The 110594-nt window shown below is 48.4% G+C and overlaps 16 protein-coding genes, 1 long non-coding RNA gene and 1 other non-coding gene across 26 annotated transcripts; 12 read left to right on the forward strand and 6 right to left on the reverse strand.

Moving 5' to 3' along the window:
• Nucleotides 1-1843: 1843 nt before the first annotated feature.
• On the forward strand, nucleotides 1844-5036 carry LOC101780833. Of its 5 annotated transcripts, none has more exons than XM_004970361.4 (4): nucleotides 1844-1981; nucleotides 2073-2237; nucleotides 2321-2685; nucleotides 3049-5036. In XM_004970361.4, the coding sequence occupies exon 4, from the start codon at nucleotides 3137-3139 to the stop codon at nucleotides 4697-4699; it is 1563 nt and encodes a 520-aa protein (XP_004970418.1). In that variant the 5' UTR covers nucleotides 1844-1981; nucleotides 2073-2237; nucleotides 2321-2685; nucleotides 3049-3136; the 3' UTR covers nucleotides 4700-5036. The 5 variants fall into 5 exon arrangements, with proteins under 5 accessions (XP_004970418.1, XP_004970416.1, XP_022682954.1 ...); XM_004970359.4 differs by having other exon boundaries at nucleotides 2073-2179; XM_022827219.1 differs by having other exon boundaries at nucleotides 1858-1981; nucleotides 2070-2237.
• Nucleotides 5037-11111: 6075 nt separating this feature from the next.
• LOC101782717 (WRKY transcription factor WRKY24) lies at nucleotides 11112-13922 on the forward strand. Its single transcript, XM_004970364.4, has 5 exons — nucleotides 11112-11568; nucleotides 11725-11925; nucleotides 12161-12744; nucleotides 12842-13003; nucleotides 13122-13922. The coding sequence occupies exons 1-5, from the start codon at nucleotides 11311-11313 to the stop codon at nucleotides 13573-13575; spliced, it is 1659 nt and encodes a 552-aa protein (XP_004970421.3). The 5' UTR covers nucleotides 11112-11310; the 3' UTR covers nucleotides 13576-13922.
• Nucleotides 13923-19374: 5452 nt separating this feature from the next.
• Nucleotides 19375-20308, reverse strand: LOC101783137. The gene has a single exon (XM_004970365.3). The coding sequence runs from the start codon at nucleotides 20182-20184 to the stop codon at nucleotides 19663-19665; it is 522 nt and encodes a 173-aa protein (XP_004970422.1). The 5' UTR covers nucleotides 20185-20308; the 3' UTR covers nucleotides 19375-19662.
• A 6978-nt stretch (nucleotides 20309-27286) lies between these two features.
• Nucleotides 27287-38068, reverse strand: LOC101783544 (protein RETICULATA-RELATED 5, chloroplastic). The gene is made up of 12 exons (XM_022826736.1): nucleotides 37037-38068; nucleotides 36609-36818; nucleotides 36250-36510; nucleotides 34965-35051; nucleotides 34178-34252; nucleotides 31528-32288; nucleotides 30834-30963; nucleotides 29962-30492; nucleotides 29608-29715; nucleotides 28960-29505; nucleotides 28498-28620; nucleotides 27287-27855 (listed from the first exon to the last, which is right to left on the reverse strand). The coding sequence occupies exons 1-12, from the start codon at nucleotides 37952-37954 to the stop codon at nucleotides 27694-27696; spliced, it is 3912 nt and encodes a 1303-aa protein (XP_022682471.1). The 5' UTR covers nucleotides 37955-38068; the 3' UTR covers nucleotides 27287-27693.
• A 2392-nt stretch (nucleotides 38069-40460) lies between these two features.
• LOC101784347 (laccase-3) lies at nucleotides 40461-42965 on the forward strand. Its single transcript, XM_004970368.3, has 5 exons — nucleotides 40461-40662; nucleotides 40786-40937; nucleotides 41024-41268; nucleotides 41399-41527; nucleotides 41667-42965. Exons 1-5 carry the CDS (start codon nucleotides 40570-40572, stop codon nucleotides 42749-42751), a joined length of 1704 nt encoding a protein of 567 aa, XP_004970425.1. The 5' UTR covers nucleotides 40461-40569; the 3' UTR covers nucleotides 42752-42965.
• A 1547-nt stretch (nucleotides 42966-44512) lies between these two features.
• LOC101784747 (PRA1 family protein B2) lies at nucleotides 44513-45584 on the reverse strand. Its single transcript, XM_004970369.4, has one exon. It carries the CDS (start codon nucleotides 45517-45519, stop codon nucleotides 44851-44853), a length of 669 nt encoding a protein of 222 aa, XP_004970426.1. The 5' UTR covers nucleotides 45520-45584; the 3' UTR covers nucleotides 44513-44850.
• Nucleotides 45585-46117: 533 nt separating this feature from the next.
• On the forward strand, nucleotides 46118-48677 carry LOC101785143 (exocyst complex component EXO70B1). The gene has a single exon (XM_004970370.4). The coding sequence runs from the start codon at nucleotides 46508-46510 to the stop codon at nucleotides 48449-48451; it is 1944 nt and encodes a 647-aa protein (XP_004970427.1). The 5' UTR covers nucleotides 46118-46507; the 3' UTR covers nucleotides 48452-48677.
• A 682-nt stretch (nucleotides 48678-49359) lies between these two features.
• LOC101785541 (exocyst complex component EXO70B1) lies at nucleotides 49360-51878 on the forward strand. Of its 2 annotated transcripts, none has more exons than XM_022826917.1 (2): nucleotides 49360-49791; nucleotides 49947-51878. In XM_022826917.1, exon 2 carries the CDS (start codon nucleotides 49995-49997, stop codon nucleotides 51591-51593), a length of 1599 nt encoding a protein of 532 aa, XP_022682652.1. In that variant the 5' UTR covers nucleotides 49360-49791; nucleotides 49947-49994; the 3' UTR covers nucleotides 51594-51878. The 2 variants fall into 2 exon arrangements, with proteins under 2 accessions (XP_022682652.1, XP_004970428.1); XM_004970371.3 differs by having other exon boundaries at nucleotides 49361-49791; nucleotides 49863-51878.
• Nucleotides 51879-52256: 378 nt separating this feature from the next.
• LOC101785950 (GDSL esterase/lipase At1g58430) lies at nucleotides 52257-53828 on the reverse strand. 2 transcript variants are annotated; one of them, XM_004970372.2, is made up of 3 exons: nucleotides 53202-53828; nucleotides 52843-53098; nucleotides 52257-52541 (listed from the first exon to the last, which is right to left on the reverse strand). In XM_004970372.2, the coding sequence occupies exons 1-3, from the start codon at nucleotides 53799-53801 to the stop codon at nucleotides 52354-52356; spliced, it is 1044 nt and encodes a 347-aa protein (XP_004970429.1). In that variant the 5' UTR covers nucleotides 53802-53828; the 3' UTR covers nucleotides 52257-52353. The 2 variants fall into 2 exon arrangements, with proteins under 2 accessions (XP_004970429.1, XP_012701599.1); XM_012846145.2 differs by having other exon boundaries at nucleotides 52319-52541; nucleotides 52967-53098.
• A 4445-nt stretch (nucleotides 53829-58273) lies between these two features.
• LOC101786360 (cinnamoyl-CoA reductase 1) lies at nucleotides 58274-60301 on the forward strand. The gene is made up of 6 exons (XM_004970373.3): nucleotides 58274-58591; nucleotides 58699-58871; nucleotides 58976-59161; nucleotides 59278-59440; nucleotides 59536-59722; nucleotides 59805-60301. The coding sequence occupies exons 1-6, from the start codon at nucleotides 58459-58461 to the stop codon at nucleotides 59944-59946; spliced, it is 984 nt and encodes a 327-aa protein (XP_004970430.1). The 5' UTR covers nucleotides 58274-58458; the 3' UTR covers nucleotides 59947-60301.
• An 8467-nt stretch (nucleotides 60302-68768) lies between these two features.
• On the forward strand, nucleotides 68769-71086 carry LOC101786745. Its single transcript, XR_002677947.1, has 4 exons — nucleotides 68769-69241; nucleotides 69308-69492; nucleotides 69572-69733; nucleotides 70812-71086. It is a non-coding gene; the product is annotated as an uncharacterized LOC101786745 (long non-coding RNA).
• Nucleotides 71087-72499: 1413 nt separating this feature from the next.
• Nucleotides 72500-76205, forward strand: LOC101752601 (cinnamoyl-CoA reductase 1). Its single transcript, XM_004970374.3, has 7 exons — nucleotides 72500-73299; nucleotides 74205-74625; nucleotides 74718-74890; nucleotides 74994-75182; nucleotides 75423-75585; nucleotides 75683-75869; nucleotides 75948-76205. Exons 2-7 carry the CDS (start codon nucleotides 74499-74501, stop codon nucleotides 76087-76089), a joined length of 981 nt encoding a protein of 326 aa, XP_004970431.1. The 5' UTR covers nucleotides 72500-73299; nucleotides 74205-74498; the 3' UTR covers nucleotides 76090-76205.
• A 492-nt stretch (nucleotides 76206-76697) lies between these two features.
• LOC101753283 (gamma-interferon-inducible lysosomal thiol reductase) lies at nucleotides 76698-79744 on the forward strand. 3 transcript variants are annotated; one of them, XM_004970376.3, is made up of 6 exons: nucleotides 76704-77176; nucleotides 77738-77803; nucleotides 78089-78229; nucleotides 78348-78440; nucleotides 78528-78644; nucleotides 79035-79744. In XM_004970376.3, the coding sequence occupies exons 1-6, from the start codon at nucleotides 76928-76930 to the stop codon at nucleotides 79095-79097; spliced, it is 729 nt and encodes a 242-aa protein (XP_004970433.1). In that variant the 5' UTR covers nucleotides 76704-76927; the 3' UTR covers nucleotides 79098-79744. The 3 variants fall into 3 exon arrangements, with proteins under 3 accessions (XP_012701629.1, XP_004970433.1, XP_012701628.1); XM_012846175.2 differs by lacking the exon at nucleotides 79035-79744 and having other exon boundaries at nucleotides 76698-77176; nucleotides 78348-78435; nucleotides 78528-78666; XM_012846174.3 differs by lacking the exon at nucleotides 79035-79744 and having other exon boundaries at nucleotides 76707-77176; nucleotides 78528-78885.
• A 1612-nt stretch (nucleotides 79745-81356) lies between these two features.
• On the forward strand, nucleotides 81357-86924 carry LOC101753697 (probable methyltransferase PMT23). Its single transcript, XM_004970377.3, has 8 exons — nucleotides 81357-82311; nucleotides 83069-83218; nucleotides 83492-83762; nucleotides 83912-84022; nucleotides 84585-84756; nucleotides 84977-85237; nucleotides 85994-86188; nucleotides 86301-86924. The coding sequence occupies exons 1-8, from the start codon at nucleotides 81559-81561 to the stop codon at nucleotides 86503-86505; spliced, it is 2118 nt and encodes a 705-aa protein (XP_004970434.2). The 5' UTR covers nucleotides 81357-81558; the 3' UTR covers nucleotides 86506-86924.
• Nucleotides 86925-94651: 7727 nt separating this feature from the next.
• LOC101754104 (protein G1-like7) lies at nucleotides 94652-95954 on the reverse strand. The gene has a single exon (XM_004970378.3). The coding sequence runs from the start codon at nucleotides 95648-95650 to the stop codon at nucleotides 95021-95023; it is 630 nt and encodes a 209-aa protein (XP_004970435.1). The 5' UTR covers nucleotides 95651-95954; the 3' UTR covers nucleotides 94652-95020.
• A 2751-nt stretch (nucleotides 95955-98705) lies between these two features.
• On the forward strand, nucleotides 98706-102476 carry LOC101754498 (thioredoxin-like fold domain-containing protein MRL7 homolog, chloroplastic). The gene is made up of 5 exons (XM_004970379.3): nucleotides 98706-99474; nucleotides 99765-99849; nucleotides 99928-100039; nucleotides 101870-102044; nucleotides 102143-102476. The coding sequence occupies exons 1-4, from the start codon at nucleotides 98783-98785 to the stop codon at nucleotides 101968-101970; spliced, it is 990 nt and encodes a 329-aa protein (XP_004970436.1). The 5' UTR covers nucleotides 98706-98782; the 3' UTR covers nucleotides 101971-102044; nucleotides 102143-102476.
• A 158-nt stretch (nucleotides 102477-102634) lies between these two features.
• LOC101754898 (receptor-interacting serine/threonine-protein kinase 4) lies at nucleotides 102635-104500 on the reverse strand. The gene is made up of 2 exons (XM_004970381.3): nucleotides 103656-104500; nucleotides 102635-103289 (listed from the first exon to the last, which is right to left on the reverse strand). Exons 1-2 carry the CDS (start codon nucleotides 104325-104327, stop codon nucleotides 102825-102827), a joined length of 1137 nt encoding a protein of 378 aa, XP_004970438.1. The 5' UTR covers nucleotides 104328-104500; the 3' UTR covers nucleotides 102635-102824.
• Nucleotides 104501-105392: 892 nt separating this feature from the next.
• Nucleotides 105393-105464, forward strand: TRNAG-UCC. Its single transcript has one exon. It is a non-coding gene; the product is annotated as a tRNA-Gly (tRNA).
• Nucleotides 105465-110594: the final 5130 nt, after the last annotated feature.

Consider the following 110594-nt stretch of genomic DNA (forward strand, 5'->3'; position numbering starts at 1 on the left):
AAAAATTATATATATATATATATATATATCCAACATTGTCATGAATAGTTTCCAACTAAATCAACCTCGCTCTACTGCACCCGGAGACAAAATTTGTCCTTTCATACATCTTTAGTACACCCGAGTGGAAGTCGGTTTGGGCTCGGGCTGGGCTGAGAAAAGCCAAAAAAATTTAAGGCTGAAAAAATCGCGCCCACACCAGTACACGAGAGACATTGGACTAGCTACCCACCATTTTCATGTGAAAAAATAACTGAAATAAATAATCAGGTTAGGCTGAGCCCGTCCATATTCTTCTCGGCCCGGCAAAATCAACGCCATGCCTAGCCCTATTGGAGCCGCAAGTTGGGCTAAGCCCGGCAAGGCTCGGACCGAGTCTCATTGTCTTGGGTCTAATCTTTAGTTAGGGTAACTGGTAACAATAGTGGAGTGAAAATATCATCACGGCAACAACGTCACCATGTCATAAAATATATAAATGAATATTTCATTTAAATTAGAAGTTATAATAATTGAAGTTTATGTTAAATTTGAGAAAAGAAGGGCCCATTATAATACATGTTAAAACTAAACTAAAACTAACTAACATGATGTTTATGAAATATAGTAATATTAATTGGTGAAAAAAGAAATACTTGTGTTGTTAATTTTGATAATATTATAACGATGCATATGTGATGGAGTCTAACCTAGAATTAAGATTCAAAAAATAGATAAATATTGTACAATTTTAAAAGAATAATGATCTCACGTCACGTAGGTACAAAAGTAAGTTAGAAAAACAAAAGAAACTGGTGGCATACATGTTCATTTTTATAAACTCAAAAGTCAAGGTGAGCAACATTGATTGCGAGCACAGAGCTTTGCTAGCCATGGCTCAATGGTGGACAGCCACGGATCAAAGGGAGCACTTCTAGAATATAGGTCAACCTGTTTTTTAGCTTCCTGTACTATTGGTTAGGATAGCACAAAGAATCAGAGTAGTAGGACTCGCCAGCAAAAGGTGATGAATTGGATGTGCTAAGGAGATGATTAATGATATCAACAGAGGATGAGCTCCCATGACACAGTTATGAGCATATGCCACCGTGGTGGCATGGATTTCTTGCAGACTTATAGCTACACACTTATGCTACGAATTGTTTGCCCATGTCAGGTATCATAAATATTTAATCTTAGAACACAAAGTATTCTCCTTAGGTAATATAATTTTGTTGCACATAACATGCTGAAGTTTTTATTGCTTTAAACCAAATTGTGTAGTATATAATGCTTATGTCTCTTCTAGAATTTTTTTTTGTTTGTTGAGATGATTTATTATCTGTTAATTTGACTTTCTTATCTTTAGTTATTGTTATGTCTTTCTTAAACAAATAAGAAATGTAGGAGGCAGATTAGGGTGCCTAAATGCATTTTACACGAAGTAAAAACATTCTTAAATTCCAATCAAATGGATTGTGATGATAGCATATCGAAGCAATTCTAGCCGCGCTGTTTGCGCGGGCCACCTTGCTAGTTAATTCAACAAAATAGAATCCAGTGGTGACTCTTAGAGGTGTCAATTTGCAGTTTTGCACCTCTACTTCGGATTGTCTCACACATTTTGACATTTTAGGCACTTAGCTCACACATTTTAGGAGTATTATTCATTGCGACTCTATGATCTGGACTTAAAAGGCGATAGTTATCTTAGTATGGAGAGTATATGACTCTGCATTGGACTAGCCTGCGACCAAAGGATTCAGATCTGGGCTCATACTTGGGCCGTTAAACAGTCTAGCCCACCCCGCCCGGAATAAAACAGACTAGCCCAGCCCATGGGGAAAAGAGTCGACGGGGAAATTCTCCCTCCGGCTTTCTCGGCTCCTCCCCTCCAGCGCAACTGCCCTGCATTGGGGAATCCGCGACCCTGGTCGTTGAGGACGATGACCGACAAGATTCGCCGCGGAGTCTTTGAGAAATGAGAATCGGAGGCTTCGAGGTGCGCGCATGTGCCCCAATCCTCCATCTCTTCTCGGTCTACCCCCAGGCTCCGCATTTCCCTCACTTGTCTCCATGCCTCGTCACAGCAGCAGGACAGTCTCTAGATAGCAAGTGGATCTTGGGGACGCGCGCCCTCCTACCTGACGGTCAATCTTTCGGTGCGGCCTCGCGGAGGTACGGCGGCGGGCTTCCTCAGGTACCTTTCCCCCGCCTTCAACGCCCGCCGGTTTCGTCTGACCGGAGAACATTGCTTCGTGAGCACACTCCGCACCACAACACAGTGACACCACGCCTCCCAAAATTGACCTGCTTGCTTACCTTGGACACACGCGCGCAGGAACCACTTCGTCGGCGTTGCTTTCGAGTGACGTCAGATGTGTGAAGCTGCCCACCCGCTTTGTTCGTGGAGGACTTTCACGGGGATGTGACAGTTGCCGGAGCTGTGCCGTCCAAGGAATTGAAGTCGCCAGCTTCCGTTTGCTTGACTGGAATTCGGTGCCATTCTTCAAGAATTGAGGCTCAAATGCTCAATTCGCTGCCCTGCCTGCCACTTTCCCCTCCACAACACCAGTTCATCGCGAGTAGCTTGCATGATCCTCGGGGGTCTGCTGCGCTGCGGGTTCTGATCAGTCTGACAGCTTTCCCTCTGATTCTTTCGAGGGGACTTCTTGCTCTGGTTTACCTCCTCTAATAGGTACAGAGGTATGTTCATCCGCACCATGGGTATGCATCTATAATCAGTTTGTGTGAGATTATTAGATTTGGTACTCTTCTCTTTTGTGCCTATGCTTTGGATGTGTAACTCAGCAGATTCTCCCACTTTTGCCGATCTTGCGGAGAAAACTAGGATAGATCGAATGGCATAAACTTGACTAGACTTGCTGAATGCAGTAGTTGCTAGTCCCATGTTATGTTGGTAACATCCTACGCCTATTCTAGTTCTACACTTCTACTGGTCTATGTACCGTTTGTAATGTTGTCTTGCAGTTATGTTTTGCGCATATTCAGCCTACCTCAAGTCATATGCAGTATTCTAACCCGCTTCTTTTTTCACATACGCAACAGAGGCCGTCATTTCTTTAACAAGCTGCTTCAAGTTGATCATCCAATGCCCTTGCAATTTGCATACCTACAAGTCTCAGTCACATCGTAGATGGCTCAGAACACCTCCGAAGATGATATAGAAAATGTGCCATATTCAGATCCAAATTCACCAATTTTGACTGGATACGGTATCTCGGTTCCTATTCTTGATGATGGACTAGTGCAAGGGACGGCCCGTCATGAACAACGGATTCTTGATTTCCTTAAGGCCACTCCCTCGGTGCAATGGATAAAGAAGATCAAACTTTGTTCGCCATTGATAAAATTTCGGCTGCCATCCTCTAGCATCCGCGGCAACCTTCACGTTCACTTCATCAGAACAATCAACTGGGGTTCAGTTTTCACTATATGCAAGAAATGGCTCAAGCATCCTATGCACATGGCTCTCCTAATATGGCTGCTCTGTGTTGGTGTTGCTGGTGCCATGTTAATCTTGCTTCTGTTAGGACTGCTGAATGATGCATTCCCTTCCAAGTCCTTAAGAAACCAATGGATAGAGATTGACAATCAAATCCTTAACGCCCTCTTCACCCTCTTGAGCATATACGAGCACCCAAAACTAATCCACCATACTGTTCTCCTCTACCGGTGGCAGCCCGAGGATGCAGCCGAGCTCAGAAAATATTATTGCAAGAATGTGGCACGCCGTCCCAATGAGCGAGCACACATATCCTTTGTGGTGTTTCTCCTCCACATCACTTGCATCTCCCAGTATGCCGACTGTAGCCTCTACTGGGCCTACCCCAGCAAATCACGCTCTGAGTTTGCTGACAACTTCTTCTTCGTCCTAGGCATTGCTGCACCGGTTCTTGCTGGAGTGTATGCAGTGTACAGCCCTCTTGGCAGAGACTATGAGGCTGTGTCTGATGAAGAAACCAAAGTACTGGACGCAGTTCTTGTCGAGTCATCAGAAACAAGAACAGTGGTGAGCAATCCCGCGTGGGCAGGTGGGCTGTTTGATTGCAGCGAGGACCCCACAGCTTGCTACCTTTCTTTCCTCTTCACGTTCTGTGTGTTCGGCTGGAACATGGAGCGACTTGGGTTTGGCAACATGTATGTGCACACATTCACGTTCCTGCTGCTGTGTGTCACGCCATTCTGGTTGTTCAACATCACAGCGATGAACATCCACAGCTACATCCTAGGTGATTTCATTGGTGCTGCGGGGATTATCCTGTGTTTCTTTGGCCTGCTATATGGGGGTTTCTGGAGGATCCAGATGAGGAAGACATTTGGGCTGCCCAGAAGCAGGTGGTTCTGTGGATCAGCATCGTTGACAGACTATGTGCAGTGGCTGTTCTGCTGGCCATGCGCTCTTGCGCAGGAGGTGCGCACAGGGAACCTATATGATGCTAAGGATGGGAAATTCTATAAGAAACTGATGGATGGTGTTGATGTGGAGAGCGGACCAGAATTTATATTTGTGACGGAATCGCCGGTCTCTATGGGAGTAGAAGAAGGGAATGGTATCAATGTCAAACTCACGGCAGATGGTGAAATGATCCCACCCACCCAACCAGTAATAGAATGTGGGGAGAGGGAAGGAACTGATTCAGAAGTTGTGGCGAATGGTAGCATCCAGCTCAAAAGCGAACCCACTGCTAAAGGATGATTTGAGTTGTGGTGTTCAAAAGTAGCCAAGTCATTCTTCTTCTTTGATTGACACCACCTTTCAGCACTATGCTCTTTTGTTGTCCATTCCTGTTTAGTTAGTCATTTAGCTAATAGATGTAAAAAAAACCGTTATGTTTATACCAGATGTTACCTATTTCAAGCTTACAATGTCAAGAGAGAGAAAAATTCTCCATTTTATAATGTTTGGTCGCTATATCAATATCAGGTTTAAGCCTCTTATAGAGCAATTATGTAACTCCTCTAATGTAATCAGTAACTTAATTGGTTGGAGACAGTTCAAAAGACAAAAAGGAGATTCTTATCTACCCTATTCCTATATCATAGCCGTTGGCTGTATGGAGTGCTCCTTTAAGTGTGAAATGCCTGACCCCATGAACTATTGTAAAGTGCATGCTTTATTTTTCACGGTGGAGAACAAAAGTAGGAGTTGCTTGCATGAAAGAGAAAGGTTCGGATGCAGCTATATATGCTCCAGGATGCAGAGAGATGGACATCTTCTATTTGAAAGCTGTTTGAGGAGTTTGTGCACAGCAACTCTCTGGAAACCATGGCTGTAAGTTGCAACCGGCCCTTTTGTTTGTTACCTGAACTACTTGAATCTTGGAAGTATATCATGCTTGTATATATGCTGATATGCACGACAAACTCGAGTCTGAAAGTCATCTTTGGGCACAGGTTGTGGAGCTGAAGGTTGGAATGCACTGTGAAAGGTGCATCAAGGCGATTAAGAAGGCCATAAAAACGATCGACGGTAAGCCTGTGGTCAACTCAGTTCTTCTCCCCATACCATACAATCATTCACTTTCAGTCATCTAAGTATCTAACTGTGCACAAATGGGTGGTGCAGATATGGAGAGCTATCAGCTCGAGACGGAGATAAACAAGGTCACCGTGACAGGAAACGTTACATCGGAGGAAGTCGTCAAGGCTCTCCACAAGATTGGGAAGACGGCAACCTGCTGGGCGGAAGATTGAGAGCTGATGGTTGATGGTTTTCTCAGCCCCACTCTGACAATCATTTAGCTAGCTAGTTAGTACTTACCACCGGTAACTTGAGTTATCATCTAGCAAATTACTAGCAAGTAGTATTAGTTAGTCTGCTTTGCTTGTGTACCAGGAGCTTCATACACTGCAGATGTAGAAATAAGCAGACACGCATGCTGTGAAAAGCCGGTTACTGCTATGCGCAGTTGCTTGATGCAAATCGTACCAACTTGTTTACGTTCTCACAGGTCATACGTGCATGATAAACCTGCCGATTTGAGAACGTGTCAACCAGGTTGCCTAATGACCGTGCCAAGGAGTAGCACTCCTTGACCATTTCCGCTCCCCAGACGTTGATCCAGCCCTGCGAATCTGCGATCGGCTGACCTGCCTGCCTCGGTTCCCCCGACATTCGGTGAAAGACCGCTGCGTCGTGGTCTCGTGGAACCACGCTGCTTGCTCCTGCTGTTTGCTGACAGTTACAGGCTCACCGCCCTGCATTCTTCTTCTTCCCCGCGTGTCACGGCCGCTGCTCATCCTGGTTCAGAAGATCGCTCGGTCATCCGTTTGAACAGTTCCGCTTGGGTGCCGTTGCCATGCCAGACTCGTCAGATGTTGCCGCGTGAACGCTGTCCATGCAATTCGCAAACCATATCGGAACTTTCCCAAAACTGTTCAATCCATCAATCATTATTCATTCACAAGTCATAACGAGTGCCGTATCGCAGTGTTTAATAGAAACTGAAGAGAAGGAGATGGAGAAGCACGTGCCTGTTATACTCTGTTACAGTAGCAGGCGCTACCCAGGCCTTGTTTAGTTGCTAAAGTTTGGAGGTGCCAAATTACTGTTACAGCACTGTAGCATATTGTAGCGTTTCGTTTGTATTTGTGAATTATTGTCCAAACATTGACTAATTAGGCTCAAAAGATTCGTCTCGCAAAGTACAACAAAACTGTACAATTAGTTTTTAATTTCGTCTACATTTAGTACTCTATGCATATACCGCAAGTTTGATGTGATGGGGAATCTTCTTTTTGTACAGTGCCAAAATTGTGAGTTGGGAGTGAACTAAACAAGGGCCCAGTGGCAGGCAAGCTGGGCAGTGGAGACAGCAACAAGACAACTAACAGCGATCGGCGCCTGCTTGTGGGAGAAGAAACGAGGAGCGGCTGGCGAGGCATCAGCATCAGTCGGTGCAGTGACGAGCTGCTAGGCGCTAGCAGATGAACGGCGGGCAGGCTGGAGAGTCCGCGTACGGTCGAATTGACAACACGCCGGCCGCCGTTCGTCCTCGTGGGCAGGAACAAGTGACCCGAACGTCCGCTCGTTCTTGCGATGCGACACAGCAGGGCTAGGGCTGGCGATGGCGGTACTGCAGTGCGATGCTCCGATCTTGTCTCCGGTCGGGACTCGGGAGGCATCTTCCGGGAAACTTTTCTCCGCACCGTCGCGAGGAAAAATCAACCCTTGATTTGATATGTTTGATGCATTTGCTTCATTTCCAAGGTGTTGGCATTTAATAGGATTCAATCCCTTGTTTACATGGAGTCATGGAAGAACTAGGTTGGAATGTCACCGTTCTCAACGCTTGGGAGACCTGCCAGTACCTGACATGTTCCAGCTCTAACTAGGGATTATGCAGGTTTTGCTTTTGTGCCTTAGCCATTGGGTCAGCCCAAACCCCATTCAGTCGAGCTGATTTGAATTTGAAAGCAAATAAAATAGGATAATAACAGCAAAAAAAACTAACTAACGAGGTGGCCTACAACTACGCAAACATGTGTGTCACCGCGTACTCTGTACGCGTAGGCCTCAAGTCTCGCTAATAAACATACTCCGTAGTACACATGGGTGTTCATTATCAGAGCTGAACATGATGATAACATCGCGTACTCTGCAAGCGTACGTAGGCCTCAGGTCTCGCTTCTCTTGTCAGCAGTTACGTCTTTCCTTAGCAAACACGTTGCATAAAGAACGAAGAAGAACGCGTTCAGGTGCTGTTGTTTTACGCGACGGTGCAGAAGCAGAATCCACAAGACGCAAGCTACCTTGTGCAGCGACGCATGCGCTTGCATCGGCGTGCACAGTGGACCGAAAACAACAGATCCTTGACCGAGTACGAGCACGAACTACTCAGCCAGTCAGTTACCACCGTGCCACTTCGTTCAGGTTTCTGAACTTCATTCTAGTCCATTTCTGAAGAGACAGGCTACTGAATTCAGACGAGTGAAAAAGGGGAGCCATTAGAACATTCAGAAACATGGACTGGTTCCCATAAAAAGAGCTGTAGCATCTCCCCTGGACACTTACAGTAATCCAATGGGTAACACACACCTTCCAAGCAGCATGGAGCTAGATTGGAGAAGCTTCCACAAATCTTACTTTTTCTAGCAAAGAGACGACGGAGGAGTCTGTCCAGAGGACACCAGGGGATGGTTGGGGTCATGGAGCTCAGAGAGGAGAGGAGCTCTTTGCAGGCTTGCAGCACCGCACGGAACAGCTGCCTCACTGCTCACCAAACACCGCATAGAAACGTCAGCCCGTGGACCCATCAGTCTACGGCCACCAAAACGGAGTGAATTTTTTTTTAAAGGCAGGACGAAAGGATTGCTGCCTCTTTAGCATCTGACGCCGAAAACTCTAGGATAATCGCGTGCCGGTCACATGCGAGTCTGTATCGTTAAACAATTTGCGAGTGGAGTGAGATACCTACCTGGTGCCGTACTGCCGTTAGTTGGTTCGCCGGGGGTGGGGGGCGGGGGGTGGGCGTTTGCTGCAAAAGTTGCACAAAGAACGGCGTTTTGTTTTGTCCTGGCGACTTGGTCGCGCTGAAGAATGGTCTTCTGCTAAGAACCGCTCGCCAGCAGTAACCATCACGGGAACTTCTTTTCTCAGCACGGAGGATTAAAAAACAATGGCATATCAACCCGTGGTACAGTAATTTTAAGAGTGTTTAAAGTTTCTGCATAAATTTAGTGTCCACAGCTAATTAAAAAATCAATATTTGGTTTACCAATTTTGATATGTGCGTGTGTGTGTGTTACATACGTGTCAAAGAAAATGATATCGCCTGCTGCATTTATTGTATCATTATTCCTAACCTTCTATTTTGATTTTTTATAATCTAGAATCTAGGTCCAATACAGTGACATAAACAAGCATTTCAGCCTGCATGTGGTGCCTGAGATATCTGATTTCCTCTATAAAAGAGCTATGAGTGTAGTCATATACTTTTCTTTTTTAAAAAAATGGACTTCTTATAGCTAAATTATCTATTATATTGTTTTTGGCAAAATATAGTAAGGTTATCTAAAGGAAGCTTATGATAAATGTTGTCATGGAGTATAAATATGATTTTACACCAACCATGACCGCCAATGGTACGTATGCGACTCTTTAAGGCTTTTGTTTGGATAGTAGTGAACTGAAGTGGAATTGGAGGGATTGGAGGGGAGATTAATTCATTTAGACTCAATTCCTTTCGTTCCACTTCAATCCACTGCTTCCTATACAAGGCCTAAGGTCATGATTGCTAAACCATGAATTTGGATATTGTCCGTTGCTCAGTGCATACATGTATACTTGGTTTGCATGGCAACACACTTATGTATTTGTACTTTTAGCTGGATTTTTTAGTTGTTCGGTAGAAATATGTAATTAGGATGCATAGAGGTAGTTTGGTTATTAATGAAAGAAATGTGTGTTTAGGTGCGCATTTGGAAGCTAATTCAGATTATTTTAATAAAGAGATATAGGTAATTTAGATGTAGATTAGGGGCCGGTTTAGTTATTTTTCATAGTGGCAAAATGGGTAATTTATATGCAAATTAGGGTTAGTTTAGCTATTTTTAGAGGGGCAGAGGCGAGTAATTTAGATGTAAATTGTATCCAATGATTGTCGACCTACAAAATCAATGGTAGGATGCTTTGTGTTTTTAGCATTTCTATTTTTTTTCCCTACAGCATCCCGTGAGAATCAAGAGGCTTCAAAACAGCTTCCAATTAATATCTAAAAAAACAGCTTCCAATTAAGAATACCGATATAAGACGGTGAAAAAAATAGTGGCATGATCAGTGATGACACTAGTCACGTGTTTACTCTCATGCATGACAAGTGCATTGGATTGCTGGATTTCCTACCAGTCTCCCAGCTCATCATATCACGGAGCACTGAATTTGGAGTCCGGACGGATCCTAGCTAGCCTTCCCAGGAAGGCAGGAAACACATGCCTACCAATCAAAACCATGCTGTCGAGGAAGGTTTTCGCGCAAATTGAACACGCCTATACACCTCCCAGATCACATGCCTCGCATGCAGTAGCGCCGCTTCTCAAGAATCACATGCCTGCTGAATGCGTAATCATTTTCAAGGAGATCATCGATATGGCCCGTGGCCCAGGAGGCGCCTGAATTTGTGCCTAACTTCACCGGGTTGAGCCATAGCCCCTATTTGGCGCCGAACCCATGCATCTCGAACGCATTCTAAACGACATCTGAATTGGACCGGATGTGGTTGTGTGTTACTCTGCTCTTTGCTGCTTCATTGCTTCGTCACTTCGTCCACGGCTACTGAATTTCATTGCGTATATGTCATTTTTCAACACGATACAGCCTTAAATCTTACTAGCTTCAGAAAAGCTTTACCTAACATGCGCATACTAATCTGCTTATGGCACTATGCAGTTTACCGAGTAGTGAAAAGAAACAGGGAAAAAGGTCAAAGAACTTAATTCCGCTTACTAGGTTCATTCTGATTAAGGAAGAAATTCATAAAAGAATAAGAATCGTTTGACAATTTTCAATAGCCCGAAAAAAGTTATTATCTCTCGATCATCTAAATTAAATGGTTTAATCCAATGGCTCTAAGTTTAGCAAAATCCCCGTTACCGTAAAACACTCTCTAATTTCAAATGCCCAGCTCTTGAAAGCAACTGAAGAAAGAACCATAAACTCACGGTCATTGATCATGCACACGCACATCCTTCAAATAATTAAAGCCGAATCAGTTCCATAATTCATGAATCTTTTCATCACGAGCTTAGATCGGTAATAAACTTCGAATTTAAAGAAAAATTGTTTAATTGAATCACAGTCGTCCATCTGATCCCCACAATACCATTGGACGTTTGAGCAGGTCAAAGAACCAGTTCGTGACCACCAACTCAACCTCTCACCCGAAACCCTACCCCGCCCGCGCACCCGCCTCACACGGCAGCAGCCACGTCGCCGCCGCGCGGCCACGGTGCGCGCTGCTACTGGTGGGTATCGCTCGCGTCACCCCGTCGCGAGGCTGGCCTGGCCAGCGCGCGCCGCCAGTCAAACACCACGAGCTTTGACCGGTCAACAGTCAAAGTTTCCAAGCCTATATAGCCCCCGCGCAACTCCGTCCAAACAATCCAAGGCAGCTAGCTCTCGTTCGTTCGCTCCACCTCCTCCTCTCCCACCTCATCGTCCTCCTCCAACGTGCCGGCCAGCCCGGACGTACACGCCGAACACGACGCGACACCTCCACACACACGCGCGACCAATCGTCGCAGAGCGCCGCCGCGGGATTGATCGATCCAGAGCTGTGACTTTCTTGAGCTTTGTTCGGTCGACCCCCGATGACCACCTCGTCGTCCGGGAGCATCGAGGCGCCGGCGAACTCGAGGCCCGGCTCGTTCTCGTTCGCGAGCACGAGCTTCACGGACATGCTTGGGGGCTCCGCGGGCGCGGCCGGCGGGGCGTCGAGGTACAAGGCCATGACCCCGCCGTCCCTGCCGCTGTCTCCGCCGCCGGTGTCGCCGTCGTCCTTCTTCAACATCCCCGGCGGCCTGAACCCCGCCGACTTCCTCGACTCGCCGGCCCTCCTCACCTCCAGTGTAAGTAAGCACGGAAGAACCCCATCAAAGCCCGCGCCGCCATTGCCTTCGCCATTTCTGCGTGGGGTGTGGTCGCGCGGCCGTGGGGCTTTGACTTGTCGCGCTGCACCACATGTCGTTGCTACGTGGAATGCTGATGCGCTTTGCACGTTCCAGATCTTCCCGTCGCCGACGACGAACGCATTCGCCTCGCAGCAGTTCAGCTGGCTGTCGCCGCAGGGCGCGGAGCAAGGCGCCAAGGAGGAGCAGAGGCAGTCGTACCCGGACTTCTCGTTCCAGACGGCGCCGACGACCGAAGAGGCCGTGCGGACGACGACGACCTTCCAGCAGCCACCGGTCCCACCGGCGGCCCCACTGGTGAGATCACCATCCATCCATTTCATCCACTCTGCTGTCACCCTCTCGTGGGTTCCTAGCTGACTTTGTCCAAAATGGACTACTGCTAGCATAGTATCCTAGACTAATTTGTTAACTAAGCACACAACTATAAAACAACACTCGGGGTAACATCATGTCATGATCTCGTAATCTTTTTGTTTGTACTATAATCGTCAAAGATAAAATCGTACTAATATACTTTGCAACACTTCAGGGTGAAGATGCATACAGAAGTCAGCAGCAGCAGCCATGGGGCTACCAGCAGCAACAAGGCATGGACGCGGGCTCCAACCAGGCGGCCTACGGCGGGCCGTTCCAGGCGGGGTCGTCGGACGCCGGCGCGATCGTGGCGCACGTTCCGGCGAGCGGCGGCGGGTACAGCCAGGCGCAGTCGCAGAGGCGGTCGTCGGACGACGGGTACAACTGGCGCAAGTACGGGCAGAAGCAGGTGAAGGGGAGCGAGAACCCGCGCAGCTACTACAAGTGCACCTTCCCGAGCTGCCCAACCAAGAAGAAGGTGGAGCGGTCGCTGGACGGCCAGATCACCGAGATCGTGTACAAGGGCACGCACAACCACGCCAAGCCGCAGAACACGCGCAGGAACTCCAGCGCGGCAGCGCAGCTGCTGCTGCAGGGCGGCGGCGACGCGTCGGAGCACTCGTTCGGAGGCACGCCCGTCGCGACGCCCGAGAACTCGTCGGCGTCGTTCGGGGACGACGAGGCAGGCGCGGGCTCGCCGCGGGCCGGGAACGCCGGCGGCGACGAGTTCGACGAGGACGAGCCGGATTCCAAGAGATGGTGAGTTCCCGGTTACAAAAAGTCTTCGCGCCAAGTTGTCTCTGCTGCGTTGTTTATTCGAACACAAGTGGAATTGAATCCCTTTTGCTTTTGTCAGGAGGAAAGACGGTGACGGCGAGGGGATCTCCATGGCCGGCAACCGCACGGTGCGCGAGCCGAGGGTCGTTGTCCAGACCATGAGCGACATCGACATCCTCGATGACGGCTACCGCTGGAGGAAGTACGGGCAGAAGGTGGTGAAGGGAAACCCCAACCCAAGGTAAGAACAAAACGAAAAACACATTTTTTTTACTTTTTAATTGTTGAATGATAGTGCTTGTTGCGCTGCAAGTGTTGGTTTGTGCTTACCGATCATCATTTTCTTTTGGTGGCTACAGGAGCTACTACAAGTGCACGACGGCCGGGTGCCCGGTGCGGAAGCACGTGGAGCGCGCGTCGCACGACCTGCGCGCCGTGATCACCACGTACGAGGGCAAGCACAACCACGACGTGCCCGCCGCGCGGGGCAGCGCCGCGGCTCTGTACCGGCCCGCGCCGCCGCCGCCGGCGGACAACTACCTCGCCGCGCCCGCCGGCGTGAGGCCGCCGGCCATGGCCTACCAGACGGGGCAGCAGTACGGGTTCGGCGGCCAGAGCTCGTTCGGCCTCGGCGCCCACGCGCCGGCACAGAGCGGCGGCTTCGGCTTCTCGTCCGGCTTCGACAACGCGATGGGGTCGTACATGAGCCAGCACCAGCAGCAGCAGAGGCAGAACGACGCCATGCACGCGTCGAGGGCCAAGGAGGAGCCCAGGGAGGACATGTTTTTCCCGCAGTCGATGATGTACAACTGACTGAACAAGGACCGCGGACAAAGACATCGCGGGAAATGGCAAGACATGACGTGATGTCCATAATTGTTTCTTTGCGTAGGGTTGTTGTATCTAGGATAGGGTTGAACAGATTTCTTTATTTGTTTGGAGGACTCCATCCATGTTGGCAGGTGGTTGCCAAAAGGGTGTGCCTCCCTTAACACGTGGAGGGGGAAGAAAAGGATGTAGGATACTAGGAGTGTAGGACACAGGACAAGGTAGAAAAGGGGTATCAACAGTTTTGTTCTAAGATTTTTTTTTCCGCAGGGAAATGTTGTATTCAAAATTGAATTGAATTTTAGATCATAGAACATCGTTCAAGATTCAAATGGATCGACCTTTGATACACTTAGGCGCGCTTGTGCTGTGGTGTGTTTTTGCCGCGTAGACATTGCAAAGCAGGTTTACCGATCAGCAAAATATTATGATTGCATAGATCAGTTAACTAAGGCATGTACAAAACTCTTACTGAGTTGAGTGTGCGTACGTGTGCGTGTGAACGTCTACGTCTGTTCGTTTTTTCTAAAAAAAAAAAGTACATTGCAAGAACTAGTTCAAATCAAAAGCCTAAAATGATAAAGAAATGTGAGCAATCCATTCATATACGTCAACACTTATTATCACAATCACATAACCAATCTCGCTTCCCTGCCAAACTGCACTTACCACCCCAATGGTTCGTCTCTACACGGCTACACCTCCATTGTCAGGTGCACGTACGCACGGCCCAAATGCAATGAGTACAAATGTAGAATCGGTCAGCAGCTCTTAGCATGCTGGTCCCTCATGTATGAGTTTTTTAAACGTGTACAAGGATTCGACCGTGGATTTTGACCACGGTTCCTCCATACCTAACTCAGGAGTACCAGCTGAAGTTTCTAACCGACCGTTTGTCCGAAAACAAACGGTTGCACTCTGGAGAGTCTCTCTGAACCACAGAGCAAGGCCGTGCAAAGTCAGCCGCACTTAATTTAACGCGGCGAGCGAGGTCAAAATCTGTTCAACAAACACTGACACCATCCCCTATGGTACTCCTCACGTTGCTCCTCGGACCTCGGGTGCCACTGCCAGATGAGAGGTGGCTAGCTTTTCACGAGCCCTGCGCCATTCGGCAACCGATTTGCGCGTTCCCAAGCGCAGCTCCGCCCCGGGTCACGGACCGAACGCGTAGGCGCAGGGGGGGTGGAATGGAGCGCTCGCGCGGCGGCCACAGGCCCACAGCAGCCCGCGAGGGCGGCGCAGACGGCGGGCGGAGGCAGCCGCTCGCTAGGCGCCGGCGCGCCCCAGCCTCCAGCTCGGTTGGGCGTTGGATGGGGGCATGGGACGGGCGCGGCGCGGCGTGGCGTGACGTGGCATGCAGGACTGGATCAAACAGAGCAGCGGTCGCGGCTCCCGTCGCCGTCCCCTTCCGAGGACGTTGATGCGGTCAGCCGGTCAGGGAGGGATTCGATCGGCCCGGCCCGGCTCGGCGGGGCGCCAGAGCGTGCGGTCGAGGGATTACGCTAGCCAACTCGGCGAGGCAGGCAACTCGGTCGCCGATCCCCTGCACGTCGCGGTCGCATTTGACATGGCCGGCGCGGCGCGCCCGGGGGGCATATCGGAAGAGCCCCCCGTCGGTTTTTGCTGCTAAATTTGTCGAAAGTCCTACGGGGGCAACGCACGGGCGCGCGGCGCGGTTGACGGATTGAGCTGCACAGGAGTGCTAGGATCCGATTGGCTGCGACGCCGTTGGGGACGAAATTTTTGAAAATTTACTGTTGGGGACGAAATTAGTAGCGTCTGCTGCGCGAGGCTGCTGGGGTTCTTCTACCCCTGAAAACGACTGAGAAATGATGGAGTCATCGAGGAACCAGCAAGTCGGTCTCCATGACTACCGCCAGCAGTCACTAAATCGCTGTCGTTCATTGGCATCTAACGGAGCAAGCTGAGCCCAAGCACTCTACCTCGTTCGAACGTTGTGTGGCCCAACAACACGGCCCGTTAAGCGTAAAAAAAACAACGGGCAGCCCCTGCCGAGAGCTCCCTATGGATAGGGGAAATCGCCACCGTCGTCTTCTGCTCGAGTGCCTCGCCGTCGCCATCCCGTCGTGGAGAGCCGCGCCGTCGTCATCCCCACATCCAGAGATGCGCCATCGCCATTCCCTCTCCCAGAGCTGCCTCGTCGATGTCCCTTCGCTGCAAGCTGCATCATCGCTGCTCCCTCGTCGAGCGTCTCGGCATCGCCGTCCCTCACCGAGCATCGTCGCCATCATGGACGCTGCCGCCCTGCAGCGTTTCCACCTCACCCACATCCTGCACGCCTTCTACCCATGCAAAGCTCGAACTCGACTAGCTGCAGACACGGCTGCTGACCTCCATGAGCTTTTTCAATCTCTAATGCTCTAAGTACAGTCTGCAGAGCATGCCTGTAAAGTGCAATTTGTGCAAGAGCTTGCAAACTGTGTAAATTGTGGTTGTATCGAAAGCATCAAAATCATGCAAATTTTATAGATTACCATTGTGTTGTAAATTTTCATAGAATTGAATAAAAAGTATTGCTGATTGTTGCAAATTCAAAGATGCACAAAATGTTCTGTTCTCTGGCATCCGGTAGGCGTATGTGACCTTATTGTTGGTCATATGAACTTTACAATTCCCTGAACTTTATACTTGAACCACAGATGCAAAAGCTATTCTCCAAAACAACTATGTTTCAGGAGGCAAAAGGCATTCTTCCTACTGCAAATATCCATACTACTAGAATTCAGCAATAACATTGTGTTGTAAATTGATTTGGAATGCTATTGTGAATGCAATGCACAAAAGATGTAACTCTGTACTGCTAAAATTCACCAATAACACCATCTGTCATTGCTCCCTGAAAAATAGAAAAAAATAATTCAACATAATGACCATGTATAATTCAGAGGAAAATGTATTACTTTGTAATATTACCGTCAATAGTTGAGAGAAACTATTGATGACTGTATGATTCAGAGATCTCTTCTTGAGGTAAAGATGGATGGTTTAGGCATGTATTTTGTAGTGTTGCGCCATCATCGACTGACACTTTTATAGTCTGTTGCTACTGATCAGATAGAAGAGAATCAAATAGTTAAATACAATTGAAACTTTTTGTAGCGAATACAGTTAGAGAGAATTTGATATATTTTGTGTTGTTTAAATACCTTTGAACATTTTTCTTTTTTCTTCTCACAAACCTTCGAACTTTTTTTTTCTTGTCACACACCTTTGTACTGTTTTTTTTTTGTTACCTCTTTTTTTACACTTGCGCTTCTTGTCAAGCCAAGTTCTTTTGCGCTTCGAGGTTTTGGTTTCCACCTCCTTTTTCTTTAGGCTTGCTGTACTCAACAATTCATTAGGCAGAGTCACATTGGTGGGAGCAATGATGGGATCCATAGGGCTTGTAACACCATTCATTTCTTCTCCAACTTGCTTCTTGGGGGCGTGACCTTCGCCTCAAGGTCGCATCTTGGGGGTGTGACGCGGGGCCATGGCGTCCTTCTGGTCGTGCTCTAGTCACCCTCTTGGTCGCTGTCCTCACCGGTTGTCCCTTCCGGCGGGGCGTCCGCCGGCGCGCGGGGGTGAGACGGCCTGCGGCGGCGTACGCTGCGGCCGCATGCGGGTGGCGGCTTGCGGCGGCGGTGGCGCTGCTACCACTCGCCAGAGCGCCGCCGGCGACGACGACGGCCACGAGGACGCCGAGCTAGCGGAGCTACAACGATGACATGCCAAGGCTGCCCCTGCACCGAGCCAGGCCTACCCCTCCTCGCCTCGGCTGCCGAGGACCCCTTGTCGTCTTAGTCGCCTTCTTCCTCCTTCCCTTCCCTCTCCCCCTCCTCCCTTCACCCCACCGCACACAGGTCGTGCTCCAGTCGCTCCTCTTGGTCGTTGCCTTCACTTGTAGGTGCCCCCCCTGCGTCGTTGCCTCCCACCCTGCCGCTGTGAGTCGCTCGCTCTTGTTGCTCGCTTTTCTGCCAATGGTTGTTGCTCGTGGGCCATGCCTCCTCCGACCGTCTTCTTCGCTGGGAGGAATGGGAAGATGGCTCTTCGTTTTCCCAATGGTGCTTCGGGTCGCCACCTCATCGTCGAGTGTTCCTAGGAAGAGGGAGGGTTTCGGTGTGGGCTCCTCTGGTGGGCCTGCCTGCTTCCCCTTCGATCGCCTGATCGCTCCCTGGTCATTTTTTCGATCATCATGACGGCAGTCCCTTTCTACTGTGCCTACGGATGTTCTTCATCGTCGTCACCATGAATTACTCGGTGCTATCCCATCACTTTGGCTATCATCCAGACCTCGGAGGTCTACTGTGCGGAGGTTGTTTTGGGGGCCTTTGGCTAAAGCCTTGCTGGGCATTCACTGGGGCCAACGACGGTTGTGTCCTTGGACGTAGCTCATCTCGCTGGGGGCGTTATTGCGGCCACCAAATCCAGTAGTTTTTGCCAGGTGAAGATTTGGTCTGCTCCTCGGAGACAGACGGACGATGGCGGCGTTGTCGTCACTTCTTCCCTGGAGGCATCGTCATGCAGAACATTCTCACTCTACATTCGCTGGTTTCTGGTTGTTAGACAGTTGGTGACGTGCGTGTGTTCATGGCGTCTTTCTCTCCCGTAGGCTTCAATTGTGTTAGGTCGTGTTTTGTGTGGTGGTGGTGAGGTGGTTTTCTTTTTTTTTTTGTCGTGTTTATGTTGTTTATCGCCGGTCGTGACTTTTGTAACTTTGCACTTTGGAATTTCTTCTGAAACTGCATGGTCGTAATTCTTCTCTTTTTAATGAAAAACGTGCTATCACGTCTTAAATTTTTTTTCCCTAGAGTACCCTACTCCAGAGGTAACACGTCATGTGTGCCGAAAAGCGTCGGAGAAATAGCAGCTAATCGAGGAGGGCGATCGATGCTTCTTTAGCACCCTTTCCTGTATGACTAACAGAGGCCGAGAGGCGGCATGTTAGTGCTGTGCGAACTTGATCTTCCTTAGTGCTGGAGCACCATCTCCCATGGTCAGAACATTTTTTTTAAGATGATGGCCAGAGCATTTTTGACTTTCAGATTTGTTGACTGTAAATATTTTCAAGTCAGCTAGCCCCTTTCACAAATTTCAAATGCTCTCTTTTACGGGCCAAACTGTGCATTCAGCCCAACAAAGCCTCTAGGCCCAAAGACACATCCCCTGTGGCACAGCTAGCCTTAAGAGTTCTGCTGCGTAGTTTTTAGATAAAGTTTCTGCTCCGTGTATTTGGCTATTTGCATTGGCAATCCTCTAAAAGGAATCTGGCACGCCAGCGTCAGAAGAACTCATCGAATCTTTGTGTAAGTTATGAATTACCATTCGAGTGCATGTGCTGTTGAGGTGAGCACACCGAAATGCATGGCTTGTGAGGGTACGATGGGCGCCCCATGTTATGTTGGCTTCGTCAAGGCAACGCAAGACGTACCACCACTCGGTGGCAGAGGCAGAACAAATGAAGCAGGTCCTGGTAGATTTTTAAACAGCTAAAGGTTTGCAACTTTGCATAATTGAAGGAACCTACACGCTCATCTCCATTTCCTGCTCCTGGATCTGTCTTTGGTCTTAACACTGCATATTCTCTGAGTACGTTATTTAAGCTAAGTTGCACATAAACCAGAGGAGTATTTAATTTGAAGTAGTACGTGCGTATGATTGCTAGCAATGCAATTTGCTTCCAATTTTTTCCATTTTACTTTAGCTTTAAAGCACCGAATGCCCTCCATCATGTCAGTTTTTCTATTGGTGTACGTGGGCAGAAATTAAAACAGAGAAAAGTTAACAGGTGACAAATTTGTTTCAAATTTCGGATGAACTCAACCAAATCTCTGTACAGTTTGGGGCTCTTACAATTTATTTTGTCACAATTTCCCCCCTCATCTCCCGAGCTAAAGACCGCTCAACCCTTTGGACATCGCAATACAGAGTCGTCAGGGGATCGAGAGGTGAGAACCGGCCGGACGGGGACACGTCCTCGATCGTGGTATTCACATCGGCAGATCAGAAAGAAAACCAAAAGAATATAAGCGAGACCAAAGGAGAAGAAGAGAGGGCTCTTCGAGCTCTCTAATCCGAGGCCTCCTCCACGATGCTCTCCAGCTGCGGCCGCCACACGCCGACGCGGGCGCCGCTCCGCCGTCTCCGGTGGCCGCCGCTCGACGCGGTCTTCTCGGAGAGCAGCTCCCTCAGGTAGTTGTCCTGCTCCGCCGTGTCGCCGGCGCTGCTCTTCTTGGAGTGGTGGTGGTGGCGGCTCGGCCGCTTGCTGCCGCCGCTCTTCTTGGAGCTACCCTGCTTCTTGCTCCTCCGGTCCGCCGGCAGGGTAGCTGAGGGGATGAGGAAGTAGATGCGGCCGCGCTTGAGCTCGGAGTCCGGCGACACGATGACGAGCTTCTTGGAGGCGCAGCCGGGCGCGCCGGAGGGGGACCACGCCGTGGTGAGCGTGTGGTTGGGGTTCGCGGCGAGCACGGAGGCCGCGGCCACCGGGCAGCTGAACTCGTCGACGTGCCCGCTGAGGTGCACGATGCGCACGACGTCGAGGGCGCCGCAGGGGACCATGCAGGCCAGGCAGCACCGCAAGCTGTTGCCCATGTCGCTGTCGTCGTCGTCGGCGTCGGCGGTGGTGGCGCTCGACCGCTGGGCGTGGGCACAGCTGGAGCCTGGAGCTGGGGGCTCCTTTGATTGGGGTTGCTGTTGCCGGTGATTGGAACTCGGAACTCCTTGTGATGATGGGAGTGGCGGAGGCTAGCTGCGCGTATATATAGCGCGCCAAGTGGAAGTGGACCTGGGGGTCGTGCCATGCTGCCATCTCAAAGTCGTAGCTATCTTGCTGGCTTTGGGATTGAATAATGCTGAATTTTAAAAAGAATTGAACAGTGAGGCTACTGGTACCAAATAAGTACGCATACTGTTTGAGCTAAGGTACACCGTACACACAATCTTCTATATAGAGCTTTCAAATTTGTGTGCTGTTCAGAGCTCAAGGCGGCCCCATTTTGAAAATACGACAATTGCATCGTTTTATGTAAATTCTTGTGGTATTTCTATGTAGATTCCAAACGTAACATATGTAATCAATATTTTTTTGAAAAATATTATACAATAAATATGCAATTGTAAGACTTTTCGTGTATTGTATATACAATCATTCTAAGGTAGAGTTGCGTATAACTATCTAAGTGTGCAAAATCAATTTAATACATTCTTGGAATTTTTTGGGGCCATCTGTAAAAGTAGCATGAATCATCTTTCTATGCTTAGTCACATCTTGTGGTTCTAGCATTATCGATGGAGTATATGCCCATCCTTTTTTCTGAAATATATCTACTTGATAAAAGAAAAAAAAATACATTTGAGCTTCAGGACAAAGAATGGCACCGTGCATCATGTTCCCTGGGTCCCGCCTGATTCGTTGTGAGGGGCTTTTCTTTAGTATTTTGCTTCACTGGATACGTGTTTGTTTGGTTCCCGATAGATTCCCTCTGGACGTATCTCTCCGATGGTTTTCGCTAAGCGATCCAAAATCCAAGATGGCAGAGTGTTAGATTATTAACCCAATAATTTGAACTGGCTAGGATATTATTAGCATGGTCTTGGCCCTCTAATCTTGCCGAGGAAGCTGCCGCGAAGGAGCCACTTGCAATTATTAGGAATAATCCTCCTTGTGTTGCCTGTTATGATTCTCATGGAGAACATTCCTGTTCCTGATGTAGCAAAGCAAATAGTATGCAATTATAGGGCATTTAGGGTAGAGAGAGAGAGAGAGAGGGGGGGGGGGGATTGAACTCTTAACTCCAAAGTAAATTTGAACACGATGTTCTTATGATAAGCATTGTGATTTTCCACTACGTTTCCCATACGAGCGGGGAAGGATTTTGACGAAAAGAATTCATCGCGGTGACATTCCCCAAGCTTGATCTACGCGGCGCCAGGATTCGAGGCACGTCGAAAACGTTCGGCCGCTCGGGGGGCTTGGAAGCGGAAGCTGCCGTGTGGGTGGCAGCGGCGGCAGACTGGCACGCCGACCCACAGCGACTACTCCGGGCTACGCACCGTACATGCCCTCGCGAAACCGCCCAAATCCGCATCCGCTCGAAAGCCGAGGGCGCTGCGCTCCGGCACCCCGGCACGGCAGCCCAGCGCGACAAGCCGGCGGGCATGCTTCGCCTGGCTCGGCACGCTTGCCAGCAGGTCCCGCCGGCCCCGCGCACGTCCGCCAAGTCTGCCGATCGCGTTGGCCCGTGCGATCTCTCGCTACTGGGAGGCGGCCGAAGTGGGAGACTTTTGGGCGGGTGGAAAGGGGAGCAGCAGGATCTCCGGGGACACTATTATATCACAACCCGACATTAGCGTAAGACGTTTGACGATAAAATATAAAATCATCCTTAAAATCACATATTCTGAACCCATCATTTTGGCATATATTTGTGCTAGTACCTCCTGATCATGCTCCTAGAAGCCAAAAGAAAGCTTTAATCTATGCTTAATCTACTGCCTAGCACCCAGCACCTTTCAGAACTTTGGGAATTTATCCTATATAACTATTTTTTGCATATATGTATGGATGATTGCTGCTACAGTAGAAAACCATATGGATAGTTTAGGCGCATAGATGCTGGCCTTTGTATTGGCAGATGCATAGCTTCATGCCTCTACCACAGGTAAGCAACACAGAATTACAGAACTAGGCCATTTGTGTTTTGTGCCCACTAATATGACACTAACAGCATTTTGAGATGAAAAGTATGGCTGATGACCAATCTGAATAGAATAGTATTTGCCAAAAATTGTCATTGATTCTATGGCATATTGTCTTGCAGACCATTTTGGAAGAAATGCTAGGAGGGACGCTTGAAGCCGATTGCAAGCTGATCAATGTGGAATTTTTTGTATTTTGCATACAACCTAATGGTTGTGAGCTTGGTTGTAGTGAATTGTGACATTCTGGAGTCAAATGGTAGATGTAGACGTATTGTGACATTCTGTGAGCTTGCCCATGCAAACTTGATGGCTTTTGGTCACAAACATATATTGATCTATTGCTCATATTACTTATAGATGCAGACTAATATTTCCGTGAGATATAAGATCAGTTTGTAGTGTTCCCATGTGCAACGTGAATGCTAGTTTGTATGGATGATTGAATATCAATGCTATATGCATGTATTCAATGTCAATGTTTCCTACTGTTTGATGTAATGTTGTGTGATGATTGCATATGCACAGGTGATACAATAATTTTGAAGCAATTACATCTAAATAGCATTGTATATATACTGTGTTCATTTGAATAGTTCTCGTTGAACTGTTAGTACATTAATTGTATAAATAGGTTGGTCGATATAGATTTATACCGATGCCACTTATAGCGTCACGTAGGTCAGATAGTCGCTACAATGACCTGTACCAACTACAATGTAGTCGGCCATGTGTGGCTGTGGTACGGTGGGAGCTGGAGGTTTCGGTGGGTTTGGAGTTTTGGACGCAGCCGCGCTGGAATGCACGGCCGCGGCCCGGCATACTCGTGTCGCGTACGAAACAGTGCGTGCGTGCGCGCGCGGGTAGTGCCGTGGCCCGTGGTGTAGATACGGGGAAGGCTCCACGGTGCTGACGAACGGGTGGTCCGATACATCGGCTTGATTTTGTTTCAAGATAAAGGGGTGAGATACGGCTCCGCCGTGGCACCGTACAGGCTGGTTTGGAACCGAGGTACGGGACTAGTTGGTTTAACGTAATCATGGAGTTAGGTTCATGTATAATGATGTAATATTGATAGCTGAATTAATAATGTTCACGTAGATTTGCTACGTGTTCCTGAAAGGATGCTTATTACAAGGAAAGGAATGCGAAGGTACGAGCAAGTCTAGCTGTACGTTTAAGCTAAAATTGAAGGGGAGCCTCGTTGCCCGTCTACTCATTGGAGAAGTTCCTTCTTCCGAGTTTCATGCACTAACTATTCCTGGAGGAAAACAGTAGTAGGAAGATGATGCCCCCCACACATTATATTTTTGTTGGCTCTCCAAGGCATTCCCGAAGGAGTGCAAAATCGATTGAGATTTAGCAAAGTTTTAGCCAACCTAAGAAATTCAATACTCCTTCTGTTGTTAAATATATGATGTTTGAAATAAATTATTTAGTTTAACATTAGTCCATCAACCTATGCTCTTAGGTAAGCTAGTAATTTGAGAGACATGAGTATTAGAAATTCATGAAAAATCGGGTCCCATAGGCCATAGCTAGTGATCAAAATTACTTATCTCTCTATTAAATATTCTAATATAATACTCATGTAGAGAGATACTTATATTTATTTATTGTGATCGCACGCAGGTATTTCATGGGTAGATTTATATTACTTTAGTTTATTTTTAATAATGACAATGCAAGTAATCTAGATGTAAATTTAGGGGTTGTTTTACTTTATTTTTTTATAATGACATACATGGGTAATTTATATGATGATTAGGAGTAATCTAGGTTATCTTTCATAATGGCATATATTTGGTTACTTTAGGTAATGTTTACAATGATAGAGATGGGTAATTTTAACAAGCATAATAGACGGTTATTATTTTCAGCTATGAGTGGAGTCTACTTAGATTGACGATGGATGTTTATAATTTTTATGATAATTTCAAGAGTAAAATGCACGGCTGGTCCACGAACTTGGCAGGAAGTGTCATCTAGTTCCCCGAACTCTTAAAATGTACATTGGCTTCCCCAAACTTGCTAATCGGTTTACGTGAGATCTAAATCTACATAACTTGTATTAAACGGCTCACGTGGCATGCTACGTGTGCGTTGACGTAGACCTGACATGTAGGGCCCACATGTCAGGCTCACCTCTCTCTGTTCTCTCTATTCCTTACTGCCTCTCTCTTCCTCCAACGGTGGCAGCGGGTGCGTATGTTGGCAAGGTCCAAGAGGCGGTGCAGATTGCACCGCCGAGAGCCCAGTTCGGGGGCCCATTCGCTGCCATCGAAGTCCCACGCTCGAGTGCCGTCGTCCGCCGTAGCCGAGGGTTAGAGCTCGAGCGCCCTGTCCACCGTCTGCTCTGGCAAGGCCACCGCCGTCGCGTGCTTGGGCAAGGCCTCGCCCCCATCCGCTCTGACAGGCCACCGCCACCCCTCCCCCCCCCCCACGCAGCCCCTGCCGCCGACACTTAGGCAAGACCTCAGCCCCGTCCGCTCCGACGGGGCTACCGCCGCCGCCGCTTTCCTGCGTAGCCCTTGCCGCCAACACCCGAGCAAGGCCTTGGCCTCGTCCGCTCCGGTGGGGCCACCGCCGTCGCTTCCCGCGCAAGCCTGCGGCCTCAGCCACCAACAGCTCGGGCGCGGAGCCTCGATCACCTCCGCTCCAACTCAGCTGCCACCGTCCACCAATGGCTTGCTGCCTGGACCAATGGAAGCTCAAGCACAGCCTCAGCCGCCGTCCGCCCGCGAGGCCCGCAGCCCTGGCCAATGGCTACCCACGACGGATAGCTAGGATAGAATGACAGTGCGGGGAATTGGCGCGGAGCGCAGCTGGAGAGGCGTCGGGCGGCAGGGAGCTTGCCAATGTTGCCGGTTGGACTAGACGACACCACTTGAGGCTGCGGCAGGGGTAGGCTCGGTCGGATGTGAGAGAGGGATGAGGAAGAGAGATAAGGCAGGGCGAAAAATAAGGAGCTGACATGTGGACCCCATGTCCACGTCAACGCTTAGTCAGCATGCCACAAAGGCAGTTTAACGCAGGTAACGGTGATTTGAACCTCACATGAACCGATTAGCAACTTTGAGGACCCATATGCGTATTTCAGGAGTTTGGGGACGTGAATAATACCCCTGCCAAGTTGGAAGTCCGGCCACACATTTTACTCTAATTTCTAGTTTTTTTTTTCAAGCTCGCAAGGATCATCAACTCCAAAAGAAACATTCCGGGAACGCTCGACCGGTTCAGCTCGAAATGTATTTACGGAGTACAATGCTCATCGTGCCATGCCATGCCCCGCTGGACACTGCCCACTTTGCCTGCCTCCGCGCGCGTGCGGACACCCATGGCATCCATCACGGCCGCGCACGCGCTCGCCTCGCCAACCTCACCGTTCTACTACTTGCTCGTCCGGCCCATCCGTGCGGCACCCGCGCGCATCCGTACGAACGCCATCCGCCCCCGCGTTCGCTCGTTCCAGTTCCAGTCTTCCAGATCGCGCGGGCGCTCGCTCCGCTCGCCGCCGGTCAAGGATTCTCCGTCCCGCTAGATGCTGCTGCCAAGTGCTAGCAACGTGCAGCGCAGTTGGCAGCCGGGGAATCCAGATCAGCGATCGCCGCGTGAAAACCTTAAACCCGGTGACCTGACCGATTCGTCACCCGGCTAACCGCCTTTCTACCTGCCTGTCAGTCAGGCCGGCGCGCGCAGAGCGGAGGCGTGAGTGACAGGTGGACCCACGGCGAACTGCTCGCCTGCACGTGCACGCGGGTAGCTCCAAGTAGCTGGAGATGCCGGGAGGAGACGACGAAGCCGCGGCGAAGCTTCCTCCGGGCTCGGACTCGGAGGTGCGTCCAACCGCCACCGTACCGTCACCGACCGCCTCGTCGTCGTCGTTGCCCGCCAGAATATCGGACACGGTATTCAAGATCAAATCCATCCGTCGTCTCCGCACCCGCCATCAAAATACTCGATGGAATCCATCATCTGCACCAGGGAGGCAGGCACTATTCTTTCCATCCGCCCCGCGTCTCGCAGAGGAGACTGCTCCATCGGGGCCTGGCCTCGGTGCCCGGGCCACGCTGCCGCGGCAACATGTGGCAGCAGCGGGCGACCACCCTGGCGAGATGGGAAGGCGTCAGTGGATTGGCTGCACGCCTGTACACTCCACTGTACTTTACTGTAGTACACTGGCGTACTGGTCCGGTCTCTGGCACTCTAGCTGGCCGTGGGTATGTCATGTGATGGATTCGGGGTATCTTGGCCTAAAAAATTCTGTGGCTTTTGCACCGTGCTGCAGTATCTGTTCACGAGTAAGATTGTGAGAAGCAGATGAGATGCATAGTTCTTTCCCATTTTCCTTCTCCATATTTGCTGTTACTGTTAGGCTTTGGTGGATATGTTTTTTCAGTGGTCCAGAGACGGGTCAGTGAGAGTGTGGGACAGCATATTTTGGTTCCTGATAAAGAAAAGAAAAGGAAGCAGTGCTGCGTTTGATGGTCGATGAGACTTGAGAACTGGATTCGTGCGGCAGCAGCACAAGGGCACTGCACGGGTGCCTGGCGCTGTATTTGAAGGAACAGGTAGAACCTACGCACGAGGGGGTAGATGCCCCATTTGATAGGAACATTGTTCTTGCTGTTTGAGACTTTGAGCATGCATGGAGTGATATGTTCTCGACGCGTCATCACCTCTTCTGTACCCGTACGCAGCGCACGCTTTTCTTCCCGTTGTCTATCTGAAAAGGAGAAGGGCGGGAGCATAATAAGTGTATTGCTCCAATAAATGCGGTTGGGAGGAAGAAAGGGTGCATGTAAAGGCAAGGAGATGCCAATAATTTGCCAAGAAAAAGCTATTCTGAATTCGTCGTGTGTAGCTTCAGATGAGTCTGAAAGAGCCATAGCTCGCCGGCGTTGGAAAGGCAAAGGTGGAAAACAGCTAGTGCATCGGGACTGGTTACTGATTAAAACCATAAGCGATGCCACACGAAACATCAGGCCACGGCACAACTCTGAATTCAAGTGCATACAAGGTTCTCACAGACGACAACCACGATCCTTGCCAAATGCCAACATCCAGTTTTCCATTTGTTTTTGAGTTGAATTTTGCATGTAAAATGCTCTGTACAGGTTTCAAAATTCTTCGATTGTCTCCTCTGCGAATGTACAAACAGTATTCACCCCATAAAGGGTGCAAAAATGGCTTTCTGGTCACAATGACGTCTTCAAAGCTTTGCTCTTCAGAACTTCAAATTTGTCCCTTCACATGATGCAATGGCTAAGCTTCAATCTAGCTCTGAGAACACTTCTCTTCTATATGCCTGTATGGCTGTATGCCTGTGTAGTATACGTTTAGTCACGGATTAGGTGCTCTGTGTGTTGTATGGCCACAGCAAACTAGGCCATTGTGCAGTGACTACGTCAAGTCATTTGGTTGCTTATTGCTGTCATCCACATTCTGTACATCTGTTGTGCCACATTCTAGGAGTGGCATTTCGGTTGCATTGGAAACCTCAGGAGAAGCTAACTCTTTCTTCGTACTTTGCACACCTGTAGCTCGTGCAAGATCAATCCATTGCTGCAAGAAACATGGTGTCAGTAAAGCAAGACGTAGTCAAGTGCTATAATGCAATGTGTTTATGGAGTTGGAGACTAGAGAATCCAAATCTTTTTATGGTAAGATTTTGGTTTCCTTGGAGATATTCAACATAATTTATCAAGAAAATAAACTATTGACTGGTAATGAACACTGATGGTTCCCTTTACCTCAGTTGAACCAGGACCAGACTGAGATCAGAAATGCTGAAGTTCATGAAGCACAGTTGAACAGGCCAGATAAAAGTGCCAGCACCCAGAATGAAAAAAATAGCAAACGGTTCCAGAGTCCAGACTAGGAATGCTAGCAGACTGAGTTGCCTCCCATGGAACAATTTAGTTAGGATAAGTTTTACTAATAACTATGCCTACAAATTGAACCGCCAATTAAGTAGGGAGTCAAGCAGTCAACCGCCAATTAATTGGAACTGGAGGGCTGCCCACTTACATACCTTATTCTACGTCTTTGGTCCTACGCTAAAAACAAGAAAGAGAATATACACTCATTTGCATTTTTTTCGTTCCAAGAAAGGAGAAAACTTGTTTGTGCCATTCAGCCAGCTTGAGAATGCAAATTAAATACCAAAACATTATCAGCTAAATGTAAAGTGCAGAAGTGGCAAACCTGTGTTCCCCAGTATGAATTAATTATCCTTGAAACAAAGGACAGCAGGCTAGCAAGAAGTGGCTGGTTATAGTAGGCCATCAGATGCTCTCCTAGTCGATGCTCAATCAGACCAGCTATGACCTGAAGCATGTTTATTGGAAAAGTTAAACACTCTTGTGAAAAATGGGATAACTGATAAGGTACATGTGCTTAGAAATGGAAATAGCAGTTTCAGACTTTCAGGATTTCGTTGGAAATAATAGTTTCTGCAATCTAATGCATCAAAGTTGCTGATTACTGATGAGGTGCAGTAGCAAGGCCTCATTTTTAATGTTACCAACTTCATATTCTCAGCATGTTATATTACAACACATTTTAACCATTGCTTGCATGTGCCCTGGTCTATGCAACCAATGACAAAATAGCTCTTCATAGAGAATCAGCACTTAAGTGAACAGAGTGATGCTCTCGGCAAACTACCTGGTATCGCAGGTTTGCTGATGTTCCAAGGAAGCAACTATAAACAGTTGCTGATTTCCAGATCGGAGATCTTTTGCGCCCCACTTCCATACTTGCAGAAGGTTTCAGAATTTGGCGAGCACCATATAAGACATCTGAAGCAACTCCAGCTCCAATACTAGAAATGAATCCAACACCGGCAAGTTTAAGACCGCCCATAAGCACTGATGCAAATCTCTGTTTAATGCTCCAATTCTGCCCTACAATGCCCTTTTGAAATGCATTATCTGGCAATGTTCCTAAAAGTCCTTTCAGAAGCTCCACACTATCACCAGAGCCATCATCGGCAAAAGACAAGAGCGAAATAGTAGGTGCAGGAAGCCACACTGTAAAGAAGTCAACAACAGAGCCTCTAATTGTATCGGTGAGAACATAGTCAATCTCTTCAAAAAACCGTCCTTTCCGTTTTTCGTATTGTGCTAGAAGAGTTGTAGTTATTGATATGCCCTCTTCAATAGCTAACCTATGCAGAAACTTGGGATCTGCTAGCAACCTTTCACGGAAACCCTGCAGATAATGGCTAGATTTAAGTTCCAACAATTATAAGTATGCTTATTGGCATTCCTAAAAGGAAAAGAGTGAGAGATAAAGAGTACAGGAGCTTCTTACTTGGAATCGGTGAATCAATTCAGCCATAACAGGGTATTTCTCTAGGTCAAAAAAGTTCTGTAATATCTCAGGAGAAACTACACCAAGATCTATTCCTTTCTGAAGATCCTGTCATAGAAATACAGAAAGTTCTGTTAGCTCCAACACAAGAAAAATATGACTACTTAGCAAGATAGCTTTGGAAAGAATTATCATAGTAACAATCATTTTCTGATTCTGTAGTTCAAGTACAACAATGTCAGTGCTGTTTACATTTGCCTTTAGACTAACAACTATTCCTGGTTTATTACACTAATCATGAGACAAATATAACCACCACCACTCAACATATACTAAGTAAGAGCAAGTGATAACCTGAGGTAAAGCTTCGCGCCTCCTACCAGCAGCATTCATAACTCTAGCAATTTCTGCACGATCAAAGCAATTTCGACTGCATGGCTTGGCAGCAGAGTACCATAAGAAATCAGCTACAGGGATTTCACCTTCTCTCCTTATACTTTGTCTCTCAGGATCAAGAAGTACCACAACTTGTTTTTTCTTTTGCATCTTTTTAGATATCCTAGCAGGAACACCAATTCCCCGTGGCCCATACATAACATGACTTGCACCAGTTACAACAACGAGCATCCCTGAAGGGTCGCCACTAGCAATTTCTTTCAGTATTGTCTGGGACATGGTATAATCATCAACTACTCTTGCCTGCGCTGATAAATATGAGCTTGGTCCAAAAGGGGAACCACGAGTTGATGAGATCTTGTCTATCAATGATCGGCCTGAGATGGATGTAAAGCCAGAAATGAAGCCTGAGCCAGCTGGAGGAGCATACATCTTTCTTTCAGCTTTTGAAAGACCTCTAATTCCTTCTGCTTGGACAGTTCTTACCACCTAGTCAAGAAAAAAAATATTAGACAATTTTCACCAAATAATGTACAGACTAGAGAAAGCGAAACTTACATATTAAATATACATCAGACCAGATATTTACCAGGGAAGGGGGCTAAAAGCATGTAACAGAGGTGTTTAAGCAGGCAAATTAGAATACGTGGTACGAGAGAAAAAAAGCATGCCCATTGGAACAATGTAAATCAATTTCAAATTATTACAATTTTACGATGTCAACAGTCAACAATTCTGAAGTATAAATGAACAAGATTAATGATTATTAAACTATGCCTGAATCACATACATTTTGCTGGGGGGCATGTGAAAAATCAGTTATAAATTACCTCAAGTGGAGTTCCACATGCAACAAGCTTTATTCCGTTATCACGGCAGTAATTCAAAAGAGGTTCGTACTCCTGCCATCGCTCCGGTGCCCAGTGAGATGTATAAAGCCTTAAATTGTCGCCATTAATTCTGCATAAGGTAAAGAATTGTTACAAGATCATCCACAATAAGTATTGGAAGGCTTCTAAATTTCACTTTTCCCACCAGAAAAGATAAAACAAATATAGGCAAAAGAGGACTAACATAGGACTTTGGTTGAGCTTTTACTGTTTGGAAACATATATATCGTCAAAACAGTAGTAGCCTAGTAGATACAGATAATTCTAGCAAATCCTCAAGTGTAGCTGTTTAGAGGGGCAGGGTCAAACTACCAGTTATATATCTCAGAAGACATTTTTAGCTATCCTAGCAGAGAAATGTCATGGTTTTACCTCTTGCCACCAGACGCAGAGAAGCTATTCTCCTACTTCTCTACATAGGAAAATCAAGGAGCAAATAACAAGCAATGATCACTCAACTTGCATTTGAAGTTAACACATCAAAACTCAGTATCTCTAAACACATAATTATAGCACATCAGGGCAAGGAATTCATCTTCTACGTAATGTAGCTCAGCTACATACTTGTCACAACTAGCAATGAGGTAAAATTCGTTGTCTTAACAGGAGAAAAAAGAAGTAGAACTGCAACAACCTCCCATCCATGAACCGGTTGAGCTGCTCCTGGAGGTCGCAGGGGAAGGCCTCGAGCGCGAGCGAGATACTCCTCCCAGCCTCGGCGCATCCGGCCGCCAGCTTCCTGACGATCTCGAGCTCGAGCGCCCTGTCGTCGCGGTCGGGCACGAGCTCGGCCTCGCCGAGGTACACCACCCGGGCCGCCATCAGCTTCTCCCACACCCTCCGCCGCGCGTCCTTCCCCACGGCCTGCGGCTCCCCGATGACCGTGGCGTCGTAGACCCTCGACAGCGCCGGCTCGTCCGCGGGAGGCGGAGGCGGGGCCGGCGCCGCGGGCGCCGGCGCCGCCGGCGGTGGGGCCGGCTTGTCATCGCCCGCCGCGGCGGAGGCGGCGAGCGGGAGCGACTGGAGGGCCGTGGACGCCGCGACCAGCGAGGGGACGAGGACGAGGAGGTTGCGGCGCGTGGTGGCGGCGGCGGCCGTGCAGACGCTGCCGCGCGTGGAGGCGGACGCGGAGGCGGGGGTGGAGGTGGAGGCGAGGAGCGGCGGCTTGGCGGGGAGGTGGGGTTTGAACCTGAAGGCCCCCGGAGCTCGGGAAGGCGCGTGCGGCAGCATTCTCCGTTCTCCCCCGCTGACACGACGCCGGAGGCGCGACGCGCCCGCGCCGCCGGTGCCCGGGGAGGGGATGAAATGGAGGGCCTCAGAGACACGGAGCAGTTTGTGGTGGTTGGTACTTGGTACTAGTAGAAGACTCTTCGAAGTCTCGATTATTTTGCCTCTCAACAGCAGTCAAGTTTGTTCGGTTGTTCCTAAAAAATTTGATCAAATTTGTCATCAAACCCAAATTCATCTGCCACCTGAATAAGCCTAACAAACGGCGGACATGTCATCCAACTGTCACTAGAGGACAAACAGCAATGTGATGCGATCCCAAGTTCCCAACTTATAACTTATATGGGACATGAGTATTGGCCAACTTGGTCTTGTTTAGTTCCTTTTTTTCCTAACTTTGACAGCAAAAAGAAGATTCCCCATCACATCAAACTTACGGTACATGCATGAAGTATTAAATGTAGACGAAATTAATAACTAATTGCACAGTTTTGTTGTACTTTGCAAGCGAATCTTTTGAGCCTAATTAGTCAATGTTTAGACATTAATTTTAAAATACAAACGAAATGCTACAGTTGCGCATTTATGACAAAATGCAAACTTTACCACTTCCAATTTAGGAACTAAACAAGACCTTGTTGCATTCTGCTGAGCGAGCTCCAGCAGTCAGCACAGCTGCACAGGGCTAGATTTTTGGAAATTTCTTGTGGCGGAAATCGTGGCGACTTTTCACGGCGGAGCTCGAACGGTCGAACGGTATCAGATTGTTTCGCTGTTCTTTCCATTTGTGGTGGTGTTTGGAGATTGTGTGCTCGGGAAGAGCTCGGAAGCGAGAAAGAAATCTCCGGACGAACGATCAGAAGTTACAGGCTCGAGATGTCGGACAAAAAGATTAAGGGGGCGTTTTCTTCCCGTATCTTATTTTTAGCACGTGTCACATCGAATGTTTAGATACTAATTAGGAGTAGTAAACGCAGACTATTTACAAAACCAATTACATAAGTGGAATCTAAACGGCGAGACGAATCTAGTAAGTCTAATTAAGCCTAATTAATCCATCATTAACAAATATTTACTGTAGCAACACATTGTCAAATCATGGACTAATTAGGCTTAATAGATTCGTCTCGCCGTTTAGATTCGTCTTATGTAATGGGTTTTGTAAATAGTCTACGTTTAATACTCCTAATTAGTATCTAAACATTCGATGTGACGGGTGCTAAAGTTTAGCAAGTGGAAGAAAACAGGCCATAAGTACGTGGAGAGGATAAGCAGTGATGTTGAAGCCGGTGGCCCCAAAAGGGGCACCAAGGTGCCAGCCCAACCACTAGCTCACGGACATGTCCAGTCAGCAAGTTGCAAGACGAGTGGCTCACCTTTCTTGCACAGGCGTGGCCTTCTGCAGTTCTGTGCCTTCGGCGAATCGTGATTTTCATAGACCCACAAGCACCAAGCGACAATTGTATCGAGTTTAAGCCTTGCACGGCAACAATATGTTTCATGCCGGTTTGGAAGACATGGATTTTACAGAACATAGTTCGATTTCCAAAAAAAAGTGGCTAAAGGAAACATTAAATCTGTTGCTCCACAGAAAAAAAAAAAGAGAATTGATTCAATGGTATAAAGAAACATTAAATGAGGATATTATAGAAATAAACAAGAGGATGCAAGTACAGGCGTGCAACAGCTCGGCAGGACAAAATCTTATGTATTATCTCAGGAGGCAGCGAATTCATTCAACTGGTGCCGTGTAAATGTACAGAAAAAAAGAAAGAACCGCAGCAATACATGAAGCCCAGGCTGACAAAAAGAGACAAGGGAAAATAGTTGTGCTATGTTTCCTGAGAATTTTCAGGTACACAAGTAACACAACTGGCGATACGCGGATACAGATCCCCAAAAAAATCCTTAGAAATGCGTCCCTTCGGGAATGGAAAGAGTGATCTTGTCCGCATATAAAGCCTAGACGGTCACCAAAATGATTCTCAATGGCGTAGTCCATGTTCATGCTGCACAATAACAGCTCAGTTTCACCTGTATATGTACATCCTACTTCAACTCCTGTTCGCATATCCTTTTGTATCTTCTGCTACCTTTGTCCATATGCTAGCAAAATGATCCGAGTATGCAGCCTGAAAGTAACAACAGAAAAAAAAAATTCAGCAATCCAAATTTCAATAGCTTTCCGTGGTCAGATTGACTAATTTCACATGCATTGTTGATGCCACCAGTTTAGGTGGTGTTTTGCCGCCAAAAAAAAGAGATATACGAGATAAAGGTACTTGTCCCCAAATGGTAAATTGTGCACTCATATTACCGAAAAGTTCCATACCATTGAGTCTAAGCTGCCTGATGTGAACTTTCAGAAATTTGTTTCTTCTCAGTCAAGAGTTGCAACACTAAAATGGTCATGATGCACATCATTTTGAGTCAAAAGGGTAAAAAAATTGGTTTGGTGATGATTGTTTACAGGAGATCAATTAGAAATCGGATGTTGTCTACCATCAAATGGTCTCCCAAGTCTTCAATGGAAGGTTTTCCAGTACAAAGAAAAAAGCAATTCGAATGACATCACCTTTTTCAAGAGCAGTGGAAGGGGCTCTGCGTTTTGTAAAACACAGCTGAAAGTGCATGGATACAGATCTAGCATTTAGCACCCATGCTTTTCCTTTTTGGTAAAATAACAGGTAAGAACTGTTAAAAAAATTTGGAGTTACAAAGATACTGCTGCTTGAACCAATTAACTTAATCTTTTGATTTTTTTAGAATTAAATTAAAAGTTTAGTGTCAACTGCAAACAACCACCCAAAAAATAAACCATGTAATGAAGTCGAGAACTTCTACCTGATCTGATACAAAACCCTTCAGCATCTCCACCAAATCATGGCGTCTTTCCTTGTTAAATCTTTTAATTTCATTCATGTTGTTTTCCTGCATTATCAGAAAATGAAAAATAAGAAACGCAGCAAATACTCCATGCCAAATTGCAAAGCAAACAATTTGGGATTTCAAAATTCAATAGTGGAACCATGTCCCAAGCACTTTTGGAAATTGCATCTATGATTCAATAATTCTGCAAAGGGACAAAACAGTGTTCTTGACTATGAATTGAAATCTTTTTTTTTTTGAAACATCTATGAGTTCAAATCTAGATGTTGATGTCGCTATGCATCCCAGTATTTTTTTGTATTCACCTTAAATGGATGCAGCCTTATTCTCAGGGTTGAACAGAAATCTCTAGCACTATCTAATACTTTAATAAAAGACAAATTCCCCACAAAAGATAATGGCTATATGGTTCTTCTTGAAGCAATCTTGTTGACAGGTTCCATAACTAAGTCACACTTGGCCTTGCAATCATTTGAATTGCAGTAGGCTGTCTTAAAATGCTGAGATCAATATATACACAGAAACTTCACTAACAAAGCATGTACTCTCACGTTCTCAATACATCCACCACAGCTCAGATGATAGTTAGAAAAACACAATCTGGAATCTTGGTTGTTTAGCAACATGTCAGCTGCTATCCCCATGCTTCAATAGCGCAGATCCTAATTCATTCTGACTTTTGTGAGCTTAACTTTGAGTAATGTTAGCTAGAGTTGGTCAAAAGAAGTGCCCACTAATGAGAATTCCGTAGAACAAACAACCAAATACCGCATCAATTTTTAAATATGTGGCATTTAGGGCAAGCTAAATATTTCTGATTAGCTTGTCCTAAATGCCATATATTTAAAAACGGAGGGAGTAGCTTTGATCAGACTGATTGAAAGGATGACCCAAATATAGAATATTAGCTAGTGTTAGGTATTGAAAGGAAGACCCAACAATATCTCTTTTTTTTTTCGAGGATACGCAGGAGAGCTGCGTACCTTTGTATTAAGAAGAATGAGTAGAATTGTTACAACGCGGGCCTACCGGGCTCACGCACACGGTTTTGAAATAGACTATTGCTCCTTCCAAAATAGAAATAATGTTTGTGGGCCCGTTTGAGTAATTACCATATTCCAGTTGAATTTATCACCAGAACTTATAACAATGTTCTATGCAACTAACAAAAGAACAAATATGAATATTAACAAAACTCGAAATATACACTTTCTTTATTTCATAAGTTTGGATGAGTTACCTTGATAAGTTCCAACTCTTTAAGTGCGTGTGTTTTTGCATCTTCCGTGGTTCTTATTGTTTCTTTCAGTTCTTCTATCTTTTGATACCTTGATCTCTCCTGATCCATTCCTCTCGATGAAACAGATTCAAGTTTTCCCGCCCGGGTATGCAGGAAATACAGATCTGCTGACAAATTTTGCACACGAAGCAAAGCATTGGAACGATCAGTAAATGCATTATGTACAGCAGCCATTGTCTCCATGTATTCATGGATAATGCCCTGCAAAAGCATAGAATATGTCAAAATCAAAAGGAAAAAAAATGATCCTAACAGATATGTCCAACCAAATATCCCTTCACTCAAATCACTCCACTTACCAGATGTTTTACAATTTCAGCATTTAGTTTTGTCTGTGATCTGCTAACTCTAACAACAGCATTCGCAAAATTATTGATATCAGCAGCTCGTATTTTCTGAGAAGCACACATAGCCTGCTCCTTTTCAAACTTGGCTAGTTTGATGAACGACATCCCCAAGAGACCTGTTGTTGCTCTAAGATCATCATAAGATTTGACAAGCGCCTCTGCCTACAAATGATGCACCTGTAGCAGATTAGCTAGTTTATTTTGCACTAGTACACAGTACTGAAAACATATGGTGCACAAGATGTATTTCTATGCAAGTAGCAAAGTGTTCGCTTCTCCAAACAAGCAATCATAATTTAATCACGACGACAATACATCAATTATGCAGAACAATAAGAGTGACATAGCAGAAAGATAAACATTGTAGAATGCTCAGTTACCTGCTGAGATGCTGTCACCAGATGCTGCTCCAAGTCCTCAAGCTTGGCTTTGTGCGCAAGGTATTTTGTGTCAATCTCCTCTTCCACTGGAGGCGGCCTCACTGTCACCCACCCATTCGTCACTGTCTGCTTCAGGTCCTTGAACACCCCAAAGAAGTCCCTCCCACTCTTCGTAGGCGTTGCTGGAGCGGCAGCAGCCATGGATGTGGCACTGGCAGCACTCATCGTGGGGCTCCACCTGGGCGACTCACCGTCGGAAGTGGGGATGCCGCTAGGCTCGGTGAGGAAGGCGTGGAGGTCGGGGCTGCGGCCGACGACGGGGTGCGCGGCGAGGCGCCGGAGGTAGCGCTGGAGCGTGACGCACCGCTGGTTCACGAAGTCGTGCCGCTGCATGACCTGGCCCTCGACGATGCTCTTGTCGGGCCGCGCGGGCACGAAGAGGCCGCGGTGCGCCTCCGCGAGGCGGTCGGCGAGCGCCACGACGTCGCGGAAGCGGCGCCGCACGCGGAATTCGCCGCCGTCGGACGCCCGGGTGGCGATGAGGTAGGAGACGTAGCTGGCCGAGCCGGGAATGACGCCCACGGCTCCCGTGGCGGGCTCCGCGTGCTTCCTGGGCTCGGAGACAGTGATCTCAGCGAACACCGGGGACGCCTCGCGGGATGTCGAGGCCGCCGCGGCGCGGTGGGGAGCGGGCGCAGGCGTGACGTCATCCGCCTCGTCTTCGTCCTCCTCCTCCTCTACGAACGGGTCGTGGTTCGCGCCGGCGGGGGGGGAGGAGGTGGCGGACGAGGGGGAAGGGGGCGGGCGGAGCAAGGGGTCGGTCGTGACCGCGACACTGGAGGAGGAGGAGTCGAGGGGTAGGGTTTCGAGGTCGTCGTCGGCGGGGGACTTCCCCGGGGACAAGGGCTCGGTGGCCATCAAGGCCACCGCCGGTGGGGTTCGGGGAAGGGATGAGATCTGGAGGGGAAATCCGCGGCGGAGTCAAGTCAGGCAGGGGATGGAGGAAGGTGAGCGCCGTGATTCGCCGCGCGTACGCGTAAGCGAAAGCAAAGGCAAAACCGTTTCGTGCTGTCCACTCAATGGCAGGTGGGCCAGGTCATCTCTTTCATTTGACTCCGCAACTGCGTCCACTGGCCAGTGGGCAGTGGCCACCAGCATTCTGCAGCTAAACAACACAAGAGCTTCTGAACAAGTTGGAGAAGGGTGATCTACACTTCTGCAGAGAGAACATTCACGAGTCTTCAACTCGTTAACAAAAGTTTGATTGCAGCATACTTTAAGCGAAAGGATCATCTCAACCTCAAAGTCCATCCTAAAGCGCATTTCAGATAGACGAAAAGCATAGGCTTATATGCTTATCCAACCTTGACTGAACTCAGGTGAAGTCATATTTTGGCCATGGACACCGTACGGCATACCCCTCTCATTTCTCCAACCTCCAAAGCTACCTGCCGGAGATGTTTTTCTTAAAAAAAAAAGTGAACACATGTTACATGTAGCATGGCATGGGTCATAGAGCTGACAGCAAACAAGTAGCGATCCAAGAAACGAAAATGATCGGAATTGAATGGATGCCCAACCACCTGCGTGCAAATTCCGATCCGAGCGATAGGAACTTGGCAAAGGGGGGGATCCAGGTTGGTTGGTCCCTGCCAATTTGTTGTTCCCACCTGCCGTTCCTAACCCCGGGAAGAGCCTCGCCGGACAGGTATTCTGACGCACCCCAGGGGTGGGCGTGGCCGCCGGAAAGGCCCCGGATTCGCCAGGTCGCCAGCCTACCTCATGGTTGGGTTGGTCATTGGTCAAGGACGGCGAAAATGCAGAGCTGGGGGTTGGAGAACACTGATTTCGGATGTTGTTTTTGTTCAGAGTTCAGTGTTCGTCTCCAATTGTCAACTGCTGAGGCAAACGCCAGCATTGCTTCCTCTGTTCGATCTTCTCGCAAATCCAGGAGAAGTGCATTCAGATTCAGTTCCAGGGACGCATTTCAGACTCCCAACTCTCAAACGATCAAACAGCACAACACAACTTCATCAATGGCCAAATTCGTAAAAAAACATATATGGGCCTGTTCGCTTCAGCTTATAAGTCAGCTGAAAAGCTGAAATAGCTGATTTGTTGTGAAAGAAAAACACTGTTCGGTGGCTGATAAGCCGGCTAAATAAGCTGAAAAGGCTCATACTTATTTGTTTATGGATGGTAGAAGTAACGGTCTATTTTCATGACGGCTGATGATCTGCTGCAGCTGCAAGCGTAGCCTTAGCTTCCAAGGTTATCATAAAAAAACTGAAACGAGAAGCATGGCATTTAAAATTTATTAGATTGAACAATCGGGTCCGGTGCTGTTGTTTCTATCACAAGGTTGTTTTCCGAAGATTTGTTGGAACAAATATTGACACTTGCTGCAATATTGGCTACCAAATCCACCTCCTCGCTTCTAAAAGTCATTACAAAATGACTTTATAAACATACACCAGCAAAGGTCGACGCACCAGACTTATGCCGGCCAACGATAAACGATTCATTCATAGGGCAGGAAAACAATTCACAGTACTAGAAGAACGTCACGGTTGACTCCTAATCATTGTGCGTGTTTCGAAACCAAGTTGCTTTGCCCACAAGTTTCAGCAAAAACTATGATACGAAATTAAACGGCCATGCTTTTTTCGCCGTAGCCTGTAGCTAGAGCCAGCATATGATAGCGGCAGAATAACTAATCGATCGCCAGGGGGAGATGGTCAACAAACACTCCTCCTGGCCTCTCCACCGTTTGAAACCGAAGATGCGTAACAGGATGCGCAAGAGGAAATCACATCCCAATTAGAACTGAGCACGTACAGTAGTAGATCGCAGCCGGAAATTGAACTGCAGTACCTAATTTGCTTGAAATGGTTTGCTTCTTTGTTGGGGCCTTTTCTCCTGAACCTACTATTCCATGGACGCAAATGCTGGTGCCTTTTACAGACGGTTGAATGCTCGAATTGATCGAAGAAAGTCGTCTGAAGTCGACGCAGATGAAATAACAGAAGGAGCCGACAGCAGAAAGCTCGGCGGAAGCGCTGCTCCGGCAGAAGCGTGTGGGAGAAGAGCAGCCCTGTGTCCCGCGCGTGGAATCGCCGCGCCAAAGGGGGCAGGCCAGTGGGTGCACCAAACCATCTGCACACAGTTGAATGATCACACGGCGACGACACACGAGATCAGCTCGGAGCTGCAGGCGCTCGCGTTGCGATGGATCGGATGGCTGCAGCTGCAGGCAACGTTGTTTCCCCCATGCTGGGATTATTTTTCAAAAGTTCGAAACCTAATCGACCAACCACCCGACGCGGGAAAGGAACGGGACAAGCGCATGGAGCCGGCCTGCACGTTGCTAGCTTAGAACGCTATATATACCGTACGTGCTCGGTGGCGAAGCCTCTCATCGCCAACTCGGAAGCCTTCAGCCGAAAGCCACCAGCTATAGCCGCACCCGGCTCTCATCCATCGGTGCGCGGAAGACGACGTCCTCGACGTTGCGGCAACATTCGCTCGGCGCCATGGCATCGCCGCCGTCCCGGATGCTCATCCTCCTCTCGTGCCTCGCGCTTTCGCTGCTCGCCGGTGCCGAAGTGCACCACCATGAGTTCGTTGTACGTTATCTCTCGTTGTCTGCCGCATGCCATGGATGCATGTGGCACTCCTGTGTTTTAGTTCGCATTATTTGAAAATTTTCGTCTGATGTGTGTTTTGTTTGGGTTGTTGTCATCATCAAGGTCCAAGAGACGCCGGTGAAGAGGCTGTGCAAGACGCACAACATCATCACGGTGAACGGGCAGTTCCCGGGGCCGACGCTGGAGGTGAGGGAGGGCGACACGCTCGTCATCAACGTCGTCAACCGGGCGCAGTACGACGTCACCATCCACTGGTACGTAACTGTTCGATCTCTCGTCTCTCATCCACTATTTGAGATCTTGTGATCGACCAATACGCTCTGTTGTGATCTCTGGGCAGGCACGGCATCCGGCAGCTGAGGACGGGGTGGGCGGACGGGCCGGAGTTCGTGACGCAGTGCCCCATCAAGCCCGGCGGCAGTTACAAGTACCGGTTCACCATCGAGGGGCAGGAGGGCACGCTGTGGTGGCACGCGCACAGCTCCTGGCTCAGGGCCACCGTCTACGGCGCGCTCATCATCCGCCCCAGGGAGAACAAGACCTACCCCTTCGAAAAGCCCTCGCGCGAAGTCCCTGTCATCCTCGGTCTGCACCCTCTTCGTCTTCCTTGTTCTCTTGTTGTTTTTCGCGTCTGATCTGCCCAATGAGAATGCAACGGGTAGTATTTGGTAGTGATAGCTAGCTAATGAAACTCTTGACGGTGATGGATGGACAGGTGAGTGGTGGAACGCGAACCCTGTCGATGTCATCCGGGAGGCGCAGAGGACGGGCGGCGCACCCAACGTCTCCGACGCGTTCACCATCAACGGCCAGCCCGGTGACTTCTTGAAGTGCTCCGAGAAAGGTACTACATACCTGATCTCGATCACACCTGCTCGATCCCATCTTTGGGTGCATGATGACACGCAAAGCTTGCACGAAACACGACATGATCAAAACTCCTTTCGTAACGCGTCTTTGATAATCTGATCGGCGTCGAGCAGAGACCACCGCCATCCCGGTGAAGCCCGGCGAGACGGCGCTGCTGCGGTTCATCAACGCGGCCCTCAACCACGAGCTCTTCGTCACCATCGCGCAGCACAAGATGACGGTGGTCGCCGCGGACGCGTCCTACACCAAGCCCTTCACCACCTCGGTGCTCATGATCGCGCCGGGCCAGACCACCGACGTCCTCGTCACCATGGACCAGGCGCCCACCCGGTACTACGTCGCCGCGCGCGCCTACGTCTCCGGCCAGAACGTGGCCTTCGACAACACCACCACCACGGCCGTCATCGAGTACGACTGCGGCTGCGCCTCCGACTTCGGCCCCAAGATCCAGCCGGCGTTCCCGGCGCTCCCGGCCTTCAACGACACCGCCGCCGCCACCGCCTTCGCCGCCGGGATCAAGAGCCCCGACAGGGTCAAGGTCCACGAGAACGTCGACGAGTACCTCTTCTTCACCGTCGGCCTCGGCCTGTTCAACTGCAAGCCGGGCGAGCTGTGCGCCGGGCCCAACAACAACACCCGCTTCACGGCCAGCATGAACAATGTCTCCTTCGTCTTCCCCAAGAAGGACTCGCTCCTCCACGCGCACTACTACAAGGTCCCCGGCGTGTTCACCACCGACTTCCCGGCCTACCCGCCGGTGCAGTTCGACTACACGGCCAAGAACGTCAGCCAGGCGCTGTGGCAACCGGTGCCGGCGACCAAGCTGTACCCGCTCAGGTTCGGCTCCGTCGTGCAGCTCGTCCTGCAGGACACCAGCATCGTCACGCCGGAGAACCACCCCATTCACATCCACGGCTACGATTTCTTCATCCTCGCCGAGGGGTTCGGCAACTTCGACCCCAAGAAGGACGTCGAGAAGTTCAACTACGTCGACCCGCCGCAGCGGAACACCGTGGCGGTGCCGGTGAACGGCTGGACGGTCATCCAGTTCGTCGCCGACAACCCCGGGGTGTGGCTCATGCATTGCCATCTGGACGTGCACATCAACTGGGGTCTGGCAATGGCGTTCCTCGTGGAGGATGGCTATGGCGAGCTGCAGTCACTGGAGCCGCCCCCAGTTGATCTTCCCATGTGCTAATGATCAGCAGAAGATACGGTGTTGAGGAATTGCTTGGAAGCTGGCCTGTTTTATGTTGTATATGTTAATTGTTACTTTTTGGGGGGCTATTTGTGATCTTAAATTCTAGGGGAGTTGATTTTCCAGCTTGTTTTGAACTTTTCCCCTGTAAATCTATGTAAGTTTCAATGACATTCTGCATATTATTTGAGAATACATTCCTTCTTTGTACTAATACGAAACAATAAGTGGAGATAAAAAAACAGCAAATTTAAATTCTGTTATCATCCAAGAAAGAGATCAATACTGGCGACTGCTACTATGAGGTATAAGAAAATTCAGCCAACCATTATTCCATACCTCTGAAGGACAATTTTAGATGGACGGATGACAACTAATATAACCCATGTGTTAGCAGAAAAATGCAGTTGATGCCGTCAGCTCAGATAAAATTAGAAGTAATAGTTCTAACAACTAAAAAAAATCTGACAGCGGTAGAGCAGAGAGCTCCAGCCTCCAGGTGTTGCTCAAACTCCCAACATATACAAGCCTCAATTGCAAATCGTAGCAATGGTCACGTGAGCTCCAGATGTTACTTATTAGTTATTACTAACATACAGGCCTCAATTGTAATCTCACCACCTGTACAGGTTCAGTAGTACTGACCCCAACTGAAAGCGATCATCAGGAGTCAAGCTGCCCTGCCACCAACTTTCTTTACCCATGAATTAGACATCACCCCTGATACAATCAGATCATGCAGTCCAATAGTCCATACACCATACACATGACTACTTCCAAACTACAAATTCCTTGAAAATGCAAGAAACAAGACCAAAATGTTATCTCCTCCCTGAACCACACTTTTTTTTTTTTGAAAAGGAGCAGGAGCACTGCTAATTCATATAAGAAGAGTGAATGTTGCGGGTACAATCAATTGTAAGCTACATAGGTAAAACGAATACTCAAGCGTCTTATACATAAGAAACTAAAGAAACACTACCCCAAGTCGGGTTTCCCACAGGCCTGCTCCCTGAACCACACTATAGTCTATAGGTACTTAGGTAGGCAATTAAATAGTTTACTCCATGGTCCAATACTACATAAGCAATTGTGTCAAAAACTATTCTCAATTCCATTCCACATTTTCATTATAGCCAGGTGAATCACCACTGAAATCTTACCACACTTGATTCAGCATCAGTATCCAATTGTCTACAAGCAATCTTAAACAGACTTATAATGATTACACAGTCTATTGTGATGTAACACTAATGCAGTATATTTATGCAGCACTCTGCACTCAGGAGGACCATCCTTAGCCAGAAGAATGCTGCGAAACAATTTCAACATTATATGGCAGAAAATTTAAGGACATCCCACCAGTTTAAAATACATAGATAGATAGATTGACATGTATGCAAGCGAGAATTTTTGAAAAACATAAACCAAATGCTAATGTGGTGTCTAAGTAGATTGAACAATTTTATTATGAAGAACACGATAACTGCAGCTAAGCAAACTTCTGCAATTTTGATATTTCCGCAGTTATATACAAGTAGCACTCTTTAAGTTCCAGGCAGCAAATATGTACCTCAATAGCTTTAGGATTACAGGTCCACAGCTCACTCAATGCTTTATGCTAACTTTAATAGTTAGCTGGATGACTACCTTTGCCACAATTGTGTCTCATCTTCATATCCTACAACTCCCGCAACTTTTGCACAGTTGCGGAGAGTGACAAGCCTAACAAATAAACAAACAAACGCTGCAAGGAGAGCTAAAAGTAACTGGAGATCCAAAAAAATTTCCCATGATGTCCAAACAAATCAAAGAGCACCATAGATACATGTTAGCAATTTGATAATGCTCACTGTCACCACATCTGGTGAAATGTAAGAGAAGTACAGCTCTTGCAGATCTTTGCATAATTCGAGACACATATTAGAACAAAATCAGATCTGCATATCCATGGATACTCACAATTAAGTACTACCATAGGAACGAGAAGCTCTTTGCTGCGGCTACGGGGCCAGATTTTCTACCGATTTTCAGATCTTGACTTCAAATGAATTCCTCGAGCACAAAAACCCTACTGGATTTTACCCGTCGTGGACGCGTCAAACCCCAGATCCGGGCGACGCGAGGAAGGACAGCAGCCTGCTGGTGGTGTTGCCATTGGACGCAGCGCTGGGATCATCAAGGAAGAGGTCCTCCGGCATGCGGCAAGCGCCGTGCGCGGCGACGATGGCGCCCCCGACGAGGAGCCCGGAGATGATGAGCGAAGCCACGGAGGTGAGGAAGAAGGCGAGCACGGACGCGACGACGAGGCCGAGCAGCGTCTCGCGGTCGGTGAAGGTGCGGCCGAAGAGCACGACGGGCTGGTCGGAGGCCCGGAAGACGTAGAGGAAGCACCAGGCGCCGAGGATGCTGAGGAGGACAAGGAGGGAGAAGGGGTGCGCCAGGAGCGAGGCCGCGAGGGAGAAGGCGACCACGGCGGCGTAGTTGACTCGGAAGTAGCCGAGGTTGCGCCGCAGCCGCGAGGTGGCCTCGGAGAGGGAGTCCGGGCGGGAGAAGGCCGACCGGTCCAGCAGCTCCGTCCAGGGACGCCGGTCCGCGAGCGAGCGCCGCGCCGTGTCGGCCAGCCGGCCCACGAAGAGGCGGAAGGCCGGCGTGGCGAGCGCCGCGTCGGAGAGGACCGCGCCCGAGGGCGGCGCGGAGCCGCCGCCGGCCGCCGGGTTGGTCACGGGGAGCAAAGGCGCAGGCGTCGCAGTCGCAGCGGAGGCCATGGCGCCTCGGAATCGATTTGGGATTGGCGGTTGGCTCGATCTCGATTACGGGAGGGGCGCTTTCCTTTATGCTTCAGCGGATTGGTGGTTCCATGCCCGTCACCACTATGCAGTGGGTGCGGGACTAACTCAGGACCCACTTGTCATTCTCTTCGTTCGCCTTGGAACATGGCTTTGCCACGAACGCACGATAAAACAGCCTGTCAAATCTCTGCTTGGGTGCGTTTAGTAGAATCCGCCAAAACAATCCGTGGGCCAAGACCTAACTTCGTACCGGGCCACATTGGCGTGGACCGGTAGGCCTTCTTGCTAGCCCGTATTGCTGTGCGCTTTCATGTGACTGGGCCACCCTGTGTGTTTCAAACATGTCTGGGCCTGCATAAAGTCGGAAATAGAGTCTACTGTAGTGCTTTCGCGTTAATCACGGGTCCCGCGCCGTCGTCGTCCATCGCTGCCTGCGACATGGCGCCGAAACCATAAATCCCATGCTGTGCCCCACCTGTCAGCGAGCATTTAAATCTCGCATCCGCTCCGCGAGCGCCGCTGTGCTGCATTTATGCTTTCCAGTTTCCCCACCCGCCGATCCGCCGCCGGTGTCCGGTCCGGTCCGGTCCGGTCCGCCTTTCTCCTCTCCCGAGGTCATCGGCTCACCGTAGTTTTACTGTCCTTTCAGTTTACCTCCGTCTCCAAGACTTCATCTGACCGTCCACGACACTAGTCCAGCCTCGCATCCACCGCTCGTCGCGAGTTACCGCACAGTCCTCTGCCCTGGGGTACGGTAAATTCGCTAACCTTCGTGGCAATTACTCCAGCGGCGCCGCCACTCCGGTTCAACTCAACCAGTGAGCGGCCATCCTTGTCGCTGTCCACCTCGGCACCACCGCACCCTTCCCCCCTCTCCGCCGCAGATTCTCAAACCCTAGCCGGCACCACACGCGATCGACGGAGGGGAGAGGCGCGTGGCGACCGGTTCCTCTCTCGGCGGTTGATGGCGGAGGACGGCGAGGAGAAGCTGCTCGCCACGGTGCAGCACATCGTCCAGACCCTGGGCCGCACCGACACCATGACGGAGGATATACTCAAGGTCTTCTCCAACTACGACGGCCGCCTCTCGCTCGACAAGCTCTACGCCACGCGCGCCGCGGCTGCGGCGGCCGCGGTCGGAGGGCCCGGGGAGCGCTCCGTCCCTGCCTCGCCGCCCATGCCGCCGCCGCCGGTGGCGCCGTCGGCCGCGGCGGGGATGCCGCCGGTGACGTCGCTGGAGCGGACCGTGCGCACGCTGGACCGGCAGATCTCGCAGTTCGTCGCGATGGATAGGCTCATATGGGCGGACTCGGCGGACGCGGACGCGTTCCTGGAGGCGGTGGACGACCTCATCGGCACCGTCCAGGAGCTCGACGCGGCCGGGACCAACCGCGGGCTGCTCGACCGCGCCGACGAGCTGCTGAGCCGGTGCATGGCCCGGCTGGAGGACGAGTTTCGGGCGCTCATCGAGCGCCCCGACGACGCGGCGCCTCAGGTGCCCGGTGGGTTCGGGTCTGATGAGAGCGAGGAGGAGGACTACGACGCGGATGACGGCTTCGGCGACGAGCCAATCCCAATCGCCAAGCCGGTCTCGGACTTCGACGTGGTCATCGATGCTCTCCCCCCGGGCTCGGTCTCCGACGTCCACCAGATTGCCCGGCGGATGGTGGACGCCGGCTTCGGCCGCGAGTGTGCCGAGGCATACGCGACCGCACGCCGTGGTTTCATCGACGAGAGCGTCGCTCGCCTCGGCATTCGCTCCCGAACAACCGAGGAGGTCCATTCCTTACCATGGGAGGAGCTCGAGTTCGACATTGCTCGCTGGATTCCGGCCTTCAAGATGGTGTTTCGGATCCTAATCCCCAGCGAGCGCCGCCTCTGCGACCGTGTCTTCGACGGCCTCGCCCCGTATGGCGACCTTGCGTTTGTTGCCGCCGTGCGCACCCAGGGGCTTCAGCTTATTTCATTCGGAGATGCAGTTGCTGCTGCCAGCCGCGCGCCAGAACGGCTCTTCCGTGTTATTGACATGTATGAAGCAGTCCGAGACCTCCTTCCTGACCTCGACCCTGTCTTCTCAGATCCCTACTCTGCAGCTCTTCGTGCTGAGGTCTCAGCTGTATGTAGCACCCTTGGCTCCTCAATCAAAGGTATATTCATGGAGCTGGAAAATCTTATCCGTCGTGACCCTGCCCGTGTTGCCGTGCCTGGTGGTGGCATACACCCAATCACTCGGTATGTCATGAACTATCTCCGTGCCGCATGTGGTTCACGGCAAACACTGGAAGAGGTGATGGAAGGTGACTTGGGTGCTGTCGGTGCAGCCGCTATTGCCGTCGATCCTGATCGCCCTACTTCGTCGCTAGCTGTGCACATAGCTTGGATCATGGATGTGCTTCACAAGAATTTGGAGACCAAATCGAAGATATATAGAGATCCACCACTTGCTTCCATATTCTTGATGAATAATGGGAAGTACATTATTCACAAGGTGAATGACAGTGAGCTTGGGATTTTGCTTGGTGATGAGTGGATGAAGCAGATGATGAGCAGGGTGCGCCGGTGGAGTATGGAATACCAGCGTGGGGCTTGGGCAAAGGTCATGTCAGTGCTGCAGACTGGAGGTTCTGGCGTTGGCAGTATCACTGCAAAGGCCATGCTTCAGAAAATGCAGATGTTTAACAGCTACTTGGAGGAGATTTGTGCGGTGCAGTCGGATTGGGTGATCGCAGATGAGCAGTTGCGAGCAGATGTTAAATCTGCAATAGTAGACTCTGTGATGCCTGCATATAGAGGCTTAATTGGGAGTTTGAGATCATCTCCTGAAGCTGCACGGGACTTGTTCATCAAGTACACCCCAGAGGATGTTCAGGCACGCATCCAACACCTCTTTGAAGGAGTGGCCAAGTGATTAGTTAATTATGTCATGTTGTGCTGCTATACCTTTGATTTTGTTGTCATAACTATTAAGCTCGATGATCTCGTGCCATAGGGCTGGGATTTGTCTTAGATGAGGAAATATTGCCTTGTCCAGCTGTGTAAATTTGTAGGCGTTTCTGGTGTATCAACTGGTAATGGCTATCTAATTGCTATATTAATAGTTGCTCGGGCTTAATTTCTCCTTTAGCTTTGAGAAATCTGGTGTGCTGTGTGTATTTCAAATTACTTGCTTATCTTAGTATTTCATAATTTGTCAGTATATGTGAAGAAGTGATGAAGGCATAACACTATTTCAATATCAGTTCCACTGGGCTTTAGGTATTGTGATATTGGAGTGTATATCACAGCTTTTCAATGGTAGTGGTATTGGTAACTGGCTAACTGGCCTATTATAGAAAGGATCTCTAGCTCATCTGCTCTCTTCTCTATTATGGATTTTGCACCAAGAAATCATCCATTCATGATTCTTAACACTTCAATTTCATTCATTCCATTTGTGAAATAGATTAGATTCTCATCATAAAGTTGTAAAAGAAATGTGTTGTCTGTTATGGATTAATCCACAATAAGGAATTTCGTTACTTTGGTCTACTATTGAGATTCATTTTTGGTAGCACATATGGAAGAAGATTAGAAAACGTTACTTGAACACATCAGGCATTTTGCACAACTATCTGTACACAAGTACATACCTGCAAAATTTCAACAATGCAATGACAGTTGACATAACTGAAAGATGATAACAGTGCACAAAATATCTGAGTATGTCTGTGTATATGCACTACTTATTTTATTTGGTCATTCTAACTATGTATGAGTTTGGTCTTGGATTTTTGCACATACACGCCACATGACACAGCCCATCCTTGAATCTTGTCATAGATTTGGACTGTGCATCAATGTAGTAAGTTTGCTCTATTTTTTTCACGCGTACTTTTTTCATCGTTTCTCAAAGTCTGCCTTTGAGTTTTCAACTTCTTGATGTACTGGTTGAAAGAATAGTCAAAAGAATACAACTGCCACGAAATGCCACTTTGCGGTTGTGTCGTTGGATGTTGCTATCCTGAGGTAAGCTCGTTCTGACTTGTGACCCACTGACCCTCCAACAACATGAATAGAAGTAATGCTATGGTTTTGTCCACATGCAGACCCATTGCACCTCGTACAGAAGTGGTGGTCCCAATGTGATTTTGCATCATTTGAAATATCAGAAACTCATTTCCATGGGGATAAAAAGGTGTACCTAGGTGTGGTGCTAGGAAGACAAAAAAAAGTTTTGCATCCTCATTTTCCGAATTCACCTTCTGTGAGGTACGTTTTGCGCATTTCTTTCATGATTTGGGTCTGAACTATGCAGTGTTTGAACTGGTCCATTTTGCCAGCTGGAGATGATTGGACTGGGTTGCTCCATCCTGTTCTATGGCTTGAACTGAGGACTCATGAGGTTCACATATTGAAATTTATAGATCTCTATAGACCTAAGGAGTGGCTGCTTTGTAACATTGGCGAACGGAATGGAGGATACTCTGCAAGCACTTGATGACCTGATTTCCCAGTTTCTGAGCTTAAATCGGTCCCTCTGGTCCAGTTCTGATGATGCTAATGCCTTCTTAGAAGCTGTGGATGAACTAACTTCCACCATCCATGGCCTTGAGAACACCTCAGAGGATCATGTGCTCCTTGAGAGCTTTGACCTCCTTCTGGAGCGTTGTTCTATGAGGCTTAAAGATGAGTTCCAGCACCTGATTGCTACATCTGGCTTCGATGACAACCATGGTGACCACAATATCAAGAAAAGCCAGGATGTAGATGACAGCCACACCTTTGTAGCACTACCGATTAGAGACTTTGGTATCATTGTTGATGCCTTACCAGAGGGTGTATCCACTGAGGCAAATCGAATTGCAAGAAGGATGATTGCTGCTGGTTTTGGTGATATATGCGTTGAGACCTATGCTTCTGCACGCCGCAACTTCATTGATGAGAGCATTGCTCGTCTTGGCGTTCATGCTAAATTGGCAGAAAGGTTCAAGTCAGCATCATGGGAGGAGCTTGAGACTCAGATCATGCGCTGGATCCCTGCAATCCGAGTTGTGTTCCACATCTTAATCCCGAGTGAGCGCAATCTTTGCAATTGCATTTTCGATGGGTTTACATCTTACAGTGACCTTGCCTTTGCCACTGCATGCAAACCATTTCTTCAGCTCTTGTCCTTTGCCAACTTTATTGCTGCTGCTGGACAGAACCCGGAGAGTCTTTTCCGCATTGTTGACATGTATGATGCTTTAACGTGTATCCTTCCTGTCCTTGATGAAACCTTTGATCATGAGATAGCTGCTCTTCGTGAATGCCTTGGATTGTCAATTAAGGGCATATTTGTGGCTCTAGAAAAACTGATACGAGGTGATTCAAGTGAGTCTGCACCACCAGATGGTGGAGTTCATCCAATAACAAGGTATGTAATGAACTACCTTATGGCAGCATGTGCATCTCGTCATACTTTGGAAGAAGTGATGCATTTGGAGTTTGGTTGTGCTGAAACATGTCCGATCAACCCGGACCGCCCAACATCATCGCTGGCGGTCTGCTTTGCTTGGATTGTGGACGTGCTCATAAAGAATCTTGAGTCAAAATCCAGGATTTATGGTCATGTTCCACTCAGCCGTGTCTTCCTGATTAACAGTGGGATCTATATAATCAAGAAAGTCAATGGTTGTGAGCTTAAGGTCTTGCTCGGCGAGGATTGGATCAGGGTAATATCTGCAAAGGTCCACCAATGGGTGTTGGAGTACCGTAGGGCTACCTGGGGGAGGGCCATCATGATACTTGAGACGGACAGAAGGTCTGGCAGCAGTTCCAGTGTTGTGGTAGAGAAGCTGAACCACTTCCATGACTTTGTGCAAGCGATTTGCCAGGTGCAGTCACGGTGGGTACTGGTGGAGAAGCAGCAAGCAATGGATTTGAGCACTATGGTAGAGGAGCTGGTTATACCAGTCTACAGGGATACAATTGAGATGTTAAATGCAACAGAGGCTGTAGGGGCTTCATATGTGCGACCTGAGGATGTGAAGTTGCAGATTCAGCATTTGTTCAAAGCAATGGCCAAGTTATAGAGTGGCTTTAGTTCTGGCTGCCGCTGGCGTATTTGTGTTTAATTTCTCAGGAGAGTGATGTAATTTATGTTTTTATGTCTCAGTCTCCTCTATTATTTTCACATTTGTATGTTACAGTGGCTGATGTTTTGCTAACTAGAGTCATGTGAACTCCTGTAGCAACTGGGTCTTTTATGCTAGCACAGTGCTATTGTCAGTTACGTACTATAATTCAATAACTGTACAGAAGTTCAGTTTGCTACTAAACTTGCACTATATGTGATCAAACGTCAACGATGATTGATATGTGCACGCTGTGTTTGTTCAAAAAAAATGTGCATGCTGTGGCCTCTATATTATTCCTCACTGCTTGTATTATAACCTTTTCATGCTGAACTGACAGAGTATTACTTTCAAATTGTAGTCAATGAATGATATCTTTTTCGTGCCTTTCAAGAAACTCGTAGATGAACATACACTGTTTCTGTTTTCCTGAAAAATATTATAAATTTCCTGTCATTTTCAAATAGACTATACTATGACCCACCGCGATTTTATCTTGCTATAACTTGTCCTGTGAATTGAGTGCCTGACTGCTTGAGTGAGAGAAACTCATTTACCTAGTGTTCTTAAATTCACTGTCAGTAGTCCAGTGTGCAATCAGATGTTATGCATAACGATAGGTGGCATTGAAGAAGCTCTTATATAAGGATTTAAAGTATGATAACGAGCGGTGCATTAATAGATACAACAAGAAAACCTTATTTGGATATTTGATTAATCAAAACTGTGGAATAACATCTTTCACTATGTAATCATTTACTAACATGTAAACCCTCTCTGTTGGGTGCACAGCATCATAAAATACATAGGATGACACATTTTTGCAGATAGGAGTTAATGCATTGCAAAGCAGAGCGACCTCTCTGAGCCCAGTCCCGCAGCATCCTCGTGTTGTTTCTGTAAATCCTGTTATCATGGGAGACCTTTGTCAGGGTTGGCATGGTTTTAACAACAAAGCAACCTGGGTTGATGTGAAGAAAGGACTAAAAGACGATATATCTGCATTTTGTAGTTGACTTCTCGAAGTGTTTGGTTTTCTGCCAGCCTCTACTTTTTAGTTTTTAGCGTCATATGGTGTTTAATATTTCTGCATTGGCTAGGATTTAAGGTGTTCTTTCTTTATTTTGTTGCAGAAGTCTTAGTGGTTTAATTACAGGATAGCTCATCAGATAAGTTGATGAGTCATGGCATTAATAGAAAACATTACCATATTTCGCTGGGTCCTCAAGGATCTCCATGAGAGCCCTATATGCGTCTAAGTACACAATTTTGCTTCCATGGAGTGAACCTTGCAATGCTCGAATTAATTCTTGAAGTTTAGAGTTGTAGACCTGGGCATCCCAGTTTTGTTCATCCACGCATGCCCTGTCAGGGTCTCTGCTCACTGTGATTTGGATAGGTGTGCAACCAAACGGGGGGAGGCCTGCCAAAGAGAATTGTCGCCCCCCAAGGTCATATAGTTCCTGCAATTCGAATTTAGGGAATCGAAAGAGTTATGCCTAGTTTTTCAACTGGAATAGAAGAATTCAGTAGAAACAACCCAAAAGAGGAAATGGCTACTTTTACCTTGACATGAACTTGTGCCATCTCGAGAACAGTATCTTGGTATTCACCAATGCCCATCTTCCTCTTCTTTGACGAAGAATAGTAATGCGAGAAATCATTGGTTCCTGAGCTGATAAAAATCAGGGAGTTGGCAATGATCCTGGAAGCTTCCTTATCTCCAACGATGCCCCTGAGCCGGAGGAGGTAGTCCTTGAAGAGGTTCACCTGCTTTGACATTGGCAGAGTATTGGCCAGCTGCGACGTCTGGTCATCGAACCCTGAACCCGCAGATGCAAAGTTGACCCCTGTCATGATGTCGTTGTTCGATAGCTTTGAGTCCAGGTATGGTGGAGAGAATTCCTTGAGTTGCAGCCTCTGGTTGAGGAGGTCTGGAACGAGCCGGCCATTGGAGAACCTCCCTGTCGGCTTCTTCCCTGGGAAGTCTCTCCCGTAAGGAACATGGTTTGCTACAGCCACCGTGGGGAGACGATTGTTGTTTCCGGTATCGAGAACGGAGTCGCCAAAGTAGAAGATGGCCGAGAACTTCGGCTGAATTCTCTTGGCAGAAGAAATGGCTGGGGAAGAGAGGAGGAGAACTAGGAGAAGAGCAGGGTGTGCCATCAGAATGATCTGTGTGCCTCTGTTTTAATCAGTTCCTATCGGTGCTTATTATATTCTAGAGGGCCCTTATATAGATGTCCATTCGGGCCGCCCGGCCCGATCCGGCACGGGCCCGGTGAGGCCCGTTAAATTTCGTGCCGGGCCTGGCCCGTCACGACGACTTTGTCGTGCCGTGCCGTGCTGGCCCACGGGCCTCACCGACGGCCCAAGCACGGGCCCGCTGAGCCTTTTCCGTGCCGGGCCAGCCCGTCAGGCACGGCTGGCTTCGGGCCAACGCGAGGCACGACGGGTCTCGCGCTGCCTCCACCGCTGCCGTCCTCCCCGCGCCGCCCCTCCCGGCCGCCTGCGCTGCCGCCGCCACTCCCGGCCACCCACGCCGCCGCAGCCGCTCCCACCCTCCCGCGCCGACGCCGTCGCTCCTGCCTACCCGAGCCGCCACCGCCGCCACTCCCGACCGCCCACGCCACCGCAGCCACTCCCGGACGCCCACGCCGCCGCCGCCACTCCCGGGCTCCCGCGCTGCCGCCGACGCCGTTGCTCCCGCCTACCCGAGCCACCGCAGCCGCTCCTCACACCGTCGTTCCCGGCCTCCTGTGCCAGCACCGCCGCTCCCGGCCCCTCACGCCGCCACTCGCGATCCCCCACGCCGCCGTCGGCGCTCCCGGCCCCCCGCGCCGCGGCGCCGATGCCGTCGCTCCCGGCTGGAGGGGAAGGCAGAGGTTGGAGAATGGAGAGGTAAAGGGAGGATGGAGCCATGAAGGGGAGCTGGAAGATACAACAGGTCATAGGGAGGCGGCGGTGGGTAGCAGAGGAAGAGGTGACGGATGGAAAGGGTGAGTTACAGGCCAGATTGGCCTTTATGGCTTTGTTGGGCCAGTTGGAGAAGATTAACGGGCCATTTCGAGCAGCCGTAGTAAAATCGTGCCGGGCTGGGCCGCCCGTCGGGCCGAGGCGACGGCCCAACCCGGCACGAACCATCGGCCCGGGCCAGCATGAGCCCGAAGTGTTACGGGCCGGGCCGGGTCTGGTACGGGCCAAAAAATTGGGCTTCGTGCCGGGTTGTCGGGCTGCGGGCTGCATGGACATCTGTGGGCCCTTACACGCCTAATAAATTTTTGTGAAACATTCAGATGATTTTCTGTAGCTAAGCACATCTTCTGATACTAGTTTTGATAAATGCATTTTTATTTAATTTCAGATCTTTTCTGTAGCTAAAGCATATATTCTGATATCAGTTTTCACAAATGCCCTTTTATTTATTTTTAGATGATTTCTGTAGGTAACCATACATTCTGATATCAATTTTCATAAGTGCATTTTCATTTATTTTTGTGACTCATGGTTTGAGCCTGTTGGTGGACGGCATGCAGATTCCAGAACATGTGCTGGTTATTGTGCAGAGTGCAGAATTTGGCGGAGAGCAAATATGCTGAACATTGTATGGTAGCACTTTTGACCTTGGAACAACACCACCGAACCGAAATCTACAATATATCAGCTTCAGATAACTTCAGATTTTATATTGGCCATTAAGCATCCCAATATGATTTTATACTCTATTCACGTGAAACCAAATTTGGTTGCTACCCCTTTTGTTTTGTATGAGTATAATTGCTCTGCTTCTTGTGACACGCATGATACTCCAAAAGCGAGTCCTTAGGGGGTGTTTGATCCTGGAGCTAAAGTTTAGTCTATGTCACATCGGATATTCGGATGTTAATTAGGAGGACTAAACATGAGCTAATTACAAAACTAATTGCAGAACCCCTAGGCTAAATCGCGAGACGAATCTATTAAGCCTAATTAATCCATCATTAGCGAATGTTTACTGTAGCACCATATTGTCAAATCATGGACTAATTAGGTTTAATAGATTCGTCTCGCGATTTAGCATAGGGGTTGTGAAATTAATTTTGTAATTAGCCTATGTTTAATACTCCTAATTGGTGTCCAAACATTCGACGTGACAGGAGCTAAAATTTATCTTTTGTAGTGAAGACTTCTGTTTTTCCTTGTTTTTTTTTGCCATCTTTGTTTGAAGCAAATATTCGCCACAAGAAAACAATGTAGAGACCAATATCTGCTGTGAGACAAAGTGTACGCCACACACACAACAACAATGTATCGCTGGCGTATTGGAGGTTTTCTCTGTTCATGATTGGTGTCTGTCGGCAGTCGGGACAAGCTGCGTGCTCACGGGGTGTTGGAACGTAGAGAGGCCTCGCAGAATTTTGGTGGGTGGGACTGGACCGAATGTCGGAATGGGATCGTCCAGCTCCAATTCTTCTTCTTGTTTTTTTTGGTAATCCAGCTCCAATTCTGCTTCCCACATGGTACGGGCAATCTGAACTGTGAAGCAGATGTCCCTGTTCCGCTGCTATATGCTAATCTGTGTGCTAACCTCCCGCCGCCTGAGTCGAGCTCAGGTTTTGGTACACGAAAATCGAACCAGGTAGACCTTAGGAGGGGAAAGCATAGTCAAGTTCTACCACTGCTTGATTTAAGGATGTTCAAGTGTAAAGTTACAGAAAGTCTGACAGAAAGGACTGAACTTTCGGAACTAGCCTGATGAGCATTCTGCTCACGGGCTCCTGGGCTCATGGCAAGGTCACCGCCGAAAGCCCAACCAAGCAAGAAATCCGAACCACACCCGGCCCAAAACCTTTCAACCAACCCAGGCCATAATAGTTGGGCCGCCTAATCGCTGCCAGCCCAAACACACACGCGCGCGGATGGGGGAGAGAGTGCTAACGAACCCCACTGCCGCTGCAACTTCAACGGCCCGACCCGCCGTCAAACGTCCCGTCCCTTCGAAGTTCAACGCGTGCGTGCGTGGTGGGCTGGTGGCAGCGGCAGACTGCAGCACGGTAAGCTTCCGGTAGACCGTTTGGAAGGCATGTGATAAATTTTAGCACATGTCACATCGGATGTTTAGACACTAATTAGGAGTATTAAATATAGCTTAATTATAAAACTAATTGCACAACCCCTAGGCTAAATCGCGAGACGAATCTATTAAGCCTAATTAGTCCATGATTTGACAATGTTGTGCTACAGTAACCATTCGCTAATGATGGATTAATTAGGCTTAATAAATTCGTCTCGCAATTTAGCCTAGGGGTTGTGCAATTAGTTTTGTAATTAGACTATGTTTAATGGGAACATATCCAGTAGAAACCACACCCTTCATGAAAACCTGTGCAAACCAAAATAAAAATTCGTCTAAATTCACAAAAAAAATCACACATGTAGATGATATATGATGATACACATCCTTGTAAAATATCTTGTCCAAACTCGACTTCGTTTGTGAGATATAAAAATAAAAGATTCTAATAAATCATTTGGACAACTTTCAGCCTTGGTATTTGTTATTTTTATATCTCACAAACGAAGTCGAGTTTGGACAAGATATTTTACAAGATTGTTCATCATCATATTATCTATACGTGTGATTTTATTGGTGAATTTATATGACTTTTTTACGTGGTTTGCACAGGTTTTCATGAAGGGTGTGGTTTCTACTAGATATGTAATTAGTGTCCAAACATCCGATGTGACAGGTGCTAAAATTTAGCACCTGCTATCCAAACACCCCAGTACGTGGCTTCCACAATTTGAGATTCGTGCAAACAATTCCACCCCTTAGATGCTCCAATGGTTTGCAGTAGCTCGTTAGTTATATAACTTTCATTGTTTGAGATTCGTGCGCACTCCCTCATCCATCGGATGTGCCTTTCCTTCTCCAATCTTAGCCCCTTTTCTTCCCCACCAGACCTGCCGCCGCCAGCCTCTGGTTGCCGCCGCCCCGAAGGAGGAGCTCCGCGCACCACCGCCCGCAGCCGTGCGCTCCGGCCGGGAGCTCCGTCACCGATCCCCCGCGGCCGTGCGCTTCAACCCAGTGCGCCGCTGCCCCCACGACCGGCCATGCACGCGTCGCTGAGGAGCTCCGCCGCCAACCTTGCCGTCGCCTCCCGCGGGCTCCCCGGGCTGGAGGTTGAAGAAGAAGGAAAGAAAGAAATCCAAAACTATTGAATCTTCTATGAAAAAATAGAAAAAATGTTGAATCTAGTTTGCGAAAATGCTAAGGTAGGTGGTAAAAAATGTTGAATGTATGGTGATCTATTTCAGAAAAAGTTGAATCAGTTAGTTTTGGAACAGTAAAAAAATGTTGAAACTATTTTGTTACTACTAAATAGATTTAATGGGCTTTAAAGGTATTTTGCTTATCTTGGGAAGCCATATAAGCCCGCGCAAGATGCAGCTTCGATTCATGGAGCTGCCCCTCTGACAGCCGCACGTGTAAGCACGACGGCCGGGGGCACACGAATAAAAAGGCTGAGACAATCAAGCTTCGTATTCCCAAAGAGCAAAGGGAAAAAACAAAAATATCATGTATTTTTTTCGGGTAAAAAAAGCATGTATGACCGTATGCGCACAATCCATCCCGTGCCGTGGATTTGTCTGCTTGCGAGACCTGCTCCACACGCGCCAAACGTGCACTCGGTCTCTGTCCACGCCGTCAGGCCAGCCAACTCCTGCGTTTGTTTGTTCCTGCGTAGCGCCGTAGCGTAGCGGCAGAGGTCACTGGTCCGGCAGGCAGGACAGGCCACACCTGACACAGTGACACCACACCCGAAGTCCCGACGAGATCGCGATGGCGTCGGACGGAGGCGGCGGGGGAGGCGGCCTTGTCTGCGTGACCGGCGGCAGCGGCTTCATCGGCTCGTGGCTCGTCCGCCTCCTCCTCGCCCGCGGCTACACCGTCCACGCCACCGTCAGGAACCTCCGTGCGTGGCATGCTCTCCGCTCTCTCCGTTCCCGATCTGTAGCGTCAAATCCATCGCCATGACTGCCCCTCTGCACGCGATTAACCGAGCCGGGTTGTTCGTTGCAGAGGACGAGGGCGAGACGAAGCACCTGCAGGCCCTGGATGGCGCGGGCGCGCGGCTTCGGCTGTTCCAGATGGACCTCCTCGACCCGGCCTCCGTGCGGCCGGCGGTCGAGGGCGCCCGCGGCGTCTTCCACCTGGCCTCCCCCGTCATATTGCACCCTACACAAGATCCCCAGGCAAAGCCCTTCTCCATATACTTGATCGATCAAACCATCGCCGAACAAAAACCCACAAATCTCGCGATGTTTTCACGATGATTCGGTGCCTCTGCTGCTTTCAGAAAGAGCTGGTGGAGCCCGCGGTGAAGGGCACGCTTGGCGTCCTCCAAGCCGCCAGAGACTGCGGCGTCGGCCGTGTTGTCATGGTGTCGTCGCAGACGGCCATGGTGCCGAATCCCAACTGGCCTGCGGACAAGGTCATCGACGAGGATTCCTGGGCCGACATCGACCTGCTCAAGGAACTCCAGGTACATAACGTAGCTGCTCAAATCGAGCTGCGATACTTTTACCATGGCATCACATGATCCAATTCAGATACAGCAGTAGTTAAGGATCGTGCTGATTCCATACCTTCGAAATCTAGCTTTGGTACAGCGTGTCTAAAACACTGGCAGAGAAGGCCGCGTGGGACTTCGCCGAGGAGCAGGGGCTGCAGCTCGCCGTGCTCAATCCAGTACTGGTGTTGGGGCCAACATTGACGCCCTCGATCACTGGCAGTCTCCAAGTATTTCTGCAGATTATGAAGGGTCAGTCATCTACAACAACCATAGGCTTGCAGCTCATCCATCTTTATTTTTGTTGCGATGGGTAATCTTTTGCTAAGAGAACAAAGCTGCACCAGGCCAGAGGTTTGACATGGACGAGTACTTCCTTGGCTGTGTTGACGTCCGGGGCGTGGCGCAGTCGCTCGTAGCGTTGTATGAGAACTCGTCGGCACAGGGACGCCACTTGTGCGTGGAATCCACTGAACGGATGGTCGATTTCACCAACAAGCTTGCCGACCTTTACCCTGAACTTCCGGTTCAAAGGTGAAACGTTTCTGACAGCATTTCTCTTTTTATGAGATGCGCATTGTTCGCCACTCGCATTGCTAACTTCTTTTCACACCAGAATCCAAGAGGACAAACAAGAGTGGGTGGTGCGAGCAAAGGACCCGTCCAAGAAATTGATCGAGTTGGGTGTTCGTTTCATTCCATTTGACAGAATCATCACGGACACTATGGATTGCTTCAGGAGCAAAGGACTCATCTAGCTTATCACGTGGATTTCTTCAGGAGAAAAATTGCTCATCTAGGTTGATTTGAATGTGATGGTGGTGGATCAAAAACTGCTGCTATATGAAAGTTCTCTAGTCGAAAATAAGCTGCCACAACACAAGGACATCTCTGGATGGTGTTTGTTTTCCAGTCCGGAAAAAAAAAGCTAAAATCGATTACCTCGTTTTCAGAATCAGTCAGAGTCTCTCCGTATTGAACTGGTTTGTAACTTCAACCACTACTGAGCGCCACCGGGGTTTTTGAGAGATCAAGTTGAGATGTGCCTTATTCTATTTGTGATAAGTAATTGATTGGCTGATTTGAAGCTTTAACGCTTGAGTCCATATTTCATATGTGCATGTTTATGCTAACGGCTAGTCGGATGTGTTGTGTTGTGTGCGTTGTGTTGTGGTGTTTGTGTAAATCATATATTGTGTGTTGTGTCTCTTGGCTTGTGATGCGTAGGTGTAGGATGCGACATAGCGGTCGACGGCATGAGGTGAAGGTCAAGCGAAAGGTTCATGCCGATAAACTAGCGCTGTGAAGGATAAACACGAGTAGCTTTGACCGAGGGACCTGAGGAGTCCGGGCGGAGTCATGGGCGATCCACATGGTGCACAGAAGAGTAAGAGTACACGAACAACGATGGAGATGGCGTCGGTTGAGTCAAGCAGGACGGAGGCAAGTCGAGTAGACGGCCTGGAAGCCGGGAGCAAAAAAGAGTTAGAGGCGTTGAAAGCTTGGCGGAGGCCGGACACGCGTCGACATCGGTGAGCCATGTCGGGTGCGGCGTGCATGAGGGTTTGACCAGTCTGGCCTCAAAACCGGGGATGAGTCACGCCTCCAGGATGTGCAAGAGGGTTTGACCTCAAAACCGGGGGGCGAGTCCGGTGCGGCCGGGTGGTGTCGAGTCGGAGGACATGTGGCACCATCGCGAAGCTTGCGTCGAGGCGAAGCTAAGTCGTGAAGGTGCCGGATCTATCCGATGTACGAGAAAAAGTTGAACGATTTTACTCCTAGGAGGTATTTGAGATGTATGCTTCATGTAAGGGCATTCTAATCTTTTTCTGGATGCCTATATAAATGTGGGAGGGCTGTTAGGGCAACCACCACTTTGGGCTAGTTGTGTGGTGGTATTCTCATTTGTGTTTGAGAGCCTTTGGTATGTGAGAGGGAAGAGAGAGGAGTGAATATTTTTTTGATCTTTTTACCATCCTAACTTTGATAATGCTTAGGATTGCCTTGTAACCGAACATGGTGATGTAATATAAGAATCAATTTCGTACTCAATTGATTCTCGTTTTCAAGATATGCGTTTTATCTTTTTGGTATTTTTGGAGATTTTTTGTTTTCCGCGTTTGAGCTCAAATCCCATGAGAGTTGTTGGAGGAAATTGTTGCTAGAACCCTTATGAGCATGTTTGACATGATCCCCCCAAATCCTCATGAATTTAGTTTGAATTTTGAGTTTTTCTAAAAACCGTGTTCTTGGTAGGGTTTCGGTTCTCTCCAAAATCCGCGACGAATACTTGAGATTTTCGAGATCTTTTTTTTGGATCTATTAGCCTTGTGGTTGTGCATTTATGGCTCAAGTTTTGTCCCGAATCGTTGAGTTTTGAGGGAGGATTTTAGAGTTGAAGTTTGGGCGGAGTTCTTTGGTGTTCTTGTTTTACTTCTGTTATTACTAGCAGGTTTCGAGCATCGCGGCAGCGCTCGTGGTCGCGACGCGCACCCGTGACACACGCGGGACAGGCGAGCGGGCCGTCAGCGAGCAGCAGCGAAGCGGGCCAAGGAGCAGCGCAGGCGACGCAGCCCAGCAGGCGCGGCAGCGTGCAGGCCCACCAGCGGTGAGCGCGCGCCAGGCGAGGCGGCCCAGTAGACGGCGAGCGCGCACCAAGCAGCAGAGCAGGCCGACTCAGGCCGGCAGGCGGCACAGGTGGGACAGCTGCACCAGCAGGCGGCCCAGGACGAGCGGGCCCTTCAGCGGCACAGCAGGTCAGCAGCACGCGCGCGCGAGCTGCACTTGCCAGCGCCAGGCAGCCCAGGCGGCGCAGCAGGCCGGCCAACCGCGCCAGGCAGCCCAGTTGCTCTGCACGCGCGCAGCAGTCCAGATAGTGGGCCGTGCGGACAAGGAGGCCCAGCTGCTTAGCGCCAGCAGGCTTTGCGGACCAGGCAGCCCACGCAAGGAGCAGAACATCTCCGCCAAGCACAGCGAGGGTGTGTTTTGCTGGGCCGCGGCTTTTGGAATCATTGTCATTTTGTTTAGCTACTTAAATAGTACTTTGACTTGCTAATCATGTTTAGCTCTTTCAATTAATCGTTTATCCTTGCACGTGTAGTTAAGTAAGTGATTAGTAGTGATCTTGCTTAATCTTTTTAAGCAAGTTTATTGGAGTCACTTTATACTTTGCTTCCGCTATATCTTGAGCATGTCAAATCGTTCTAGGGTGAGCTTATCACGAGTTCTCGTATCATCTTGATGATTTGACACGAGGTGTATCTTGAGGTGGCAATTGGAACATAGGTCTTGTTCTTCATGAAAGACTCTCATTCACTCTCCTCTAGTCGCCCGTTCCGATCCTTTAGATTCACGTCTAAAATTAACCAAGAAGCAGCTCCGAGCCTCCAACTTCCTGGTTCGTAGATCGCCACTCCTCGGCCGGCAGCGCAACGCTTCTGGATAGAGGAGGACGTCCGTGGGTTTTGAAATTTGAGATCGGCTGACGAGAAGCTCCCGTGACACGGCCCAATTAGCCTTGGAGGTCGAAGCTGCTTCGCAAACACCTCGCCTAAGCAGGTCCGTGTCCTTTGAGAAGAAAATGACTTCAAGCTGCTAGATTCGTGCCTTCGTGAAGCACCGATTCACCGAGAAAAAGGGTAATTGAGATGCGAAGTTTGTACATTATCACTTCTATGACAGGGGAGCTCGCTATAACAAGTTCAGACTGAGATTAGTGACTTTCCTGGGCATCGAAAGACCTCGTGTAACGGCTGTGACAATTTTTATATTCACGTGTAATTTAAGACAGCATTTCACATCGGTGATAGTGATGGCAAGTTTGTTGTAAAGACATGAACAAACAATCGACGCGGGTGATTAAGCCTGAGATAGTGAAGGCGACCAGAAAGGAGCTACAGGAAATCTGATCCCTCGGAAGGCCTCCACCAAGAGGAAATCAAGACATTGGACAAGATAAGGAGGAACTTCCTCTGGAAGGGGGCAACTGAGGTTAATGGGTCACTGCCTGGTTAGATGGGCTAAAGTAACAAGATCTAAGAAGTTTGACTTGGTCCTGTTCAGCAGGGCTTTAAGGCTACGATGGTTGTGGTACCAATGGAAATAACCTGACCGTCCATGGGTGGGCTCTGAAGCACCTGTCAACGAGTTAGATCATCAGTTATTTAGAGTTAGCACAGTTGTCACTCTAGGCAATAGTCTCAAAGCAGAATTCTAGAATTCAACATGGCTACACGGACCTGGCTTGGCGAATGAGGAGGTCGTTGATCATGATCGAACGATAGGCTTATGGAGAATGAACACGGTGGCTGAAATGACTGAATTTGTGAATCTTTGGGACTTGGTTTAGGACATCAATTTCATTGACAGACCTGATGAAATTGTGTGGAGATGGACAACAGATGGTGAATATAGTGCTAAGTCAGCCTATGCAGTCCAATTCAAAGGATCTTACTATCCTTTTGAACCTCAGGCAGTTTGGAGAGCACAGATGGAAGGAAAGCACATGTTTTTTATGGATCCTACTTCAAAGCAAGATACTTACGGCTGACTGATTAATGGCAAGGAATTGGCCATGCAACCCTTTGTGTTTTCTTTACCAAGGGGTACCTGAATCTGCTGAACACCTATGCCTTCACTGCCCATATACAATATAGGTGTGGCGGTTGGTGCACATATGGTTCAACAACATAGTTCCACTACCATTGACGGATGTCGGGCTTGAAGAATGGTGGAGACTATCACTGAAGGCGGTGAACAAGGTAAAAAGGCGAGCGATCGTGGCTATCCTAATATACACGGCTTGGAACCTATTGAATGAAAGAAACAAGAGCATTTTTTAAGAAGCTCAAGCTACACCGCAAAGAGTTTTTGGCCTCATCAAGGATAAAATAAGCTTGCGTCAGCGAGCGTGTGGAGCACCGATTGTTAGTTAGCTTATTGATGAAAACGGCGTGTAATCTGAGTATCGAGCTTAAGCATAGTAATGTAATATCGGCCATATAATACCTTCTCTTCTTCTTAAATGTTATGGCAGTGCTCTGCCGTTTAAGTTAAAAAAGAAGGCCCCTCCACCAGACATATTCGTATGGCTGATCGACCGGCTGCAGAAGCGCAGCTGCCTTGCGCCATGCACTTGGCTCCAGTAATGCTGTTAGTGTGTGCAGAGGTTTTTCCTATAAGAACTACGCCGAGTTGCGGCGCGCTTGCTGCTAGTCCGCAACTTGGTGCGTAGAGCGCTTGCTGCAATTAGTCACCGACTCACCGGCGACATGGAAGCGGCCGCGGCCGGCGGTGGCGGTGCCATTGGCGGCGGCGTCATCTGCTGCGTGACGAGCCACAGTGGCTTCATCAGCTCGTGGCTCGTCTGCCACCTCCTCGAACCGCGACTACACCGTCCACGCCACCATCAAGGACCTCCGTGCAGAATTTAGGGGTGTTTGGATACTAGGTGCTAAACTTTAGCAGTGTTACGTCGGATGTTCGGATGCTAATTAGGAGGACTAAACATGAGCTAATTATAAAACTAATTGCAGAACCCTGTGCTAATTCGCGAGACGAATCTATTAAGCCTAATTAATCCATTATTAGCAAATGGTTACTGTAGCACCACATTGTCAAATCATGGACTAATTAGGCTTAATAGATTTATCTCGCGAATTAGACTCCATCTGTGCAATTAGTTTTGTAATTAGCCTATGTTAAATATTTCTAATTAGCATCAAACATCTGATGTGATATGTGCTTAAACTTTAGTAGGGAGTATCAAATAGGCCCGCAGCATCAAATTCCAAGTCACTGGTCTCGACTCTCGAGACCGGAGTAGAAATTAGAATCGAAGCGAGATTATGTTCTTGAGGGATTTTGTTGCAGAGGACGAGGGCGAGATGAAGCACTTGCGGGCTCTGGAACGGCGTGGACACGCGGCTCCGGCTATTCCAGATGGACCTCCTCAACCCTGCCTCCATGCGCCCGCCCGTCGAGGGCGCCCACGGCGTCTTCCGCGTCTTCCACCTTGCGTCCCCTGTGACCCTGGATCCACCACAAGATCCTGAGGCAATTTAATTTCTCTCCGCAACAGTTCGGACAACGTTCCATTCTTCGCACGATCCAAACGAACACATTCGACAGTTCTTCTGATTGATTGCGCAACTGCTAAGCAACTCTTGCACGATGGATTACTGACTGCTGCTTTGCAGAAGGAGCTGCTGGAACCGGCGGTGAAGGGCACGCTCAACGTCCTCCGGGCAGCAAAGGACTCCGGTGTTTTTTTTTCGTGAATACACAACAGAGCTGCGTATCTTTATATTAAAAAGATATTCTAAAAAGGATTAGTACAACGCGGGCCGTCCGGGCGCACGCACACGGTTAACAGTTTATTGTCTATTGCATGTGAGATTAACAACCGTTTTAGAATGAGACGAAGCTCAGTTTATCGATGAAGCCGTTCTCCCGTTGCTTGAGCTTCTATCGCTGCCGGCCAGCCGATGGTGGCCAAATGTTTGGCGCCCGCTGCTGACCAGAGAATGGCTTCATCGATGAGCTGCTGTAAAAGCTACGCCGGCTGCAAGGGGGTGGCTCTGCCAAACACCCTGTTGTTGCGCTCTCTCTAGATCATCCAGGATATAAGCATTATGTTGGAGTCAATACCTTTCTTCTGCATAGCGTTCTGGCCATGTCTCATTTGGAGCCACCATTCAGTTAAGCTCCCGTCCGGCACCGGACCGGGAACGATAGAGTGCAGGATGGACCTGATGAGGTGCCATAGCTGTTGAGTGTATGAGCAGCGAGCGAAGAGATGGTCGGAGTCTTCTAGTTCCTGATCACACAAGGCGCAGGCGGTGCTGTCCTGTAAGCCACGACGATGGCGTCTGGCTGCTGTCCACAAGCGATCTCTGCAGGCTAGCCACATGAAGAAGCACACCTTCATCAGCGCCCAGGCTTTCCAGATCAATGAGCCTGCAGGAGATGTTTGTGATCCGATGAAGAACGCCCGATACGCAGACCTTGCTGAATAAACCCCCGAAGGCTCCCATTTCCAAGTGATCACATCTTCAGAACCTAGCCTTAGCTGAACGCGCTGCAGTTGGTGCCAGAGAAGCACATATTGATGGATGGCCGGCACTGTTAGCCGTCCAACAACGTCGGAAATCCATTTCTTGTCTTGCAAAGCTTCAGACACTAGGCGCCTGTTTCTGACTCTGGACCTGACAGTGTTGCAAAGATCAGGAGCGATGGAGCATGGCGATGAATCACCATTCCACCTGTCAATCCAAAATAAAGCTAGGTTGCCGTCCCCCAATTGTACTTGAATCGAGGCCTGAAACATTTTCTGAAGCACGTTGTCATTATCAAACTACAGAGTGAGGTTTCTCCAAGGTCTGTCAGGGTCGGTTCTTTTTAACCACATCCACCTCAATCTCAGGGCATAAGAAGCAATCCTAAGATCTATTATACCAAGGCCTCCCAGTTCCTGTGGTCTGCATGATGCAGTCCAAGCGACGGGGCATTGCCTACCATGAGCCTTTTGCCTTGCAGCCCAGAGAAAGCCCCTTCGGCGCTTGTCAATTTCACTGATCACCCACTCAGGAATCTTCAGCGAGATGAATGTGTGAGTGCAAGTTGAGGTCATGAACACTTTTACCATTGTCAGCCGGCCGGCTTCGTTCATCAGTGAAGCTTTCCAGGTCGGGATGCAGGCTGCTACTTTGTCTACCAGTGGCTGCAAGTGTACCTTTCTGAATTCTGAGACGGCCAACAGTGAGTGGGAGGTCAAGGTATTGAATGGGGAATTCGGAGATTCTAGGTAGGAGAAAGGTGCTGATTCTTTGCACCTGCTCATCGGTACAGGCAATGGGTGCTATGAGGCTCTTTTGAAGATTGGTGTGTAGCCCTGAAGCGTTGCCAAAGAAAGCGAGTGTTTCTCTGATGGTGATCATGTCCTGGGCTGTTGGAGAAGCAAAAATCATGACATCATCGGCATATAAGGAGCATTGGTGTTGGATTGCCATGTGTGCCGGTGGGTGAAGCACTCCTGCTTGTACTGCTTGCTTGAGCAACCGGTGTAGCACCTCCATGACAATGATAAACAACATTGGAGAAAGGGGATCTCCCTGACGTAATCCCCGAGCATTCCGAATCAGTCTGCCTGGATTGCCGTTGAGGATGACTCTGGTAGTGGCTGAGGGGATAAGCGAAGAGATCCAATCGCACCATCTTGTACTGAAGCCCATTGTCTGTAGGACTTGTAGGAGGAATGCCCAGTTGACAGTGTTAAAGGCCTTCGATATGTCTAGTTTGATCAGCAAGGTTGGTTTCCTGTTGCGGTGCAAAGTTCTTGCAGCTTGTTCCACGAACTTGAAGTTATCATGAATGGACCTCTTTTGAATGAAAGCAATCTGATTGGTGTCTATGAGGCGATGCAATTCCGGTGCAAGCCGGTTATCAAGAAGCTTGGCGACCAGTTTAGCAAAGCTGTGAATTAAACTGATTGGCCGATAGTCACCGGGGTGTATTGGTTCTGAACTTTTGGGCAGCAGCGTGATCAGAGCACCATTCACCCGGCGCAGTTGTGCGCAGGCGTTTCTGTACAGCGCGTTGAAGGCTCCCACGGTTGCTTCCTTGATCACAGGCCATGCCACTCTGTAAAACTCTACCGTGAACCCGTCTGGGCCGGGAGCCTTGTCATTTGGGAGTGACTTCACCGTGCTCCAGACTTCAGCTTCAGAGAAAGGGCGATCAAGCTGATGGAGATCAATTGGCTGAATATTCAGAGCGGCGAGGTTGATGAGCTCGGTTCTGTCAGAGGTGGTGCCCAGGATGCTGTTGAAGTGCTGAAACAACATTGTCTCCTTATCTTCTTGCATGACAGCCGTGTATTCCCCGAGCTGCAGCCTAGTGATGAACTTTTTCTTAGCGCGATGGCCGGCTTGCATATGGAAAAGACGTGTGTTGGTGTCCCTATCACGAAGATATGTGATGCGTGAGCGGAGTCTGATCATGGTCCTTTCCAGGGAAGAAAGGCCTAAGCTCTTGAGTTTGAGCTCTTTCCTTAACCGATGTTCCTCCAAGGTGAGCTGCCTCTCCTCCTGTGCTTTGTCCAACCAGTGAACGATAGTTTTGGCCACTAGCAATTGCAGCTTGATTTATCCTACGTTCCTTTGGCTCCAGCTTTGGAGTTCCTTGGCGGTGTTTCTGAGCATGGCGTCTAAACGTGTGAAGGGGTCAGTGACGAGCTCAGAACATGTCCAGCCTTTCCGCAAAGCTTCCTCGAAGCCGGGCATCTTGATCCACCAGTTCTCAAAATGGAACCGATGTTTTGCACTGAAGTTTGCATTCGTTGCAAGGAGGAGCGGGCAGTGATCCGACATCCCTGACGCGAGCGCTTGCAAGAGGCAACCGGGGTAGTTTAGTTCCTAGTCCACCATTACTAAGATCCTGTCCAACTTTTCCAAGGTTGGGCAAGCTCTCTCATTACTCCAAGTATATCTTCGCCCGTGCAGGTATACGTCTTTGAGCTGAAGCTCGTTGACAAAACGTCTGACATAACACGCCAATGGCCCAACATGTCCCTCGTGCGCGTTTGTTTATGCCAGCGACACCGACCGGTGCGAATTCAACAGCAGCAGGCAGACGATCCAAGCCGTAGTGCTACCGACGAGATGGCGTCGGACGGGGACAGCGGTGGTGCGGCGCCGGCGCGCCGAGACCTCGTCTGCGTGACGGGCGGCAGCGGCTTCGCCGGCTCGTGGCTCGTCCGCCTCCTCCTCGACCGCGGCTACACCGTCCACACCACCGTCAAGAACCTCGTGACGGATTTGTTTCCTCCCCTTTTCAGAGGATGAAGCTGAGACGAAGCACTTGCAGGCCCTGGGCGGCACGAACACGCGTCTCCAGCTGTTCCAGATGGACCTTTTGGACCCTGCTTCCGTCCGTCCAGCGGTTGAGGGCGCTCGCGGTGTCTTCCACCTGGCGTCCCCGTCCATACTGCAGGCAGAGGACCCAGAGGCAAATCTTCCTTCTGAATAATTAATCACCCCATCGACGCAAATCACAGTTCAGTATCCAGTTGCTCGAGTAGGTAATCCTTGTATTGGACTGCTGATGATTCTACTGTTGCAGAACGAGTTCCTGGAACCGGCGGTGAAGAGCACGCTCAACGTCTTGCGCGCCGTGAAAGATTGTGGGGTCGGCCACGTCGTCCTGATGTCGTCGCCGGCGGTCATGGTGCCGAACCCCAACTGGCCGGGGACAAGGTCGTAGACGAGGACTGCTGGGTCGACGTCGAGCTCCTCAAGAAAGTTCAGGTACATATTAAAACTAGCTCCTGTATTCTGATCTGTGCTATGGTTGAGGCTTGTGCTGATTTTATTCCGTGAGCTGCAGTTTTGGTATAGCGTATCTAAGACACTGGCAGAGAAGGCTGCATGGGACTTCGCTGCGAGGAGGGATTGTAGATGGCTGTGCTTAATCCAGGGATGGTACTGGGTCCAATATTAGCACCATCAGTTAACACCAGTCTTCAACTGCTTCTGCAACTTCTAGCAGGTCAGTCAGTTACATCATTAGACGCTAGGAGCCATGTGGTACTTTTATCTTCTGATGAATTTGGAGCTTTGCAACGAGTACGAAGTTTAGTCCAGGTCACATTGAATATTTGGAGGCTAATTAGGAAGACTAAATAAAGTTAATTATAAAACTAATTACAAAGACGGAGGCTAAACAACGAGACGAATCTATTAAATCTAATTAGGGAACATATCTAGTAGAAACCACACCCTTCATGAAAACCTGTGCAAACCACGTAAAAAAGTCATATAAATTCACCAATAAAATCACACGTATAGATAATATGATGATGAACAATCTTGTAAAATATCTTGTCCAAACTCGACTTCGTTTGTGAGATATAAAAATAACAAATACCAAGGCTGAAAGTTGTCCAAATGATTTATTAGAATCTTTTATTTTTATATCTCACAAACGAAGTTGAGTTTGGACAAGATATTTTACAAGGATGTGTATCATCATATATCATCTACATGTGTGATTTTTTTTGTGAATTTAGACGAATTTTTATTTTGGTTTGCACAGGTTTTCATGAAGGGTGTGGTTTCTACTGGATATGTTCCCATCTAATTAATCCATCATTAGCAAATGGTTACTGTAGCAGCACATTGTCAAATCATGGACTAATTAGGCTTAATAGATTCGTCTCGCCATTTAGCCTCCATCTGTGCAATAGGTTTTGTAAATAGTCTATATTTAATACTTCTAATTAATATCTAAACATTCGATGTGACTGGTACTAAAGTTTAGCCTGGGATCCAAACACCCCCTAAGAATGCAAATCAAACTACCTAGGCGAGAAACTTGATTTGGATGACATCTACATTGGCTGCGTCAATGCGAGGGACGTCGCACATTCTCTGATGGTGTTGTACGAGAACCCGTAAGCACAGGGACACCACTTGTGCTAGGAATCTATTGAACGCTTCGTCGATTTCACCAATAGCATTGCTGATCTTTACCCTGAACATCTGGTTCATAGGTGATACGTCTCTTAGAGCATCTTTTACGCGGACACAATGTTCCTCCTTCAGCTAATGTTTTTCTTTCACATCAGAATCCAGGAGGATAAACAAGGCTAGGTGGTGAGAGCAAAGGACCCCTCCAAGAAATTGATCGGTTTGAGTGTTCGTTTCACTCCATTCGACAAAACCATCAGAGACACTGTGGATTGCTTGAGGAGCAAGGACTTATCTAGCCTGTGAAGTGTGCTCTATATGGAACACTATTATACAACAGTTGCATAGCTCAAATAAACTGCTAGAGTGCAAATACATATCTCATATCTGGACGATGTTTTAGGTGTTTTTCATGTAATCCAACCTATTTTCCTATATCTAATTACCCGCCGTTCATTCATAAATTTAAGTTGACAATCTTTTTTCGTTTCGATCGTCGTTGAATGTATTGCGAAGATGGAAAGACTGTGTTAGCAACCAGATCAAGATAGCAGGGGATTTGGAGAGGATCGGGAGCAGGGGAAGAACCGGAGCAGAACGAGGAAGGATTAATTGGGGAATTGTTTTAGTTCTTACAATGCTTGCTCTCCTCCTCGCTCTGTCTCACTCTTATCTTTCGAGCTCGGCGACACACGCACGCCACCTTACATGGGCCGGTTCCATTCCGGGCCCGAGATGCGAACACTGGGAATAGTGGGCCGAGTAGAGCGACGAGGCCCATCTTCCTTCGCTGCTTGCTGAGCGGGAGAGGTACTGACAGACTGCGCCTTGCTGACCTGCTGCTGAGACATGAAAAACATGCTATGAGGAAATAAAAAGGTTGATGAACACGCATTCACATAAGAGGCCATTAGGTCCAGTAAGAAACAATGGGTCTCAAAAATATGAAATCATATTTGCTGATTTATCTTGAACCACTTTTATAATCACATACATTTGTTAGAGATTATAACTATATATTTTTTGAAAGCAAGACTATAACTATATTTAGATGCACTTGATAGGCATCCGCAGAGCCCGTTCGGTATTCACAGGGTCTATTTGGCTAGAGTTGGTGAGGACCAATGGTGGTCACCCTTGGATGATGAGTGATTGACAACGCTGTGTTAGTTTGATGTTGCTCTTGGCTTGTGATGTGCAGGTGTAGGATGCGACGTGACGGTCGACGGCATGCGGTGCAGGTTAAGCGAAAGGTTCATGCCGATGGACCAAGGACGGTGAAGGATGAACGTGAGTAGGCTTGGACCGATGGACCCGACGAGTCCGGGCGAAGTCACGAGCGGTCCACACGATGCACGGAATGGCGAGAGGGCATGATAGGATGGATACGGCGTTGGTCGAGTCAAGCTGTAGGCTTGGCGGAGGCCGGACACACGTCGACATTGTGGAGGTCGCGTGGCGGCCAAGCAGGTTTCCCGGTTTGGCCTCAAAACCGGGGGTGAGCCCGGTGCGGCCGGAACTTCGAGAAGGATGGCACGTGGCGTCATCACGAAGCTTGCGTCGAGACAAAGCAAAGTTGTGAAGGTGGCATGTCCGTCCGATGCGCGGATAAAAACTTGGACCAAAATGCTCCTACGTGGGTAGTTATCTTAGTTGTAGCTGTAGGGGTAGTATAGTCTTTCGTCCTGAACTATAAATAGGGATGAGGGCTGGTTATTTCAGCACCTCTTTGCTTAGCAACTCATTATCTATTTGCTTAGAGGCTAGTCATGTGCTTAAAGTGAGAGGAGAGAGGGAGATTAGAGGGTGATTACTCTTTTCTCTTAATTTCTTCATCTTTAGTGGGTGGATGAAAGGAGGAGGCTAGTCCTCATCTTGTATAGAAGATGTTCTCATGATTTAGCTTTGTTTGTTGTCTCAAATCGTGCTAAATCTTTAATTCCCGAGCGTTTTTCTTTTTCCCTATTTTCGGAGCTATTTTGGGGAATTTTCGTTCATCATGTTTGAGCCCGAATCTCGTGAGATTGGTTGAAGGGAAATGCTGGTAGGACCTTGGAGATCATCTTTGATATGATCCCCCTTCAAATCCCTCACGAATCTGGCTTGATTTTCAGTTTTTCCTAAATCGTGTTCTTGAGTTAGGATTTCGGTTTTTCTCTAAATCCGCGATGAATACTTGAGCGTTTTGAGATCTTTTTCGTGGATCTATTAGCCCTTGGGGTTGCGCATCTATGGCTCAAGTTTTATCTCGATTCATGAAGTTTTGAGGGAGTATTTTTAGTTTGAAGTTTGAGTCATGTTCTTGCTTGTTCTTGCAGTTCGTCTCTGTTTTTCTCTCTTGCAGGGCGTCGTCGATTCACAGAAGTTGAAGCACGTGTTCGCAAGACAGAGCGAGCGGGCCAGCTGCAGCGGCCTAGCAGGCAAACCGGCCCATCGACGAGCGGGCCACAAGCTCGCGCAGCAGGCGATGCAGGTCGTCAGCGGTCCAGGCGGGGAAGCTGCAGGAGCAGCCCACCAGTGCACGAGCCAGGCCAACAGCCCACGCGCATCAGCAGGCCGAGTGGCCCAAGTAGCAGTTTCAGTACGTGAAGCCCAACGTGCCAGCACCAGGAGACCTGTCCAAGCAGCGACAACATTCAGTAGCAGGTAACAGTAAGCTAGCAAGCAACAGAAGCTACAGGTTTCAATCATCAGATTGTGAACCATCGTTGTCTTCTTATGTGACTAATTCTCATGCAATCATTACTTGCTTGTCCTTAGTGCAATTTATCATCGGTGGTGATTGCTTGGTGCAGGGAATTAGTTAAGTTGTTTACTGTTAACCTTTGTTTGCATGTTCAGTCGATATACAGTAGCAGTACTTGCATCTGTTCTGTGACTCTTTAGTAATATCTATTGCTAACCATGTTTAATCTTTAGTCGTTCTTGCATGCTTGCTTAATTGAGTAATCAGTCAGTAGTGATCTTGCTTAATCTCTTTTGTGTAAACTTGATGGAGTAAATTCATGATAAGTTTCCGCTGTGATTTGTGCGTCTCTTATCGTTCCTAGGGTGAGCTTGTCACGAGTTGACTTGCGTCATCTTGGCGATCGAACGCACGGTGTGCTTTGGGGTTGCATTTGGGACATAGGTCTTGTTCTTGTTGAGAATTTTTATAGGCTCCCATTCACCCCCTCTGGTCGCCCTTTCGGTCCTTCAGTTGGACTACCTTGGCACAGTACAAGTGCTCAATGTCAATGATAATACTCTAAATCGATCCCCTAGCTGCTGCATCATCATCGAAGAAGAAAAAATCACTGAGAATGTTCCATTGCTTCAAAGTTTTAAATTGTGATCAAAGTGCAAATGGAGTCGCACATGAACTTGGCGGCAGGAGAGAGTTCTCATCTGATTTTGTTTTTAAAGGTGTTCCGTCCTACGCGTCCGTAGTTTTAGAATTTGATTGTAAATATGTTTGGTTAATTTAATATAAGCTCCCCTTAAAAAATATTTCGATAGAAAAATTACGGTCAAAGTTGCACCACAACGGAGAGTAACAATGGCGTTGGCAGGGCTCTTCGGAGAGGGAGGGAGGGAGAGCGCCTCAACCCTTTACGTGCAGCCGCATCGTTCCAGCCAAAGACTAAACGTGCCTCCGGTGCATTTTTCCATGTCGGACGTGCCATCACACCATCACCAACACGCTGGCTTGAACGTTTTTTAAGCAAGAATCGCCAGCCGGTTCTCCACTTCTCCTCTATAGTGCAAGGAGAGGAAGGAGGTCAGGAAGCAGGGCTTGCGCGTTTGTTCGTGGCTCTGTGCGTAGAGCTAGTGGCACACGGGCAGAGCACCAAGCCAACGACGGAATGGAGGGCGGCGCCGGTGGAGGCGGCCTCGTCTGCGTGACCGGCGGCAGCGGCTTCATCGGCTCGTGGCTCGTCCGCCTCCTCCTCGACCGCGGCTACACCGTCCACGCCACCGTCAGGAACCTCCGTTCGTAGCACATGCCCAAGTCAAATCTGCATGCGTGCGTGCATGGCTCGATACGAGATTTTCAAGCTATTGTTGGCTGATCCTTCTTGCAGAGGACGAGGGCGAGACGAGGCACCTGCGGGCACTGGATGGCTCGAGCGCGCGGCTCCGGCTGTTCCAGATGGACCTCCTCGACCCGGCCTCTTCCATGCGGCCGGCGATCGAGGGCGCCCGCGGCGTCTTCCACCTGGCGTCCCCTCTAGCACTGCAGACACGAGACCCGGAGGCAATTCTTCTCTTCCTCCGCACTTGATCATCATCCCGTGCTGTCGCAAGCAAAACCACACCTCTTTCGTGTTGTGAGTTTGTGACTCTGTTGCTGCTCGCAGAAGGAGCTCCTGGAGCCTGCGGTGAAGGGCACGCTCAGCGTCCTCCGCGCCGCCAAAGACTGCGGCGTCGCCCGCGTCGTGCTCATGTCGTCCAAGTCGGCCATGGTGCCGAATCCTTCCTGGCCTGCGGGTAAGGCGGTAGCAGAGGATGACTGCTGGGCCGACGTTGAGCTCCTCAAGAAACGTCAGGTGCAGAAGCATACAATGTTGCCACATCTTGATATTTTTTTGCACGTTAATGTTGGTAGTAAAGATAAAAGGGGGCAAAATTACGACTTAAATTTAAGTGGCGAATCATGCTTATCAGGTCAGAGTTGCACACAACAGTGGTAGATTTGTTCTCAATTTAAGCTGCTCTGGCGACTTTCATCAGCGTACATAGAGAGCACGTGTTTAGGACTTGCTGATTCATTTTCTTTGAGGGTGCAGCTTTGGTACAACGTCTCTAAAACACTAGCGGAGAAGGCCGCGTGGGAATTCACCGAAAAGGAGGGCCTGCAGTTGGTTGTGCTGAATCCAGGGACGACGCTGGGCCCATTTTTTACACCATCAGTCAACACCAGCCTCAATATTCTGCTGCAACTCCTGAAAGGTTCGTCACTTGATGAGCTGAAAATTTGCAATATAGTGAACAAATGGTACAGAGAGTTCTCTAACGGTGCAAAGCTTCAAACTAAGTAACTAACCAGGCCAGGAGCTTGAGTTGGACGCCGTCTACACGGGGTGGGTCGATGTCAGAGATGTTGCGCGATCTGCGATTGTGCTGTATGAGAACCCTTCTGCACAGGGACGCCATCTATGCTTGGCGTCCATGGAACGATTGGTTGACTTCACCGACAAACTTGCCGATATGTACCCTGAATTCCCAGTCCACAGGTGATCCACTTATGAGCACATCGTGTTTTCCATCATATTCAGTACTTTGTACTTAGCCAAATTTTGCTTCCATTTCAGAATCAAGGAGGACAAACAAGGTTGGTTGATGAGGACGAAGGACCCCTCCAAGAAGTTGATCGATTTGGGCGTTGGTTTCATCCCATTTGACCAGACCGTCAGGGAGACCGTGGATTGCTTCAGGAACAAAGGGCTCATCTAGCCTGCAAACATGTCCTATTGTATGCTTGGTTCAGAAAAGTGCTGTGCGACAGCTGAAACGGAATAAAATGCTAGAATTTGCATGGACTTACCCTCATGATAATCATACTCGATATATGGTTTCACTTGTCTCTTCTTAATATATTCTCTACCAGGGCTGAAAAGCGAAAGAGCAAGGAACCAGACATAAAAAAAAAAAAACACCAAGTAGGAAAGCTATAAAATGGAGCGGATAACAAAGAAGCAAAAAGCATTCACACCCGGTTAAAGAAAAGCGTGACGTGCAGATCTCAGATCTCTCTCGATTAGGCTCCATGCCTTTGTCATGTTTTTTTTTTGGCCCCCAGGAAAGAGCAGAGAATATCACCCCAGAACTAGGTGCTTCACCCTATGTTTCAATTTTTTTTAAAATAAAATAGTTCAATTACCAAAACCTGAATCTTCATCAGTCCTATTGCCAGATTGGGTAGAGAGAAGGAATAAATTCTGTCATCCATCATTAGCTATCTGCACCGTAGTTTCTTAAAAACAAAAAAAAAAGTCTGTGTTGGGACTTAAGGGCAGAGCAGCCTGCGATGGCAAAGGATCAAAGCTGGGTCACCTGATCCGAAGCAACAAGCAAGCAACACGCCTCAAAAACCTCCGTGCCGCGTAACCTGGGAAAAGGGATCATCGAACAAAATCTGCCTTGTTCCAGTGGATCAAGAGCATCGGCGGCATCTCCTCGTCCCGCTCCTTTCCCCTCCAAAGGAAAAGCATCTCTCTCGCGCAGATGCCATCATATTCCTAGCCTTCGACTAAACTAAAAGATAGCTGCGCCTTTTCTTTGCTCCATCGGCATGGCTTCCCCAACACTTGCTCTTCTTCTCCGCCTCGCCCCCCTCGTTCTGCTCTGCCTCTCACCGGCATGCGCCGCCGGGAGAGTAACGGTGTCGGTCTACTACGAGACGCTGTGCCCGTTCTGCTCCGCGTTCGTCGTGAACGACCTCGCCAGGATCTTCAACAACGGGGTCTCCTCCATTGCGGACCTCAGGCTAGTCCCATTCGGCAATGGGCGCGTCTCCGCCGATGGATCCATTACATGCCAGGTCAGTGTCTGCCATCGTTTCATTCTCTCTTTTGAATTGGGAACGTTTTTCAGGAAGTTCAAGCAAAATTTTGAGAGAATTGAAGTGCATCTAGTTCTTCTGATTTTAGTCTGCAGTTAGCTACTCGCATTCAGTTTGCCCATTGTTAAATGTAATGGGGAATATGATGCTTTCTGTGCTAGTATGGTTTCACATTATTAGGGCCAGTTTGGTAGGGTTTTTGCCGGTTCCATCTCCTCCCGACAAAACACTGTAGCAACATTGTGCCGACTCTGTTCACTGGAGCCGGTCTTCTCTCTCCTCTCCCTCCCTCTCACAGCTAAAAGAGGAGCCGGTGGAGCTACAAATTGTGGCTCTTTCAGCTCCAGCTCCTCTGACGCTACAGTACCACGTCAGTAGGAGGAGTCGGAGCACCTGAAGTCCGACCAAACTGGCCTAATTGAGCGTATGAAAATTCTGTTCACAAATTATGGGATCAGGACAGAGAGTGACGAACTATTTACCTTTGATGAACAGGATTCATTTTGCTCACTCCACAATTCCATTTTCTTTGTTTTGCAGCATGGAGAGGATGAGTGCCAACTCAACGCTATAGAAGCTTGTGTGATCAGGCTATGGCCTAATGCGGTATTGCCTATATCCATTAATCATGAATGCATCATTCTCTTAAAAAAAATGAGAGATGAAAATGGTTCTGAAATTTATTGGATACGGGCATTCTTAACACTTCTGTGTTCAGTGTCTACAGACCCGTACCACATACCGATAGTTCAATATCCTATTGTTATTTGTGCGAGGCATTGAATTTTCTGATACTTGCACAATGGGTCTGCCCTGATCTGTTCCCCAGAGAAAACGAGCTTACAAAAAATAATGAACAGACCGTTATAATATATATTTATCTGAATGCAGGAGCAGCATTTCCCTTTCATTCACTGCGTTGAGCATTTAGCACTGACAAGGAAATGGGACTCCTGGCAGTCTTGCTTTCAGGAAACTGGTCTGCCCTCTCAGCCTGTTATTGATTGCTACAACTCAGGATATGGCAGGCAGGTAGGGTGAATAGTTTCTGCACTTCCTGCTAGTACAAATTTACAGTATGCTGCAGAACATTCATATACATTCCTTGTGTATTCGCAATCTGATATGCAATCAACCTGGAATTACACAGCTTGAGATGCAATATGCTGCCGAGACAAATGCTCTTCAGCCTCCTCATCAGTTTGTGCCATGGGTGGTCGTTAACGGGAAACCGCTTGGTGAGGTAACCTGGACCTTTTTCTTTTCTTTTCTTTTCTAAGATGTAGTATTGTTACGCTTCTAGAAATCCAGTCTAATTTAGCATCTGCAGGATTACATGAACTTTGAGGCCTACATCTGCAGCGTTTACGATGGCAAACTTCCAGAGGTGTGCAAGGGGAAGCACCTAGCAATTGCCCAACACACGAAAGCGAGCGGAGGAGACAAGGTGTGCCCAGTTAGCAAAATTATCAGCTAATTTGCGTATGAGAGAAAAACTGAGAGCACGCACTTAGAATCTTGTTTCAAGCGGTTCTGCATATCTACTGCCCTGCTGGATCTTCTTGTATTTTTGAGTTAGTTTTTTGACAGAAAAAACATCTAGCTTCTGTTGGGACTTGAAAGGAAGGAATGCGACAGTGTTCATGCTTGATGCTTCCAGCATTTCAGAACAGCTTTGATAGCAGTGCTACGCGACTCATTTTCTGAGAATGCACAAGCCTTTAACACTAGCATTTTTCTTCCGAAGTTCGCACATTTTTTTGATTTTCGTCTGTTCAGCTTAAGATGAACATACCTGATTGGTTGGTACTTTGGTTTTCATGCTCCTATGATCCAGAGGAATCCGCATGAGGTGGCCATTGCACTTGCCGTTGGTATCGCCCTATGGTTCGGATTATGAAGCGCCGTCCCCTCAAGATCAAGTAGTCCAATTTTTCAGAAGCAGACAGATCACGGAGCTAGCCCAGTAGACGAACAGATACTAACAACATACTGTAAACAGGAACCTGCAAATTTCTTCTTCAACAACAGAGGCAGGCAAAGCACGTGGCTTCGATCTGCCTTTGTTCAACTGTAAAGATCAAAGTGATTCATTGGCCAAGATAAGATGCTTGCAGTCCTTTTGTACATAGCAGCTGAAACCGTAAGCAGCACGCACACAAGCTGGTGCAGATCAGTGCACGAGAGGCGCCGTTTCGGTGGGGGGAGTGGAGGCGCTCGTCGGCCCAGGACTGACGAGTAGGACGCCGCCGACCGTGAATCGCAGCTGCAGAAGATCGCCACGAGTAGAAGCGTAGGGCGTCTGACTCGAGGTTTTTCCCTCTGGAGAACGGAAGTCGGAGAAAGTTCTGTATCGGATGGTCATCTTGTTGCCTTGTTTGGCTGTGCGCCGGTGACTGCTCCTGGCCGTCGCTCCAGTAAACGAAAGCTAGTGCTCACCCGCATGGGCAAGTCTCAAAGAGACACTGCACGGTGCGTAGCCAAATCAGCACTGGACATGTTTAGAGTAATTACCATCCCGTATTCCCATAAATTCCATACTGATCACCGGTCAATCCGGAGTCCAGAACATGCTCCTCACTGAAACCGAGGGCCCCTCTGGATTCCCTTCGCGGCAGAGTTGTTGATTAGGGCCCTTGTACGTACGCTCGCTGCGCAAGAGGTTATTTTCACATTCCTTGGTTTTCCGTTGAGCGCCCGTGCTCGTATATAGAACATCTCTAAACTGAAGCATCGAAACCTTACGAAATATGGAGTTCTTTTTTGAACATATAAATTACGGAATTGCTAGCGTCCGAATGTCCGATAATTTTATTTTATCGGACGCTCCGTCGTAACATTGAAAAATAACTATCGAAACATCAAAAATCAACACTTCAACATCAAGGATTGCAACACCTTTACGTGCATGAAACATCCCGAATTGCTTCGTGCAACAGTCAAAATAGCCACATTGCAACAACAACAAAAAAATATCTCTTACAACATTGCAACAACGAAAGAAGAAGAGACGAAACAAAGAAAATAACTATATGCAACATCATGAACAAGTTGGTGCAACACCCGATTGTTGGCAAGTCAGACTGTTGCAAAACAGATGAAACATCAAAAGCTACCGTTGCAACATCCAAAAATAACTATTGCAACACCATGAGGTACCTATTGCAACATTCAGATCCACGACAACCAGCCTGCCGCCGAAGGTCGTCCACCATGGCCGCCACCTGATCCTTCCCCGCTCGGATCTCGCCGGGGTCGGGGAGAGGGCCACCAGATCCGGGGCGTTGGGTGCTCCCGGTTGGTTGAGGACGCCGGAGTGGGGGGAGGGGCGCCGCCAGGGTGGGGGACGAGGTTCCCGGAGTGGAGGAGCGCGCCGCCGTCGGGGTGGACGAGGAGGACGCCGTGGTGGGGGAGCGTGCCGCCGTTGGGGTGGGGGACGAGGCCACCGGGGTGCGGGACGAGCCTGCCGGGGTTGGGGAGTGTGCTGCCGTTGGGATGGATGAAGAATACATCGGGATGGAAGGTTGAAGAAGAAAAGGGATGGGGAAGAAAAAAACAGTAGCGCTTGCAACATCCAAGAATCCCTACTGCAACATCGTGAGATACCTATTGCAACATGGCCGCCGCCCGATCCTTCCCCACTCGGATCTCGCCGGGGTCAAGGAGAGGGCCACCGGATCCGGGGGCGTTGGGCGCCCCCGATGGGTGAGGACGCCGGGGTGGGCGAGGAGGACGCCGGGGTGGGGACGAGGTCACCGGGGTGGGGGAGCGCGCCGCCACCGAGGTGGGCGAAGAGGATGCCCGAGTGGGGGAGCGGGTGGGGGACGAGGCCGCCGGGTGGGGGAGCGTGCCGCCGCCGGGGTGGACGAGGAGGACGCCGGGGTGGAAGGTTGAAGAAGAAAGGTCACGGGAGTGGGATGGGGAAGGAAAAGAAGGGTGGAAATGGATAGATAGGAAGTGCCAGATATTTTTGGAGCAGAATGTCCGACGCGTCCGGACTCTCGTACTGTAGCATTACCGTATAAATTAGGACCATTTGTGGTACGTGCCATTGTTCACTAGTACAGTAGTAACCCTCGTTTTGTCAGTTTCATAGATGGACCGTGCCATTGTCCGCTAAAGATCTGTATAAGATCGTAAGGTAAAAAGAAAATACGGCAAGTCAAATTTGTACTGTAAGAAAAACATGCAAAAGCAGTGTTTGTGACGAAAATAAAGGCCGGACTTGCCACAAGGACAGTCAAGCATCAACATGCAAAAGCAGAAAAAAAAATTAAAGAAAAGGAAAACAGTCTCAGTTCTTCTGAATACTGAACTAAACAAATCGCTGACGAAACAAGCATTCCCAGACCACAGGAGGAATGGCGATCTCCTCCGCCCTCTCCTTCGTCTCCGATCGCAAGCGCCCAATCGCCGTCGCGGTCATCCTCTTCATCGTCCTATCTTCTCTGTTCCTCCTCTTCAGCCCCGCGCCTTCGGCGCTCCCCTTCTTCTCCTCCCCCTCCTCCCACCTCTCCTCCTCTGAGACCTCAATTCCCATCTCCTCCAACGCATCTCCACCCGAAGCCCCAACCTCTGTTGCCTCCAACGGGATCAGCAGCAGCACTTCCTCCGCTCCCGTTCCCGTCTCTGCTAACGCATCTCCGCCCATAGCCGGAACCGCCATCGCGTCCGACGGGGTCGGCAGCAGCACCGCCGACCCGCCTCGGCCAGACGCCATCGCCGCTGCCGGGGACGCTGAGCCCGACGTGCCCGAACCAGATCGCGGCACGCCCCCTGCCGCGGCTGAAGCGAGTGGATCGGCAGGCGACAATGAGACAACCGCGGGAGTCTCGGGCGAGCGAGATGGGGAGGGGCAAGGCGGCGGCGGCGGCGGCGGCGCCGTGGAGGAGCCGGTGGAGCTGCTGTCGTGGGAGCTCTGCGAGGTGGGGAAGGGGGTGGTGGCCGCGGACTACATCCCCTGCCTCGACAACGTGAAGGCGATCAAGGCGCTCAAGTCGCTGCGGCACATGGAGCACCGGGAGCGGCACTGCCCGGAGCCGAGGCCGAGGTGCCTCGTGCCGCTGCCTGACAGGTACCGGCGTCCGGTGCCGTGGCCGCTCAGCCGTGACATGGTGAGGACGCTCGCTATTCTTCGGTAAGCGAGGAAGCGGTTTCTACTGCCGTTTGTTTATTCCCAAATGGTTGAGGCCATGTTTAGTTACTCCCAACTTCCAACTTTGACACTATGCAAAAAGAAGATTCCCCATCACATCAAACTTGCGGTACATGCATGGAGTACTAAATGTAGATGAAATTAAAAAGTAATTGCACAGTTTTGTTGTACTTTGCGAGACGAATCTTTTGAGCCTAATTAGTCAATATTTGGACAATAATTCACAAATACAAACGAAACGCTACAGTGTGCTACAGTGCTGTAACAGTAATTTGGCACCTCCCAAATTCGCCAACTAAACAAGGCCTGAGTAGTAGTAGTGGCAGCGGTAATTTAATATGCTCTGATTAGGATGCATTTTTGTATTATGTGTCCGCCGGTGCCTCGATTGTAAGATCCCAGTGAGCACATGTTTTAACGTTCTGGAAACTGAATAGTTGACAGAAACGTCTGTAAAGGGTAGTAAAGAACTCTGTCAGACATTCTAGATCTTGGATGCATCCTTATTGAGCTATACATAAAGTGTGTTGCAGGTTGGGAACTTTGTGCATCCATGTGGTATGTGGTAATATATACTGATGCAAAACTTTTGTTTATCCATTTAATGCTCAAATTTTGAATGTAGCTAGTTTAAGCTTCATGTTTACCTTGGTTGAAGTTGAACAATCAGTAAAGTATACCATTGCTGATTATTACATTTCACTTGCTAATTTCAGATTTGGTATAACAATGTTCCTCACCCAAAGCTAGTGGAATACAAAAAGGACCAGAACTGGGTCAGGAAGTCTGGTAACTACTTTGTTTTCCCCGGAGGTGGGACTCAATTTAAAAATGGTGTGGCCGCATACATTCGATTTATTGAACAGGTAGATATTACTTCTGCTCCTTATGTAATTCTGAGCTATGTCCGATCATATATTCATGCATTTGATCCTACTTTCCCGACAGTTGTTCAGTATATTATTGGTATGTTCGTAATATCGGCTTTGAAGACCCAGTGAGTCAAAAGAAAAGGCGTACTTGCATTCTTTGGATAATCATCGCAACATGGAAAATTTTATCACTTAAATATGACCAATACATTGTTCTCCCTTGTTTTGTCTGTAAAAACTCACAACTTGCCGTTATTGTTTTTATAGATTTTGCCCAACATTCAATGGGGAGTCCATACAAGAACTGTCCTGGATGTTGGATGTGGTGTTGCCAGCTTTGGTGGATACTTGCTTGACAGGAATGTAATTACCATGTCTTTGGCACCCAAAGATGAGCATGAAGCTCAGATACAGTTTGCACTGGAGCGTGGAATTCCTGCATTTTTGGCAGTGATTGGAACACAAAAGCTTCCCTTCCCTGATAATTCATTTGATGTGATCCACTGTGCAAGGTGTAGGGTCCACTGGTATGCTGATGGCAAGTACTTTGGAACACTGTTACATTTTCTTGTAGTTCTTCTCTCTATTCTATTCAATAAAAAATAGTTCGCTTATTTTGTGCACTATTTTAATGTAATGTATGTGATATGCATGCATTTTTAACGCTATTCTACTTGGGGTGTACAGGTGGAAAACCATTGTTGGAGCTCAATAGAGTACTTAGGCCTGGAGGATATTACATTTGGTCTGCAACTCCTGTCTATCGCAAAGACCAAAGAGATGTAGATGACTGGAATGGTTTGTGACAGCGATCTTTCACCTCATATTTTTTTTCTTCGAACACAAATTGTCAACATAGAATTAGTAGGTCAAACAAATTATGTACCTTTGTGAATAGCAAGTGTTATTTAGGCTTCATCTGCAAGGGTGTTTTGCTTTTCGAATCTGGTGCCCCAAATATTAGCACCATAAAAGAGTAGATTTCTAGTTTCATTTCGCATCTAGTCATGTCAGTGTGCAATATACCGTACCAAATAAGAACATGAATTAAAAAAAGTATGAGAAATGCAGTTGCTATGTCAGTTACTTCAATCCATCAATTAGTCCATTAAGAAATTATATTCATTTTTCTTAATGGTCGGTTGTCATATATTTGTATATGACTTGTGCTAAATGGTCTTCTTACAAACTGAAATTGTTTTCCACTACAGGTTAATAAAATAGGTTTGCATTGGTACCTTGTTTGTTTCTTATTCAGTCTGCAGAATCCTGTTTATTGGCAAACCTATATCATATAATTAGGCAGACAGCAATCTCTTATTACTGATTGGATTTGTGTTCCATTGTTGTAACTTGGCAGCGATGGTTTCTCTGACCAAATCGATCTGCTGGAGGACAGTGGTAAGATCTCGGGATATCAATAAGATTGGAGTTGTTATATACCAAAAATCGATATCAAATTCATGCTACCTTAAGAGAAAAAATAACGAACCGCCTATGTGCTCCGAGACTGATGGATCACGTTCTCCTTGGTACATTTTCTTGCTGCCCTTTTCTTTCTTCTGTTGTGAGTGTTGTTCACTGGTGATTTGTTCCAGAGTCTAGGATCTCTTTACCTGGGCAATGGATGCATCAGTGGTCAAGGCACTTGTGCCATCTTGGGTCTTGGCTACTGATGCATCAGCTTCAGGGGAGTTTATGCTATGATGTTTATTCATGCCTTATATATTATCTTGTATTTTTCCCTTTCAGGTACACACCTCTTGATAGTTGCCTCTTTCCTGCTGTTTCAAGTTCGGGTGGAGAAAATAGCTGGCCCATTTCATGGCCTGAAAGACTTACTATGAAGCATTCAACTACATCTAACAACTCTTCCATCCAGTTTTCTCAAGAAAGAGTCGATTCTGATACAGACCATTGGAAGGACCTTGTTTCAGAAGTATATCTCAATGAATTTGCAGTTAATTGGTCTAGCGTTCGCAATGTTATGGACATGAATGCTGGTTTTGGAGGGTAAGCAAAAACTGATTTGAGCTCTTTATGCGATTTAAGGTAGAAATAATCGACTGGGTAAGCTGTATCGACAATGTCATTTCAAATTTCTAACTTTCACTTCTGCTTGATTCCTATGAATTTATTACCCGTTAATTTTACTGAATCTGTTAGACTATTACCTCAGACGTGTCAGACAATCAGAATTGCTAATTTGTTAAGCTACTGGTACTGTGTTTTTTCACCCTTTTATTAGCTGTTATTTTTTTTTTATTTTGCTCTTGTTGAAGTTAGCGTGTATTTTTCAGCAGCTTATGCCATGCTTGACAAAATGCTTAGAAAGAACACGCTTTGTTCTATCATCTTCAACCCCCCTCCAATCAAACAAAAAATAGGGGCCATCCCATCCCTCTAACCAAACACAGATAGTCCATCCCATCCCAAAAAACAGGGTCGGTCCCATGCCATCCCACCTTGTTGCCAAACCAAACCCACCCTAATGGAACACAGTGTACACAGTTGCTCTTTATAAGATTTCAGCCCGGGAGTTCTTTTTCTACTCCTGGACTGAGAGTTGGGAGGGTACCTTATTAAAATCAAGTATCCAACTTTATTGAGAGGACATATGATCTGCCTGCATGATTCTTATGGTTTATATATTGTTATTACATTTAGCTTCAAGGTTTATTTTCAGATATTCTTCTTTTCTTATAAGTAGTGATAAACTAAGTACATCATTTGTGTGAGAGACATTGATCAAAATTGTTCCCTTAACAGATTTGCAGCATCACTTATTCATCAACCATTGTGGGTTATGAATGTTGTACCTGTTGATCAGCCAGATACATTGCCCATCATTTTTAACAGAGGTTTGATTGGGGTATATCATGACTGGTGTGAATCTTTCAATACATACCCACGGACTTACGATCTTCTTCACATGAGTTATCTCCTAGGGCCCCTTACAAGAAGGTAAGCAAGCTTGTCTGTTGATTGTTGAAAAACTCTCGCTGTTAAGATTCTGGCATCCTCTTGTATTACAACTTTATAGCAAGCAAGCTTTACATTTGTTTTTGTACTTTAGGTGCCATATCATTGAAGTAGCAGCAGAAATTGACAGGATACTTAGACCTGGTAGATGGTTTGTGCTGCAAGACACTATAGAAGTGATAAGAAAGATGGAGCCTGTTCTTCGTTCTCTGCATTATAGGACTACAATTGTCAAACAGCAATTTCTTGTTGCCGCCAAGGGCTTCTGGCGCCCTGGCAGTACAGGTTCTCAGTCATGATGATTCCGCTTCCATGCCAGATGGTGCCAAGGACTCGTGGGTACACCCAAAGTTGTGTTGATTCTTCTGATTTCTATTACATTGATTCTTCTCATAGTATAGATATAGATGGTTAGAGGACACGCTGTAGCCCCATATCAAGGTGAGTTTCAGAGTTCCATATTTCCCCAATTTGTTTTACTATTTTTTTATTTTTTTTACCATCTGAATTTACGTTTGGCCATCTGAATCAGTTAGTGGCTTAGTGCTAGCAAATATGTCAGGTGGATTGTAGAAGATTTTTTGGGGGTTATATTTAGCTTTAAATTTCAACGATATGACATCAGTACTTTTTTATATTTAGCTACAAAAGTCTTGCCTTCTGCAAAATAACAAAGTATGGGGCTATGGGCTTCGAATTATTTCTCCTCGTTCATTTATTTTCTCGTCCCATTGTCTATAAATTGCATATCCTGTTGTGTATAAGCTGCATGGAATATATGACTAGCTGCAGTTAAGCCATTCGAGGTTAAATTATCTGGTTGGGATTCAGCATCGCTGATCTTTTACCTATGGAGCTTTCTTTTGTAGATATATTCTACTAACAATGGGTCTGAAATGGTATGGATCGGACACAACGTTACTTTGATACTGAAAAGCCAATGGTATTCCATTTGAGATGCTGGTGGTGGGCGGTTATGTGCAAGATAACCTCCTCCCCCTGTCCCTTGGATGAGCATCCTGTGACCTTGATTGAAAGTTTTCAAGGTTGCACAGTGTTTCTGGTTTGTACCAGATATGTTCTCATTACGGTTTGCCCTTGCCCTGTAGCTAATTCGTCCTCTAATCCCTGAGCCATGCTGTACCTTTCTTCTGCTTGTGTTCAATCTCGATCGTTCTATGCCATGAGTCGCTCCATCACAGCACATTCAGGGCGTGGATCCGCTACTGGGCATTTTGGTGAAAATGTTGGTGGCATCATTTCTCTGGCATGGATGCCATTGCCGTTGGGCGAGCACGGAGCAAGCCGTGAGGAGGACAGAACTGGATGCTTTGTCGGCAGGCTTGTCCGCGTTGGGGTTTGCTCGAAAACATGTGGTTCTTTGCCAACCGCTTATATGTCCGGATATGCATCGTGGGCGAGCGCGCGTGGAAACCACGGCACAAGCATCGTTTGACACTGTTAAGATGCTTGCGGCATGTTGCCCTCAGCAGGATGTGGCGCCAACTGTCGGCTCACTGCCCTGGCAGTTCCGGCAGCGAGCGCCGGCCGGTGTGGCATGTGGCCAGGGTCCGTGGAATGGCATGGCGGTGGCAGGCGCGGCGGGAGATGGCCGGTGAGGATATCCACCATGTGCATCAGTCATTTCCACGCCGTTCTGCGATGACGCGGGCCCCAGCCATAGGAGGAGCAAGAGAACTTTTCACTGGGGGCCACGATGAGACTTTGGGCTCACGATGAACACCAATTTAGCTAGAGGGCACTTGGTTCACTCGATGACTCGACACCATTCCACCATGCTGAATCCTCCTATGCGGCGCAGCCCAAACTCTCGCTCTTGCTGCTGTTCATGGACAATCCCCCGCTGCCGGCTGGCCTACCTCAAGCCTCGTAGAAATCGGTGGTGAGTGAGCAACTGACTATACTGAGCATAGAGGTCGATGGTTGAGTACTTGAGAGTACATTTGCCATGATCTCATCTGAACCAATGGCCTGCACCTGAAGCGAGATTGAGAAGTTCCCTTTGCGGTTGCGGCCGCGCCGCACACGACGACTCCTGCGTCCTGTCGATCGGTGCCTGCCCCTGCCCTTCACGAGCTGATTCCTGGTGATGAAAGCGGAAAGCCACACACACGACGCGGCCAGGGGCCCTTTGGCCATGATTTCCACCGGGCCCGGCAGCGGGGGTAAAATCACCTGCAAGGCAGTGATCAGGCTCAGGCCAATCGGCCGGCCTGGTACGCGCGCTCGAACGCGTCCGCACAGCACGTAGACGGTTATGTACATCCCAGCTATAGCTCCATTTCGTGGGAAAAAAATATTCCAGCAGCTTAGAGCTCACCAGCTGATCCCTACCTATTTCATTCTAGCTAGGCCGCTAGGGCTAGCTGAAGCACGTAGTACATCAACGTGCATGCATATAAGCGTGATGCCAATACGTCATGTCGGGGCGTGGCAGAGCTCTTGCTTCATAGAGTACTCCCGGTCTCCTCCTGCGGCCGTGCGGCGCACTAGCATGCATGTAGCTCCGCTTTGTTGCTACCAGTCGGCACTCCCACTGTAGCACAGTACATGCTGAGGTCTGTCACACACATGCGTTCCAGCTGTAGCGAGGGAGTACTACAAAGGACCCTGACCAAATAAGCCAATGGCTTGAAACCATGACCCTTGAACAAGTCAATGCCACGGTATGAATTAACAAAAGAAAGAAAGAAAAGAAAATGTCACGGTATGTTGTGTGTGAAGCTAGAGGGAACAAATGACTGAATGAAATCCGAGGACGCATCCTATATAGTTCTAATTATTCCTACACAAATAACTGTATCTACTACAAACTTTATAAAATGGTTATATTTGAACAACAATGACTTTAATTTGTATCAAGATGATTTACCCTAATCACACGTAATCCTATTTATAGTTTTATAGTTACATAGACTAGCTTTGTAAGTTTATATGTAGCTTTCGACTTGATAATGCGCAAATCGACTTCGCACGCATGCAAGTTTCATTATTTGTCATATCTTGGACTTTGAATTGCTTGAAACTTTTATTTTTATTTATGTATATGCTCAATAATAATTAGCACAGTGGGTACTTGAGCATCTACAATAACAGTAGTGATATACTATAGAAGCATTATTTCAAGTTTGATTTGTCATTGAGTACGTGTTAAAAGCAACACTTAACTAAGTTGATTGAAATAGCATAATATAAGAAGCCTATTCATATGCCTCGGAAATTATTTCAAGCTGGCATGCGTGTAACGCGAGGAAAGAGATGGATATGATTATGCATGCTTCAACAAAATTATTCCAGCCACTTTTCTTATTAGAGAGAGCAAAATATTCCTACGTACGCACTTGTGCTCCTTTTCTCTGATGCTTACATCTTTTCTATAAACCATTTGTCTGCTAACGCTCATATATATTCCTCTAGCTCTGTAGGCTTAAAGTGATCCGTACATGCTTGCTGTGAAGCAGCTAGCCACGGAATGCGAGTAAAATAATGAGAAATCGAAAATATCTCAACCTGCCCCCACTTTTATTCTTCAGATATTGAGTGCCCGGACGGTGTGTGGTGCACTAAAGGAAGCATCATGCTACCTAATTACAAAGTTTGCTCACATTTTGTACTAATGGTTATCTTATAATAAATATATGTTTCTAGTACTATGGTAGGAAAATATTTCGACTTTCTTGCATTAAGTTCAGCATGTTTAATTTTGAACTGCATATAGTACGCACCATATATCGCATCTAATAACGAGGTTTTCCAAGATGGCTAGAATTCATCGAGATGTCACAAAAATAAATTATTGGGCCATTAGGATGCAAATCCATTAAGGTTTCCTGCTGGCATTACTTTTCGATGTTACCTTGGCCATGGTTATGGAGGAGAGTGACTATGGCAGGCACTCTGTAGACTGCATCAATATATTATGGGGGATTGGAGGACTAGGGTTTGGACAGGTACGGTGAAAACACGAATTGTGCTGTTTTAGTATACATATTTTTCATATATTTTCCTTAATAAGCCATTTCACGCCGATTTATATTCTGTGTGCATCGTTAGACAATCTCGAACCGTATTGGGGATAGTCAGATACAATTGATAGTGATCGTATGTTGTCAAGGATAATTTTTGTGGGCCATGAACTATGCTTTTCAAGACTAAAATTCGAAGACTGCAAATTAATGAACACGACCACTTGTTTAACTGCATTTATTAATGTTTAAGTAGTTGAACAGTGCAGTTCTTGTCATAATCTTATGTTGTTCCCACATTATATAGAGTCAAACAAATTGGTCAAGTATTTGTCAAACAGATTTGTCCCATGCATTGAACTGATGGAGGACGAAGAACCACATGACCATCTGTCAAGCAGATTTCCATGTATAATTGAATGCAAGTGTTTTCAGTGGGACCAAATACAACTACAAAAAATTATTATATATATAGTTGCTTCTTTACACACTCCGTGATCATAAAAGTAAAGGCTGCATAAATTGAACAATAAAGTGTCGTATGCACATAAGGCTGGTGAATAGAACACAGGCTGTCCATATAATAAATTTATTCAGGAATATTAAACACACATATGTGTGCTATGGTTATCTCCTAAATGAATCCTTTGACCCAAAAAAAAATGGAGGTGCTTGTTGATTATTAGAGGCAAATAAAAACGATCATAAAATAAGGTTGCTTGCAAAATCAGCAGAAGCACACCTAACTTCTGATCTTACAAATATTCAATAATTTTTTTGTGTGCTGATACTAATTCCTGAGTCGGGTGAAGCTGTCATTAAAATTCTAGTAAAATCTAAAGCTAGTCACCTCATTCTCTTCTACCTGAAGAATCTTCGCTAAAAGAACATATCAACATCAACTGGTTGTATATATTGCATACGATTAAATAAATACTATAAGTTATCCATAGAATAAAAGTCTACCAAGGTATTTATTAGCCAGCGCAGCATCTGCAGACCACACTGGCTGACTGGCCGCTATGTCTAGCAGAAACCTTTAGCCAGCTTAGAGATTCAGTAGCTGAGAGCCGGTACCCTTTGATGTGTACCGGTCTAACAAAATATCCATACTATATTTGTAGGTTAAGGAAGGAGCGTCATGATAGATGTAGGGTCGGATTGTCTTCTTCGACTTTAAGAACAGGAAAAATGCGTGTGCTTTTTCCTGCGCTCGATTGACCACTCACACATCAGTATAATTATTCTTGTGTAAAAGCTAGCTGCAAGCTTCTGTTGCTTCTAAAAATCATCGCCACCATCTTTCATATATGCTCACACACAGGTGATAGTGAAACATTATTGCAAACTAACTTTATTAGCATGCGATTAATTCATGCACCAGTGAACTGAGAAGAAGAAGACAGCAAATGGAATATGGAAGAGGCAAGCAGTACAGTAGCCGTACCTATTTATAAGCTACCACGTTATTGCACACCAAAATTGTAGAATGCACTGCATAATCTGCAGTGTGGAGAAAGAGCATCCAACTTATGTATGCTCATATATATGACTTAAATAGAAGAGAAAGTAGATAGATGGTACCTTGCTGTTACAGAAGAACTTGGAACAGTACAGAAAATACAGTTATAAATTCAGTTTGGCATATGCCTTAGGCCGGTTTACTGCTGATGCAGTCGATCAAGTACTGACAAACAGTAGATGTCACATCCAATCAAAACAGTTAATTGGCGGTTATTTTCCGGTACCCACCCAGGGAAATTTGTAAAGATACAAGGCGACGACAATGCAGATAATGGTGGCTCGTACGATATTTCTGTATACACACTGCACAGTACGTAGGACACATTGCGCCCTAGTGCCTATGCATGTTATAGAATGGCAACACCATCATCGTTGTTGATGAAGAATCCAATGATGCCTGCCGTCCCTGAGAGATCATTCTCCCGTACTAAAGAAAGGATTAAGTAGCCGAACATATAATGAAGCACACCCAAAGCCGCGCATGCACATATTTTTCTATATTAGATCCGTTGCAAATTGCAAGTTGTTTTGACTTTTCTAGATTCATAGATATTATTACATTTAGATATAGTGTATTTTTAGATGCAGGAGATGCTAGTAGATCGATCGATCGATCGATGCTATCCATCGTCATACAATGCATGGACGAGCTGATGATAATGGAGCCTGCTGCTGCATGATTGCATGCGGCACTGTAGTTATAGACAGTGCACAGAAAATCGCAAGAAATTCAAGATTCCAACAGTACTAGCGGTAGTTAAGCCTTTGTCTTGCCCAATATGGTGCGAGCCAGGGGAGGTTAAATATACACATGAAGGTAGTATGGTGTATTCGTCTCTGTGCACAATAATTTCAGACAAGACCTGACATATGAGGCTCCGATCGAACACGGGTCGCCTGTGATCGACGACGATCAGGACCCATGACAGGAGGAGGAGAAGGAGAGATCGCTGATGGCTGGCTACAGTGAAAATCCACGGTGGGGCCGGGCGTTGCGCGGCGGAGCAACGGCGACGCATGGCACCGACGCGAGGGGGGGAGTTAAAAAAAGAAACACGGTGGTGGCAAGCAGGCTGCAGGCGCCCGGGCAGGCAGGCAGCTAGCCAAGTTGCGGCCGGCGTGCATGCCCTGCACGGATACAGTGGCGCCGCGAGCGCGTGCGTGGAGAGGCCCGCGCACCGGTTGATGCTGGGAATTGACACAGGATCACAGGATACCAAAGGGGAGCAGGGGCGCATGGAGAGACCGATCGGCTTTTCCTGATTTCCTCCCAGGCCAAGTGTGGACATGAGCAAGGGTTTGCTGCTTCTTGACCCACACGTACAGTCCTTTGTTGACAAAGTGAGGGAGAAAGGCTAAGCTAAGACCGGTGGTGACCACTAGCTAGCCACTGTTCACCTTCGTTCTCGCTATCTGAGACTGAAAGCAATGCAAGCACTCAGTCAGAGAGAGGTCACATGGAAAACAAGAAATGATCATCGGATCATGTGGACAACAAGAAAAGGATTACTTGATGCGGTTGGTTAATTACTAGGCTCAGTATGTATCCTCATTTGGAAGCAGCAATGGTGTGGTACAGCAGGGTTGAAAGCCTGATGGCTACCTATTTAGATGTTTACTATAAAGGTTAATGGCTGTGTGCATCTCTATCTACATGTTTATTATGAGGTTAATAGTTGAGTGCAGCTCTACTTGGTGCAAAAAGGCGGAAGTCAAGAATTTCCTAGCTCATCTAGAAAAACTCATCATCAGGAAGGGAGTGGTAAACAGGTAACTTGAGAAACATAGTAGAAAATTAAATGAGAAATGAAGATCCACCACTCAAGTATGTATATATAGCACTTACTAAAATTAAGAGAGTAGTGTGTCTGTGTGTGAAAGACTTAACTTGGAAACCAAAAAAAAAGTAGGAGATCGAGTGGACGCTTTGGCATGCAAATCCACAAAGGACCACGCGCACTGGCAACGGGCAGATGCGTGCGTGCGCCTGGCGGCGAGGACGACCGACGACGCACGGATCAAGCCAAGCGGCAGGCGCGTGTGAAAGAGATGGCGCTGCCGGCAGTGTGGCAGTGAGTGAGAGCTCGAGTGCACGTGTGGTCAGAGATTCAGTGCGCGCGGGGGAGGAGCGCCCGCGGCACGCCGTGCCATCTGCCATGGTCCTGAATCCTGATCTCCCCCCGTGCTGCTGCTGCTACTATGATCCGTAGTCTACAGTCCCATCCGGCCAGTCCGCCGGCCGGGGACCAGCGCAGGGATCACACATCTCCCCTCCGCCTCCCCGCGCCCTTTTCTATTTAAGGCCAAACCCCTCGCGCGTGCATGCCTACCCGACTATCCCTCGCTCCTCCATGGCCATCTCTCTCTATCTCCCCCATTCCTTCTCGTCGCCATTACAACCCACAACACCGAGCTAGCTGATGACGCACGCACGCACTGCACGCACCTCTCTGACCTCCCCCTGCTGCTCCGCCTCATTTTTGTGCTCGACAGCTCGAGCATGCGCGTACATGGTAAATGGGAGATGGTCAAGGTCAGATGGAGGAGGAGGAGGGCCGGCCGGGTCACTGAGAGATAGGGCAGCCGGGAACTGTAGCACCCGTCAGGGGCGTGCGCCATGCGTGCCCGGGAGGGAGGGAGCACCGCCATCAATGCCGGCTTCGCGAGACTGTATGCCTCCCCATTTGAACAGTCCCGTTAACGTTCATCCAGGAGAAAATGAAATGCGGCCACTCAAGAAAACACACGCAAGGAAATTCAGCAAAGAAACGCACAAAACAAGAAATGCTTGCGAAAAGATAGGCAGCTACCACTATATATGCACTGCTATGAAGTTCATGCTTTGGGTGCATCATATAGCATGTAGATCGAAAATGCAAATTTTCCATTAACTAGGAGCAAGAAGTATGAGATGCGAGTTTGGAAGCAAAAAAAATGATTGGGAGAGTGAGATGAAATGTTATTAGCAAGCCACTCCGTATGTAGCTAGGAAGCCATTAACATGGCCTCAAATCTTCATTGCTTTACAAAGGATATATATGTGTGTGTATCAGATCATGAACACACAGGTGCACCCATTAATCCGCCCACTTCCCAATTCATCTACTACTTTACTCCAATTTCTAGCCATATACCGACCTAAAAGATCAGGAAAAAAAATGGGAATCCAAAAACAAGCTACGACGAAAGGACGAAATGCGCAAGAAGCAACTGAAGCATATGTAGCGATCGAAAGTAGTGGAAAGCTCAAATCTTGCGATGCGGAGACGATAATTAAGCAAGATCTGCAGGTCTACTGTACTCATCAAGTGGTGTTCGGTGCAGCGGCGCTGCTCCCTCCAGCCTGAGCGGCGGTCGCGGCTGCAGCTCTGCCGCCCCCGCTCCCTCCGGCGGCAGCGGCAGCGGACGACGAGCTCGACGATGCCTCCGCGGCCTGCTGCGCGCGCTTGCGCTTCTTCTTCTCGTAGGGGATGCCGCGCGCCTTGGCCTGCGAGTCGCGCACCTCGCGGAGGTAGATCCGCACGGCGCGGGCCGCGAAGGGGTTGGACTCGGGGGTGCCGCCGCTCTCCTCGTACGCGGCGCGGAGGCGGCCGATGAGCGCGTCGAGGGAGCCCCAGGCCTGCCGCAGCGGGCACGGGCATGGCCCCGGCGGCGCCGGCTGGCCGTAGTAGGCGCACCCGGCGGTGTGCACCTTGGTCTTGCCGAACTGGTCCAGGTACCGGAGGAACTCGATCACGTGCGCGCCGCTGCACCGCGCCAGTGTCAGCGGCGGCCGGTGGTTCCGCAGGTACTGCAGGAACGTGTTCCAGTCCCGCCGCTTCTGCGACTCGTACCTGCTCAGCTGCGCCGGCCGCTGCGGCGCCACGGCCGGCGCGTCACCGCCGCCTCCTCCTCCTCCCACGGCCGACGACGGGCCAGGCCCCGATGGATCCATGCAGGTAGCTACGAGAGGGAGCTGGCAAGCGAGCCAGCGAGTGAGGGAGCAAGAAGAAGGATCAGAACTCAGAAGCGCAGCTGCGAGCTAGCAGCTCGTAGCAGCGACCGATGGAGCTAGCGGGCGATCGCGCTGAGTGGGCGCGGGGTGCGGTAAAGCATAGAGATCTGGTGGCCGCGACCGGGGTGGATCGAGATGGGACGTTGGAAAGGGAAGGGGAGCGGGGGAGCGGAGTCGGAGAGCGACGGGGAGCTCGGAACGGGAGGAAGGGGAGATGAATGTTACTGCAGAGAACGGGGAGGAGGTGTGATGCCTGAGGCTGACGGGAGCTACGCGGGCCATTGGCCTGGGTGGCCCCCATCCATGGAGAAAGAATCCCCCCATGTACGTACAGCACGTACCGACCTACGTGTGGCGTGTAGTATACGTAGTGCATGCGGGACTGTACACAGTAGCATGGAATGGAAGCAAGCACCATACCAACACCCAAGTGCTGCAAGGTCAAGGTCAACTTTTTTTAGACAATGAAGGGTCAAGGTCAACTTTGTGCCTCAGGGCCTGTTTGGCTCCATGGTGTTAAAGTTTAACACCCGTCACATCAAATGTTTGGATGCTAATTAGGAGTATTAAACATAGACTAATTATAAAACTAATTGCACAGATGGAGTGTAATGCGTGAGACGAATCTATTAAGCCTAATTAGTTCATGATTTGACAATGTGGTGCTACAGTAACCATTTGCTAATGATGGATTAATTAGGTTTAATAGATTCGTCACGCGAATTAGCACAGGGTTCTGCAATTAGTTTTATAATTAGCTCATGTTTAGTTCTCCTAATTAGCATCCGAACATCCGATATGACACTGTTAAAGTTTAGCACCTCGTATCCAAACACCCCCTCAGCTTGCGCCGGTAGGAATTCTTGCTGCTTTTTTTGCGTGTTGCAGTGGTTTGTAAGCACATGATGTACATCAGTACATGTCACCTGAAAAGACATAATGGGAAAATCCTGGTGCCTCTAGACCCTACACACATGAATTTCTCTTCATGTTTATGTCAGTCCGTCAATTACGGCCATGCATGCCATTTTTTAATAGCTGGTCTATATTTTATTTGGATATTTCCTACACCAGAAATTTTTGTGACGTCCCTCCTTCTCCAATTCATTATTTTATTCCATCTCCCTGTCTATATGAATATTTTGACTGTTTTCTAGTTGGTAAGACCAGAATGTATATTTGTTCAATTTATTAAAGAAAATTGAGTGACTAAGTCTTGGAAATAACCACATTTCGACAAAACCACTTTTTTTTATAGATTTACCTTTATAGATACCTCGGTCCAAACCGTATTGAGTGTTTTTAGATGTTTTTAGACATATTAAGGATGAAGGAAAATAATTATGGTGCCTCCCATTCTCCCAATCAATTAGCAAAGATCTTACACGTGTGCAATTCACGCCTGTCATCAGCGGCGGACGCAGCGAGGAGACTTGGGGGCTCATTCACCCATCCATGTTCCTCTTTCTATTTTTCTTCCTTGTATGAGGGACTTAGGGGGCCTCCATGAGCTGCACACGGGTAGGGAGGGAAAGTGTGCTAGAGCTCTTCTAGCTCCTCTGGTGGATCCGCCCCTGCATGCCCTTCGAGAAATGGCAAGCCGAACTGAATTTTTAAATACAAATATTACACAATGGAAATAATAAGGAAATTAATTGTTATCATGAGGGAGAGGGAAGGGTATATCACACCTGTCATTTGCCAAAAAAAAACATGAATGTTATATCTTGCCAATTATCTATCGTGACAAATAATGTTAAAATGGAAAATTAATTGACAAAGACTGCCAATTATCTATCGTGACAAATAATGTTATCAAATAAAAATGGAACTGAGAATAGGCAATTGAGAGAGAATAGGGCGATAGCGATAGACACTGGAACTGAAATAGTAATTGTCAAAGACTCGAAGTAACAATAATTCTCCATTGTTAAGAATTTTTCCTTGATTTTGCCTCCATATATACAATAAACTACTTTTCTAAGAAAGCAAACGTGTGAGTTCTGCACAATTATACACAACCTCATGGATTCGGTTCTGCTCAATCTACTTCAGTTTTGAATTAGCCAGCCTCAAATAAAATGATATGGGGGTAGTACTGTAGCAGGATATATAAAAATGTACTCATATATACAATTGTTTTATGCGGAAAAAAGGTCATGTTCTAACTTAAGTAATCCGTACTCCTGCTGCTTGTGCCATGCCCTACAGCTCTGACGAGCATTGTGGACAAATGACAAGTCAGTTATGAGTCATCCCTCCCTCCAGCCTCGTCGAGTACGTAGCTCCTTTGATTGGGGCCAGCCAGACAGGCGCGCGGCGGTGGGCACGCGGTGCATCAGAGTTTTGACCCCGTGCCGGGCGACGCCGATCGAGCTGCCGGCCTCTGCTTGAGACCGAACTTCCTGTCGCCGGCTGACCCTGATGCCTGATGGCCGGCCCGGCGAGCCCAAGTGCGTTGCTCTGGCACGCCGCGCATGTTCATCGACATGGCCTTCGACGCCTGAAGCGAATGATGGGAAAGACTGCAGAGGATTAGGGTTACAGTTGCAGGGGGAGAGAGATGTAGACCATTATCCTGTCTTTTCCGTTTTCCCTTGAGAGTTTCGTTTTGTGAAAGGAACACAACACAATCTTCATACGTTAGTATTGTTTTGGAGGAAAAGGGTGGTGCTACTTTTGAAATGGACTGTATTTGGGTCCATCCTTGGAACAAAGGCCCAGATATGGCCCATTCTGGTCTTCTTTAGGCCCAAACACTTCTACCAAGAGGCGAATTCTTTTTTCAAACGTTTTTTTTTACAAAAAACGAACGAGAGGCGAGTTCTATTTGCAGCCTTAGAGATTCAAATTCGAATCGAAAGTTTCAAATCCGACGTTAGCGTGATTTTCCCCGAAAGCATTAGGGTGAGTCCGTGCGAATGGCCGAGTGCACAAGCAGCGTTGGATCCGATTTGATTGAGAGGATCACGAGGCCAACGGTGGAGTAGAAACCGTCGTTCGGATAGCACGGGAGCATGCCGGCCGGCGAAACCCAGCCGCTCACTCGGTGCCAGTTCTCCCGACGCGGCGATGCTTCGTCTCCCCACCCTCACCGCCCTTAAACCCTCGACCCCCGCCATCTGCTCGAACCCCATCCGCATCTGCGGCAGCCATGGCCGACGCCGCAAACCCCTCCTCGCCTCATCCGCTCCTCCGCCGCCTTCTTCGTCTTCACGGCCTCCCAAGCCGACCCCGAGCCCGGAACCACCAAAGCCCGCACACGAGGCCCGCAGCCAGAACCCGGAGGACCCAGCCGCCACAGCGTTCCCCACGACCAAGCCCCGGAAGCCGCGGCGCGGGCGCCGCGGCGAGGCGGCGGCCGTGGAGGACTTCGTCCGCGGCCGCCTGGAGCAGGTGTTCGCCTCCATCCGGGAGCGCGACCCCGAGGTGCTTGAGGGCAAGGGCGACATCCTGAAGCGGAAGGACGAGGAGCGAATCCCGGATGAGGAGGAGGGCGAGGGGTCGGGAGAGAAGGAGCAGAAGCCTGTGGTGGAGGAGGAGGACCCAAGCTGGCCGCTGGACGCCGACATCGGGTGGGGGATCCGGGCGTCGGAGTACTTCGACAAGCACTCCATCAGGAACGTGACGGTGGACGGGGTGGAGATCGATTGGGAAGGGGAGGTCGACAAGGGATGGGTCAAGGAAATCAATTGCTTGGAGTGGGAGAGCTTCGCATTCCACCCCAGCCCCCTGGTCGTCCTAGTCTTCGAGCGCTACAACAGGTAAAAATCATTAGTCCCTGTCTGATTTTGGTTCATAAACTGTCGGCATTATGTAATTCACGCGTCACTTAAGCTTTGCTATTTGTTATTGCAAAATGTCTGTGAACTGTGAATCCAACGACCTGTAAAAAATCAGAAATGTCATTGGACTGACATATAAACGGACTTCACTATCTGAAATTCGTTAGGATGCTTTGAGCTGCCCCCATGAAAATTGAAGTTCTATTAGTTTATTTGCAGGATGATTTAGTAGATTAGTATTGAACCGTGCATAATGTTGTGCTTTGCAGAGCTGCTGACAATTGGAGGTTTCTTCAAGAATTGGAAAAGGCTGCTAAGGTATACTGGAATGCTAAAGATCGGTTACCTCCTCGGGTGAGTATGAATATTTTTTATTATTTGCCAAGATTATTCTGGTATTTGTTCAGGTGCTAAGTTTCATTATGTTTTCAGACTGTAAAAGTTGATATAAATATCGAGAGAGATTTGGCATATGCACTTCAAGTAAGAGAATGTCCACAGTTATTGTTCCTTAGGGGAAACAAGATCTTATACAGAGAGAAAGGTATGTCCAATTAGCACGCTAACCTAGCAGACCCTATCGTGTCTCGCATTGTCCTTGTGAAAAATCAGGAAATCACCAATTTTAGGATTTCAATCTCATGGCACTTTAATTGTGGAACAAAATAGAAAAGTAGATGTGGGACCTCCTTAGCATTGTGACATAAGAGAGGAAGAGATAGATCCGGTTACAGTGTTGGAGAGAAAAGGAGATCTATGACTAGACCCTCTCCATAATGAGCAAGGTTGAGCTCCTGAAGTGAACGGGGGTTTCCATTGAAGCTCCTCCTTCGTTTTCTTCATCACTCATCTCCACACCAAAATGTCCTTCCAGTGCTGCTCCATTCACAGCTGCGCTGCATCAGCAGTGTCTCCCTGCAGTGCTGGACGGGCGAGCACCACTCGATGTCTTCACTCTCTAGCAGCACTACCCATGCGTCCTTTTTGGCCAGTTCCTGTACAACAACGAGAACAAATGTTGGGTTAGTTTGATTGGGTTGATTCTAATGCATTTGACTTGTGGACTGTTTTGTTCGTTGGTATAACCAGACCCAATTGTTGCGGTTGGCCAGCTCATGCCTGTCCTTCGGGGTTGTTTGTGCTGCGTCTCCTAGGACTCAACCCTCAAACTTGTAAGAATGTATTGATATGGGTTGTACGAAAATATCTCTGGGAGAAAATGCTGAGATCGCAGAGCAACCAAGGGGGAGTATTTGTTCTCTCAGACAGAGACTTACCTCACTTCACCACCTGACAACTTTGAGTGTCATCACGCTGTAAGACCCGTTCCGCATTATTTGCAGCTACTGTTCTGATTTACCAAGAATATACACTAGTAGGTGTATACTATTTTGCATCAGAGCAGCAGCAATAATTAAAATGGGTGGAGATTAGTCTCACACTCAAAGTTACATATGTTGAAGCACGATAATCGCTGTCCCAGAGAACAATTACACCCTGCTGTTGCTGCAGGATCAGTGTTTGCTCATGGAGATATGACACCATCGTTCTGCCCCTTGGCAAGCAGCCTGACTACCTTGAGAGTTGAGACCTAGGACATGTAGCACAACATGACTACGAATGTACACACGCCTTAAGAGGAGCACTGATCAATGTAACATGTGCAAGCTCATACTGATGCACAAAACAATCTAGAATCCAAATGGATCAGAAGTTCAGAACCAACACACAGGACAAATCCAAATTGAATCCACCAAACATCAGTCCTAGATGTTGAACTGATACAGGCAGCACCACCTGTGCTCAGAAGTTACACTGTTCTGCTGGAGCAGCGCCTTATCAGGATGAAGATTTTTTTGGCATGGGCACCTCAAGATACAGAGAAGAAAGGAGGAACTGAGATGGGTATAGTTCTGCTTCTGTACTTGACCAGGTAGAGGAGCTCCCTATTAATTTACCTCTCTATCAGTGGATGCCAGACAGTGACCGTGCCCTTCACTTTCATCATGGGGAGGATCAAGTCATCCGTCCCTGCTTCTCGCCACATTATCTGCAGAGCTATCCCCTTCCTCTTCTATGTCAAATGACAAGCACATCCCACCATTTATCTTTATTCTGTTTCCCAATCTATTTTTCTTGTATCATATTAAGCCCCTTCACAAGGAAAATTCAATAGCTTAGGTATTGTATTATGTTTAGTATGAGGTTTGTTGTTGAAAATAAGGTGGTGGTCAATAAATTGCCACCATTTCCACCCACCTCCGCTTTCAGCACCCAGTACACCCTTTTTTTAATGATGCCTGCAGTTTCAATTGCCAAGAGTTCTGTGAACTGGGTCATAATGTGATTGTCTTTCGCACTGGTCATTTTACAGAGATAAGGACTTCAGAGGAGATAGTTCAAATGATTGCCCATTTCTACTACAACGCAAAGAGGCCACCCTGCGTTAATCCTGAAGCCGTTGCTTCCCTCTAGCTCCTGTAAAGAAAAGCTGGCATATTGTCCTATTCTCGACTTGGTGGCTTGGTGCTAGTGCCTATTGCTTTCTGGTAAGTATTTCAGGGTTGCCCTACTGCTGATTGAAAACATTAATATTACTGATTATTGTTCTATTTGACGTTTGATTTTCTGTATTTATCTGGTCCAGGAAGAAGAGGCTCCTCCAATTCGATCATTTCCCAGGACATGGTGCTCAGGGAGTGTGGAATTAATATACCTAAAGAAAACCAAGAAAAACCATCTCAATGCTTGTTGCCCCAAGTAGGAAAGTTGTGAGCTAAATCATTTATTTTGATGAGTAGTAGTATAGTCTAACAAAACATAGCTTTCAGTTGTTGCTATGACATTCTAGATAGCACGGGGAGAGTACTTAGTTCACTTTCTCCATAGCCATACTGTTTAGAAGGTTACAAAGTTGATTACAAACTTCTACTGAGCAAATCGGGGCAGAAATTAAACACTTATTATTGTGGTAACTCTTATCCTTCTGCGCTAAATTAAATTCGGATGGACAACTGGTTAACCTGCGCAAACTACAGTATGCCTATTTTTGAAACTTCAGGGTTGTTAATTTGCTGTTTCAAGTTATGCTAAGATGCTATTACTTTTGTACGCTTTTAAATAAAGTGCAACGATATGATGAATGAACCGGAAACTTTTCCTTTTAAAAAAACATAGACAACATAATGTCAACATGTAAAGCATTGCAATTGCATGCTAACACTAACAGTGCATGATATACTCTCCAATAAAAAATAACAAACACATCTGTAGACTATACAGTGCCATATCATGTCCCCGGAACATTTTCTGAACTGAGCCCAGCGAAATCAGGCGCACGATATGGACGACGAAGACGACGACGCGACGCACAACGCCGGCACGGCGGCCACCTCGGCGCCCCTATCGCACAGGAGCTGGGCGATAGCCTCGTACCCCATGGCCTCCGCCATCTGGAGCGGCGTGGCGCCGCGCCTGGTCCTGGCGTTGACGTCGGCGCCCATGTCGAGCAGCAGCTCGACGGCCTCGGCGTGGCCGCCCTCGACGGCGAGGTGCAGCGGCCTGTGCCCTTCCACGTCCTCGCACTCGATGTCCATGCACCCCGACCCCGCCAGCAGCGCGACCGCGTCGCAGTGGCCCTTGATCGCGGCCAGGTGCAGCGCCGTCAGGCCGTACTGGTCGCGGCCGCGGACGCCCGCGCGCTTGCCCAGCAGGGACTCGAGGCTCGGGAGGTCGCCGCGCCTCGCCGCCGTCATTACCAGCTCCCACCGTTCCAGGACGTCCACCACCTCTTGCTGCACGCACCCAGCAAAACAACACAACAATGCCGTTATTACATTACTGGACAACAATGGCCTTGCACTAGCTATTTTCTATCGTTCGTCGTCGTCCTACTCCTATCATGTGTTCACGAGCGCAACGACGCGGCTCGCATAAGCCAACAAGCTGCGTGCAGCCTGCAGCTGGTCCATGGCGTGATTCCTTGTGTCTCTTCTCGTGTTGTGTTCGTAAGTGACAGATTAGTATATGCGGTTTACCCAAGGGTTTGTTATGGCGAATCCTTGTCCGGTTAAAAGAAGCGGCATCTGAATTCCCTGCGCAAGTGTTGTTGGTATTGGTATACAGGACAGTAAGAAGGACAAGCAGGTAGATTCGCTTACGTATCCCTTCTCGCGGGCCACGTCCAGCGGCGTCCTCCCGCGGGCGTCGGCCGCCGACGTGTCGGCGCCCATGTCCACCAGCACCGCCACCGCCTCGGCATCGCCGGCCGCGGCCGCCGCGTGCAGCGGCGCCCACTGCTCGGCGTCGGGCGCCGCGGCCGGGGGCTCGAGGAACGGCAGCAGATGCGGCTGCCGGCGCAGGATGAGGCGCACGGCCGAGGCGTCCCCGGCGTCCGCGGCGAGGCGGAGCAGGTACGGCCCGCCGAAGAACACGCGGAGGCGGACGGCGCTCACGCCGCTACCGCCGCCGCCGCTGGTGTCGTCGGTGGCGCCCGCGGCGTCGAGGGTGGCGGCGGAGAGCGAGGAGAGGACGAGGAAGCGGTCGGCGCGGGAGCGCGGGAAGGACGGCGGCGCGTGCGGCTGCGGGCGGAGCACGACGCGGAGGGACGCCGAGGAGAGCGGCTGCACGGCGCCCCGCGGCGGGCTGACGAGGAACTTGAGCGGGGAGGAGGTCTGGACCTTGAAGGCGACGGGGAGGGACGGGTGCAGGGAGCGGAGGCGGAGGTCGGCGCGGCACTTGGCGTTGGGCTTGAAGTCGATCACCACCTCCTCCTCCGACACCTCCAGCAGCCGCTCAGCGGCAGTCGAGGAGGCTGGTTCCGCCGCGGCCATCTCTTGGAAGGAGGAGGAGCTGCTGGATGGAAGGAGCGAGTGGGCAGAAATGGGGCAGCAGTGGAAGCCAGCATGGAATGGTGGCTGGCTAGCCGACCTAGGACGTCGCTTTTGATGTCACGCTGGATGGGCGAGGAGGGAATGTTGATCTTCTGTGCAGGACTGCCTGCGTTGCTGCCGTTGTACCATCACTCGCTGATTACTTGTTACACTATTCCATGCTCATGCAGTCATGCTCAAGTCATACCGGTTCATTCCCATGAACACATATACACAACTGTGCAGGACTCCGTGGATCCGGTGTGGCCCTCGATTGCATGATAAGCAAGGGGACCATCGGGGAATGATGGGAGCAGGGCTACGATCGCGGCAGGCCCGGCCGCCCGGTACGAGCGCGCACACGTCCCACTCAGAACGGGTGGCGAGCGAGTCACGCCGCGCGAGCAAGCCGCCAAGCGCGCACGCTGACTACAGTAGTACAGTGCGCTCGTGACCATTCCCCAGCCAGGCCGCTTCCCCGCGCGATCCCGGCCGGCCGGCGTCGCCCCCGCCGCGCCGGGGGTAGGCAGTGGCAGCCATGTGCCGATGCGCTCCCCCTCAGGTCGCCATTTGTCGCGCACGAATCGGCACAAAACCGGGGCTTGGCGGCGTCCGCGGCCGCCGCGTGCCCCACGGCATCTCTCACATATACGCGCGGCTTGGCGAGACGCGCAGGCATGCCCGCAGGCCCCGGTCTGGAGTAGAAAAAACAGTCTCCTGCCGCTATGCAACAACTGTGCCCCCACCTCGTTTTTATGCACCGTACGTCATGTGGAAAGCAGTAGAACTCGGTTCCATGAAAATGCTTGGGCCAACTCAAATGTACAGAAGACGGTCGGTTCAGAGTGGCATATTCTGTAGTATGACAGAGAGTTACGGGATAGAAATCTGAGCGTGTCATGAGTCATGACCTCATGACCCAGTCCCCACGTTATCGATACAGGATAGCACCTGTCCCATGCGATACGTTTGACTGCACGGAAGCTGAAAAGCTTAATTTAGAAACATAGAAATTCACCTCTCAAAGCGTTTGTAGTCCAACGGTTAGGATAATTGCCTTCCAAGCAATAGACCCGGGTTCGACTCCCGGCAAACGCATTTTTATTAAAATTTTTTATTTAGCTTATTAATTACTCATTAACTTCTTCGTTTTCAATTTGATGGAGCACTGATTGTGTGTGTAGTCTATTACTCAATTACAGTGTTTTATGAAATGTGCATTTCTGCTTTACAGACGATGTGGTGGGCTATGGTTTGCAGGCCGAATTTTATCTTGGGCCGATTGATCCATCTCCCACAAATGGACCTTTTTATCTTTCTCGGAACTTTGCTTCTGCAGACTGCAAAGGAGCTGTCTCATTTTTCCTCTCAAAAAGCAGTGATGTTAGTACTTACCAGAATATTGAAAAGTGAAATTGCTGCATCAACAAGGTACTGAGGCACAGAGCTACTAGCACTCACACCATCCTATATGCTCTGAATCAAAAGCAACGTTGATCAGCATGGATTGGTTAGACAGACAACTTGGGAAGGAAGTGACGCTTTCACTCTCAGGCCGTGTTTAGTTTGGCGAATTTGGGGGTGCTAAATTACTGTTACAGCACTGTAGCACACTGTAGCGTTTCGTTTGTATTTGTGAATTATTGTCCAAATATTGACTAATTAGGCTCAAAAGATTCGTCTCGCAAAGTACAACAAAACTGTGCAATTAGTTTTTAATTTCATCTACATTTAGTACTCCATGCATGTACCGCAAGTTTGATGTGATGGGGAATCTTCTTTTTGCATAGTGTCAAAGTTGGGAGTTGGGAGTAACTAAACATGGCCTCATTAGCTGTAGCTGTAAGGCACAGCACAGCACGCACGAGCACGGCACGGTCCTGGCAGTGGCCGGCTGGCCGCCATCCATCCCACCAGCACCGTATATGATATCGAAACCTCACGGCTGAACACGTACCCGCTCCCAATCTTCTGCTAGCTAAAGCGGATCGATTAACCAAACCGACCCGACCGATGTCCCAGTGAGAATTAGGTAGGTCATCCGAGTCGTTGGCGGCATCCGCCAGCCGGCCGCAGTACAGCAGCGTCAGCACATGCCCGCGCCAGGGCTCAGGTTTCGGTTAGCAAAAGCGAGATCGAGTCAACTTTGGCCTGTTCGCTTAGCCGGGTTATCAGCCACAGAACAGTATTTTTCTCTCACAACAAATTAGTCGCAACAAATTAGTCGTTTCAACTTTTCAGCCGTTATAAGTCCAGCCGTTCTCTTTTTGACCAGCACTGTTCCTGTTCGCCACCAAATAATTTCACGGTATCTGCCGATCTGCGTGTGCCGCATGATGGAGATGGAGGATGCGATTATGCCAAGGTGAGAGGTGAGGTGAGGTGAGGTCCAAGACTCCAGGCACAGGCTTTGCAGCGCGCAGCCTTTTTCCTCTTTCCCGGCACCCACCGTCACGTGGACGGAGCATGTTCGCTCATGGCGGTGGCGGCAGGACCAGGAGGCCATCAAAGTGCGCGTGCTGTTGCTGCTGTGGTCGGTGTGGAGCGTATGGTCAATGCTGAGCTACTCCCAGTAACCCCTGAATCGAGCAGTAAGCACGCTTTCCCAGCTCCTAATTAAACCCCTTGTCCGGTGGTGATCTCGAACGCCCAAGGTTGCCCTGGTTTTTGCGTGCGTCAGAAACTCAAAAATCGACAGCGCCTCTCGGAAGTTGGAACCAGAAAACCAGCCGTGTCAAACGGCACTGCAAAATCGTCTGCTCCCTGGTGTTACCAGGGCTACCAGGTGCCACTCCTCACTCTCCGTTCGTCCCTGACCATCCGTTGCTTGGAAGCATTCTCTTCAAGCAGCGGCAGTTCGGGAGTCGCCAGCTGACAGTTGCAGGGGCGGTTCAGGGAAGGAGCTGGAAAATCCAGACGAAACAGGGTAACGAACTCGGTCAGGAAAAATCTGTGCACCAGCACGCATGCCCCTGTTGCTTCGTCGATTGTGCTGCTATTGCACGTACGCGGAGACGGAGACACGCAATAATTTCGCAGAGCCGAACGGACTCGTATGCTTACTGGTAAAGCCAACATGTCATGAGTTACTACTGTCCCACGGTGCTGGAGTAGACTGTAGAAATGTCATACAGTCGTACTACCCCCACAAGGCTACAGCTAGCTAATCCAAAGAAAATGAATGAATATATAAGTACAAATTTGGAAACTTTCGTCATTGATATAAAGAACACATGATTAGGATTTGACAAGACTTAAACTCTTTCCACTAACATTCTTAGTTCTGTGATTAGGTTTTTGATCCATACACACAGCACACTCCGTGCTTTAATGCCAGGCACACAGATAAGGTGACCCACGGCCACGAGCATGGGGACAGTGTGGTGGGGTTTGGACTGCAATATTGATGAATGGATGGAGGGGAGCACGAAGCTAAGCTCACATGTTTGCCATTAAGAAACAGCAGGGGTACACTGATCAGTGCTCGATGTGCAAACAAGGGAGAGAAGACACGCACACGCTGGGCCATGCTTTCCGCGAATCAGCTCCGGCCACCGCGCCCCCCTGCCCACGGCTGCGGGCCAGCGACCCCGGCCTGGCGGCCTCCTCTCTCCCGCTCCTCGCATTAAAGCTGAACACAGGATATTCTTTGGCCTTACCCTTATTCTTTGCTCTAAGAGATTCTGACGTATCTTCCTGACTCTACGAAGACTTATACAATCCATTGCAGAGATTGCAGAGTGTTTGGAGTGTGGGTGTTATGGACACTGCTTCTTAAGGAGCTTCTTGAATGGAGTCCTCTCTTGATTTCCACCACTTTTTTGGAAGGATTAGGACATTGCCGCGATAGTGTTGTCTAACTTCCTCTTACGGTTTTGACCACCCAAGTAGTTGCCTCGGTTGTCGTTAGGACGATCGTTGCGGTTCTTACCGTTAATTTGGCCCATGCTCTGGTTATTGTTGTGTTATGGCCTCTGTTACGACTAGATTCAAATCGCTCGATCTCTTTGTCTTCTTTGTCTGACCAGGCTTGTATCATGGTCTTGAGGGACTTGATATCTTCCGAGCGTCTTCTGCCAAAGTCTTGAAACATCCGGCGGTCATAGAGGCCGTTCTGGAAGCACTCTATGGAGTCCTTCTCCGTGATGTCCACGATAGTAGCCTCCTTGTCGAAGAAACGGTGTAGGTAACTATGCAGGGTTTCGCCTTATTGCTGCTTGACTTGAGACAAGTCGGTCCTGTTACAGGATGTTGCATTGCCCCAGCGAAGTTATTTGTGAACGCCGCCTTCAGTTGACTCCACGATTCGATAGATTTCCTTTCTAGATACTTGAGCCAAGTGAGTGGCCCTGTCTACATGTAGATGGGGAAATAGATGACTTTGGTATCATCGCTTCCTCCCCTGCTTGAACTGCTAGCGAGTAGCACCTTAGCCACTAGACTAGGTACTGCTTGCCGTCATATTTGTTGATACCCGGAAGTTTAAACTTGTCGGGTAGAACTGCGTAGTAAAGCTTGGAAAGTTGTCTTCTCCCAAGTAGTCGATTTTTTGATCGCGTTCGCATCGGAGCCCTTCAATGATATTACGAGCATCGCGATTCTGGTTAAGCTGCTGACGGAGGTCGCGAGGTTGCTCAGGCTCTTGGCGGGGTCTATAGTGGCCACAGGCTCTCGAGGGTCCCGTCCGACTACCTTCTGCCCTATGCTGACTTGGTTTGGGGTGCTCAATTCTGGGAACCTTATTTCTGGCGGCTTCAAGGTGACTTGGATGCCTGCTGCTGCTGCTATGGTGGTGAAAGTGCATTTAGCCTTCTAAGTGGGTTTTGGTGTTGATGAAATGCACAACTAAGGAACTAATAAATTTATCGAGAAATTGACAGGTTCAAATGTTAAGAAATGAAAAAGTGCAAGAAAAGGACCCCCAAATTTGGTTAAAGGACGGTGTTGAAGCATAAAGGAAGATCTTTTATAATTTTATTTTTCAATTTGAGTATAAGAACACCGTACTATAAAGCGGGGTACGGATGGATAGCTTGAAGATGTCAAAGTTCCGGTAAGGGGTTCCCAGCCGTTTTATTTGAACTATGTCGGAAGTTCTGACCTAGTGTCGGAAGTTCCGACAAGCACTTAACAGATTTGCAACGGCTAGTTTATGGGGCTCGGGTATTTATACCCCCTCATCCCCCTTCATTTGTTGCTGACCAACCACGAAACAAACTCCTCCTCAAGCATTCAATACTCCTCCCCACTCCCTCCTTGAGCTAAATCTTTGAGAGTTTTGAGCTAGGGCTTGGGTGAGAGAGGGATTTGAGGTGTGTGACTCATTCTTTGAGTGATAGGTCAACCAAGTTCATCTCAAGAGCACTTGAAGCATCTTCAGTCTTTGATTCGCATTTGTTACTCTTAAAGCTTGCTTCTGGACGGTTCAGCGTCGTCCGTTTGAGCACCCTCTCGTTGTGGTGCGCCCGGGAAGTTTGTATTGCCCATCCCCTTGGAGGATTCATAGTAAGTGACTCGATCCTCCTTTGTGGTTGATTGAGAGAGGTAAAGGGTTAGTGAGAACCCGGCTTTTTGTGAGCTCCTCAATAGAGATGTAGCTCCCTTTGTGGGACTGAATTTTGGTAAACAAATCCTTTGTCTCGAGTGCTTATTGTGTTCTTCAAGTTCTTGTTGACCTAGAGCTTAATTTGTGCTGATCTACATTTTGGTGAAGTTTCTCTCATAAAGATCACCTGCAGTAGTTTCTATATATCATTGCTGAACTTTTGATTCAAATAGATTCTAATGAAACCTGTTTATTTTTGAATTTTGTAGAGTAGCTTTTACTATGTCGGAAGTTCCACCCCCTATACCGAAAGTTCCGACACGTTTAACACCACTGCGAAGAATTTTCTAGTTTTAAAGATCGAGACTATTCACCCCCCTCTAGGCATCACATGATCCTTTCAGGTGGGAAGAGGTGCATCGGACTGAGCTGATCGGTCTCTCCCGATCAAGTAGTTCGTACGTGTGCTCCGCCATAGAGCCAGTTGCTTGGTGTACTTGTCTTGCGCCATCACCCGAGTGAGTAGATCAATGGACGCGTCGGTAGCGAGAGGAGTGTTATGTTGACGCGTTGAAACTGCTTCGAACGCGTGATCCAAGTTCATGATGGGTAGGTCGTTTGCAAGGCGGCATCGGTGATCTGCTCGCGACACATTTCTTGCTCGGCGGTGTGTCCTTTTTGAC

This window comes from Setaria italica, chromosome V, assembly GCF_000263155.2.
Source record: "Setaria italica strain Yugu1 chromosome V, Setaria_italica_v2.0, whole genome shotgun sequence".
NCBI classification, from domain to species: Eukaryota; Viridiplantae; Streptophyta; class Magnoliopsida; order Poales; family Poaceae; genus Setaria; species Setaria italica.

Excerpts from the sequence above, each read along its gene's own strand:
- LOC101780833 (XM_004970361.4), top strand. The coding sequence starts at position 3,137 with ATGGCTCAGAACACCTCCGAAGATGATATAGAAAATGTGCCATATTCA.
- LOC101782717 (XM_004970364.4), top strand. The coding sequence starts at position 11,311 with ATGACCACCTCGTCGTCCGGGAGCATCGAGGCGCCGGCGAACTCGAGG. Across the intron at positions 11,926-12,160 it reads TCCCACCGGCGGCCCCACTG|GGTGAAGATGCATACAGAAG; the intron begins GTGAGATCACCA and ends GCAACACTTCAG. Across the intron at positions 13,004-13,121 it reads AAGGGAAACCCCAACCCAAG|GAGCTACTACAAGTGCACGA; the intron begins GTAAGAACAAAA and ends TGGTGGCTACAG.
- LOC101783137 (XM_004970365.3), bottom strand. The coding sequence starts at position 20,184 with ATGGGCAACAGCTTGCGGTGCTGCCTGGCCTGCATGGTCCCCTGCGGC.
- LOC101783544 (XM_022826736.1), bottom strand. The coding sequence starts at position 37,954 with ATGGCCACCGAGCCCTTGTCCCCGGGGAAGTCCCCCGCCGACGACGAC. Across the intron at positions 36,819-37,036 it reads TGGTGACAGCATCTCAGCAG|GCAGAGGCGCTTGTCAAATC; the intron begins GTAACTGAGCAT and ends CATCATTTGTAG. Across the intron at positions 32,289-34,177 it reads AAGGATATGCGAACAGGAGT|AGAGGCAAAATAATCGAGAC; the intron begins TGAAGTAGGATG and ends TGACTGCTGTTG.
- LOC101784347 (XM_004970368.3), top strand. The coding sequence starts at position 40,570 with ATGGCATCGCCGCCGTCCCGGATGCTCATCCTCCTCTCGTGCCTCGCG. Across the intron at positions 41,269-41,398 it reads CGAAGTCCCTGTCATCCTCG|GTGAGTGGTGGAACGCGAAC; the intron begins GTCTGCACCCTC and ends ATGGATGGACAG. Across the intron at positions 41,528-41,666 it reads CTTGAAGTGCTCCGAGAAAG|AGACCACCGCCATCCCGGTG; the intron begins GTACTACATACC and ends GGCGTCGAGCAG.
- LOC101784747 (XM_004970369.4), bottom strand. The coding sequence starts at position 45,519 with ATGGCCTCCGCTGCGACTGCGACGCCTGCGCCTTTGCTCCCCGTGACC.
- LOC101785143 (XM_004970370.4), top strand. The coding sequence starts at position 46,508 with ATGGCGGAGGACGGCGAGGAGAAGCTGCTCGCCACGGTGCAGCACATC.
- LOC101785541 (XM_022826917.1), top strand. The coding sequence starts at position 49,995 with ATGGAGGATACTCTGCAAGCACTTGATGACCTGATTTCCCAGTTTCTG.
- LOC101785950 (XM_004970372.2), bottom strand. The coding sequence starts at position 53,801 with ATGGCACACCCTGCTCTTCTCCTAGTTCTCCTCCTCTCTTCCCCAGCC. Across the intron at positions 53,099-53,201 it reads TGGCACAAGTTCATGTCAAG|GAACTATATGACCTTGGGGG; the intron begins GTAAAAGTAGCC and ends TTCGAATTGCAG. Across the intron at positions 52,542-52,842 it reads TGAGGACCCAGCGAAATATG|GATTTACAGAAACAACACGA; the intron begins GTAATGTTTTCT and ends CCATGATAACAG.
- LOC101786360 (XM_004970373.3), top strand. The coding sequence starts at position 58,459 with ATGGCGTCGGACGGAGGCGGCGGGGGAGGCGGCCTTGTCTGCGTGACC. Across the intron at positions 58,592-58,698 it reads CGCCACCGTCAGGAACCTCC|AGGACGAGGGCGAGACGAAG; the intron begins GTGCGTGGCATG and ends TGTTCGTTGCAG. Across the intron at positions 58,872-58,975 it reads ACCCTACACAAGATCCCCAG|AAAGAGCTGGTGGAGCCCGC; the intron begins GCAAAGCCCTTC and ends TGCTGCTTTCAG.
- LOC101752601 (XM_004970374.3), top strand. The coding sequence starts at position 74,499 with ATGGAGGGCGGCGCCGGTGGAGGCGGCCTCGTCTGCGTGACCGGCGGC. Across the intron at positions 74,891-74,993 it reads TGCAGACACGAGACCCGGAG|AAGGAGCTCCTGGAGCCTGC; the intron begins GCAATTCTTCTC and ends TGCTGCTCGCAG. Across the intron at positions 75,183-75,422 it reads AGCTCCTCAAGAAACGTCAG|CTTTGGTACAACGTCTCTAA; the intron begins GTGCAGAAGCAT and ends TTGAGGGTGCAG.
- LOC101753283 (XM_004970376.3), top strand. The coding sequence starts at position 76,928 with ATGGCTTCCCCAACACTTGCTCTTCTTCTCCGCCTCGCCCCCCTCGTT. Across the intron at positions 77,804-78,088 it reads TCAGGCTATGGCCTAATGCG|GAGCAGCATTTCCCTTTCAT; the intron begins GTATTGCCTATA and ends ATCTGAATGCAG. Across the intron at positions 78,441-78,527 it reads ACGGGAAACCGCTTGGTGAG|GATTACATGAACTTTGAGGC; the intron begins GTAACCTGGACC and ends TAGCATCTGCAG.
- LOC101753697 (XM_004970377.3), top strand. The coding sequence starts at position 81,559 with ATGGCGATCTCCTCCGCCCTCTCCTTCGTCTCCGATCGCAAGCGCCCA. Across the intron at positions 82,312-83,068 it reads GGCCGCTCAGCCGTGACATG|ATTTGGTATAACAATGTTCC; the intron begins GTGAGGACGCTC and ends TGCTAATTTCAG. Across the intron at positions 84,757-84,976 it reads GATGGATCACGTTCTCCTTG|GTACACACCTCTTGATAGTT; the intron begins GTACATTTTCTT and ends TTTCCCTTTCAG.
- LOC101754104 (XM_004970378.3), bottom strand. The coding sequence starts at position 95,650 with ATGGATCCATCGGGGCCTGGCCCGTCGTCGGCCGTGGGAGGAGGAGGA.
- LOC101754498 (XM_004970379.3), top strand. The coding sequence starts at position 98,783 with ATGCTTCGTCTCCCCACCCTCACCGCCCTTAAACCCTCGACCCCCGCC. Across the intron at positions 99,475-99,764 it reads GTCTTCGAGCGCTACAACAG|AGCTGCTGACAATTGGAGGT; the intron begins GTAAAAATCATT and ends TGTGCTTTGCAG. Across the intron at positions 100,040-101,869 it reads GATCTTATACAGAGAGAAAG|AGATAAGGACTTCAGAGGAG; the intron begins GTATGTCCAATT and ends GTCATTTTACAG.
- LOC101754898 (XM_004970381.3), bottom strand. The coding sequence starts at position 104,327 with ATGGCCGCGGCGGAACCAGCCTCCTCGACTGCCGCTGAGCGGCTGCTG. Across the intron at positions 103,290-103,655 it reads TGGCCCGCGAGAAGGGATAC|CAAGAGGTGGTGGACGTCCT; the intron begins GTAAGCGAATCT and ends GGGTGCGTGCAG.